A 122,053-nucleotide genomic window follows, 5' to 3' on the forward strand; every position below is an offset into this window, starting at 1 on the left:
AAGGCGATTGGGCCGCATCCAGCCCCTGGGCCTTAGGTTGCCTACCCCTGCTTTAGACCTTGCAAATGCGATTTATGTGCACAGTCTGAACAGCACAATGTTGACTATCTGTGCTTGAGGTTCTACAGAAAACTCCTTTTTATTCAGAGTGGTAGATTTTGTGCATCCTTCTTATCTGTCCCAAAGACTCAGATTGGCTAGAATCACTTGTTTGAAAAACGTAAGTTGAGTGACTTAAGAGGAGATAGTATTGTGGACTTTAGGGGAGGGACAATGGGGCTACAGTTGTTTATTTTTAAATCTGGACCAATCACTGATGTGGGGAAAGGACTTAGGGGCGGGCCTTAGTTTCCCAGCAGCTAGACATCAGTTCTTCTCAGGGAGGCTCGGGGATTGGCTGCATGTATCGCAGGGGGCATTTCCCCATGTTCGAAGCTATGAATGGGGGAAAGAAGGGGGCGTGTCAGGAAGTTGGAGGCAGCTAGAAAGAGAAGCAGGTGAGCTGCTGGTGTTGCAGAAGGGCGGTGGCAGGGACTGGCTATAAGCTGGGAGGAGGCAGGCTGTGGGTCAGTGGCAATATGAATGAGCTTCCAGGATTGAGCTTTGCATGTAATTGTGAATTGGTGGGTAGATGTATCTGCCTTGTCAGTGGTGGAAAAGGTCCAGTTTGAAGACTGGGTGGTGAGATCTGACTGCAGAGGTTCTTGTGAACACATGAAACCGGTCACTGGGTGGAAAGCTGCCTGTGGACAAACGCCGGCTCCCTCGGCCTGAAAGTGAAATGAGCGCCACAACCCCATAGTCGCCTTTGACTGGACTTAACCATCCAGGGCTTCTTTACCTTTTACCTTTACCTTTACCTTTTACTTTTATCCTTCATTGGAGGTTTTTAAGCAGAGGTTGGACGGCCTTCTGTCATAGATGATCTAGCTGAGATTCCTGTATTGAAGGAGTCCCTTCTAACTCTATAATATTACTTCTTTATTATTATTATTATTATTATTATTATTATTATTATTATTATCATCATCATCTATAATGAATTTCATTCATTCATTTTGCCTGCTTTAGGTTTGATGTCTTCAATGCAACTTCAAGTTCGTTAGCACTGAAGGGTTAGTTCTGTATTAATGGCTCTTTCTCTTTCTCTCTCTCCCCAGTCTGGCAGGATGGTGGATCCCCAGTATGTTCTGCCCAATGATATTGGCGTCGCAATGCTGGACTGTGCCGAAGCCTTCCACCTCTTATCTGCGGAGGAAAGGCTGTACGCTCACTACCTGTCGCGGGCCTGTTGGTACGGGGGGCTGGTGGTGCTGCAGCAGACCTCCCCAGAAGCGCCTGCCATCTATGCCCTCCTCTCACGGCTCTTTCGGTCCCAGGACCCGACTCAGTTAGGCGAGGTGGCGCACTCACTCGGCCTCTCAGATGAGGAGTATCAGGTACTAGAGACAGCATGTGTCCTGCGAGGTTTGTCCATCCGGTTCTCTTCCACATTCTGGCTACTCAGCTGTGTTTGGATGATCACACTTACCCTATTTTTCGCTCTATAAGACGCACCAGACCACAAGACGCACCTAGTTTTTGGAGGAGGAAAACAGCAAAAAAATTATTCTGAATCTCAGAAGCCAGAACAGCAAGAGGGATCGCTGTGCAGTGAAAGCAGCAATCCCTCTTGCTGTTCTGGCTTCTGGGATAGCTACGCAGCCTGCATTCACTCCATAAGACGCACACACATTTCCCCTTACTTTTTAGGAGGGAAAAAGTGAGTCTTATAGAGCAAAAAATACGGCACTTAGCCAAGAACTGCACAACCTCCTCACCCTCCTCCTCAGCCCCCTTTCTTTGCTCTTCCTTTGAGCCGCAGTTAAAGCAAGAAGCATCCATCGTAGCTCCCCATTGTGTACGAACCAAAAAACTATGGTTGCCAGCTTCAGAACAAGCCTTGGTTAGAAGTCGGTTTACTGTATTTTTCGCTTCAAAAGACAGCACTTTTTTCCTTCTAAAAAGTAAGGGGAAAATGTGTGTGCACGTGGCTCCCAAAAGGTTGCCCAGAAGGGAATGTGGACCTCAGGCTGAAAAACGATTCCCACTCTTGGAACAGATTTTTAACAACATCTGGAGAGCCGAAAGGCTAGATTAAATTGTTTTAGTGGGGAGTTTCTAGAACTGGGCTAATTGGCCTGCAGGCAGACTGTATCCTTTGTCTGAAGGTAGTTATATGGTCTCTCTGGATTTATAGCTTCCCAATTCCAAGTTTGTAAAAAATATATATATATTATTTTTTGAGGGGTGGGATTTTAAAAAATATGGCTAAGGGGGAGGGAGAGGCTCTCACGACTGTTGCTGTTTGCAGGCCTTCCTGGTTTACGCTGCCGCCTTCTATGCCAACATGGGCAACTACAAATCCTTCGGGGACACCAAATTTGTGCCCAACCTTCCGAAGGTGAGTACAAGGTTTGCAGGTGTCTATAGTGGGCAGTGTTAGAAACTGAGACAAGAAAGCTAGGAGCTAATGGCTCCTTAAACCTAGGTTACGGGCGCTGCAGTGGAATGGAATGGAATTTTTGTAACAAGAATACAAAGCCGAAAATGAATGAACTGCCAGTAATATCTTGCGTTCATTTTTCACATGGTCTAGTCCTCATCTTAAGACTGCAAAAAAGGGGGGGGAAGCCATACATCCCCTGCCCACCCCCATGATATTCTTAAGAGGGTCTCTTCTCCAGTCTTCAGATTGCAGCTGGAAGTTGGGAGGCAGAAAAAGGTCCTCCTTTCCTTCCGGCAGTGGAAGTTTTAATCTGAAATCTTAGTACTGCACCCAGAGCTCAGAAACTTTTCTCATTAATGAAATTCCCTGTCGCAAAGTGCGCCTAGAACAATGGGAGTTTTTGAACGCTGGTGATGCAATAGGACATCTGTGAGAGGGAGGGGCCATTTATCTTTTCCAGCTAATTGGAATGCTCCTTTTATCTCACTGGTTGAGAGGTTGTGGAGGGGGCGGAGTCTCTCCTACGGATAGGTTGAGGCTCCATATCGACCTTTCTCACCCTTGGGACCCCAGAGGTTATCGGACTACAACTCCCATCATCCCTAGCTAGGAGGACCAGTGGCCAGGGATGATGGGAGTTGTATTTTGGGGGCTCAAGGTTGAGCGAGGAGGCTCCGTATGGTTCTGCTGGCATGCCACTGGTAATCCTTTCATTTTTGCCTTCCTGCCCTCAGGAGAAGCTGAAGCAGCTGGTGTGGGCGAGCCAGGCATTTGCGGACCACCCAAAAGAGATGGAGGCCCTGTGGGGCCGCTGTGCAGAGCGCATGTTCTCCCTAGAGCCGACACAAAAGCACTTGGGGCTCTGTGGCCAGGTACACCTCCCTTTTGCCTGTCTAGAATGTGCCCTGATAATGCTTCTTGTTTGCCATAATGGAGGCTGGAGAGAGGTGTTTGTGTTTGTAGAAACTAGCCTCCTGTGCAAAGGTAAAATTTACATTCATTGCTCCACCCTCTATTCCCCTGGCCAACCACTGCCATGTTGCCTCCAGAAGTTTATTCAGAAGGGACTGGGGACCATGGGCTGCTTCCCCGTTTCTGAAGCAGAGAGCCAAGCTCAACCCATCCGCATGCTCAGTTCTGGGGGGAAGTTAGCAAGTATCGCTTGATAATAATAATTTTACTATTTATATACTGCCTAGCTGACTGGGTTGCCTCAGTCGCTCTGGGTGGCTCCCAACAAAATATTACGAACAGAATAAAAGGTCAACCATTTAAAAACTTCCCTGTACTGGGATGTATTCTATAAGTCAAATAGTTGTTTCGCTCCTTGACATCTGATGGGAGGACGTTCCACAGGGCGGGTGACACCACCAAGGACGTCTGTTCCTTGTCACCTCACTTCTCGGAGTGAGGGAACTGCCAGAAGGCCCTCAGAGCTGGACCTCAGTGTTTGGGCTGGAGACACTTCTTCAGGTATACTGGGCCATTTAGGACTTTAAAGGTCAGCACTAACATTTTGAATTTGCTCAGAAATGTACTGGGAGCCAATGTAGGTCTTTCAGGACCGGTGTTACATGGTCCCGTTGGCCATTCCCAGTCACCATTCTGGCAGCCACGTTCTGGATTAGTTGTAGTTTCTGAGTCACCTTCAAAGGTAGCCCCACGTAGAGCACATTGCAGTAGTCCAAGTGGTTTTTTTTGGGGGGGTGTCCTGTTGCCCAGGGCAACTCCAAGGACAGGTGCATCCTGCTTATCCCGTGTTTCCTCTCTCCTCTCTCTAGGGCACATCTACTTACTTCTCTGGAAACTGCACCACGAAAGATGCAAAGCTGGCCCAGGACTTCCTTGATTCTGAGGTGCTGCAAGAACCCCACTTCTACACTGGGTTGAGAGGCCTAGATGGGCAACTAGTCTGAGATAGTATAAGGCAGCTTCCTATCCCCCATATCATGTCCTCTGCCCCAGTGGGCACACTGTTTACATCAAGGGAAGGGGCCTTATCGGGGCACCAGAGCTGGACACTGCATGCAGTGTCGCCCCCTGGTCAGTCCTTGGCATCTCACAGTAGAGTTGAGGAAAAACCCCATCTCAAACCTTGCGGGGCTCGATGGACAAATAACCTGACCAGGTGTAAGGCAGCTTCTTTGTTCGCCTGCTATAGAGGGATGTACCCTTGGGAAGAGCCCCAGGTAGCAGGTGATGGGAAAGACCTTTCTCTGCCTGAGAACCCCAGACAATAGGGCAGCTTGTTTTGCTTTTCACGGCTCCATCCTCTCACTTTCTTTTACTCTTTCCCCCAGAACATCAGTGCTTACAACACAAGGCTTTTTAAGACGAAGGTAGATGACAAAGTGAATTATGAGGTTCGTCTGGCTTCGGTGCTTTCAGATGGTAAGAGCATTTTTTTGGGTCGCATAGACCAGCCCTCTCCCCAACCCCACTCCTGGCATGCTCACAGCACTCCCTGCTTAGGGCCAGTGATTTTGGTGTTGTTGTTGTTTGTTGTTGTTGTTCATAGACCACCTTTCTCTTCCAGGTCATAGTCCAACACTCTAACCATTATGCCACACTTGCTCTCTAATAGCATTCCCAGATTACAATAAGCACATGAAATACCGTATTTTTTGCACCATAACACTCACTTTTTCCCTCCTAAAAAGTAAGGGGAAATGTCTGTGTGTGTTATGGAGGGAATGCCTACAGGTGGCATGCCTACGGATTTTCCTCCTCTAAAAACTACGTGTGTGTTATGGTTGGGGGGTAATTTGAACCTTTTGAAAGGCACAGTTTGAAAATACCTGTCTGTCAGTGCTTTCTCAGAGAAGAAGATGAGTCCTCCATGATTGTAAAGCAACCCATCAGTTAACTCACCTGGGGAATATCCTCCACGTAACCAGGTCGGAGGAACTTCTCTAAACTTGGAAGTTTTCCTTTGCCAGTACTTGTTGAAATCAGTGGTGCTGACACAGGGCAGGTATCTTAAGGTGTGGCTGCAGTTGCAATACTGTGTGCTTCAGTTGCAGTTCTCTAGTTGCCTGCCTCCGATAGGAAGCTGTGGAGCGGGAGAAAACACTAAATAAAAGGGAAATTGAAATGTTCAAGGGGTTGGCGCAGTTCCCTTGTTGATGGTTACAGAATCTAGGACGGACTTCTAGTTCAGAAAAAAAGTGAAAACACGATAGAGGTGAAAATGTTTGTGCATGGTGTGAAAAAAGTGGAGGTTGTGTTATCTTTCATTATTACTGGAACTCGAAACCACCCAGTGAAGCTGAACGTCTAAAGATTTGGGGCAGGCAAGAGGAAAATACCATATTTTTCGCCCCATAGGACGCACCGGCCCATAGGACACACCAAGTTTTTTTGGGGGGGAAATAAAGGGGAAAAAATTATTTCCCCCCCAGGCACTTGTGGGGCCGGCAGCGGGGAGAAGCACTCTTCTCCCCGCCGGCGGCCTGCAGACCAGGTCCGGGGACAGCGGGAGGACGCGCTGCGCCTCCCAGCTATCCCCGGAGCTTGCGAGGCTGGCGGCGGGGAGAAGCACGCGTCTCCCCGCCGTCAGCCTCCAAACCACATCGGGAGACAGCGGGATGGCGGCGTTCCGCCTCCCCGCTGTTCGCCGACCTTGTGGGGCTGGCGCTGCGGCTCTCCTGAAGCCTGGAGAGCGAGAGGGGTCGGTGCGCACCGACCCCTCTCGCTCTCCAGGCTTCAGCGAAAGCCTGCATTCGCCCCATAGGACGCACACACATTTCCCCTTCATTTTTGTAGGGGAAAAAGTGCATCCTATAGGGCGAAAAATACGGTACTTCTTCACACAATGTGTGGCTTTGGAGGGTTACAATTAAGTGGCATATACATTTTACAAAATAAAATTAATAAATGAATAGTTGAAACTATGGCATTTGCTCCCACAGGAGGCAGGGATAGCCACCAACAAAAGAGAGCAGACAAATTTGCAGAGGATGCTCTGCCTCCCCTGTTGGAGCCAGGATGCCTCTGAATGCCAGTCGCTAGGAGTCACAAGTGTGGAGAGTTGCTGCTGCGCTCATGCCCTCTGTGTGGCCACTGCGAGGAGGAGAGCAGGCTGGAGCAGATAGGCCTTTGGCCTACTCCAGCAGGGCCCTATTGTGTACTCATTTGCAAATTGGAAACCCAGGCAGCTTCTGCCAAGGCGGGGAGGGGGGGCTGCCCTCGGCTGCGCAGCCTTGTTTAATCCACGCTTGGGACTTCCTGCACACGCCCCCCCCCCGTGCACCCCCACAGCCCTTGCAAAGTTTACCTTCCTCCCCTCTTCCACCCAGATTCTCAGCTTGACGCTGACATGTCGGCCAAGATTAAATGTTTTGAGTTTGGTGGCTGCTTCTTCACTGTGACACGAGGAGATTACTCCCCGCTTCTGGAGAAGGTTGTGGAGAACTTGAAGAAAGCCCAGGTGAGGGGCAAGGGGGTGGGCTTTCCTGGCTCACCTTGGACTGCCCCTGTGATGGCAGGGAACTGAGACCCCAGTGCAGGATTTTAAGCACTGCTTCAGGTTACAGGCAGGGAACATATGTGGCATGTTCATTTTTGTTGGCAGCTGGACCTTTAGCAACACGTGTGACCCTAAGTCTTCAGCATGCGTTGGCCTGTTCTCTTCGAAGCGTATCCATGAGGTCTAGAGACCTGTTGTTGCTGTTGTCATTTATTAAATTTACATACTGTCCTATTCCCACAGTCCTCAGGGCAGTTCACAACATAAAATCTCAATATGAAAACACAAAATACAGTGGTGCCTCAGGTTACAGACGCTTCAGGTTACAGACTCCGCTAACCCAGAAATAGTACCTGGGGTTAAGAACTTTGCTTCAGGATGAGAACAGAAATCGCACGACAGTGGTGCAGCAGGAGGAGGAGGCCCCATCAGCTAAAGTGGTACTTCAGGTTAAGAACAGTTTCAGGTTAAGAACGGACCTCCAGAACGAATTAAGTTCTTAACCCAAGGTATCACTGCACATAACAAAAACAACTCAATAATTTCCCCTCCCCAATATATTTTTAAAGGGCATTGGGTTTCAGTCAGTCCAAGGCCTGGTTGAAGAGGAACGTTTTTGCCTGGTGCTTAAAGGTGTATAATGAAAGTGCCAGGCAAATTTCCCTGAGGAGAGCATTCCACAGACGGGGAGCCACTGCAGAGAAGGCCTGTTTTTGTGTTGCCACCCTCCGGACCTCTCAAAGAGGAGGCACATGAAGAAGGGCCTCGGAGAATGATCTCAGGGACTGGATAGGTTGTTATGGAAAGACTCAGCCCTTGAGTATTGTATAAACCACAGCTGAGATTATCCAGAAGTTGAATGCTGTGGCCACTGCTGACCTGTTCCATTTGACATCTTTCCTTAAAAAAATAAAATAAAAAGATCAAGGCATATGAGCAGCTGTGTTCTAGGGGATTGTGGGAAAGGCAGGTAGTGAGAATCGAAGGCTGGGTGAATCTGCCTCAGGCTGGTTGGGCCTGAGTCCAGACCCTCTCCTCTTTCCCTGCTAGCGACACGCAGCCAACCCCACGCAGGCGGAAATGCTGTCTCACTACGTCGCCAGTTTCACGCAAGGCTCCATCGTGGCTCACAAGGAAGGCTCCCGCTGCTGGATTCGCGACAAGGGGCCCATCGTGGAGAGGTGAGTCTGGGGGGCTGCACAGATCAGTGGAGTCTCTTAATCCAGATTCAGGGTGTGTTCTGAATGAATGCTGCTTCCCAGGAACTGGGAAATTAGGGAGTGTTACCCCACCCTCCCTTGTTGATTGGGGGGAAGAGTAACAGTTGCCCCAGGTATAGCTAACCTAAAGAACCTCTCTCTCCCCACCATTTATTTATTTATTCATTTGTGTCCACAGCTATATAGGTTTCATCGAAAGTTACCGAGATCCCTATGGTTCCCGTGGGGAATTTGAAGGTACTGTATTAGCTCAACATCCGCATTCCCTACCTGCGAGTAGTACGATCTCACGCTAGTCGTTGACCATTTGATGCCCTCTTTTGCTTTCCCCGTCTCTCCCCACCCCTGCCCTGAAGCCCTCTCAGTATAACGATAACAATGATTAAAGTTCCCAGCATTATTGTTCTCCCCCCTTGCCTCCCCTCAACCCCCCCCCAAGACACAAATTATATTTGTTGGAAGCAGCCCAGAGTGGCTGGAGTAACCCAGTCTGATGGGTGGGGTACACATAATAAAATTACTACTACTACTACTACTACTTTGCCTGTGCAGGGGGAAGTTTGGGGTCTGGGCTGTTGGGTTAGCCTTAACCTGGAGACAGGGCAACCTCAGATTCAAGGGCCAAATGCCTCTCTGTCTGGCCCTTGAGGTTCACCCTCCCCAGCTCTCGGCCTTTGCTAGCCCTGAATTGCACCTTCCTTGAATGTTTTTGCCTGGCTGGAACTTGTCCATGCACTCTGCTAATGCCTCCTGCTTGCCTGGAGGGAGGGCAAAGAGGGGTGAGTGTGCGCATAAACTAGCTTACTGTACAAAGGTAACTTTACGTCCATTGCTCTGCCTACTTTTGCCCCTGGCCCTGACTGCCCCAGCATGTGCTCCCCCCCCAAAGGGAAAGCAGCCCTCTGGCCAAAAATGTTTCCCCACCCCTCTCTCAACGCATCACCCTGCTCTGGGTGGAGACAGGATTGGAGACTTGGGGAGGATGCCATCTCCGCATCCAGTGAGGGGGATGTTTCGCCCCAGAAGGGGGACATACGGGCTGCTCTCTCTTTCCAAGAGACCATAGAATCATAGAACTGCAGAGTTGGAAGGGCCCCTGGTGGTCATCTAGTCCAACCCCCCTGCAGTGCATGAATCTTTTGCCCAACGCAGGGCTCGAACCTACCGCCCTGAGCTTAAGAGTCTCACGCTCTGCCAACCGAGCTATCCACAGATCGTCACACCAAAAGTCTTTTCTGCTCTTGCAAGTAGAATTTGGGGACTATTTCATAGGCTTGGCCTATGGGGAGACAACAGCCAAGAGACATGTTGGTGAGATGACCATAGAATTGTAGAGCTGGAAGGGACCCCAAGGGTATTCTAGTCCCCCCCCCTGCAATACAGGGATGGGGGTGGGGCCAGAAACGGAGGCCCTTAAGACTGGGCTTCCTCACAGTGCCTCTCCACCCTTCCCCCCCCACCAGGCTTCGTTGCGGTTGTGAACAAGGCCATGAGTGCGAAGTTCGCTCGTCTTGTGGCGGCGGCTGAGCGGCTGCTGGAGGAGCTGCCGTGGCCTCGCGCCTTCGAGAAAGACACTTTCCTGAAGCCCGACTTCACCTCGCTTGACGTGCTGACCTTTGCCGGGAGCGGGATCCCTGCCGGCATCAACATCCCAAATTGTGAGGATCTGGTCGGTGGCAGGTTTGGGGGGGGGGAAGGTGGCAGGCCGCGGGGAAGGGCTGCCAAATCCCCAGTATTTCCAGGCGGGGAGGGGGGAGACCTTGAAGAGTCGCTTCCTGGTCAGATGGACACAGTACAGTGGTACCTCAGGTTACAAATGCTTCAGGTTACAAACACTTTGGGTTACAGTGTTTGGAAGTAGTACCTCGGATTAAGAACTTTACCTCAGGATGAGAACAGAAATCATGCAGCGGCAGCAGGAGGCCACATTATCTAAAGTGCTACCTCAGGTTAAGAAAGGTTTCAGGTTTAGAACAGACCTCCAGAGCAAATTAAGTTCTTAAACAGAGGTACCACTGTACAAATAATCAACTTGTTGTTATCCTACCTTGACAAGACGGCCGCAGGAGAAACTCCAGAAGTGTTGCCTTGAAGTGCTGCTCACAGGGCTGGCGAAACCCTCATTTTCTCCCTTCCCTGCCATTGACGGGGCCTGTGAAAAGGACTATGAAAATACCAAAAAATGGGTGGGAGAGGAGGAAAGACTCCAGGGTGAGATCAAGGGGCCCAAAGCAGCCCAGTGAGAACACAGCAGGTTCCATGACTGAGGGACGGTAGGGTGGGGGGCAGGATGGAATGGAGTATCCTGGAACAGGGCCAAATTAAATTCTTGGTCAGCGGCATAGCTTCCTAAATTGGACTATCGTCACTGGGGAAACAAAATACAAAAGTGTGCCGGAAGGAATAGAGTGACAAGAGGAGCTGGTGAGAAGTCGGTAGGAACATACCCCTGTCCTAGCACAGGCCTAAACATAGCTAGAATAACAGGACCAGGGATTGCCATTTGGTAAGTGAATAGGAAGAGGAAGCGAAAGTTGCTGACGACCCAAGTAGGGCGATTGAATCTGCGCTAGCCCTTGATGAACAGCAGTGGAATAACTGCTCAAAGGTACTGTTTGAAGCATCTTGTATGCTTCCTTGTGGGCATTGGTGGGGCTGAAGGAGTCTCCTCCCAGTGAGAGAAGCACTTGCTGTTTCAAATAGCCCCTTTGAAAGGCACTTTAAGGCAGCCCCTGTGATCCTGATGCGAGGTGTGGTTGATCCTGCTAAGCACGAGGCTGGAGTTCATGGGAGAGCTCAGCACACCCCCAGCTCAGCACTAAGCAGGATTACCTCCCGCCCATGAGGAGGAAGAGCGATCCCACTTGACCCGGGTGTCAACAAGTGGGCTTCCCTGCTCTGCAGTGTCGCTTGCAAAACATCGCTTTTTCTCCCGGCCTTTTGAGTCGTGTGGGGGGGGGAGCAAAGCCTGTGATTTGCAAACCAGAGGTGCAAAGTGGAGAAGCTCTAGCCCCGCAGAACCCAGTTTTAGCAGATCCTGCCTTTCTCCCCCTTTCCCAGATGATGACATCCGCCAGACGGATGGCTTCAAGAACGTCTCGCTGGGGAATGTGCTGGCCGTGGCCTACTCCACGCAGAAGGAGAAGCTGACGTTCTTGGCAGAAGAGGACAAGGTGTGTGTGTGTCTGGGGGAGGGGGTGTATTTTTGCGGAGGGGCAGGGAAAATGGGGTGGGGGGTTGTTGCAGGAGTGGGGCATGCAAGGACAGTGGCGTAGCGTGGGTTGTCAGCACCCGGGGCAAGGCAAGTCATTTGCGCCCCCTAACCCCTAACCTGCCACCGCTGCCAGCTTCTTCTTGCTGTTGCCTGGGCTGGGGTATTTACGGTAAGGTAGCCACGGCGGCGGCAGCGGGTCCGTGTCAGGTGATCTGAGGCGAGTTGCCGCTGGCGCTGCCGCCCAAACGACGCCGCTTGCCCGGAGGAGGAGGAGGAGGGAAGAGAGGCGAGGAAAATGCAACATGGCCCAGCAGCTGCATCAGCGGCGGCAGGGCTGTGAGGAGGGGCTGTCTGGCGCGCCCTCCGCAGCGAGCGCTGAGAGCCGCTGCCTGCCGGATGCCTTCAGCCCGGACGCGTGCACAGCTCGTCGGTTCCGCGAGACATGGGGCTCTGCTACAGCCTGCGCCCGAGGCTCTTTGGCGACTCCGGAAGCGGTGAGCGCCCCCCCAGATTTTGCGCCCAGTGCGGCCGGGCCCCCCTGCACCCCCCACACTACGCCACTGTGCAAGGATTCTTCACTGATTTTGAATGCATTTTTAAAAATGCTTGTCCCAAACTCTGGGGGGAATAATGAAACAGCCAACTTTATTTATTTACAAATCCTCTTGCAGGATCTCTATATCCAGTGGAAGGGACCTTCTTTCGAGGTTCAAGTTGGACTCCATGAACTCCTGGGTCACGGCAGCGGGAAGCTCTTTGTCCAGGTGGGCACCTAACCCCTTCCCCCCAAAAAAACCAAGCTTTTGAGGATATCCAAAGCAGAAGAAATTTGGGTGTCAGAGGACAGAAGCCATTTCAGCCTGTGTTGCACAGTCTCAGGAAGGCAGATGAAAGAGGGAAACCTTGTATTATGCCCCTTAATGTATTCCATGGGTGGGCTCCCCAGCTAGGAAAAAAGTCAAAAGCTTTTGCTTTTCCTTTGGCCAGTTTCATATTGCACGCCAATTTACCTGCAAGTGCAGCATGCAAAAGTCTCCGGGGCGATTCCTCAAAATTTAAGTTGACCGCCAGCTTCCAGGATTTTGCAATTTCTCGCCGAGCAGCCCATTACATGAAAGTCATTAACGTTTTATATACCCATTCCTCATGACCCCCCTTTCCATGCTCATTGGGAATAAGAAGAACCAATGGACTTTACAGTATTCATTCATTTAAATATCAAATTCCAATATGCAGCTATTCTCAGGGAATCCCAGCATATCTGTATGAAAGATGCTTGTTGCCCACATTCCCTCCAACAATAATTGCTTCTGTCCTTCATTATGAGCAGCCTCAGTTTTGGAGCACTCTCTCTTTTGTCCTGGCAGGATGACTCGGGGGCCTTCAACTTTGACCACGAGGCAGTGATCAACCCAGAAACAGGAGAACAGGTAAAGCCTTCACATGTTTCCTGTGAGGATTAGAAGGGCTTGAGACTTCTTAAAGAAGTAACCCCCCTTTTTTTTATTGTCCTTTGCACCATTTGGGCAGTTCCTGCATGAGACCTAGAGTTCAGTGTCCTTTGAATCACAAGTTAGTTCTCTTTTTAAAGAAATAGGGGAAAAAGGGCACCGCAGGTTTCTAGCCCTCATGGTGGAACAGATGAGTTGGAAAGCACATGTTTGCTTAAGTTCTAAATTCCGGAATAGAACTTGGGAGGATTTTTGTGGTGGTGGAGGAAATCAGCCCCCTGTGTAGCTCATGGCCCTTCCCTGTAACCAAGAGATGCAGAATAAATTATAATGATTTGTATATCTTACACTGATATACAGTGGTACCTCAGTTGTTGAACGTAATCCCTTCCGGGAGACCGTCTGACTTTCAAAATGTTCAGTAACCGAGGCACAAAGGGCGGCCTGCAAAACCAATAGATAAAATTGGGGGGACGGGGACGCAGTGGAAGCCATTCAACTTCTGAGGCGCGTTCGAAAATGGAAACATTTAATTCTGGGTTTCCGGCGTTCAAAAACTGAAACGTTTAGCTTCTGAGATGCTCGAAAACCGAGGTACCACTGTATTATTCTACAATATAGAATGTGGTTTTTCGCTTCCTCTCTGTGGGATCAGCATTTTCCCCCTTAAGGTGCAGAATTCATGTGACAGCTATTTTATTTAAAAAAACCTAACCCTACTTTTTAGCCCAAAATGCTGGAAGAGCAACTTTAAAATAACAACAACAACCCATAGCCTCCGGCTTAAAAACTAGCAGGCACGACACACAAGGAAGAAGGGAGGAGGAGGGAGGAGGGGGAAAGCAAGCCCATAGCTCTGTTTTATGCAGATTCTGGCTGACTTAGAGAATCAACCCCCGCCCAACGATCTGGTCCAGAGCAGAGCAGGTGACCATTTAAGATCAGGAGGATAAGGCTGCTCCTTCCCTCAGACAGCTGACTCAGTTCACTTGTCCAAGACACCCGCAGCTGTCTGGCCCTTCACTCTTCTCCTATCCCCATAGATTAGAAGCTGGTACCGAGGCGGTGAGACATGGGACAGCAAGTTTTCGAACGTTGCATCGAGTTACGAGGAGTGTCGGGCCGAGTGTGTGGGGCTGTACCTGTGCCTGAACAAGGAGGTCTTGGGGTGAGGACCTGAGGTAGCAGCGGCATGTGGGGTGGGGGGGGAGGAGAACCACAAGATGGCGCCCTTAGCAGGCAAGACCCCCAAAGTCCCAGGCTGTGGCTGAGAGGGGCTTTTATTTCAGATAATAAAGATTTTAAACCGGGACTGGGAAGCCTTTTTCCGTCTTGAGGGCCAGGTTTCCTTCTGGGCAATCTTTTGGGGCCTGCATCCATGGAGAACCAGTGTGGTGTAGTGGTTAAGAGCGGTAGTCTCGTAATCTGGGGAACCAGGTTCGCGTCTCCGCTCCTCCACATGCAGCTGCTGGGTGACCTTGGGCTAGTCACACTTCTCTGAAGTCTCTCAGCCCCACTCACCTCACAGAGTGTTTGTTGTGGGGGAGGAAGGGAAAGGAGAATGTTAGCCGCTTTGAGACTCCTTAAAGGGAGTGAAAGGCGGGATATCAAATCCAAACTCTTCTTCTTCTTGATGGGCATGGCCAGAGGCAAAAGGGGGACGGGCAGTGGATGCAAGTTTTACCTTGTTAAGGTCAGCTGGTTTCTACATCCACTCTTCCCTGCCCATCCAGGACAAGCAAAAGGCATTGTCAGAGTTCAAGGACAAATTCCCAGCCAGGCTAAAAGTCTCAAGGAAGGTGTGAAGCAGGCCTGGTGAGCAGGTGGGACTTGTAGAGAGTTCCAAGGGCCACATAGAGAGTTCTGGAGAGCTCCATTTGGCCCCCTGGCCTGCATCCTTGTTTTGGACAAAACTATTAGCTCTGGGGAAAACTTGACTGCTAAGTTTTTGTTAGGTTGTTTTTTTTAATGCTGCCTTTCAGGACATTTTATTTATTCATGGGGAGAATGTATGTTCCTCCCAGCTAGCCAAAGTCATCGTACAATATTTAAAAGGCAATTTTTACCAAGGCAAGAGAGTTAATAGCTCCCACCTCAGTTCTCTGACGTTCTGGCTGCCCCCCTACAACTTGAATCGCCAGGGGGGGAAAGGGCACTTTGCAAACCTGGATGTGTTTTATTATGAGGCGGTGGCAGCCCTGACCCCCCTCCCATCCCTTTTGCTGTGATAATCCTTCCTCTTCCTGCTCTGCCCACAAGGATCTTTGAACTGGAAGGAGAAGATGCTGAGGATGTGATCTACATTAACTGGCTGAACATGGTGCGTGCCGGGCTGCTGGCGCTGGAGTTCTACACCCCGGAGTCCGGAACATGGCGGCAGGTGCGGTCCTGATGCTGGAATGGGTAGAGGAAAGATATCCCTGGGTGGGAAGGAGAGAGGCCTGTGGCATCAGGGGAATGGCAAGTGGGTAACCTTTAAAAGGTACCCCTGCCCGTACGGGCCAGTCGTGTCCGACTCTAGGGTTGTGCGCCCATCTCACTTAAGAGGCCGGGGGCCAGCGCTGTCCGGAGACACTTCCGGGTCACGTGGCCAGCGTGACGAAGCTGCTCTGGCGAGCCGGCACCAGCGCAGCACACGGAAACGCTGTTTACCTTCCCGCTCTAAAGCGGTCCCTATTTACAGTGGTGCCCCGCAAGACGAATGCCTCGCAAGACGAAAAACCCGCTAGACGAAAGGGTTTTCCGTTTTTCGATGCACTTCGCAAGACGAATTTCCCTATGGGCTTGCTTCGCAAGACGAAAACGTATTGCGATTTTTTTCGCTCCCCCCCTTTTTCTAAGCCGCTAATAGCCTTTTAGCTGCTAAGCCGCTAATAGCTGCTAATAGCGCTAATCCGCTAAGCCGCTAATAGGGTTGCTTCGCAAGATGAAAAAACCGCTAGACGAAGATACTCGTGGAACGGATTATTTTCGTCCTGCGAGGCACCACTGTATCTACTTGTACTTAAAGGTGCTTTTGAACTGCTAGGTGGGCAGGAGCTGGGACCGAAAGACGGGAGCTCACCCCGCTGCGGGGATTCGAACCGCCGACCATACAATCGGCAAGTCCCAGGCACTGAGGTTTTACCCACAGCGCCACCCGCGTCCCTGGGTAACCTTTACCCACCTGGTAAATTTGGCCCAGAGGAAAGGTTATTTCCCTGCCCCCTATTGTCTGTCTGGACTTGAGAGTCATTGCTTCACAGTCTCAGTTGAGAATTCCTTGTCTCCTCGCCTCTCCTTTTTAAAAAAAATAGATTTTATTAAAATTTTGAAAAAGGAATCCAAAAATTAATATCCAGTATCGTTTTTCTCTCAAAGGCTAATCTTAATTAAAACACAGACCAGAAAGAGATAAGAAGAGAGAGAAAGAAAAAAAGAGAGAAAGAAAGAGGGTAGGGTGAAACAGAAAAAAAAGAACTCTATGTATAATTTTTTCAGCACACCAACTCCAAGATAACACCCAACAAATCCACTTTCTGTAAACCAACATTATATTGAGTCCTCAAACCCAAATACCATTTGGGTTTCTTTCTCACGCAAAAAGTCTCTAAGAAGTTTCCAGTCTTTAGTAAATGTTGGCAGTGACTTTTCTCTGATTAAACACGTCGACACCTCGGCTAAACCCAGTCATTTCAACAGCCGCTCCTCCATTGTGGGTAATGGCGAGTCCTTCCATTTTTGTGCGTATAAAAGTCTTGCCGCTGTAATCCTATATTGAAGTAAAGCTCCTTTTTTCTAAATGGCATTGTGTTGCCTTCCTGCCCCGGCAGGCCCACATGCAGGCGCGCTTTGTCATCTTGAGGGTTCTCCTGGAAGCTGGCGGGGGGCTGGTATCCCTGAAACACACCACAGGCAGAGACGGCAAACCCGATGCAGTGGTGTCCCTGGACCGCAGCAAGATCACCACAATAGGGAAACCTGCGCTGGAGCACTTTCTCCGCAAACTGCAGGTAAGGGCCAGGGAGGGAAGGACGGACCCAGGGTCTCTCTTACCTTAGGGGGGGAGAGAGGCTAACCCAGCAGGGTGCTGCTCTTCTGTTCCAAAGGTGCTGAAGTCCACAGCGGATGTGGCGGGTGGGCGCACCCTCTACGAGACGTACTCTGCGGTGACGGACGAGGAGCCCCAGCGCTTCCTGAGCCTGCGCAAGACTGTGCTGCTGCGCAAGGAAGAGCGCAAGTTGTTTGTCCAAGCAAACACCCGCCTGGAAGGTAAGAGCAGCGGTGAGCATATCTCCTCGGTCAGTAGAGCACATCTTAAGCTCAGTGTCAGGGAACTGACATCGGAGCCAGAGGTGGAGGCAAGGCTCCCAAGCGATGCCGGAGAAGGGCCCAGCAGGGAGAGAGGGAGCTCATCGGCTGGGGAAGGAAATCAGCGTAACACCAGGGATAAAGGGGGGGGGCAGATAGGGGAATTGGTGAGGGGGCTCCAGGACTCCTGGCCGGAGACCAGCAGGGAGAGCACAGGTCCTCCGCTACCCACACCCACCCTGCGCAGAAGACTTCTGTGCAGGGAAAGTAGGCGTAGACTTGGCGTCAAAGAACTTCTTTGCTGGAAGAAGTTCAAGAAACGCCCACTGACGGATTCTGCTAGCAACTGAAACAGCCACGAAGTGAAGGGCTGTCCCGCCAGGAAAAGGTTCAACCAGGCAACCTAGCCAGGAGTGGCGGCAACTTACGCACGAGCAACCCCATATAACCATTACACTCAGGGTCGTGGGTTTGAGCCCTGCACTGGGAAAAAGATTCGTGGATTGCAGGGAGTTGGACTAGATAACCCTCGGGGGTTGTTTTAAACATCCTTTTCATTTCATTATATATCATTTCCCAGTAAGCTTTAACCTTACTACAAGACCTACACATATGATGTTTAAAATAACCTTTGTAAAAACAGCAACCCAGAAGCTTTTCTTTTGGGAATTATAGGGACAGAACTACCAAAAATGTATAGAAACTTTTTTATGTATGCTGCTACAGCGGCAAGAATGTTACTTGCCCAAAAATGGAAAGAAGCAGAAGTCCCAGCAAAGGAGGAACAGATACAAAAACTTATGGGATAAGCAGAAATGGTGAAACTTGCCAGAAGAATAAGAAATCAAGATAACAAATCTTTTATAAAAGAACAGAAATGGTTTATTGAATATTTACAGATGAATTATAAACAGATAAAAACATTGGCAGGGTTATTGTAGTAACCTTCAGTTTTATAAGAGTATATATTTAAAGAAGATGAATAAATGAACAAATTAAGTTAATTTGGATATGCAGAAGATAATAAAAATAAATTTAAGGAACCGCAGAAAGTGGGGGAAGGAAGAAAAGTTTTGAAATGTCAAAATGATTGTAGAATTAGTGAAATGTAAAAAAAATTGCAAATGTATGAACTTAAAAAGTATGAATGAATGAATGAATGAATGATGCCCCTGGGGAGTCCCTTCCAACTCTACCTTTCTGTGATTCTATCCTCCTCTGCTGGGTATTTCCTAGCTCAACTGATTCAGTTGTTAAGCGAATCTTGCTAAGGTGGCATCATAAATATTGGTTTGCTTATTTATTTTTAAAGTATCAGAATTTAAGATTAATTTAACTGTGTAGGATTAAAATCCAGGCCCACTTAAGGTTGAAAATTATTTGAAAATTAAGGGAGAGGATTTGTTGAATCAATAATTAGAAAATGGAATACAAAAAGGGGAGGTATGAGGAGGTCGAGGAAGTAAGTTATAAGAAAATAAGGGAATGAAACTTTACATGTTTTTAAATAGTTTTTAGTTTTTGTATTTTGTTGCTTATATTTGTTACTTTTTGTGTTTGTGTTTTGTTTTTTATTATTGTCTTTTTTGTTTAATTTTTGAAACCTCAATAAAAAAAAGAATCCAGGCCCACTTTTGGCCTGCACGGCCATTTCCCCCAAACCATGCCCACCTGCCCATCAACTGGTGTCCCTGGTGAGGTCAGCTGATGGGTGGGAGGGCAGGGTTAAATCTGGCATTGGCTGTGCATCCCATTCCCAGAAGGAGAAGATATCCTCAGCTGAAGCAGCAAGATTTAATCCCTGCTGACATGCTAATGAGCAGGGGTTAAATCCTGCTCAGTTTCAAATGCTCTTAACAGTTCCAGATGCTTTGCAACAGGAGCTGTCTGAAGGCCTTCATATGTCCAAAAGGGCAGCGGGACAAGTGGGGGTGACTGTCTACAAACAGCCAAAGAGGTTATTGCAGTGCTTTGATGCACTTTGAAGTCCCAGCAATTGGGACGTCAAAGTGACCAGCTCCTGGTGTTGTAGTGATACCGGGTGATTGATAGGTGGGTCCACCTGTCAAATTGGACCCACTAGGGAGTGGCGAGATAATGATACCCCTGAAAGAGCATCACCCATCTGGAATGGTCTATCTACTGACTTTGATCATTTCTCCTCCTCCTACCCGCCCCTTTCCAGGTAAAGATGTCGTACTGGTGCAGTACGAAAGCAGTGCAGCGGGGCTCATCAAATCTTTCCGCGACCGTTTCCGTGAAGATGCTGAAGTCCTGGAGAAGTATCTGTTGGAGATGGCACAGGCTGATGCCCATTTCTGGGAATCCTGAGCCCCACAAGGCACAAGGGCCCTGGCTTCCCCACACTCAGCTCCCTTTGCCTGCCCATCCAGGCACACCAGGCCGTTTCTGCACCTCACCCGTCTCTTTCGGAAATGTGGGGTACAAGTGAACAAGATTGCCTCTCTGAAAGCAGTCGGCCATCACTCCCCACCCCCCGGAAGGGCCTGCGGTGGCTCCAGCCCTCCTGTTGTTGCACCTAAGGGTTCAATAAACCTAGCTTTTATAAAGTGTGTGAACTTCCTTTCTGCTTTCCCCCCCTGCTGTACTCCTGTCTAACTGGTGGGGACTGAACCCAGTGTGGGGAATAATGCAGTCTGATCCGGCTTCCTCAGTTCTGCTGTGTTGATAATCAGTGTTGGGGAACCTCAGGGGCAGAATGCATCCCTCTCAGCTTCTCTAAATTGGTACGTTGTACACTCTGGAGAAGTCTGGGAGACTGTTGAAGCTGTCTTTAACCCGATGGGACTAAGAAATTAGTTGTTAGCGAGCTGCTGCTTGTTTCCTCAGGGTGCCACATAATGCTTAGAAGGCATTCCAAGTAGCAAATGCTGATACTGGGCAAAACAGGGCAGCTTTTGTGGAAAAATTGAGGGGTGGGGAAGCTCAGGTAGCTGTTGCGTGCTGTTGGTAGTGTTGGGGGAGGGAATAAAAGCAGCAGTTGTTGGGTGGGTAAATTCCAATGAGATTTGGAAGCCAAGTAAAAATAGGAGCAAGGTATTCGGGTAGGAGAGCTGGGGGAAAATTCATGTCCCCAATACGCCCCTTTTGTTTCTGATAGTACATGGGTAGATGAGTCTAAAAAGCCTGGGACACAAAAATTTCACGGCCCTATAGAAGCTATCGTGGCTCATTTACCAGAAGTATTGTATTTAGTGTTAACTCTGGAAGTGTATACTCAGTTCTGACCATACTAAGCCTCCCAAAGCAAAATATACATCAGGAGGTTTAGTATGGTCAGAATTGTGCATGCCCACAAACTGGAAAGTGTTCATAGGGAGGGCAACCAAGATGGGGTGCAGTTGAAGGAGCCGGGTATGTTTACCCTGGAGAAGAAGAGGCAAATATCTTAAGGGCTGTCACATGGAAGATGCAGCGAGCTTGTTTTGTTCTGCTGGGGAGGGTAGGACTCGAACCAAGGGCTTCAAGTTACAACAAAGGAGATTCCGACTCAACATTGGGAAGAACTTTCTGACAGGAAAAGCTGTTCAACTGTGGAATGGACTCCTCCTAAATGTGGTGGACTCTCCTTTACTGGAGGTTTGTAAGCAGAGGCTGGATGGCCATCAGCCATGGATGATCTAGTTGAGATTCCTGTACTGCAGGGGGTTGGACTAGATGGCCCCTCGGAGCCCCTTCTGTGCGTTTGAGGCAACGTAGCACTCGTAGCGTGTCTGGCCCAGCCCTTAGTTTTTGTCGCAAATCCTTTTCAAATTGCTCTGTGGGCCGGCCAAGTCAGCCCGGAAGCTGCTTGGGTGTGTGCTTGCGTGTTAGTCTTCAACTCTCCGCAAGTCTATGAGCGCGCGGACTTCTGCTGGGAGGGGCGGGACTCCTTTTCTCGGCGCACCCATTGGCTCCCGCGGGGTTTCCATGGCGACGGATCCCCTGGCTTATCCATGGCGGCCGCGGCGCTGTCTTCGTCGTCTTCGGGAGCTGCTGGCGACGGGTAAAGCCCGGAGAGGTCGCGTTTTGGAGGGCAGCTGCTCCCCCCTTCCTCTTTTTCTCTTGCCCCCCCGTCCCCTCCCCGCTTTCAGGATTCTTGCCTGCGCTGGCGAGGGAGGAGGGGGGAGGAGGCTGGTGCCTGCAGGTCGGACTCCTGGGTTCCCTAGAAGAAAAGTGGGTGCGCATGCGTTTGTTTTGGTTTCCATTCCCCCCTCCACCCTGGTTGGTGAGGCGTGTCTGCACTGTGACCAGTTCCTCCCCCTCTATCTCACCCCCGAGGAGGAGCCCTGTCGCAGCTGCACCACGGAGGCAGGCAGAAATCCAACAGGTGCTGCAGGTTCCCAACATCAGCCCATTTCCGTGCAGAAGAGAACTTCTTTGTCTGCTCCGTTTCTGCCCCCAAGTGCATCTGTCAGACGCACAGAGCAACCTCTTCATCTAAATAAAGAAGGTGTCAACCAGGCATAGATGAACTACTCAAAACCCCAGTATAGCGGGGATCAGGACATGTAGATAATATGGAAGTGAGTCTTTTGCCGCATTCGTTTTGCCTAAGGAACTGGTTTGTATTTTTCTGGCTGTGGGTAGTGACAATATTGGGGGAGAGAAGGGGGGCAAAAATTGTGGGCAAATTGCTTTTTTTTGCACTGGTGGGAGCTTTGCCCCATCAGTATCTGTTTGACTCCTGGGAGAGAAATGTTTGCTGGACATAATAGATTTTTGAATGAGAATAAACCCATCTAGTTCACAAGAACATCCTCATCCTTAATATATTTAGACCTGTGTATGACACAGTCAGCTCCTTGGATGAAAGACAGGATACAAATAAACAGCACCAATCCTGGGCTTGTCGACTCAGAAGTCAGTCCCATTGAGCTCAATGGAGCTTGTTCCCAGGTATTTGTGCACAGAATTGCAGACTCAAAGACTTTGAGGAGTTCTTTGCCCAGCTGCATGAGAGAGAATCACGATGAGCTGTAAGAGGGATGCAACTTGGAATTGTGTATATGAGAGAAAGACAAAGAAACAGAGTCAGGACTCCTGGGTTCTTTCAGAACACTGATTTTTGTGGCAGAAAATCAAGACTTCTGAGTGTCTGTCACCAGTCTGTGGAAGCTTCATGGTTCGGAGGGATTTAGGTCAGGTGAGAACAGAGACTCCTAGAGAATTGGCTCTCTGGGCTGAAACTGTCTGCAATATATTTCATTTTGTACATTTTTTCAACCTTTCCTTCATCCATTGCAGCATTCAAGCCAATTCCAAATGGCTGGATGCCCACTACGACCCAGTGGCCAGCCTCTACACATTTTCCTCTTGCGTCAGTAAGTCTGAGTTCATTTTCTCTCTCCTTAATAAGCATTGTCTCTTTCCTGTTTTGATGGGTGAATATGGCGATCATAATGTACAGTGGTTGAGACGGGCATAGTTTTGACTATCTGCTGGTTCTCTCTGGGTTTGCAGTAGGTAAAAGCATATTTTGTTTTCCGCACTGCAGCATGAGCAATGCCTACTTTGTGACAGCTTGCTTTGGTGGAAGTGGTTAAGGAAGAAAGGCAAGGATAGGTCCCAGCAGACTTGAGTGGTCTTTGGTGGGCCCTCTCCTGCTACAATGTGCCATGGTGGGTTTACCTGACAGCAGAGCTCTGAATCAGTACCAGACAACTGGGAGCTGTCATATAAATCTCCCAGAATGCTCCATAATGTAACATTGCTCTGGACCATTGTGGGAATAAGGAGTGACTCAGTCTGAGAACCACTCTTTTTGTAAGGCTGCATCCTCTGTCCTGGAATTTGTTGCCTCCAATAGCAGACATGTGGGGATCAGATGTGGCTTAGTAGTATAGGAAATGCTGTCTGCACATGTTCAGAGCTGCGTCTTTCTTTTTTTGTCCAACGGAAGGGAGGCATCCAGTTTCTACCCATAGAATGGCTGGATAGGGAGGCAATGGCTGACCAGTGCTGACCAGTGTCACCATTTGGATCTCTAAGAAGAAAAAGTGAGGGAGTGGCCTGAGAAGCCCTAGTAGAAGTTAATGCAAACAAAGTTGACCATCCACATTGATCAATGGGGGTTGGACTTGATGATCCTCAGGATCCTTCCAGCTCTACGGTTCTATGGTTCTATGGCTGTATGACTGAAGCCCATCTTCTGGGCAGTCGAGGCTAGTGAAGCACCCCTCATTCCAACATCAAGAAGCGATGGCATTGTGGTTAACCGAGGTCAGCAGTGTTGATCCTCATGCCCACCAGAAGGTGCGCCATCCCCTTATGGTAATGTTGGGCTCACCACGTCACCCTTCGTTCCACCAGAGGGTGCTAGACCACTGTGTGGTTGAGGAAAGTGTAGCGCCAACCATATTGCATCCTTTCCTCACCTGCTTTTGCTTCTCCTGGATGGTGGAGATTCTTCTGTGGTCACATGGCTGATTTTAAAGTTTTGAAGGGTTAGGGGAGGTATGTTATTCTCCCACAGTGTCAATTCAAGGCATTTTGGGGGTTTTGGAGAAGTCTATTATTTCCTTGAATTTCAGGATTCTGAGTGGGTTATTTCTTCCAAACCAGTATTCGGATTATGGAACAGGTACTACAATACAGTACTTAAATTCTCTGGTATCTACTTTGTTTGCTTTGATTTAAAGGTAAAGAAACACATGGAGAGCCTCAGGACAATAGTAGGGGTTCTCAAACAAGGGAAGTCACTCACTTCTGTTGATCTCATGAAAGCATATAGTTAATTTTCCCTATTCGAACAGCTCCAGAGAAGCTCCTTCCATTCCAGCATCCGAGTTTCTGCTCAAGCTGTGTGCCTCCCTGTTGACTTACCTGCATCATCTGCAGGAGACTTGCATTAACCTATATTTTCTTAACAATTCTGTTGTTTGCATCAGTCTATCTTGGGGGACAATGGAGGGGTGTGCCTCTGGGGTGAAGTCAGTTGCAGGTGACTTTACTTTCAACAGGGGATGTTGCCTGGTATCCTTATAAAAATAGTAGCTTTGGGGGGGATGGGGCTCCTCTGCCCTCTCCCCTGTTTATGTGTGGGTCTTTTTAATGGGGCTGATACAGGTTCTGCTGTCTTTTCCAGCCCTGGCTGACCTGCATGGTGATGGAGACTGTAAGGTAAGGGAACTGTCGCTGTCACATCCACAAACCCTTCTCTTGTACTGCCCATATTCATCACACCTGCAAATCTGCTGCCTTTTCGGTGCCTCTTCCCTTCTTTCTCTACCTCTCCATCTGGCCTAATAGGCTTTTGTTGCATGAATACCATTTTTCTTGTGTAGATTTTGAGTGCACGTTCCTAGTCTCCTCTTTGTTCCTTTTGCCTGCTTGCTTTTAGGTTTATCGATTTAGGTTTCAGAGCCTCCAAAGGGACACACATCCTTGGGTATCATTCAAGGAGGCTCCTAGTTGTTGTTTTGCTTTCCCCCTTTCCCAGCTGGTGGTGGGCGACCTGGGCCCTACAGGACATGAGATGAAGCTGAAGGTGTACCACGGCATGGACCTCCTGAGCGAGAATGTCCTGTTGGACTTGCCCACAAGTGTGGCTGCCTTCTTGATGGAGCGTCATGAACTGTGTGTTCCTGCGGTGGGGGTGGCTGCCGGTCCCTACATCTACGTGTACAAGAACATGCGCCCCTACTTCCGCTATGCTCTGCCCCCCTTGGAAGTCAACTCCACAGAGAAGGATGTCTGGGAGCAGGCAAAGGAGGTGAGAAGGAGGAGGGAGGGCTTGGGGAAGCTGTCTGCTAGCCAAAACCCCTTTGGTCATGGGTCTTTAGGTACCTCCCTCCCATCCTTCCTGCCTGAGGGCCAGTGTGGTTGGAGCAGAAGTGGTGAACTTCCAGCCCTCTCTGTCTGGCTCTCGGGTCTCTCTCAAGGCCATAGCCTCCACCCCCAGACCATACCCCTTACTAGACCTGCTTTTTCACCCTACCTGGGTGCTTTTGCAAGGCTGGAATATGTTCTATGATGCCTCTTGCTTGCCTGTATGGAGGGCAAAAAAGGGTTGTGTTGAAACTGCATGAAAATATAAAATTTGTATCCATTGCTCCATCCACTTTTGCTGCTGGCTCTGCCCACCCCTGGGCCCTAGAAAGTTACTTGGGATGGAATGTGGCCCTTGGACTGGAAACAGTTTCCCATTCCTGGGTTAGAGTTGAATTCCTGGGAGACCAGGATTCAAATCGCACTCAGCAGTGAAGCTCACGGCTTGGGCCAGTCGTCGTCTCTCAGTTTGACCTACTTCACAAGGTTGTTGTGAGGATCAGATGTGAAGGGGGAGAACCACGTCTGCCACCTTGAGCTGCTTGGGTGAAAAGTGGGATATAAATGCAATTGCTTAATTGGAGTGCAAATCCCTCTTGGTTTCTGATTCATCGCCAGCAGTCCTTCCAGTTTCTTAAGTCTGCCTCTCTTGTAGGGAGCAGCCATTGACTGTCCTCCTTCTCTCTTGGTAGGACAAGGTTGACCTTCTGTCAATGAAGGAGACACTGGAGATGATCCGGTAAGGAGCTCTGAAACTGGGCAGGGCGAGACGAAGTCTTCTGAGCCATCTCTAAACATCAGGAGGATAAGCAAACAAGGCTTGGGGGTCAACTAGGGGCAGGTGGGAATGGAGAGCATGCCAGGCGGAGGGGGGGTTATTTCTTACATTGGCATGCAAAAAAATATGCTTTATAATCCGCTTTTTGGTCACCCCCACATGTCTGGGCTATGAAAGCTCCCATTTAATTGACTAGAGAAGCAGAGGCTCAGGGCGAACAAGCTTGCCTAGGGCTCTGTGGTTCTAGACTGTTCACTGGGCCACACTGGCATGAGCCACAGATGCCCAAGGCTCTCCCTCCTGACTTGCCTGATGTGTCTCAACAGGGAAAACGCAGACAGAGAAAATACGGAGCCGCCCTTGTCAGTGCAGTCCTTGAGGTGAGTTCTTTGGTGTGGGCAGGGCTGGGAAAAGCTCCTGCCAGAAATCCTGGAGAACTGCTGCCAGTCAGTGTAGTCAATACTGAGTTAGATTGGCCAGTGCTGCCAGTCAGTGTAGTCAATACTGAGTTAGATAGGCCAGTGCTCTGACTCAGTGCAAGGCAGTTTTGGATGTTCCTGTAAAGCCCACTCCAGCCCAAGTTCTCTGCTTCAGGCTGATGGGAACACAGCTTTGATTGTGAGAAATGGTCTCCTTTTTTCATCCTCTGTTGAAGGCCGTCTCTCTCCCTCTCCCTCTCCCTCTCCCTCTCCCTCTCCCTCTCCCTCTCCCTCTCCCTCTCCCTCTCCCTCCCACCCCCTCTGTGTGGGCTGGGACCCTGGGCTCCTTTCATCACCTTCCCCATCTGCTCTGCAGGTTCCTGGCCCTTGACCCTCCTGAGATGGAGTCCTTTGTGAACCAGTATAAAATGCAGCCGCTCAAGCGCCAGGTGTGTACTCTGATGTTCCATATCCACTCCCGCCCTGAACATCCCAGAAGAGGAAGAGGTTTGGGATGCTGTTTGATCCCAGGCAAATACTGCCAACTCTTCCCTGAAGCCAAGAATGGCCTTGCTTAGGTGACACATCTTTTAAAATCACAACTTGGGGCAATCAAGTAGCAAAAGGGTTAGGCACAAGGTTCCCGTGCCCCCAAATGTCCCAGATTTGAAGTGCACTTACAGAACCAGTTGCCCATGGCTGAGAAACATATCCTAGTCCCTTGGGGTTCACCTCTCTTGATGCATAAAGTTGCCCCTTTGCCCCTCCTTATCTTTCAGTCACTGATTACCTGCATGACTACCCTGAAGAAGAGCGTGGCAGACGAGGGCTCTATCAGCTGCCTGGTGCTTGGGACGGAGAACAGCGACATCATCATCTTGGATCCTGAGCCCTTCAGTATGCTGGTGCAGGTGAGGCCCTGGAGAAGAGTGCTCTGAAGGTCAATAGCATGCTTATTTCAAGAGGGGGAAGAGAGGGCCATTTTGTTCTCTGCCTTATGCCCTTTGAGGCTAAGCGGAAGCCGCTCACTCTGGTGTTCCTCACAATCGCAACAACCAGTTGCAGAATTCAAGACAATGTTGGGGGAATCAAGTATTGGAGTCAGGACTGAGGAGATCTGCTTTCAGATTTGCTCCCAACCCTGAAGTTAACTGGGCGATCTTGGGCAGCCATCATATTTCAGCCTTAACCTACCACCGAGGGATGTTATGAGGATGCAAAAGGAATATTTTTACAAATTTCCTCCCTGAGAGGAAGTGTGGGATACAAATGCAATGAATGAATAAAACAATAAGCTGTTGGATTCACCATTCCCTGTAGAGGGAGCTAGACCATGAAGACGATTGGGACACTGCGCCACCAACCTTAGTCTGGCTTTTGCCAACCTCCACTTCACTGTTTCCTTACTTAGAAGAGTGGCTGCACTTGTCTGGCTCCAGTTACTGTTGCCTTGTGCCCTATCAGTTTGAGTAAGCGCCAGCCTCCACTGATTGCATGGCTTCCGGTTTAAAAACAACAAAGAGCAGGTTTCTAGATTTTGTAGGTTTGAATGCTGTGGCCCATGTCTGTGAAATCTCAGGAGGCTGAGTTTCAGTGGCAGGGATATTGGTAACGAATGGGGGTGTCTGTTTCAACTAGAAAACCCTCAAAACTGCCCAGGGGTGACCACCTGCCAATCCCATCCTGGTGATGTGACTATTTAAAATAGGTCCCTCTCGCATCTGTCCCCTGCAAGGCAACATGCCAGGGAGTGGGGCAGTATCCGGCTTCAGCACTGTTTTTCTTTTTTAATGGCAGACAAAGGTACCAAGCGTGCCAGCCTTCCTGGACGTCACAGGACAGTACGATGTGGAATATCGGCTCATAGTGGCTTGCCGTAATGGGTGCATCTACATCCTCCGCAGGTGGGCAGAGGAGGAGCTGCTGGGGGTGTTTTGGGAGGGCAGAGAGGGCCTGATGGGTTGAAGAGGGAGGCTGACATGTTTCAGAGCAAGCTCTTAAGAATATGGCAAGGAAAAGCCCCATATATTGTGCATCACCCATCTTGGCACTGGAGTTGCCTACTTTGCTGACCACAAGGAGGCCAGGCCTGGACTTGACCTGCCACTGCTGTCTTTCTCTCCCACGCAGGAACTCCAAGCGACACAAATACTGCATTGAGCTGAGTTCTCAAGCCGTGGGCTTGTCCTGGGTCCAAAAGAACATTGTGGTGGCCTGCTCCGACGAAACCCTTCAAAGCTTTACTCAGAAGGTTGTGGGGTCATGGGGTGGAGGGCAGCTTTAATTACTGGCCACAGCTTTGGCAATCTGCCTCACCTCAAACTGTCAACTGAAGGCAGCAGCTCTTAACTTGAACCTTGGCTCACTTCTGGAACTCAAGGTGCATTAGAGTTAAGTGAATGGATCCAAGGTACATTGAAGGGCATTGTGTTGTGTAAGTGTATGCATGTGGTCCCCAGGTGGTGCTATTGCTGTGCCCAATTCTGTTTTAAAGGAGGATCTTGTTAAAAGAAGGGTAACCCTAGTGAGGGGTAGGGGGCCTTAATTAGCAAGGAAATCAATTGGGGGCCAGGTCGGAGAAGCTGTTCTGTCGGGTTCCTGAATGTCTTTTTCTCGTGGCAGGGGAAGAAGCTCTGGGTGGTCCCGTTGCCGGCCACCCCCATCACTTTGAGTCTCATAGATGAGAAGTTCCAGAGCTTCCATGCTGTGCTGGTCGCCTTGGCCAATATGGAGGTGCACATATACCAGGACAAGAACCTTGTGAACATCATCCAAACGCAGGTGAGAGGCAGGAACAGGGGGTGCCCACATTCAGGGCTGAATGAGGGCATTCTGGTGGTTTGGCACAGGAGCCGGTCGCAGCGTGGGTGGGGGAGGTGTTTGTGTGTGAGACTGTATGTTTGTTTCTCTGAGCCCAGGCTGCTCTGTCTCATCCCTCACTCTAACGGGATGTGTGTTTGTCATCTGTGGGATTGAAACAGGAGAACTAAAGAACCAAGGCTCCTTGAGTAAGTTCCTGGAAAACATAGCTCCTGTTGAATGTGGGTCTGGTAAGGCATTGGAACTTGCCTTTGACTTGGTCACACCACTGGTCCTTCTTGCCCAGGATCCCTTTTCAAACTGGGGATGTTGAGGATTCAACCTGCATGCAAAGCAGAAACTCCCTTGGTCCAGAGAGGCACACTTCCTGCTGCAGATGGCCTCCCCTACAGTTCCCTTCTTCAGTAACAGTTCACAGGCTGTATCCTCACTCAGCCTACCTGTTCCGGACCTGCTGTGGGCCATTCCTGGCCCTTCTCAGCTCCTGAACTGAGCACACAGGGAGAGGGAGGACCTTCTTGGCAGAGGGAGGACCCACAGGAGGTGAAGGAGAGCTGGCAGGGAGGCAACCTGGGAGGAGATGAGGTGCCCTGGGCTGGGAGGGTGGAGATGCAGTGAGAGAGCCATGAGAAGACAAAGAGCTCCCATAGGGATGTGGGAACCTGACAAAGGCCAAGTCACACCATTGGTCCATCTAGCTCAGTATTGGCTACCACTGATTGGTCGCTGCTCTCCAGGGTTTCAGGCAGAGGATATTCCCAGCCTTCCTCCTAGCTGGAGAGGCCATTGGGAATTGAATCTCAGACCTTCAGCATGAAAAGCAGGCGCTGTACTACTGGCAAAGACCAAATCAAAGGAAGGAAAGCTATATGGCCACACCAAAGACAAGCCCACCTGTCTTCCTTCTCCCTGCAAAAAGCAGCAACCCACCTTCATCTCTTTTTCTCTGTTTCTGCTGCCAGGACGTTGTCAGCAGCATCTGCTTCGGCCGCTATGGGAGGGAAGATAACACGCTTGTCATGACCACCAAAGGTAAGAGCAGATGTTGTGCCTTGTGAAGTCAGAGCACTTAGCCCGACCTTCTGCCCTTCCCCAGGAGGCAGCCAGCAGGTAGCATTCAGGGGCAAGCTGCACCTGAGCATAGAGGCTTTGAAATCTACAGAGCTACAGTCTGGTTGCAGCATGCAGTTGTCCCTCCTGATATGGAGCCCAAGCTGTGAAGAACGAGTTGCGGCTGAGAATTTTGCTGAAGATGCTCATCTCTCAGGCTTTCTTGGGAGAAAGTCATGTTGGTCTAAACTTGCTGGAGTGGGTTGTATCGAACAGGGGTGGAGAGCCTATCAAGTGAAGGCACTTCCCTGTCCTACTTGACTCCTTGCCCATCTGTCGTTTCTCCCCCTTCTCTCTCTCTCTTTTAAAATTATTTATAGTTTTCAGATTTATAAGGTTCACTGATTATACAATCATTTTGACATTTCAAAACTTGACTTCCTTCCCCCACTTTCTGCAGTTCCTTAACTTTAATCCAAATTAGCTTAATTTGTTCATTTATTCATCTTCTTTAAATATATACTCTTATGAAACTGCAGGTTATTAAAAGAATCCTGCCAATGTTTTTATCTGCTTACAATTTATCTGTAAATATTCAATAAACCATTTCCATTCTTTTATAAAAAGTTTGTTATCTTGATTTCTTATCCTTCCAGTAAGTTTAGCTATTTCTGCATATTCCATAAGTTTTTGTATCCATTCTTCCTTTGCTGGGACTTCTTCTTCTTCTTCCCATTTTTGGGCGAGTAGCATTCTTGCCGCTGTAGTCGCATACATGAGTTTCTGCTCTTCTCCTAGGCGGGGGCCTGATCATCAAGATCCTAAAACGCACTGCCACGTTTGACAAGCGGGATGCGGTTGTCGGAGCCCCCGTCGCCCAGAGCATCAAGCTCAACGTGCCCAAGAAGACAAAGCTGTATGTGGACCAGACGCTACGGGAGCGGGAGAGTGGCGTGGGTGAGTCGCATGAGCAGTGCGTCTCGGAGCATGGCAGCCTCTCTTACAGGCACACAACATCCCAACCAGATGCAAACTCCTAGCTCCTTCCTCTATGGTCTCTGGATCAGGAAACATTTCCTCCTTACAACAACAACAACAACAACAACAATATTTATTACGGCCATAGGCCCATACAAGTAAAAACAACACATAAATAACAGCTTGTGTACGTGGGAAGAAAAAAAAGGCTTTAGGAATCTCTCTTTGAATAAACCTTCAAAGTGCAAGTAGATAAATAGGTACCAGTCCGGCAGGAAGGTAAACAGCGTTTCCGTGTGCTGCTCTGGTTCGACAGAAGCGGCTTAGTCATGCTGGCCACATGACCCAGAAGCTGTCTGTGGACAAACGCCGGCTCCCTCGGCCTATAGAGCGAGATGAACACTGCAACCCCAGAGTCGGTCACGACTGGACCTAATGGCCGGGAGTCCCTTTACCTTTCCCTTATACAAACTGGTGCAGGAAGACCTTTATGTGGAGCGTGGTTTGTGGGTGATCTCAGCCAGGAAAGAGATGCTCAGAATTGATTCTAGGACCTAAGTGCTCTAGCACAACAGACCCCCTAATTTCTGCAGGCAGAGGGTGTTTTGATGATGGCACAAGGGAAGGTCTCATTTCTCTCCTCCCTCCTCCCTGTTTCACTTTGCTTCCTTCCCATCCCCCGCCCTCGCCCAGCCATGCACCGGGTGTTTCAGACGGACCTGAGCCGCATCCGACTCATGGCAGCTCGAGCCTACGCCCAAGCGCTTCAGTGCAACATGACGCCTGTGTCTGAGTCGGCGCAGGAGCAGCTGAAGATGAACGCTGTGGTGAGGAGGAAGAGGGAGGGGAAAATGAATACAGGATTGGTCTGAATCGAGGCGGGCTTCCTTAAAAATGGTGTCAGTCCCTAGAAAAGAGAAGACAGCTGGAGGGGTGACCCCAGGATGGGGTATGGGGGGGAAAGGAAATAGTGTGTTAAATCAGAGGATGGTGCAAGAAAAAAGGTGGGCTGCTTTATTTAAAAAAGGAGTAAATTGGTCCCAGCCAGGGAAGAGTGGATAACCAAGATGATGGACTGTGCCGAAATGGGGAAGATGACAGTGAAGATCAGACACCAAGATGAGGAAAAATTCAGTAAAGAATGGGGGGGCAGGGATTATAGAGCATCTTAAAGACCACTGTAAATATTTAAAAACGCTAGCAGGATTGTTATAACACTTATAATGAAACAAAATTAAAGTTCTAAGAAAAGAGATAAAATGGATTGGGAAAATGTGATTAGATGCAATAGAAAGAATAATTAAAAATGGGAAACTAGGGGAGGGTGGGGGAAGTCCAGGGATTCAAGTAATCTCAAATGTGTAAAAATTGTATAAGAATTCTGTTTAAAATGAAAATAAAATAGTTAAAATAAATAAATAAATGGAGTAAATTAGGAATTCTTGAGAAGGGGTGGGCTTTGCTTGAGCTGTTGTATCCAACTAAGTCATGCTCACAGTAGACTCACTGAACTCAATAAACTGGAGTAGCTCAAGTTCATTGGCGTCAGTGGGCCTAATCTGGTTTTGGGTCCCTCTGGATTACCTGTTTATTGAGAATTCATTCTTATTTTCTTGCACAGACCTTAGGAGGAGGTTCGATTATATCTGGTCATTAATGAGCATTCATTCTGATTTACTTGCAGGAATGTTTATACCTCTTCCCATTAATCATTTGCTCATCCCATACTTTGTATTTCCCTATCACTTTCCAAACCATAAAATGTCCAGTTCTTTTTTTTAAAGTGGATTTGTTGTGCTAGGGCCGTGCAAACCTAAAGTTCCCATGTGCTTTCCCCTGCAAAATAGTGAAAGTCCGGAGGCACCTTTGGGTTGGATATTACCCAGAGTCCCCTCTTGATGAAATGTTGAGACATTGCTGAGACACTTCCCCCCCCCCATCCTCATTCCTCTTTGTCTCACACACTCATTCCCATAATGCACTTCTCTCCCTTCTGCAGGTCCAGGGCATGGGCCCTACCTTCAAGTTGACCCTTAACCTCCAGAACATGTCAGATACCCGTGCAGTCGCCAACCTTCTCATCAGCTTCCTGTATGATGAAAAACTCTACTCCATAGAGCATCCTTTCTTTAAGGTAATTCCATCCTTCTCCTAAATTGGATCTCCCCTGACTCCCTCTCCTAAATGTTTTGCACAGGCCCCCTGTATAACCAGTCCAGCAGCCTTCTCAGAGTAGAGTTGTCATGCATCTGGAATTTCCGGGACATAGCTGGGATTAGGCAGTCGGAAGCAGTGTCCGGGCGGGAAACACTAAGATGTCCTTGAAAATCCAGACATATGGCAACCCATGTCGGAAGTGTAGGTTATCCCTGTTTAGGGAAGCTTTTAATATTTTATTAATCATTGTATTTAATATTCTGCTGGAAGCCACCCAGAGCGGCTGTTGAAAGCCAGCCAGATGGGCAGGGTAGAAATATTATTATTATTATTATTATTATTATTATTATTATTATTATTATTGATTTCCTTACAAATAGCTCAAAAACTTTTTTTATTGAGATTTTGCAAAAATAGCTCAACAACTTTGGCCAAAAACCCTAACTCAGGCTCAGCTGGAGTTAGAGATTTCCCTCTGGCTACAAGCCTCCCTCCTTGGGCTCTTAGCCCTCTTCCCCAACACGCTGCTTGCCATAAGAATTTCCTGCATTTTTCTTGCCTCCCTGCAGACTCCCATGTTGGTTCCAGGATTGAATTACCCTCTGGCCACCTTTGTGGAGTGTCTGAGCGAACAAGGGACCTCGGATATTATTAAGGTTAGTGTTCCTGCTTTGATTCCCCACCCCACTCCTGACAGGCCTGCCCCTTGACTTCCCATGCCATTGATTTCCCAGTTGTTTCCGTCTTGGGGGGCTTGCCTGTCAAAAGAAAAAGCCTGCCTTCCCTGTGCCTTGTTCCCAGTTTGTATGCTGACTTGCAATCCAAGATGGCCGCTGTGTTGGCATGCCGACCACAGGCCCTCCCTCCTCTCATCTCCTTCGTGTTGCAGGTGTTTGTATTGCACGAGGGGGAGCCTGAACCACTGCTGACGGCGCACATCAACATGCCTGTCAGCGAAGGCCTGGCGGCCGTGTGAGCTCAAGGTCGAGTGTGAGCTCAGGGTCGAGCGGAGGAGAGGAAAAGGGCCAACCCACTTGTAGTCTTCTCTCTGGGCCGTGTGCCTCAGCAGTAGCATAGACTTTACCTCCATCAGTTCTGGGAAGGGCCACCTGGAGAGGAGCGCCACCCTAGAATAGCCGGCGTCATTTGCGATGGAGGTATGCGGAGTTCCTCCTCACACTGAGGAAGAGCCCACATCCAGGGGCTGCCACAGGATTAGCCGCAGCTCGTCTTCTGGGCCCAGAAATGGAGAGGTGGAACAGCAAATGAAGTCCAGTGGTTCAAGAGCCCAATAAATTTTATTTATTCTTATGTTTGACTTTGGGGCATGTATCTGGGTGAAGGTGTTTGGAGCATTGGAGAAGGATGTACAGTCATACCGCAGAATGAATACGCTTCAGGTCGAGCATTTTCAGGTTGTGCTCCGCGGCGACCTGGAAGTAACGGAACGTGTTACTTCCGGGTTTTGCCACTCGCGCATGCGCAGATGCTCAAAACGATATCACACGCATGCATGGAAGCGGCGAAACGCGACACACGCACGCACAGTCACGTATTACGTTCGCTTCAGGATGCGAACGGGGCTCCGGAACAGATCCCGTTCGAATCCAGAGGTACCACTGTACAGAAAAGATCAGGGGGCTTGAGCACCTCTGCTATGATTGGAAGTTAAAATTTGTTGGACTTTTTTTCTTTAGAGAGGAGGGATATGGCCATTGATTGATTGATTGATTGAATTTATATACCGCCCTATACCCAGAGGTCTCAGGGCAGCTCACAGAACAAAATCAAAATACAAAACCACAAAATCTATAATTAAAGTAAAAGCAACATCCCAGTAACCCCTTTTGAGCATAAGGGTGTGGGGGGAGAGATGAAGGCAGAACTCCTGTGAGGCTGTTTCCAGGTTTGAATGAGTCCTCAGTGGGCGCTCCTTCTTCCCCAGAGCTCCCTTCTCCTGCCTATGGCTATTCCTGGCTAGAGCAATAGATGGTATCAGGACATTATTTAAGATTTCGGACAGTGCCCTCACAATGCCTGATGCTTCCACTGTTCATAGTGGGAAATATAGATTCACATGCAGCAGCCACTTAGCCCAGGACAAGCATCAGCTCCACAAAGCCCTCCACTCCCAATAGTTTGCATGCTGACACTGGGGCCTGAATTCATGTCACATGTGGAACTGGGCTGCCCATCTATCAGGTTCTCTGTTTTGAGACGTGGGCTGGGGGAGAATTTAATTCCGCTCAAATTGAAATGTAAATCTTCCCAATCCACAGTGATGCACAGTGTGGAGGGAGTAGATGGGGAGAAGTTTTTCTCCCTCTCATAATGCTGTAACATGGGGTTATCCAGCGAAGCTGAAGGGGAGAGGGGGAGGCCAGACAACAACAAGTCCTTCTTCACCTTAGACCTATCTTTTGGGTTCTGGGGTGCTGCAGACGAGGAGGAAGCGCCCTCAAGGTCTGAACCAAAGTTTGGTTTCAGGAAGCCACAGTCATCTGCCATAAAACTTTGAAATAAGCTGAAATACAATGACAGCCCCTACAGTTCCTGAGTAGTTTTGATTTCTGAAAACCTTTTTTGTTCCTTGCCAATTATTATTATCATCGCTCTACCTCTTGGGTTTAGCTGAATTTGAACCGGGAGCAGGTTCCCTCCTGTGAAAGCAGATTTCCTCATATGACTTCTGATATCTTGTGTATCCCTGCTGAAATCCAAGAAAGCCTTTGTGACCCTTTTCATTTTATTTTATTTGAAGTCCTGCGAGTCAGTATCAAGTCTCATTATTTGCTCCACTGATATCTATGGTTGTCTTTTTATTTGGCATACTCCCTGTTCCGAGTTACTTGTGTTTTCTGTTCAACTAAACTGGAATGTAGAAGATAAGAATGAAAAAGACACTCCACATGGCATAAAACATAGGAGATAGGCATGAAAGAACATGAATACTCTCTATGTTGGGCTTCTCAAGGCTGAGGCTGGTGATTTCTGCTCTAGATAACAGCACAGCTGGTGACTATTATCCTTCTTTATAACATAAACACCAACATGAGAATTTAATTCTCAGGTTGTCTGGGGCAGGTCATGAAGTAGAAGAGATTGCTTTGAATCAATGCATAGTTCACACCAAAGCTTCTTTATATTTAGATGGAATTTTGAATATATTTTGTCTGTCTCCAGATTTCACTTCCCTTTTGTTTTTCCAATTCTGTTATTCTGTGATCATATTGTGGTTTGCTGTACCATCTCATACAACACTGTTGAGAACATAAACTTTGGGTCGTTCTCCTTTGAGTTTTACATTGGGCTAAGTTGGCTTTAAAATCCTTTCCAAGTTTCAGAAGCTAGCCTGGGGGAACATAGGAAGCTGCCTTATACTGAGACAGACCATTGGTCCATCTAACTCAGTACTGCCTGCACTGACTGGCAGCAGCTCTCCAGGGTTTCAGACAGGGAGTCTCTCCCAGCCCTACCCGGAGATGGCGGGGATTGAACCTGGGACCTTCTGCATGCAAAACAGAATGCACTGCAAGCACCATATAGATCGGTAGTTCCCAAACTTTTGTGGGCCACTGACCCCTTGGTTCCATAAACTCATTGCAGGTGCCCCCTACCGTACCTGCCAAAAAGCATTTCTTCAAAATGATGGTTTGCACGACTCATTAAGGAAGACAATAACCAAACAGTAACAATGAATTACGTTTTTTCAAAAGTCAGCTAAAACCATCTTGTTTAATTGATCCAGTGATACCAGTTTTTAATGAGAAGTCATTTAGACCTCCAGTGCCTCCTTGCCTGTTAGCACCCCCTTGGTAATCCCACTGCCCCCTTTAGGAACCATCGGTTTAGACCTTTCCTTATAGGGTCTCCTCTTCTAACTCTTTTTCAACCAAGCTTTGCATCGCCTCTTTTGTGGTTCTCTCTGTACTATTTTGAAGGGCTCATCTTTCCACCCTGTCTGCTGGGGGGAAGCAGGCGGTCAGCTCCTCGAGCCGCAAGGACAGCCTGCCTCTGTTGCTTTGAGTCTATTTCTCCATCTGTGTGGTTTTTCTTTTATTTGCACCTTTTGAACACAGAGGTGTGAAGAAGCAAGTTCCATACCTAACCACACTCTCCACCAGCCACCCTCTTTATGAGAAGGTGCTAAGCTGCTCAGGAAGAGGCACCTGTTTCTAAATTTCCCTGACCGTTTTAACATGAACACCTGCTTTTATTTTCTCATCTGACTGCAGTTGCCACCAGGGCCAGGTCCTGAGGCTGGCAAGGCTGGGCATTCACCTTAACACTGCATTTACATGTGTTCATGGCACATGTGCACCACTGCAAACCCAGTAATGGCATGAAAAGGGGCAAAAAAAGGGTGCAAAAACAGCACCTAGCAATCCCACAAGCCTTTGCGAGTGCAATCCCACGAGCCTTTGCATTGACTTTGAGGCCTGTGGAGAGTTGGAGCTAGGAGGTTTGGAGGGAATGAATATGGCAATTGCAGGCTTTCTCAATGGTGCTCCATACAATAATCATAATTTTATTATGTATACCCCGCCCATCTGACTGAGTTGCCCCAGCCACTCTGGGCAGCTTCCAACACATATAAAAACATAACGAAACGTCAAACATTACAAACTTCCCGGTACAGGGCTGCCTTCAGATGTCTTCTAAAAGTTGTGTAGTTCTTTACTTCCTTCACATCTGGTGTGAGGGCGTTCCACAGGGAGGGTGCCACTGCCGAGAAGGCCCTCTGCGATTTCACTTAAACGTGCAGTGCCTCCAAATGGCTGTTTTATCATTTCCACTTTGCTCCAAGTGACCAAGAAGAGTGGGTGCAGTCTCATTCAGAGACAGGGAGCATTTGTCTCTCCAGGTGTAGCTGGACTCCAACTCCCATCAGCCTAGCCCAGGGATGATAGGAGTTGTAGTCGAGAAACAAGGTTTTCCCTTTCCTGCACCCACCCAATAGAATTCTTAAGTTGTGCGGGAGAGACAGTTGTGCGGGAGAATTCTCAAGTTGTGCGGGAGAGGCGGCTGCATGCACCCCATCAAGCTACAGTCACTTGAAATGTTTGGAAACATTTCAGTGGAAAGTTGTCCAAATGAATGCATAAGCAGCCTGAAAATTCATTTGCACTGTGGCCTGGGCAATGAGTTTTTGCTAAAACAGCTGGTGCATTGCATTCCTCTGCTGCATAATTTTAATATTTGCCTGTCCACTATTGGACACAACATTGGGTAGAGCCCAGGAATCCCAATAAAACAGCCCCCTCTTAAATCTGTTGCGAAAATAGAAGCGCTTAGAGACATTATGTTTCCCGAGTCTACTGGTTTATTGAGCAAGCATCTGCAGCCTCTTTCATCAGATGCACAAAGAGTGGGATTTACATAGAAGTCCCCTCTGGATGGAAGACAGAGTGGGGGGCCTGCAAATGGTAGTCTACTCTGCAAAGACCAAATTCACATTGTTTCGGCCACTTTTGCCTCTGGAACTGCTCACCGGTAGCTCATGGGAGAAGGGAGGACGGCCCTTGAACTGGGAAAAAAGTTTCCCCACTCTGACGGATGGGGAGAAATTGCATTCCATCTACCCTCTTAATCTGCACTTTCTGAAACATTACATGATTCAAAACACAGCCATCCTTCAAAATTCACACATCTCCAAAGCCACAGTGCAGTTCTTTGGCCAAGTAACATTTACAGAAATGCACATGCTGATTTTAGGTGAACAATCAACATATTAACACACCCACACACACCCTGGAATGAATGATATTTTAGGGAAGTGCTTTGCGAAAATGTGCCGTATTAGGCAAAATCTCGTAGACATATGTATATTTTTGGGAATGCACTACAATGTTGATGGATTTTCATGTGGCCTTTGAAAAGAAAAAAACCAAACTGATGTGAACTGAAGCGAAGGTTGTGGAAAGATGAGAAAATGACATTTGACAAGCTGCCCCACTCCTGGTAATACACACTGGGGTTCTCAGCTCACACTCCAGCAGGGCACCTGTGTTTTCAAGAACAGCGGGGGGGGGGGGGAGAGATTTGTGGGAAAGGGTCTTATTTTATGGCATGACCTTTGCAACTGTTAAAGGCATTACAGATGTTGACGCCAAGTGACGTGAGATGGCAGAAAAGAAACCAACTTCATGCACAGAGAGAGCGAAAGGTAACATGAAATACCAGAAACAGCTCATGACATTTGCGTGTGAAATATGAATGCAAGGGATAATCAAAACAGAAACTGCATTTGCTGGAAGCTGAAACTCTTAATGCAGGCCCATTTCTGTAATGCCCCATAAAGAAAGGAGAGTGAAACATACACACAGCCCACTATTTTCTGAATCACTACCTTAAAACCTGCCAACATGGGGAAATTCAGTACATTTCAGGTCCCATCTGCAATATGAATTTAAAGCAGTATTGTACCACTTTAAATAGTCATGGCTTCCCCCCAAGAATTCTGGGAGCTGTAGTTTCTTAAGGGTATTCAGCCCCCTATCCCCCCCCCAGAGCTACAATTCCCAGTGATCCATGGGAAGAGGGTCTGACTGTTAACCTACTCTGAGAATTGTAGCTCCATGAGTGGAATGGGATGAGTGGAATGTCTTCCTAACAACTCTCAGCACCTTTTACCAACTACAACTCCCATAATTCTTGGGGCGATAACGTGATTGTTTAAAGTGGTATAATACTGCTTTAAACGTATAGTGCAGATGGGGCCACAGTCTTCATTAAAAAAAAATACTATATCCCATAATTGTAAGAATAGACTGTAAAAAACATTTGGGGATACAAGATTGGAAGCAAATTCTATGAATTAGATGAAGGTTAGAAAAACGGAATTGTCTGGGGGTACTTCCTACCTCCCTCTGCATGTGTTTGTTTTAAATTATGCTTCTATTTCTCCCTTCATGCAAGGAGACAAACAGGGTTCTCTACCCTCCCCTTTTATCTTTCTCTGCAGGGTAGTTTAGGCTGAGAGTGTGCCACTGGCCCACGGTCACTCTGAGCTTCATAGCAATTTAAACATAGCTCCACCCTAGGAATGCAGGAGAAATTCAGCTCTGTTTGCATTTGAACAAGAAAACAACCTGATTTTCACCTTCAAAACATCATGCCAAAGGGAATCCTGCAGTCAAGAGTTTTGTGAAATTTCAACCAATGTCTACCAAATTGCTTATAACAGAGGAAAGTAAGAATGCATTCAGTGGGGGGGCGGGAAACATGTTGCAAGGCATCATAGAGGACAATTGCTTGCAAAGGTGGAAATATATTGGGACGAATTCTGACTAATTTAACAAGTTCTTTTTTATGTCAAATCATTGCAGAAATGTGGAGAGCTAAATTAAGTTTGAAAAACATCAGAAACAGAGAAACCCAAAATAGACGGATATATCCCTCCCCAGTCCCAACATTTCAGCCACCCCACTGGGTCTTGGTCCCCAATTCTTCAGTATATATTTGTCCTCTTAGGGCAAATTAACCTCATTTCAAATGTCATCTGCAAGCAATCTGTTCAGAGACCTTTGTGAAGAACAGCCTGTTCTGCCCCCACTAGAGGTCAGCAAGAGAGGGAAGCAGTTTGGTCCTATCCCATTTTGGCTCTCACCCGGGCCATGACTCACAAAGGCTATAAATTGAGGCAATAGATGTACCTTTCCCTGTTTATCTGTTTGTTTTGTAACACACACACAAAAAAACTTTAATAAACATGAATACTATGAAACTAATGAAGTTTAATCTTTGGGGCCCCTAATCCTAGAGGGGCCCCAGAAGCGACTTTTGTTCACATTGCTTTAAACAATTGCTTTAAGAAGTGCATTCTGTATGCATATAACATTTTCCTAATTTCCCCTTATTTTCATCCCTGCAATAACTCACAAACAATAAGGCATAGCAATTTTTTTATTCACACCAGTGATTTTGATAGGTGAGATAATCCAGTACAAGAATTTTAATCAAAATCTGAGATGTAATAATAATAATAATAAATTTTATTTATATCCCGCCCTCCCCGGCCGAAGCCGGGCTCAGGGCGGCTAACAACAATCAAATCCAACATTCTAAAAACATTTCATTCTAAAAATTAATTAAAATCAAATTGATGGCAACCGTTAAGCAAAATTCTGTGCAGATTGCCAGAGGAGGGAGTCAGGCTGTGCCCTGGCCAAAGGCCTGGTGGAACAGTTCTGTCTTGCAGGCCCTACGTAAAGATGTCAGGTCCCGCAGGGCCCTAGTCTCTTGTGACAGAGCGTTCCACCAGATTGGAGCCGCAGCCGAGAAAGCCCTGGCTCTAGTTGAGGCAAGACTGATGGGAAAGGCCAGAAATCAGTTGTAGTAGCAAATTTTGTTTATATTAAAATGTGCTGATCTGTCATGGAACAACCCCATTGAAGAAGATAACAGCAAGGATGCTTCTTGCCCAGAGATAGAAAGAAGAAGTACCGCCCAGAGAAGAGTGGCAAACCAAGCTGATGAAATATGCAGAAATGGCAAGACTGATGGGAAAGGCCAGAAATCAGGAAGACCAAGTATTTTTAAAAGACTGGAATAACTTCCTCACCTATCTGAGAGATCACTGTAAACAGCTGAAATCATTGGCAGGAATACAATAACACTTGTAATGTAACATGGATTTTGGATACTATGATTATATAAAAGATGGATTACAGTAGGAGATGCAGGAATAGAATTGGAACCCATGAAGGGAAGGATGGAGGTCTCAAGGTTTGAAAGAACCCCTTTTTTAATGTGTGAAAATGTTATGTTTATGGTGTAAAACTTTTATGTAAAACTAACAAAAAAATTAGAAGAAGAAAACAGTGGTTACCTAGACCTCGTTGCTGGTTGCGCAACAAGGGCCCCCAGAAATATAGGTCCCCCACTGCTGGCTTCAACCCTGCCCCTTTGCTGGCATGCAGTCCACAACAACAAAATTGGGGGTCTGCACTGTTCATTGACATAATGCTGTAGAAAAATATGGCTGGGGTATGACAGCTTGTGGCATTAGAAGCTGTGCAAGGGAGAAAGAACAATGGCAGGCCTGATTCGAGCCAAAAAAAGGTGATGCGCTGTAGGAGTCAGCCCATGCGGTCGCTTCCAGATGATGTTGGACTCCAGATCATGAACGCAGTTGCGCCATCAAGAATGGCAAACCACAGGCTTCTTTCCCCCGGAATCCCGGACAAGCGCCGTTGCAGCGAACATGGCAATGCCGCAAGTATTGGTGCCACGGTGCAGCCGGAAGTAGCCCTAGGTGGGAAGAGAATGGGGTCAAAAGCGTCACGGCTCTGGCTGAGCTCCAGGCCAAAGGCCTGCGCTCGGCGCCTGGCAGGCGTGTCAGTCCAAGCACATCAGCTGGGGGGCCGCAGGGTCCTTGATCTAGCCCAATATTGTCTCCTCCAGAGGTCAGCAAAGTGATGCTCAAGGGAGCTCTTCCTGCTCAGTTCCTCTTCTCAATGGCTCGGCCTCTCCTACCTTTAACACACACCCTTCAAACCAGCCCACATTTCATCTGATGCCAGAGCCAGACACCTTCCCTTCCGTTCTGAACAGAGGAAAGACACAAAGAGCTTCTCTCTGCAAGCAAATGTAGCCATGGCTGATGTAGGTGGTTTTTCTCCCCCCTTGAAGCCCACACAATTTTGTGGTCCTGTCACTGTTCCTGCTCTTTCGGAAGCAACAGCCATTTTCTATTATGACTCACGCGCCACAGTGGCCATTTGGTGTTATGCCAAACCCCCACCCTCCACGGCGGCCATTTTGTGTTATACTCCATACCCCACAGCAGCCATTTTGTAATCAACACCCAGAGCACTTACTGAAAATTCCCCATACACCCACCAAAAGTTTAGTGACCTCCATCTACCCTGACTGGCTTGCTGGAGAAATTGTCTTTCCAATGATCTGTTCTCTGACCTCCTTGTTTTTAACTAGAGATGCCGGGAATTGAAGCTGAGACCTTTTGCACACCATGTGTGTGCTCAACCTCTCCCCTGAAAAATAAGTTTGGGAGAGGCGCCAGCTCTGTGGTAGAACACCTGCTTCCAAGCAGAAGGTCCCAGTTTCTATCTCCACTTCAGAGGATCAGGAAGCAGGAGAGGAGGGGTCCTGTTGTCCATCAGATTAGATAATCATGAGCTAGACAGACAACTAGCCTGAGTTGCTATAAGGCAACTAACTACCTGTGTGCCTGGGAGACACTGTGTGTCATGGACTGGTTGGATGCAGAGGAATGGCAGCAGGAATCAGCTGAGGAACCTCCAAGGGAAGAAGGCTCAGAGCCCGGGGAGGGGTGGTGGGATGGTGATGAGTGGTCAGAGGGAGAAGACGGGGAAGAGGATGGGTCGGAAGCTGGAGGCAACAGGCATTAGTGAGCAGGGAGAGTCTGTGGCAGAGAGAAGACTAGAATCAGAGGCAGAAGCTGAAGCAGGAGAGGAGGGAAGCCAAAAGGCAGAAAGGAGTCAGCCAGGATGTCTCTCCCTCTTGCTGTAACAAGCTCCGCTACCCCCATCTCCCAGAACCAGAAGAGGCATGAAAAGGGGCGGGGGAGGTTGGTTGCATGCAGGCACAGTCTCTGATTGCTGGGGGAAAGCCCTGGTGAGGAGGCTTTGAGTCTCAGCAACTGATTTTCATGGAGGAGATTCACCAGGTAGGAGCTGCTCTGCTCCTTAGACCTGACACTCAACCAAATATGTGGAGGTTGTGCTTTTGCTAATAAAGAGTTAACTCCACCTTTGAACTGTGTGATTACTGACCAGCACTCTCCTGTGAGGAGGCACAGGGACGTCCCAAGTTCATTCCCCAGCACCTCCAGTTAAAAGCTGATATGAAAGACCCCACTCTGCCTGAGATCCTGAGAGAGGCACAACCAAATACTAGGCTAGGCAGCTTCCTAAAGCCCACTCTCATCCACTGCCCCCTGTCCCAGTCCCTAGCCTTATAGCCAGTTCTGGTCCATTGGTAGTCAAAAGACAACCCTTGTAAGTCCTGAGATGGAAGCACCCCCTCTCCCCCAGTTAACAAGGATGTTGGTGGGTTTCACCCACTCTCACGCCAGGCACACAGCACCCCTGCCCAGTTCCTATGCTTCCTGCCCCACTCCACCCAAACTCCCCAATGGCCAAAGAAGTGGAGATCAGCCCACCTTTTCTCCCCAGCGCTCTCCCCACGAATTCTGGATGATCCAATATGGTCCAACCCAGGATCCACGTCGAGATTTGACTGCACAGAAGGGGAGAATGGAAGCTAAGTATTGCTTTATACTTCTGGGGGAGGAACATGGCGGACTGAGCATCTTCTGTCGGCACCTTGCCAACAGAGATAATTAAGTGGTGACTGCTGATAGCCAATACATAAATCTTGGCTACTGAATTCACTCTGGAGATAGCAGTGAGCAGGGGATCAACCGCTGATGCTTGGAAAAAAGTTGTTTACTATGCCGTGAGACTGAGAAGCTGTCAACTCCTGAGATGGAGAGTCCTCAATGTATCATAAGAGCCCGTTCCACTGTCAAACAGCTCTTACCATCAAAGTTCTTCCTGGTGTTAAGTCATAGAATCATAGTAGGAATAGCCTTTCTTGTAACTTGAATCCTACCCTCCAGAGCAGGAGAAAACAAGCTTGCTGCTTGCTCCATTTCCCATGTGACAATCCTTCAGTCATTTGAAGGTGGCTATCATATCTCCTCTCAAACTCTTCTTTTCCAGGCTAAATATACACAACTCTCTCAACCTTTCCTCATGAGGCTTGGTTTCCAGACCATTGATCATTTTGGTCACCCACCCAATTTCTAAGTTTAACTTTTCATACGGTTTTCACTGTACATTTTATGTACCGTTGTTTGTAGACAGCTCTGATTTTATAAATGAATATGAATAGCAACAAATAAACAAATGTCAGGATTACAAACAATACAATGCACCTGAAGCATTCCAAATTCCCCAAAGTACCATATCAGTATTGATAGTTTATGAGGGGGTGGTTTAGAAATACTTCCTTAAAATAAAATATAAACCCAATTATTTGCATAGTATTACAGGAGAGGGATAAAAAAATCCACTCTGGTCTTCTTCTCACTAAGGCAGTCAAATTGCACCCTGACCACACAGCCCTTTCCAGCTCCAGATGAAGACAGCTTTCCTACAGCATCTAGTATGCTGAATTACAGTTCCTGTGACAGGCAGGGGGGCGGAAATCACAAAATGGTCTACCACAGGCATCCCCAATTCTAGGATCCTTCATGGAAAAAAAATCCCTGCACATAGAAAGCTAACATGTCAGGATATCTTCAGGGTCCGTCCCCCCTGGCCAAAATGGGAGTGGAGCATTCCGTCATGGCAGCCATCACCTGTAATCTAAAATGGTACAGTCCAGAGACAATGAGTGCAAGAGGAGAGGAGGATTTTACAGAACAGCAGCTATAGACCTGGAGTCTAATAATTGCCCTGCACAGAGTGAAGCCCTTTGCTCACCTTCATCGTAGCCCACAATGAGCGCAGCATGATCTAGTAGCATCGGGTTGCATGACTGGGAAGGGGATCGGATGATGCCCTTCTGGTAATTCTAGCAGAGAGGGAGAAAGGGGAAAAGAACAGGTCTAAATCAGCAGAAAGCAAGGCGGCCATTCGTGTGAATGCGATGCCGTTCCATCAACCTCAGTTTGCCCGCAGCCTGCCTCCAAGCCAGGTGTTTTTAGGGTAGTGCGACTGGTTCAGCCGCACAGGGCACCACCGACATTTGAGAGCCCAAAGCCCGCCACTGCCCCACCCTCCTGCTTTCTAACTTGGAACTAGCCTGCCTGTCCGCTTCCTCCTTGGTCACAGTGTTTCCCCTTGGAAAACTCAGCTGGGAGGAGGATGTAGCATAGACGAACCAGAATGAGTTGGCTCTGCCTGTCAGGGGCTCTGGCGCCACCTAGTGTTCGCCTCCCTGCCTCCTGTCCTACCAGCAGCAAGGGGCACCAGACGCCGCTGGAGAGGGCATGAGCAAACAAGTTGGGTAAGTTGGTGGGTCAGATGGGATTTCTCTTCCACTCTGTTGGGCACTTACCTGAAGGCGAGCCTGGTTAAGGAGGGCAGTTACAGGCCCCTGGGAAGCAACGATTCTAGCGATATCTGAGAAATGCAGCAGGGAGGGGAAGCCAAGAGTTAGCACTGGGGTGAGGAGAAGATAGGCAAACCCTAGCTTTTATAGCAAACTAGACTATTATTATTAAAATTAAAATTTGTATACCACCCTGTACCCACAGGTCTCGGGCCAGTTACAACATAAAATCACAATATAAATATAATCGTAATAAAAATAAAAATAAAACCAAAAACAACCCAATAACCCCTTTCTCCAAATATATATTCTAGTGTCCAAGTTCAGTCTTAGAACATGAGGAATTATGAGGAAGGCCTCTGAGAATGTCCAGAGCGACTTTTCTAATGAGTAGCCCCTTCCACCACCACCCACAACTAGCCTCCATTGGCTTAGGGCCTTGTCAGAGGTTAGGTGAATCGCTGCAGCCTGACCAATGTTCAAACTGCTTTCGAGTGACACAACATTTTACAGGTCTACCCATTCTAGAGCAAAACCAGGGAGGAGGGAATGAGAAAATCTATCACCTGCCCAGTTAGCACTGACCCAATAAACTTTCCACTCTGTTGTTTTGAGTACCGACAGTTTTACTGGGTCAGTAAACCTGGAGCTATAACTTCATCCCTCGATCGATTGGATTGTGATTTTTTTGGCCCGCCTGACAAAGTTTTCTGCGCTGCTCAGAAGCTTGCCCCTGGAACGCGGAATGCTATTTGGCTCCTCAGTGTGGCAACTAAAGACAAAGCCTCTGGCCAAAGAGCAGGCGATGGCCAGGCAAAGTGAGCCCAAATCTCTGAAAAGAAAAGAGTTTCAACCTCTTCCATATGATCCTCTTGTTCTCTGGATCACCCTTCTGGAAATCACTTCCTCTAGTCTACTGCATCATGTGTGAGTGATATGCAATTTTGCCCATTTTTGCCCCTGGTACTGCCCACCACCAGCATGTGGCCCTCAACAGATTCCCCCTGAGGGAATGTGGCCCTCAGCGGGAAAAAGTTTGCCTTTGCTTTAACCTAAATGATGCTTCTTCCTTGTCCCAGAACACAACCCTTTCCTCCTGCTACATGTTCATTCATTACACTGAGTCAAGAGCCTAGGCCCAGTTACGGATAATACCAGCAGAGGAGAGCACCCTCTAAACATGTGCAGAGTGCATTCTCCTTCCCTTACTGCGTATTTGCTAGAGGCAAATTCCCCACACCTCTGGAATCAGAAAGCTTCAGTTCTAACACCTCCATTAACAAATTATGCCTTCTTATCCTTTTCTTACTGTGCGAAGTTGCAATTCACACCCACTTCCCCCACAGACCTCCTACTCTGCCATGGGCTAGTAAATCCTTACAATTCTCATCCCTGGGGAGTAATTCATAGCCGTCGATTTGGGTAACTGTTCGTTTCTGGTGCTTCTGGCATGTCTGATTTCTGCCGGTGTAGGGGTACAGAAGGCTGTTTGACAGTCCGCCTGGGAAGGAAGGAAGACACAGCAGGTGAATAGCAGTGGGCTGGGGGAAGGCAGCACATACCCCCCTTCTCCCCTTCCCCACTTAAGCAGGGGGAAAAAACACACACACAGGTCCCAGCCAACCTCTCCAGTTTATACAATGCCAGGGCGATTAGCTTCCCGGATTTTAGTTTGCCTAGTCTCTTGGGGCAGGAGGGAGTAAAGACAAGATCCAAAGAGTGGGGTGAAAAATGCAAAAGTGCCAGGAGTTCAGAGATAGGGAAGGGCCCTAGCTCAGTAGCAGAGCACCCACTCGCAGAAGGTCCCAAGTTCAGTTCCCATATTCCCCACGTAGTTAGGGCAGATCTGAAACCCTGGAGAGCCTCTGCTGGCCAGCAGAGACAACCCTGAGCTACGTGGACCCCAGGTGTGACTCAGTGAAAGGCAGCTTCCTACATTCCTAGAATCAAAGAGTCACAGAGTAGGAAGGGACCCTGAGGGTTATCTAGTCCCACCCCCTGCAATGCGGGAATCTCAACCAAAGCATCCATGACAGATGACCGTCCAACCTTTGCTTGAAGACCTCCAAGGAAGGACAGTCCATCACCTTCTAAGGTAGTCTGTTCCACTGCCAAACACTTCTTCCTAATGTTAAGTCAGAATCTCTTTTCTTGTGTTTTGAATCAGTCGGTTGGGATTCAACTCTCTGGAGAAGCAGACGATAAGCTCGCTCCATCTTCCATTTGACAGCCCTTTAGATACTTGATCCTATCTCCTCTCAGTCTCCTCTTTTCCAGGCTAAACATACCCAACTCCTTCAACCGTTCCTCATAAGGTTTGCTTTCAAGACTCCTGATGTTCTTGGTTGCCTTCCTTTGCACATGTTCCAGCTTGTCAACATCCTTCTTAAATTGTGGTGCCCAGAACTGGACACAGTATTCCAGGTGTGGTCTGACCAAGGCAGAATAGAGCGGGAGATCGGGACCCTATACTTCTGTTGATGCAGCCTAGGGTAGCATTAGCTTTTTTTTACTGCTGCATCACACTGTTGACTCATGCTTAAAGGCCCTGTAATAATTCTGAATTAAACTGGGATTGTATCTACCTGGCTAACAGCATTGCAGGGTTTGTTGTGAGGGTAAAATATGTTGGCAGGGAACATAATAGCCCAGATCCATGGAGGAAAGGCAGGCTATAAGGGTTGTTCCTACAGAAAATAAATAAGAAGAGTGGGAATTCAAAAGTTTACGTACTGCTGTTGAAGACAGCCCGGAGTCCATCCCACACATAGCCTCCCAGGCAACCGATCTTGTTGTATGTGCAATCTAGTACCTCTGAAATGGAAGAACAAAGAGTCAACCCACCCTAAGGAGAATCCCAAACTGGACTGGTGGTTTGGGTTCAACATACACACAACCGCCCCTTTGATGGTCCCTGTCAGTGCTTAGACCCAAAGCTTGCTTTGTAAAATTTCCTGAATGGCTGAACAGTAAATGGACCCTACATGGAAATGTTTCAGTGGAAGGACAAAAGGAGAACAGTAATGTTTGCACTCCCCCCCCCTCCTTTCTTTTTCAACCACAAATTTTGCTAGGCTGATGGCTGGGTTCAGGACAGGTAGCTTCCATTAACTCGTGTAAGAAAGACAACAGTCAATGAATGACAAGAAAGGGTCTCCTGATAGCTAGAAATCTGTCTCCAGCCTTTGGAATGTAATCTCCATGCCTTGGCGAAAAGAAGAACCTTCCAGCTAGCAAGGATGGGGCAGACTACACAGCTCGGAGCCAGTTTGGCAGATTTAACTGAAGAGATTCCCACTTGGATTGGCTGGGACCTTCCTTTGCAGCGTAACTTGAACTCAAGTCAAGATACCTGTGGTATCTAGACATCCAGTGATTAGGGATGGGCAAGACTTTTGATTCAATTCACATTTAAAGGTGAACCTAACTAATTCCCCCTTTCCAAAACAACAAACAAACTGGAAAAACAGCTTTCCTTTGAAATTCACATTTTGCAAATTTTGCAATGCAGTTCTCTGGCCAGGTAAAGTGTACTGTACTGTTTTTAACACTTGATTGGGAGCCACCCAGAGTGCCTGGGGAAACTCAGTCAGATGGGTGGAGTATAAATAATAAATTATTATTATTATTATTATTATTATTATTATTATTATTATTATTATTACAAATTGACATAAACTGAGTGGGGTAAGCTGTGAATGGAAGTGCATATGTTAGTGGAAATCAAATGCATTCTGTTAGGGGAAAGCTGTTTTGCAAAAAATGTGCCTATTAGGGGAAATGGCTTTCAAAAATGTTACATTAGGGGAAATCCATACTAGAGTGCTTGTGATTTAAAAAAACAAACTGCAAACTGATGTGGAGCACCGAACATGAGAATGGAAAAATGAGAAACCGAGAGAAACTGAAATTGACACATTTGCCCATCCCTGCCAGTGATTGACAGATAGGTGGCCCTGCCCACCTGTCATAGGGTGGGGCGGCTCAAGAGCCAGCCCACTGAGATGTTTGGGGTGTGTGGCTATGGGAAGGCGATTACCATGATGAGCTCCTGTGCCTAAAATATACTCCCATGCCTTGCCTGTCTCTGGCCACCCACCCACGCCTTGCCCTGCTCTCCCAATGCCCGACATACCCTGGACCGAAAGGTTCCTTGGCACATGTCTGTGGATGTTCCATAAGGCCTCAATGTTGGACACAGCAGCAAAAGCCCAGCAAGACCTGCACTTTTTGCCCTGGGAGGGGAAGGGAAGAGAGATTGTAGGGAGCAAGAATAGTTAACCTGGGACATATCCCATCCTCTTCTCCCCCACCCCTGTTCCATCCCCAAAATTCTGTTCTCAAAAACCCTAACATAGACTTGGGAGATAAGCCATAAACTGACACCCTTCCCACCCTCCACTCCCCCAGCCTTGTTCTGATGCCTTTAAACTGTCGGTTGCCCACACAGAAAATTTACTGGAAAACTAAAGCATTTCCTAGAATGAAAATAAAACAATGAGGGTGGTAGAATCAGCTAGATATCAGGCTGAATGCTGGGGGGCCCTCAAGACACCCTCTTTATGCAGCAGTCATTCTTCCTGATTTGCTTGCACAAAGCTGGTGTAAGAAGTTAGACCAGGTCTGTTCTTTACGGAGCATTTGTTCCGCTTTGTTAGCAGTGAGCGTTCACCCAGATTTGCTTGCGCAATCATCACATGTCTTCCTGCCCATAACTCGTTCACCCCACACTTCTCAGTACATTTCCCCATCAATCCCCTCCTGGACTGCTTTAGCGCACTGTGGCACTGGTGGTGTCAAGGATAGGGAGGAAATTCAGTTTGGATTCTAGTGCAAACGTCCCTGATTTGCACTTTCCAAAACAATATGCGAACCACAACGCAGACATCCTCTGAAATTGACACTTTTTTCCTCCCACTTTTCTACTGCGGCTCTCCAGACAAACCAAGTGTCTATTATCGTAGGAGAAGTGAGTGTTAGAATGCATATATTATTGAAAACATTTTTAGAAATCCGTTGTATTAGGGGAAATTGCCTGGGGAAAAAAATTGTACCGGTATATACCAGGTGGCAAAACTGAATGCCAAAATGTGCCTGTCAGGGGAAATGTGCACTAGGATGCTAATGAATTTTTACTTTGGGGATTGCAAACAGAGATGTACAGAGAACTGAACTGAGAAGTTGAAAAATGATAAACTGAAACAGAAATTGACAGCCCTGCACAACCCTCGCCTGCGTAATTCAAGGGAGACTTGATTCTCTGTGCCCTCAGTGTGGATGACTCTAGAATGGCTTTCAATTCTGCCTTGAAGCTCCCATTGGCTGCATCGATTCCCTGTTATAAGCTTATTAAACAAATTGAGGCTTTCAGAAAGGGCTTTGAAGTCTCCTGTCCATTCTCTAAAGGGAACCCTACAACAGCCCCCCTTGAATTTCCCATTGCTCAGGCAAAGCAGGACAGAGAAGAGACTGGGGAATCACTTGTGTGGGGTAAAAGGTAAAGGTAAAGGGACCCCTGACCGTTACGTCCAGTCGCGGATGACTCTGGGGTTGCAGTGCCCATCTCACTTTACTGGCCAAGAGAGCCGGCATACAGCTTCCGGGTCATGTGGCCAGCATGACTAGCCGCTTCTGGTGAACCAGAGCAGCGCACGGAAACGCCATTTACCTTCCCATTGGAGCGTTACCTATTTATCTACTTGCACGTTGATGTGCTTTCGAGCTGTTGGGTTGGCAGGAGCAGGGACCCAGCAATGGGAGCTCACCCCGTTGCATGGATTCGAACCGCCGACCTGATCAGCAAGCCCTAGGCTCTGTGGTTTAGACCACAATGCCACCTGTGTGGGGGGTACACTGGCCTTAATACCTCCTCCACCCCATCTCTGTGGGGCAGGACGAGTATGCCGAAGCATTGCACAATCCCCTTTCTGTCTACTTACTTGGTATTTTACGGCTGGGATGACGCCAGCTTTCCTCCAGTCGCAGGATTTGGTTAATTTCCCCAGGCGGGAGTTATCCGAGTCCCTCACGCTGGGGGGCAGGCCGAGCTGGGAGGGTTGAGGGATGCCAAACATCATCGCAAACTCACTTTCTGTGTGGTGGGAAAAGGAAAAGAAAGGGAGGCGTTGTGCTCCATCAGTCACCTCCACAAGCAGATATGTGCATGTCTTGTAATGTGTGTGACGCCAGGACAGGGAACCTCAGGCCTCAGGGCCATATGTGGCCCTCCAGGCAGTGCTGGATTTACATATAAGCTAAACAAGCTATAGCTTAGGGCCTCACTCTTAGGGCCCCCCAAAAAATTTAAAGGAAAAAACCTGGATGTACATTTCCAAAATACAAGATAAAAAAACAAATAAAATAAAACCTACATACAGCAAGTGTTTTGTGTTGTGTAGACTCCTATGATGTAAGTAATGGGCCACACTTGCTAACCTGCTCCCTAAAATAGCACCTGTTTTCTCATTTCTGTAGATAGGGTGCCTACATTCTGTATGGACTGGTTGCATGGTAATATGTGCAAATAGCTTTATAGATACCTATCAGGTCCATAAATTACCATATAGCATATAAAGATAAAGAAGGTCAAGGGTTGCGTGCTCATCTCGCTCTATAGGCCGTGAGCCGGCGCCTTCCGAGGACACTTCCGGGTCACGTGGCCAGCGTGCCGAAGCTGCAGCTGGCGAGCCAGCACCAGCGCAGCACACGGAAACACCGTTTACCTTCCCGCTATAAAGTGGTACCTATTTCTCTACTTGCACTTAAGAGTACTTTCGAACTGCTAGGTGGGCAGGAGCTGGGACCGAACGACGGGAGCTCACCCCGCCGCAGGGATTCGAACCGCCGACCATACGATCGGCAAGTCCTAGGCACTGAGGTTTAACCCATAGCGCCACCCGCGTCCCTATATAGCATACAGTATATTCAACACAAAAACCAGTGATAATTTGTTGTTGACAAAGGACAGCTGGACCTATAAAGGGCCCATTCCCTTCAGTAGCTTAGGGTCTCATCAAACCTAAATTCAGCCCTGCCTCCAGGCTTCTCTATTTGCCCCTTGGGCTGCTCCCCAAACAATACCCCTCACTGGCCCTGCTTCACACCCTCCTTGAGAGCTTTTGACCAGCTGGGATATGCCACTACGTTTTGTGGGAGTGAGCACCAAAGTTTTAACTAGGTTCTGTGTGGGGTAGGACTTCCTTTTTTGTCTGCTCTGAATCTTCAGCTTCACTGGGTGGTCTGGAGTTCGAGCGTTCTGAATTATTTTGTATGATTTTTCCTGGCCTGCTGCTGCTTCCTGAGCCCTAGTTGATACCTGAATCCTTCCCTGGAAGTCGTCAAGGTCTTGTTGAGTTTGAAACATTCAGAGGTAAAGCTACAGACCCTCTCCCTTCACCACCCAATGGTTTTGTTTCGTTTCGTCTGAAATTACCGGCATTAGCTCCGCCACAAACTGAAATCCAACAGGTGCAGCCTTTATTGGCTACAATTTTCTCCAGTTGAATTGCTACCTGCCTGAGAATGTCACAAGGCCCTGGCAAGATTAAGAAAAACGTGGCCCACTGGGCAAGCCCAGCCTCGTCTCTGTGATGCCCTTTAATTTAATAACACTCAACATCCAGCCTCTTCTCTCTCTCTCTCTCTCTCTCTCTCTCTCTCTCTCTCTCTCTCTCTCTCTCACACACACACACACACACACACACACACACACACACACTTTTACCTGTCAAGTCACTGAAGCAGGTGACCCCGTACTGCGCCGTCCCTAACTCCTCAGCCTGCAGCCGCCGGCTGACTTCTAAGTTCTGCGCAAAGACCTTGAACCGATATTGCATCTCTGGGGTCAGAAATCAAGAGGAGACAGTGGAGGTGTTCAGTTTCTGTTAATTGATTCTCATGGGAAACTTGCAGATTCTGGCTTCAAACAATTAACTCAAGGCAGTGTCAATTTACTCTTGGCAGAAAGCCCAGGTCAGCTTGACCTAGAAACTGCTTACTCTGATTGGTTAACGACCAGCATTCAACTCTTAACTAGGGATTGCTAGCTCAGTTTGATGTGAGGTGTGTTAGGAGTAGAAGTGCTGTGTATGGTTTTGAGAGAGAGAGAAAGAGAGGATTTATTTTGCTTTTATTTGTATGCAGAAACTCTGCTGGTTTTATTTTCTCCTTTTTAATAAATCCTGTAAATAGTTATTCTGAGTCTAGCTGACTAGTCATTACTGCCGCAACTAGCTTCTTCGCTGTGCAGGAAAACTCTGCTACGTTTGGGCTAAAGCCAATAGGGCTATGCCTGACACTTCAAAGTTCCAAGAGGTTATGGGCATTGTGCTGCCAGCCTGAGTTGCGGTGGTGTCAGCATCAACGGCGTTGGTTCCAGTAGTTCCAGAAGTTGTTGTTCCTGGCTGGTTCCTGACCGTGGTGAGCTGGTGACGCAGCGGACAGAAGGACAACAGCTGCAGCGTGTGAGTGCTGGGTGCTGTGGTTCCTGTTCTCTCTCTCGGTGGTCGTGAGTAGCTGGTTCCGGGTTCCAGGGACATCGCTCTCAAGATGGCCTCACAACCAGTTCAGATGGCTTTTGAGCGTCTGAATGACTCCAATTACTTGCTGTGGTCGGAACGCATGCAGGCAGTGCTGCAGAGGGATCGTCTCTGGCAAGTGGTGAGTAAGTTTCCTGCGAAGCCTGATGATGAAGACCTCGATAAAGACCAAAGAGCAAGGGCCACAATTGTCTTGGGGCTGGAAGATTCCCAGTTGCCGTATGTGAGGGGAATCAAGACAGCTAGAGGTGTGTGGCAAGCACTTAAAGAACTCCATGTGCGTGAGACAGCGGTTTCCAAGCTGTTCATTCGCAAGGCATTGTACAAGGCAATGTTACAGCCTGGGGTTACAATGCAGGAACACCTACACAGTTTACAGTTAAAGTTTGCTGCGCTACAGGAAAGAGACTGTGCATTAGACCAGCAGGAGAAGGTGGCTATTATTTTGAGTTCTCTCCCGGAAAGCTGGGATAATTTAGTTTTGTCTCTAGAAGGCATACAGGAGAGTGATTTATCAGTCAGTTATGTTACTGGGCGTTTGATTGAAGAATGGCAGAAGAGGCAAGAAAGGTCGTTGGCTGCAGAGGCTTCTACAGGCGGGCGGTTTGGAAGGAGTTCTCATGCCGTGCCAGAGGTGAAGCAAAAGCAGCGTACCGGTGAGGAGTCAGCGTTTGCTGTTAGGCGTTGTTTCCGATGTGGGTCCTCAGCGCATCTTAAACGACAATGTCCGGAGTTGGTCAAGTCTCAGTGGCCGGTGCAGGAGCAGAGACGAGATCAGCAGCAGCAGTGGAAAAAGAAATTATTCAAACGAAAACAGTCGGCTCAGCTGGTGACCGGCGAGGTCAAGATTGCTGATGAGAAACAAGCGGTCTGGGTGGTCGATTCGGGAGCATCTCGCCACATCGTAAACTCAGATGACTTGTTTGTTTCCAAGAACTCAGCACAGCGCAGCCAGGTGGCTCTAGCAGACGGAAGTACTTCCGAAGTGATTTCAGGGGGTGCAGTTTTTGTTCCTTGTCTTCGTGAATGTCTGCAAAATGTACTGTGTGTGCCTTCATTAAGGAGCAATCTGATGTCTGTAGATTGTTTGCTAAAAGCTGGGTTTAAAGTGTATTTTGAAGGAGACAGTTGCATCATTAAGAAGGCTGGTGAGATTTTAGGCACTGCTAAGTCAGAGGGAGGCTTGTTTTGGCTTAAAGCAGGATCTCAAGCTGCAGCGGTAGTCAGTAAATCTCAGCCTGCAGTGAATAACAAAGCTATACATGACAACTGTGTGCACTTATTGCATAGGAAAATGGGGCATGCTGGCTGGAAAAGTGTACTAAAAATGTCTGAATTGGCTGATGGGGGTAATTTAAAGAGTTGTAACAAGTACCTTGATTGTAATGTTTGTAAAAAGGTTAAAACCCACAGAGTCTCTTACCCCAGAAGTGACAGAGTTAGTGAGTCACCGCTACAGCTGGTTCACATGGACGTAATTGGTCCATTTGCTGTAAGCAGGGGTGGATCGCGTTTTTCACTAACAATTGTGGATGACGCCACACGTTATTCTTGGGTTTTTCCCATGAAGAACAAGGGTGACGTGTTCACTAAGTTTAAAGGCTGGGTGGCATCTGTGGAAAGATTTCTGTCCACTAAACTTAAAAGGATTCAGACGGACAGAGGTGGCGAATTTATGTCAAATGCCTTTAGAGATTGGTTACAGAAGCGTGGCATTGGGCATAGAAAAACAAACGCTTTTTCCCCAGAGGAGAATGGCGTTGCAGAGCGAAAAAACAGATCTTTGCAAGATATGATGTTTGCCATGCTTGATGATGCTGATTTGCCCATGTCTTATTGGGGGGAGAGCATGCTCACCGCGTGTTATCTCCAAAATAGGCTCTTTCATCAAACAATAGGTACAACCCCATACTTTAAATTGTTTCAGAAAAAACCCAAAATTGACCATTTGCATGTGTTTGGATCAAAAGCCTGGGTATTAATTCCAAAACAAATGAGAAAGAAGGGAGATCCTAAGACCAAACAGTTAGTGTTTGTGGGTTACCAGGAGCTGGGAAAAGGTTTCCGTTTTGCTGAAGGGACAAATGGCATTGTGATCTCCAGGAATGCCAGTTTTTGTGAACATAGTGGCTGGGAGAGACTACATGGCAATACTGAGGTTTGGTTTGAACCTTCCCAGGAGCTTCATGACTCTGAAGGTAGACACAGGGAGTCAGAGTCTGAGGGGGAGGAAAGTTCAGATAAGAGCTCTCAAGAAAGTGGAGTTAGCCAGAGACCAGTTGCTAAGCAACAAAAGAGAGGTCGTAGTTCTGAAGAGGAAAGTGGGTCAGAAGAAAAATTTTCTCCCAGAAGATCTAAAAGACAAAACAAAGGAGTGCCTCCAGTGCGTTTTTCTCCTGATACTGCAAATGTTTTTAGTGTGATTGCAGAACCCAAGAGTTTTCAGGAGGTGTTAAAGTTACCAAAAGAGGAGGCAGAGCGCTGGAAACAGGCAATGGAGGAAGAGATGTCCTCTCTGAATGAGCACAAGGTCTTTACACCAGTAGCAGCGCCTGAGGGGGCAAAGATTGTAGGCTGCAGGTGGGTGTACAAACTTAAACCTCTGGTGACAGGAGAGTACAAATACAAAGCTCGTTTAGTGGCACAAGGATACTCTCAGAGGCCTGGAAAAGATTATGACGAGACTTTTTCCCCTACTGCTAAGGGGGACAGTGTAAGGCTGATTCTAACGCTTGGAGCAAAGAGAAAACTCCTGTTAAACCATTTTGATATCCAGACTGCATATTTACATGCATCAATATCAGAAGACCTGTATCTAGCCGAACCGCCTGGTTATGAGACAGGTTCCAATAGAGTGTTAAAATTAAACAAAGCTCTATATGGTCTCAAACAGGCTGCAAGATCTTGGAACAAATGTTTCCATGAGGCTTTAGTGTCATTTGGTTTCAAGCAGAGTACAGCTGACAATTGTGTTTATGTACGTGGTACAGGCAGTGATCAAGAGTTTTGTCTGATTTATGTAGATGATGTATTGTATGCCTGCAAAACAGATAAACAAACTAAGAGGTTTGCCAAACAATTGTCCAGTAAGTTCAAAGTGAAAGACTTAGGCCCGGTTAGGACATATCTAGGGTTGGAAGTGTGCTGGGCCCAAGATGGCAGCTGCCTAATTAGTCAGCAGAACAAAATTAAACAACTACTGACTACATACAGAATGCAGGATTGCAAAGGGGCAGTGGTGCCTATGGATCCAGGTTTCATAAAAACACTTCATACAGATGAGAGTCCTGAATTTGAACATCCTGATGTATATCACTCTGTAATTGGAAGTTTATTGTATCTAGCACAGTGGTCCAGACCTGATATTAGTTATGCAGTAGGCATATTAAGTAGATTGGTCTCAAAACCCACACTAAATGCCTGGAAAGGGGTAAAACAAGTTCTGAGGTATCTCAAACAGACAATTGGCTATATGTTACAATTAAATTCTTCAGAGGATGAAATGTTGAGTTGCTTCTGTGATAGTGACTGGGGAAATTTGCCGGATAGAAAATCTGTCACAGGACTGGTCATAATGGTCGGTGGAGCTTTAATCAGCTGGCGGTCACGCAAGCAAGACGTTGTAAGTGTGTCATCAACGGAATCAGAGTACGCCGCATTGAGTGAATTGTGCAATGAGGTGATTTATTTCAAGCATTTGTTAGCAGATTTAAATGTAAATTGTGGAGAACCAGTACAAGTTTACATTGATAATCAAGCTTGTATAACTTTAAGTAAAACAGAGGGTTTCAAATCACGTTCTAAACATATCTCTGTAAAATACCAAAATGTGCGTTGCTGTGTACAAGACAATATAATCACCTGTACTTATGTATCAAGTGAAGAAAATGTAGCAGATGTGTTAACTAAACCATTGGCAAAGGTAAAGAACAAGCGAATGTGCAAGGGTTTAGGTTTGCTGGAAAAATGATCTTCTACATAGGTGTATTTGATGTTAATTGTCCAGCAGAATCTGTGAGGGGGTGTTCAGTTTCTGTTAATTGATTCTCATGGGAAACTTGCAGATTCTGGCTTCAAACAATTAACTCAAGGCAGTGTCAATTTACTCTTGGCAGAAAGCCCAGGTCAGCTTGACCTAGAAACTGCTTACTCTGATTGGTTAACGACCAGCATTCAACTCTTAACTAGGGATTGCTAGCTCAGTTTGATGTGAGGTGTGTTAGGAGTAGAAGTGCTGTGTATGGTTTTGAGAGAGAGAGAAAGAGAGGATTTATTTTGCTTTTATTTGTATGCAGAAACTCTGCTGGTTTTATTTTCTCCTTTTTAATAAATCCTGTAAATAGTTATTCTGAGTCTAGCTGACTAGTCATTACTGCCGCAACTAGCTTCTTCGCTGTGCAGGAAAACTCTGCTACGTTTGGGCTAAAGCCAATAGGGCTATGCCTGACACTTCAAAGTTCCAAGAGGAGGAAGGAGAATCAGTGGTGCCCCCAGAGAAGGAGAATAAGCAGCAAGAGGCCCCCAAACACAGCCCAAAGGTTGTGCACATTCCACATTTTGGAGCAAGCCAAGAGATGCAAATTAGAGAGCAGGTGGGGGGAACCTGTCAGGCTCTTCAGAAGATGTACCCCAACTCCCAGCCTCGCTGGCCCATTAGCTATGCTGCCTGGAGGCTGATGGGAGTCAGAGTCCGGCAAGGTCAAGAGGGCCACAGTTTCCCCATCCTCGATCTGAAGAGACATTTCCCATCATCGTCATTCTTTTGTTCCTGTCTTGAACCTCAGCCCAAGAAGCCTAGCCTCAGAAAGCACTCTCCTCATGCTCAGAGGCTCCTGCATGCTGCCAAAGAGCGGCAAGTAGTTTTTCAAGCTGGGTTGTCGCGGTGAGCCAATATTCAAAGTCTTGCAGAAAAGCCAGGATGCAGAGAGGAACCCGGTTCTGCTCAGCCATGAAACTGACTGTGAATTCTATTATCGCTCTCATAGAATCATAGAACTGTAGTGCTGGAAGGGGCCTCAGGGGTCATCTAGTCCAACCCCCAGCAATGCAGGAATCTTGTGCTCAACGTGTGGGGCTTGTTCTCCCCAGAGAGGACCCCTCCCCTCCCGCCATCTTCCCTTACCCACACCCTAACCCAATGGGAATCAATGCTGCTGTTACCTTCTTGGCTCAGGTAGGTTTTATTGAACTGCCTCATAAAATCCTGGAACATCTGAGTCACTTGGGACTGAGACAAAAGCAAAAGGCACAGAGAGGGTTAATTGAATCCCTCCAGGGAGTATCACAAACGATCCCCCCCCCCATTTTTTTCTCTTTTACAATCTTAATTCTATCCATTGCTGGCAGCCCCATTTAGCCTAGACCAGGAGTCAGCAAACTTTTTCAGCAGGAGGCCGGTCCACTGTCCCTCAGACCTTGTGGGGGGCCAGACTATATTGGGGGGAAATGAACGAATTCCTACGCCCCCAAATAACCCAGAGATGCATTTTAAATAAAAGGACACATTCTACTCATGTAAAAACACCAGCAGGCCCCACAAATAACCCAGAGATGCATTTTAAGTAGAAGGACACATTCTACTCATGTAAAAACACGCTGATTCCCGGATTTAGAAGGCGATTGGGCCGGATCCGCCCCCTGGGCCTTATTTTGCCTACCCATGGCATAGACACTTCGTTTTTTATTCCCTTGGGCAGCCATCTTTTCTTCTGATGCCTGTGCTTTTGACTCCCAAAATGAACAAACCATGTCCCCAATCCGAAACCCCGGAGAGCTGCTGCCAGTCAGTGTAGTCGACACTGAGCTAGATGGACAAACAGCCTGACTTAGTGTAAAGGGCAGCTTCCTGTGTTCCTAAGCTTCACCAGTTGAATGTCTGCCTGTAAGGCAGCTATTAAAAGCACAGGAGCCCCGTCAGGGAGTATCAGGCAGGCATGGCATGCCAAGCAATAGTACTTGAATAAATCCCTTGCACACCACCCTCCTTGGCCACCTGGGCCCCCCCCTTCACCCTCACCTCTGCCCTCCCCTTCAGGCGCTCTCACCGTGCTCAGGTCTGGGGCCAGAAAGGTGCTAGCAAAGGGGGCAGCTATCCAGAGCCCCCACAGCATTAAGCGAGCGGCAGGGAAGGTTGTCGGCCACATCGCGGCTGCAATCTGCACAGCTGTGTGGTTAGGAGTGAAAGTAGCTTCTGGGGCTCAGAGCTCAGAAGAAGATGCAGAGGTGAGACAGAGTGGGGAGGAACCACAGAGGCAGGAAGACAAGGGTGGTGTTATTTTGGGAGGGCGGTTGCGTGTCGGAAAGACTTCAAGTGCACATCATGCTCTAGGGAGGGGTGGCAGGGCTTTCTGGCCCTCGGGAACCTGTGTGTGGCAAGGGAAGAGCGGGCTTCTGAGCATGTGCAGAGAGCCACTCTCACAAACCACTGCTGCTCTGTGTTTGCCTTTCTTGAGGAAGGCTGCCTGCATCTGCATATTAAGGCTGTCTCAGACTGTTTCGCTAGAGTGGTGCATGCTCTAGTTATCTCTCGCTTGGACTACTGCAATGCGCTCTATGTGGGGCTACCGTTGAAGGCGATCCGGAAACCACAACTAATCCAGAATGCAGCAGCTAGACTGGTAACTGGGAGCGGCCGCCGAGACCCTATAACACCGGTCTTGAAAGACCTACATTGGCTGCCAGTACGTTTCCAAGCACAATTGAGTGCTCTGATGGTGTTTCCTGCTTGGCAGGGGGTTGGACTCGATGGCCCTTGTGGTCTCTTCCAACTCTATGATTCTATGAATTCAAAGTGTTGGTGCTGACCTTTACAGCCCTAAATGGCCTCAGCCCAGTATACCTGAAGGAGCATCTCCACTCCCGTCGTTCAGCCCGGACACTGAGGTCCAGCGCTGAGGGCCTTCTGGCGGTTCCCTTGCTGCGAGAAGCCAAGTTACATGAAACCAGGCAGAGGGCCTTGTTGGTAGTGGCACCCACCCGTGGAACGCCCTCCCACCAGAGAGACTACCAGATTCTTAGAAGACATCTGAAGGCAGCCCTGTTTAGGGAACCTTTTAATGTTTAATAGGTTATTGTATTTTAATATTCTGTCGGAAGCCGCCCAGAGTGGCTGGGGAAACCCAGCCAGATGGGTGTGGTATAAATAATAAATTATTATTATTATTAGAAAAAGAAACCGAAATGCCCTGGTTGGTCACACCTGCAGCTTTGAGCAATGGTCATCCCTTTGCTTGCTGTGCCCCATCTGTGCTTGCAGCGCGTTCTCAACCTTCTCCCCCCAGCATCTCTGTCTGGGCACCTGCCCCACACTTGGCAGGCCACTGGCAATGTTCCTTTGTTCCTCCGGGGTGGGTGAGTTTGAGGGGTGTTTGGCAGGCCCAGGATGTAGTTTGCTGGAACAGAGCAAGGAGACAATCCTGGCATTCTGGCCTCTCGCTCCCCTTCCTGCCCCACTTTCTCCAAGAGGAAGAAAACAGGCCGGGGGCTCAGCCAGGAGACTGCTTTCTTGAGCAGTCCAGCTCATTTGCTTACACAAAGCTTACGTGAAGTTTAGATGATACCTGGCCTTTGCTGAGCATTGGTTCGAATTTCCAGGGCACCTCCCTGCCACTTTGGGGGGCTCCAGGCTGTCATTTCATAGAATTGTAGAGTTGGAAGGGCCTCCAAGAAGAGTATTATTATTACAGTGGTACCTCAGGTTACAGACGCTTCAGGTTACAGACTCTGCTAACCCAGAAATAGTACCTCGGGTTAAGAACTTTGCTTCAGGATGAGAACGGAAATCGCGCAGCAGAAGCGCTGCGCCAGCGGAAGGCCACATTAGCTAAAGTGGTGCTTCAGGTTAAGAACAGTTTCAGGTTAAGAACGGACCTCCAGAACAAATTAAGTTCTTAACCCGAGGTACCACTGTATTATTATTATTATTATTATTATTATTATTATTATTATTATTATTACCCTGCCCTCCAACAAATATACTGTACAAACATAATAAAACGTCAAACATTAAAAACCTCCTGATACAGGGCTGTCTTCAGATGTCTTCTAAAAGTTGTGTAGTTCTTTTGTCTCCTTGACATACGATGGGAAGGTGCCACTGCCAAGAAGGCCCCCTCTGCCTGATTCCCTGTACCTTCACTTCATGCAGTGAGGGCTCAGGAGCAAGCAGGGAAAGGGCAGTTTGACCCCTTACTCCCTTCATGTGCTCCCGAGGAAGATCTGTAGTACCACTGCTCAGTCGGTAGAGCATGAGACTCTTAATCTCAGGGTCGTGGGTTTGAACCCCACACTGGGCAAAAATAAATAAATCCTGCATTGCAGGGGGTTGGACTAGATGACCCTTGTGGTCCCTTCCAACTCTATAATGCTATGATTCTATAAATGGAGTGCAGGGTGGAAATTTCCCCAATGCAAACACCCAATCCAGCTAATTTATCATCCCCAACCCCAGCTGATGCAACTTTCAGTTTGAAAAGACAAACCTACTGCACACTTAAGGTGTTAAAAACAAGACACTTTTAGAGTCAAAAGCTTGGCCCTGAGAGGATGTGGTTCACAAGATTGCCAGCTAATTGCAAGGGGTGGGGAGTAGTCTGGCTCTTCTGCCTCTGGCAGCTGTTCTGCAGAAATGAGAATGGCCCTTGCAACCCAGACAAAGGCATTTTCATCGATTAGGCATGTGGGTTTCAGTTCATGGATATATTCAGCCCCAGGACATCCCTTTTGCCTCCTCTCCAAACCTGTGAAATTCACACTTCTCTGTATTTTGCAATGCAGTTCTTCAATAAAGTCATTTTTTTTAAGTACAGTATTAGTGAAAAGAACAAACACACTCATATTAAGGGTAGCGGCTTTGCAAAAATGTGCATTAGGTAAAATTGACAGCATTAAGAGAAATCTGCTCTCAAATGATAGATAATTTTAACAAGGACTCTTTAAATAATTGCAAACTGATGTTGAAATATAGAGAGTTGGGTTTAAGACCGTAAAAACAAGAAACAAAAACAAACAGATCCACCCATTCTTAGCTGCAGGTTTCCCATCTTAGTAGGAGAGCTTATTCTCTGCATCTGGATACAAGCAGATTCTCGGTTAGGTGAATCACATGATGAGGGCAAGAAGATGCAGAGGAACAGACTCTGGTTCTGGACTTTTCAGCGGAAAGGACAACTCCATGTGCCCAAACTGACAAACTGCTCACTTACGGCTGGTGCCCTAGCTGTGGCTGTTCCTGGCCGCAGGTGCCCATCACCTCCCACCTGGACTGCTGCAAGGTGCTCTGCTTGGGGCTGCCCTTGAAGATGGTGCCAAATGTAGCGGCCACGTTGGCGAGTGGCACTGTGGGTCATCGCCAGCCCCAAAGCCTTGTGCCGGCTCGCTGCCAGTGAGCTACCTGGTCCAGTTCAAGGTGTCCTACTTGAAAATGTGACTGTGAGTCTGTTTGGAGGATAAGAGCTGTAGCTCAGGGACGGGACATCTGCTTTGAAGGCAGAAGGTCCCAGCTGTAGAGTTGGGGCTGGGAACATCCCATCTGAAACCCTGGAGAGGTGCTGCTGGTCAGTGGAGACCATACTAAGTTAGATGGACCAGGGGCCTAACAGTGTAAGGCAGTTGCCTATGTTTCTATTCTTGATATTTCAGTCGGCAGACTCTCGATCTCAGGGTTGTGGCTTTGAGGCCCGTGTTCCGGAAAAAGATTCCTGCATTGGACTAGATCAGGGGTCAGCAACCCGCAGCTCCGGAGCCGCATCTGGCTCTTTTACACCTTTGCCGCGGCTCCGGGGCGGATACTAGCGAGGGGAGGAGGCGCATTGTACGCCCCGACACTCCCCACTGTGGCGGGCGCTGTACTGGCTGTGACGTCGCATGGGGGCGGTGTGTGCGTTAGTCACGCACCGTCCCGACGTCACCTTCCCGCCCGCCCGCTACATTGTAAGGGGCATGTACGCTGGTCACTGTATTGAAAGGGGGCATGTACGCTGGTCACTGTTTTGAAGGGGAGTGAAGAATACACACACACAAAAAGGTAACTTGTTAATTTAACGTTTATTTCTATGAGGAGGAGTAATTCTGAGGGGTCAAACAAAGAAATAATAAAAAAGTGACAAAAAATTATTTTTATAATGATGAGTTTTGCGGCTCCCAGTTTTTTTTTCTCTTCGGAAACGGGTCCAAGTGGCTCTTTTTGTCTTAAAGGTTGCAGACCCCTGGACTAGATGACCGCCAGGGTCCCTTCCAACTCCACAATTCTAAACCCTGTCCTGACAGCACCGCTGTTCCCTTCGCCCATCCTTATCGCAAAGGGCTAGATAATTCCTTTTATTATTATTATTTAAAGAAAAGGGACTATTCAGAGAGAAGGGCCTGGATTGACTTCAAAAGAGCCAGGCACCCGCAGACTAGTCCCCCATTTTGTCCGCCCCCCCTCGCCCAGCCATGGCTGCAGCTAATTTAATGCTTCAGTCCAGTTAGCAACTCCCCCCACTTCTCACCCTCAGCCCTTGATGTGAAGACCTTGGGGAGCAGGTGCAGTGTGCTGTGTCTGCGGACGGCTAATCTCCTAGCAGATTCCACCGTTCGGTCATGTTGCTCCCCCCATCCTGCACACACTTTTTTTCATGCACACATACCGCCCCCCCTCCCCAAGTCAACCTGGGACGTTATTTATAGGCTAAGGAGACAAGAGTTCCCTGTTAACGCAGGAATGTCTCGCTTTTAGGAGGGGGAGAAAAGGGGAAAGAGAAAAGAGAAGTCGAGGTCTCTTCCTCACCCCCCCAACCTGTCAGATGAAAGCGGGCACTGTTTCTTGGGTTTATTTTTAATAAGGAATGAAAGGGAAAACCCCACACACTTAAAAGCAACCTTGGCTAGGAGGACATTCACTACCTCTAGATGCAAAAAAATAAAAAATGCTTCTGGGTCATTGAAAGATTCAAGTATTAGATGCAGATTCAAAAATAATAGCTAGCTAAGTTACTAACAGCTGCAAAAAAAAATCTTCATTGCTAAAATCTGGAAAATAACATATTTTAGGAGGACTTGGCGAGGATCAATGAATTTTGGAGTGAAGGACACGACTGATTGTGCTCTCAAATTATATGACAAGATGCAAACATGTCTTGCAGTTATTGTAAATATATTTTTCTTTTATTATTATTTTTGCAAAGCTTGATCTTTGTATCTACTGAGTAAACATTTTAAGCAATTTAAACAAAAAAACCTTCCTTGGCTGGATCAGACCAAAGGCCAATCTAGCCCATCATTTTTTTACCTCCAACAGTGTGTCCTGCTCTCAAGCAGCACCTGTGGCTTTGTTATTCGCATCCATCACGTACACAGGACACACTGCCTCTGGACAAGGCAGGTTTGTTGTGGCTAATAGCAATTGATGGGGTTATAGCAGCCAGGGCTGCCTCTAGGTCTGAAGGCGTCTCATCAAGGTGGTCAGGATGTGCTGTGGCCTCACGGAAAGTTAAAAGTGGTGGGCTTTACAAAAGCAAGGAAATAATCTTTTTATTGAAAACCGGAATACTTTCATCATGCACTGAAACTGCAAAACACTTTTTTAAAGGTGCAACACACACACACATACAATATGATAATGCAATAAATTTTCCTTTTCTGGAAATAAAAAGAAAACGACGATGAGCCAGGTATGAATTATGTAATTCATTCAGTCAGAACTGAAGATAAATAGTGTTGGATTGTCTCCGTTTTAAAGTAATCTGCAAACACTAAACAACTTCTCCATAAATATTTACATCAGATTTAAGATTTGACTCTTATACGCAAATTGAAAAAGCTTCCCCCCCCCACTAATGAATAAATAAATAACAAAAATGATTGTAATAAACTTCTTTTTTCTAAGTGAGTCTTCCTTCATTTTTCGTAATCTTACATTTACGACAACGTCCCAGCGTGATTCTATTTAGTGGTCTCTGGTGCATTGTGGGAAATTTAAAGTGATGGGCAGAGTCAGAACATTCCCTTTTGCAGAGGACAGTCCTCTCTCTGAAGGCTCTGAACCCTCTTGTGAAGGGCTGTGCTGTCCAAGGGTTGTAGCCATTGTTAGTCCTGCTCAATAGACCCATCAAGCAGTAACAACTGGGGGAAGGAAAAGGCATTGGGTTTTTTGCCTGCCTGCCTGACAGCCAGCCCTCCTTACTCCCTTATTCTGCCTCTGTGTAGGAGCTACAGCTTTTTGAGGTGGGATCAGAGGCATGCACCCCAGAAATAGGCCGTCTACGCAGAACCTCAGAGCTGGCTGGCCTTCGCACTGTCTTGCTTCCTGCCCACATCCTCAGTGACAGCAGCTGAAGCAAGGCTGGCGGAAGACATTTGGCCCCTGAGGTGAACCACAAAATGGCACCCCTTTTCTTCCAGGGAAAAAGGGGTGAATGAAGGTGTCGAATGAACCTTATCTGACAGCTGAACTGTCAATCAAAGGCCGTGGCAGGAGTGGAGAAGAGGCCCGCTCTGAATCACGATGGGTGGAGGCATAGCCCAGGAGACACCCTCAGCGGGCAGCCAGACCCTAAGGGTAGCAGGAGACCTATGTTCTTAGGTTCATTAATGCAGCGAGACACAATCTTGCCTCTGAAACACCCAGGCTGAGGTAAAATACAAGGTTTTTAAGCCGCCACCATGGAATCCAACAGGTCCGGTGCAGCAGAAATGTTCTCCCACACAGCCCCCATTGAAAGGAATGGGACCTGCACCAGGTGCAGATGTTTGGTTTTTGTTATTTTTTTTAAAGCACTCTGCTTATGCCCAGAAGTTCCTTTGCCCACCCTTCCAGAACTGAGTTAGGCTATTTCAAGCATGTTCTTCTGACGCTGAATCTCAGCTCCTGGTTTTAATTCCCCCGCCCCACACAAGGTAGGGTTTTTTTGTGGGAGGGCGAATGCTGGGACACGGCCCCCAGAAGCTGGCGCGTGATGCTGCCTCTCCAATTCCTCTGAGGGAAGGCACAAGCCTGCCTGTGAAAAATGCCAAGGTCACGGCAGTGTTGGGGGAGAGGCAGATAAAAGTGGGTTCTCACAGTCCCTCTGCTTCCATCCTTGCTCTGCCCAAGCCAGTTTCGCCCGCCTAGTCTAGCTGGCATTCTTGGCCAGGCTAGGCTACCCTGCACCCCCGCTGTTCTCTCCCCCCTGGCTTTGCCCGCCTGGCTTGGCGTGGCACCCTCCTGGCGTGCGCCATGTTCCACCTGGTGCTTGTGAGTGGGTTGCTGACAGGGGTGTCGTCGTGGGGGTCTTTCGCCCTCCTCCGGGAGTCCAGCCTTGATGAAGAACAGCCGCTCGAGTCGTCTGTCGTTACCCTCAATGAGAGGTAAGCAAGCAGCTGGCCAGATCCTTTTGTGGTTGCAATTTGGGAATACTATCTGGTGCGGTGGCTGGACCTGAGGCTCTGATTTAATACCTGTCTGAGGCTCCCTGGGTGGCTTGGGGGTCAGTCTTCCTCTCTAGCTAGGCTCCCCCCCCCCAGCCTAGCGTACCTAGCAAGTTTGTTGTGATGATTAAAATGGGTGTGGGGGGGGGGAGTGTTGTGTGTTGTCTTGAAGAAAATGTGGGGTGTGGGGCTGGTCCGTTGGGATGTGATGACAGGTGGGAAGAGGGTTGTCATTTAGGGTAACGAAGAAGACTGTGTGATCAGGGGAGTAGGGAAAGTTTGCATGCAGATGGTCCCAGGGTTGAGATCCTGTTGAGCGTCTTAGCATCTGCTTTCATTGCAGAAGCTCCTAGGTTCAGTCATTTCCCCCCTTCAGTCTTGCACCTCTCCCGGTATGGCTGGGGAGACCCCTTGCTGCCAGCCTGCCAATGGCCTGACTCAGTACGGTGCAGCTTCGTACGTTCCCCTATGCGGAAAAGTTACAGGGGACACGGCAGAGATTTTTGAAATGATGCATACTGCAGAGAATGTGGAAACAGAGATACTTTGCTGGCAGTTGTTCCTCTTCCCACAACCAGCTTGGCAGAGGTTTCAGAACAGACAGAACCCATGCTTCCATTGCTCCTGGTTAACTTACAGACCTCTCGGCCACAATTCATGTCACCGGTGGCTGCCTTTTAATAATAAAAATGAAAATTAATTAGACAACTTCTTGAAGACCATCGATGAGTCTTAGACATCCTGGCTAAATTGATCTCCCATGGTCAGGGGCAAGCTATCCTAGGACATTGCCAGCTGCTGGGGGGTGAACATCAGGGAATGGCCATTGCCTTCGTAACATGCTCGTTAGGGTCCCAAAGGCTGGTCAGTGGTGGGAGCAGGATCCTGGACTAGACAGCCCTTTTGTGCAGCATTTTCCCACAGGTGTTTACTTGGAAGCAAACTCTGCCACGTTTGAAAGGGGCTTACAAAGTTTGCAAAGGATTTGCAGCTGCAGTCTTTTAAAGTGCAGTCCTAACTGTGCCTACTCAGAAGTAAGCCCTACCGAATGCAATGGGAACACAGCAAGCTCCCTTAGATTGAGTCTGGCCACTGGTCCAAAACACAGATTGGCAGCTCTCCAGGGTTTCAAGGCAGGGGACATTGCAAGCCATACAGGGAGATGTCCAGCACGACTGATTCTGGGCTTTTCTGCATGCAAAGCAGATGCTCTACCAATGAGCCACAGCCCTTCCCCAGTGGGGCTGGCACCTATAGGAAAGGGAGGTGAGGATTAATATTAATAATAATTTTATTATTTTTACCCCGCCCATCTGGCTGCGCTTCCCCAGCCACTTTGGGCGGCTTCCGGCACATCTAAAAGCATAATAAAAGAGTTCTGGGTCTTTCCCCTTGCTGTTGCTACAGCCAACAAAAACAGTCCAATCCCACATGTATTCCTCAGTAGTAAGCCCCAATGAGTTCAATGGGACTTCCTCCCAGGTGAGTAGGCATATAGGACTGTGTCCGAAAAGGGCTCTCGTTGGGATGAATCAATTCAAACTTATCCCTGCCGCTTTCTGCTAGCTCAGCTTGCTTCAATGCAGACCAACTAGTCCAGTCCTTGTGGGACAGCCGGCATGGTTGCCTTGCTATAAACCACCTTGTGGCTTGTGCAAAAGGTAGAATATCTATCACCTAGACAGAGGATCATTGTTAGGAAAGAAATCTCAGCCAGTCAGTGTAGGCAGTATTAAGTTAGATGGACCAAGGACCTGCTTCCTGCTTTTCTCCTGTGAGCACAGTAACAATTTTAAGGGACGTTAAGGCAACCATGGCCATGCTGGTCAGCAGCACCAGCTTGGCGGGAAAGATAATTGCCTGTACTGTTTGCAAGGAGGATTATTTCAGCTAAATGTTAGGGGAAAACATCTTAACCATAAGTACTCTTTGACAGTGGAACAGGCGTCCTCCTTGGGAGGTGGTATGCGGTCCTTTGCTGGAGAGGCTGGGCACAGGCTGTCAGGGATGCTGTCATAGAATTGTAGAGTTGAAAGGGACCCCTGGGGGGCATCTAGTCCAACTCCCTGCAATGCAGGGATCTCAACCATGACAGATGGCCACTCAACCTGTGCTTTAAAACCTTCAAGGAAGGAGTAGCTAGTTAACTAGTCAGCCCCCCTGAACTCCAGGTGTTTGCTTGGGTGGCTTTGCCCCTGAATCACTCCCCAATATTAATTCGGGGAAGGCTCCAGGTTCTCCTGCCTGAAACCTTGGAGAGCTGCTGCCAGCCAGTGTTGACAATATTGAGCTGGATGGACCAGTCGCCTGACTCCATAGAGGGCAACTCCCTCTATACCTGTGTCACTTTTGGCTGTTTCGATGTCACTCAGGCTGTTAGAAATCCAGGAGCCCCTTCCAGATCCGAAATGGCCTCCTTAGCCTGTTCTGCTTCATTAAAATTAAAATTATTAAAATAAATTATAAAAATTAAATTAATTTGGCTGAGGAGGATTGTGTAGCTAAATTCGAAGGTGGAGAACTGTGTTGCAGAGAGAGGACAGAAAAGGCCACCTGAAATTTGTTGTAGTCATACCTCTGTGTGGTGCTGGGAGGTGAGCTAAAACAGAGAGGAGGCTCATTCTGGAGGACAGAGTTGTGGTGGAAGGGAAAGTACAATACTTTTAGAAAGGGATGTATTCAGCAGGTTATCTGAGTAACAATAGGCATTGGAAACAATGGATGTTTCTCTCGGTTTGTTTAGGCTCCTGCTTGTTCAGTGAACTGGATGCCAGTTTCCCAGCCAGCTTTTGTTATAGCAGCTTTATTGGCAGATATTAAAGGGGGAATACATCCCCTGCTAATTCCTCGCCCGTCAAGCTGCTGTTAAAAGCAGAAGAGCAGGGAGGGCTATGTTGTTTTGTTGTTGTTGGCAACCTCAGAAGAGATTGCTCCTGTGCCTATGGGATGGATGAGTCTGCCCCATTTTGTCTCAGCTTCTCATTTTTCTAATCTTCAGTTTGCAACATTTCTCCAGCAGTTTGCAATTTATTGAAAAATTCCTCATAAAAACAGCCAGCTTTGACTGCACATTTCTCCTAATATACAAATCTCTGCAAGCAATTTGTCCTAAAATCAGTACAGCTTTGTATACCATTTTCACCAAGATGTGTGCATTTTGCTGCACACTTTCCCCTAATACAGTTTTGTGCAATTTTGTTGTTGTTGGAGAACTGTTGGACTAGGGCCTGGGAGACCAGAGTTCGAATCCCAGCCCAGCTATGAAACTCACTGGGTGACTGTGAGCTAATCACTGCCTCTCACCCTAACCTACCTCACAGGGATGTTGTGAAGATAAAAGGAGCTTTTTGGAGGAAAGAAGGTGTCGTAAGATTTGTTTCACATATTGTTTCAGGAAACCCAAATTAGATAGGCTCCTGCGATAATGCAAACTGAACCTTATTTCTCCCAAATTCATACCTGTGCCTTTTTGCACAACCTATCTTTCCTGCAAGGGTGAGAGACGTTTTCTCCACTAATGAAACCCATGCTGTGCTTGTGTGGTTTTGAAAGCTCAAACAGAAGTGGCATTGCAACAGCAGAGGGACATATGAAGCTGCCTCCTATCAACTCAGACCATTGGGCCATCTAGCTCAGTAATGTCCACACTGGCTGGCAGCATCGCTCCCTAGCTGGAGATGCCATCGGGGGTTGAACCCGGCGCCTTCTGCATGCAAATCTTGTGATCTGCCCTTCCTCAAGCAACATTGGCAAGCTGTAGAACCTGTAGCTGATCTCTGCCTGTTCTGTCTCCTCCGGCAGCTGCAGGGAGCGGGCCCTCCAGGAAGTGGGCTCTGCCACGCTCCGGTTGCTCCGGTTGGACAGCCCCCCCAGGATCGCAGCTGGCACAAGGAGGCAGGCGCATGAAGCTTGGGAAATGATGGAACTGCCGGATCTGTCCAGTGGGGGGCAGCATTTCAGTGAGTCTTCATTCCCACCCCACTTCTGCATCCCTCACCTTGACCTGCCCACTTATCCCAACCCCAAGGCAGGGGTTTGATCGGCACTGGGCCAGGATCTGCTTTCAACACCAAGGCTGCCCTGGAATATCAGTTCCCTAAAGCATGTACAAGGGATGCGGGTGGTGCTGTGGCTTAAACCACAGAGCCTAGGACTTGGCCAACAGAAGGTCGGCGGTTTGAATCCCCATGACGGGGTGAGCTCCCTTTGCTCGGTCCCTGCTCCTGCCAACCTGGCAGTTTGAAAGCACATCAAAGTGCAAGTAGATAAATAGGTACCCCTCTGGAGGGAAGGTAAACAGCGTTTCCATGTGCTGCTCTGGTTCGCCAGAAGTAGCTTAGTCATGCTGGCCACATGACCCGGAAGCTGTACGCCGGCTCCCTCGGCCAATAAAGCGAGATGAGCACCGCAACCCCAGAGTCGGCCACGACTGGACCTAATGGTCAGGGGTCCCTTTACCCTTTACCTTTAAAGCATGTACAGAGTGTCTTTTCCTTCACCACTTACCATTGATAGTGAGGGGCTTATGGGTCAGAAAGAACAGCTTCTGAAATTACTTAAGCCTCTGCATAAACTCACCTAACCATAATCTTCCTTTTCCTTTTGCCTCACCAAGTACCGCTAATTAAACTGAGATAAAAGTTGCCGCTACTTCTTCTTTTTTTTAAGCCCTGTTTTTATGGCTGTCTGAGCAGCCCAAAAGACAGAAATGCAGCATGTGAAGTTTTTTCTAGCATGCGGGGGGAAAGGTCCATCTTTTCAATTTGGCAGACATTTTTACTGAGATCGACAGGAGCTCACTCTGAAACAGCTCAGTCTGAAAAGCTCAACATACCTAGTGTTGATGCGTCGGAAGCTTGGAGATGTGGGTTCAAATTCCTCCCTCTGCCAAGGAATTGCTGTGAGATGTTGGGCAAAATGCTCACTTTCAGCCTTGGTAGTCCCATCTGTGGAATGGGGAGAGTTATCAAAACTGGGGGACGTTTGTTGAGACCAGCAACTGTTACACACCTGCTGGTAATCCCAAATTAATATCACTTCCACAGTGCTCCTCACATTATTTTGATCTAGATTAGTAGGAATACCTCACATCAAGGGGAAAATCACAACTTTGTTAGGCTTCCTTACACTCCACTACAAACTTCCCCCCAATTTTCCTATTTTCTTTTTATTACTTATCTCCAGGGGGTATTCCTACTAATCTAGATCAAAATAATGTGAGGAGTTCAGATCCCGTCATGTGCTGCAATAAATCTATGCTTTCTTTTTTTTCTTTTTTTATTATAAAGTATAATATTGCTTTTTATTTTGAATCAATATGGTGCGGGCCAGCATAATCTTTTAAGTGCTTTGGGTCTCTAAAAGGTCTTAATTTGGCCCTGGGAGGGACATATGCAGCCTGCAACCTCAACCTTGGAACTGAGGTGGCTTTATGTCTGCAGAATCAAGCCTAATGTTTGTATCCGTTTTAGGTTCCTTATCTCCCCAAAGCCCATTTCACCCCCCAATCCTTTCTGTAACATCTTTGGCTGGGGAAGAGTTCCAAGAAACCCACAAACCTTAATAATAATAATAATGATAATAATTTTTATTTATACACCACCCTCCCCAGCCAAGGCCGGGCTCAGGGCGGCTAACAAGCAATAATAAAAACAAGTTGAATGAATACAACTTAAAAACCTTGCCACTATTTTGTGGCCTTTTCCTTAGTCCTAATAATAAAGGAAGTGCCTTTCGAATTTCATTCTTCTCCCACCTGTTCCCCAAGCAGATCTTTCGTCCAATGAGACATTGCTGGTCCGAAGAGAAAGCTGCACCCAAATTTCCCACCACGTCACGTTGGAAGGTAATGCTAAGCCAGGGGTGGGGAGCCTTTTCTTAAGGGCTGCATTCCCTTCTAGACAACCTTCCAGGAGCCACTGGCCAGTGGTTGGCAGTGCCAGAGGGAAAGGTGGCAAGGGGGGGCATCAAAGCTTCATTTGCACACCCACCTTTCTCTATCCTCCCACCAAGCAAGCAAAGGGGCGTTATTGGGGCTAAAGATAATCAGGGATGATTTCCCTCTGTCGGAAGGGAAGATCCTAGGTCTCCCAGGGTTTCAGAGGCAAAAGTGGAAGGTGCACACCCTCCAACATTTCTCCAGTGAAAATAGGGACATCCTAAGTAAAAGTGGGACATTCTAGGATCAAATCAGAAACCTGGATGGCTTCTGCAAACCTGGGACTGTCCCTGGAAAATAGGAACACTTGCCGAGAGCAATATAGCATCAACTTTGGGGGGCCCAGCCCCCTCAAATATTTTATGGGGGGAGACAAAGGGACTTTAGTCCGTAAGGGTTGGCTCCTATGCCTGAAAGCTACCTTCAGACCTGAGATTGCCCATCCTGGCTGGATAGTGGAGCCGTTTAATTAAAAGCCAAGGAAACAAGGCACTTTTAAGAACCGACCTGAAAGAACAAAAATATTGACAGTCTCCTCAGGTTCCGGTTTACTAATGCTAATAAATGTTAATGCACTCTACTCTGAAGCATTCCAGCAATTTTCGACTCTTACCTCCATTTTCTCAAGAGTATTACCCACAATGCACTTGTGGCAGCCATGTTTTCCACTTAAACTGTGGTGCCCCCTTGAGGGGTGAACTGCATGGTACACTCAGATACCCAAACACAAAACAAATGCAGATTTGGAGAGGGGTCTAGAATGTAGAAATGGCAAGAGGGAGGGTTCTCTCACCTAACCCTTTTGTTTCAGCCTCAGGTGTAGGGGATCTGTCAGGCCCTACAACACTACAACTCCCATCGCCCCATGACCATTAGCCATGCTGCTGGGGCTGCTGGGAGTTGGAATCCTGCAAAAGTTCCCCTCCCCTAATCCAGGGGTTTCATGGAGGAGAATGACCCTGTCTGCACTGCAGCTTCCTGCCCCACCACCTTTCCTGTATCTTCACCTACCTTTTCCTTCTGGACTTCCTCCTCCCCCAGATCTTGGCTGGCAAAGCTGGGTGCTGCACCCGGTGTCCTTCGTCTTCACCCAGTGCCTCGGGTGCCGCTGCCGACGAAAGGACAAGGCCCCTCCGCTGGCCCTTTGGATTCAAGACTGCGGACTTGAGCAGCCGAGCCGTCGGCCAGATGGGCAAGCCAAGCAGGTACAGAGCGCCTCTCAGAGAGCCGTATGAAATTAGGCCGAGGAACCACAGGTTGCACACCTCCCGAGCTAACCCTGTACAGTCTGCTCTGACCGGCAGTGCCTGTCCAGAGTCTTTCCCAGCACCTGCTCCCAGAGATGCAGGGATCGAAGGTGTGACCTTCTGGGCTGCCAAACAAGGGAATCTGCTCCTGACTAAGTATGGGCCCCTCCTCTGGAACATAGGAAGCTGTGGGGGTATCGCTGGTGACCTAAACATTTCAGGGCACAATTCTGCAACATGCCAATTTATATCTAATGTTGCAGATTTAGGTCAGATTTCAGAGCAAGGGCGGGGAGCGATCTCTGGCTCTTGCTGTCAAGATGCCAAGTGATGGATCTGGCCTTGATCACGGGCAGAGAAGTCTTTTCTGAGATGGATGAGATCCTTTTAATCAGCAATTATAGGGATGACCCTGGGGAGCTTCTGCTTGCAAAGCAGGGGTTAATTCCCACTGCGCTATAGTCCCTCCCCCAGGGAACCTAAGAAGGTGCCTTATTCCCGTTCAGGCTATTTGTCTACATAACTCAGTATTGCCCACTCGGACTGGCAGCAGCTCCTTAGGGTCCTTGCTGTTCTCTTCCTGGCTGGGCCTTTTTAAGGGCTCCCTCTTGTGTTCTTGTCTTCCGGAGAGCGAAACAAGGCTAGGGTTGGCCCTCCTCTTATCTTTGGATGGTAAGTGAATAATTGTACCCAGGAAGCTGCTTTCTACTAAGCCAGATCCCTCTAGCACAGTTTTGCCTACACTGACTGACAGCAGCTCTTCAGGGTTTCAGACCAGGGTCTCTCCCAGCCCTGCCTGGAGATGCCATCAAGGACTGAACCTGAGCCCTTCCTCCTCCTGCTTCTCTCTCAACAGAGACACTGCTGCCAGACCCGCCGGGCACCGATGCCCTTCGTGTTCCTCAAAGAGGACGGCTCGTTGGTCATTCGAGCAATCCGCCTGGAACGAGACTGCCACTGCCGCCCCTGAGGCTTTGCCCCCATCCTGGCTGGCGTAGAAGGCGCCCCACGCCGAGGGTAACGGGAATTTGTAACGGAGGACTGCTGGAGCATCAACAGAGGACGCCCCCAATTGGCAGTTGTCAATGTTGGGGCAGAGCAGTGGAAGAACCTTTCTCCCACAAGGGACATTAATGGGGTGAGAAGGGAGTCCGTTTCTCTTCATGCTTGGTTGCTGCAGAGGAATCCTCTGATCCAAATGGAATCGGAGAATACTATCCCCTTCACAAGTTGCTGGGACTTCAACTTTCCATTATCCCTCACTGCTGGCCATGCTGTCCAGAGATGATGGGATTTGGAGTCCCAACAATTTCTGGAGGGCCATGGGTTCCTCATCCTGGAAACAAAAGATAACCTTCAACTGATTTTGCTGTTGAAGGTCACCAAAGAATTGTGAGATATATATATATATACCATTACAAAACCACAACCCAAAGGCAGCGTCTCTGGGGGATAAGTTACATCATCACCGAGTGAAGTTTGTACCTCCGTAGCTCATGAAAGGACCTCCATAGTGGTGGCTCCCTGGCATTGGAATGACTTCCTTCTTGAGATCCAGCTGGTGTTTGGGCACCAGCTGAAAACATACCTCTTTAGCCAGGCTTTTTATGACGTGGGTTCTTGATGTATTAAGCCACTGACCTTTGTAGTAAGGAGGGTAAGTTGTCATACTGCTTGATTTCATATTAATATTTGTTTGTTTACTGGAATTGTTGTACTGTTAAGTTTCATTTTATATTTGATATACCCTGATTCAGGATCATTTGCGTGTTGAAGGACAGGGTGAAAATGAATCTCTTTTGAGTTGTACCTTACAATGAGCTTGCCCGTCTCTTCCTGTTATTTGGCCCTTGCAGGTCCTATGGCTTCCCTAGTCTGGTGCCCTTTCAGATGCTTTGGACTACAATTCCCATCAGCTCAAACCAACACAGCCAGTGCAGGGAGTTGTAGTCCCACAGCATCCGATAGGAAAGGGCTGCCCTTAACACTACAACTAGATCTGCATACAAGTACCATCTCCATGCCATGGGAAACATCTTCTGTTGGTTTTTGCAGATCAAGCTGCTGATAAATGCACAGGAGCAGGTCAGGCTGTTTTTCTTTTTGATAAGTTGGCAACCCTGTCATATAAGCATGGTTGACACCCATAGAATAGAATGTTAACCTTGGAAGGGGCCTCAAAAAAGTCATTTAGTTCAATAAGAAGAATGAAATTGGCAGCAGTTAGAAAAACTCAACCCTGGTATGTGAATGAAGGAAACTCCTCTGACTGAGTTGTGACAGTTAAACAGGCAAGGAATTAAGTTTAATTTTTCGTTATGGACATGGCCACAAAGTCAATGGCTGCAGTTCTGCCAAGGGCACAGGGTGAAGGGGGCAAATTTTGTATCTTATCCGTATAAAGAAATGCATGCAGATTTAACAATAAAAATGTATTGACTATTTTAATACAACCTTGCTGCGAATTTGTCGTCTTTTTATGTTCCAGAAGAGAAGGCGAGTTAGGCTGACAAGGCAGTAATATGTGCATAAAGCTGCAACAGGAAGTGGGAGACGCAAGCAAATTTTGCTCTAACCCATTTGAGGGACAGGACCTGGTGCGTCGGAACCTGTTTTTAAGGCAAACACTTTTAGCCCCTGTAATTAAGGAGCAGCGAGGGCTTCTGAACATGTGCAGAGAGCCCTTCCCAGCCTCCTGAGTTATGGCAGACTTCAGCCAACATGCTTCTTAGAAACTGCAGCCCTATACTTGCTTAGCTGGTGGGAAGCTGTGCTGAGCAGAGAAGGACTCAAATTCCATGGCTTCTGATGAGATTGTTAAAAACACATGCTTTGAAATTCTCTCCTCGAAATGAGGGATATCTGAGGTGCTTGCTTTGGTGTGGCCTAATCTTAAAACTCAAAAACGGTGACAATGTTCCCAAACTCCCTTTAAATATGGAGGTTCCATTTTTATAACACCAGGTAGTTACTGATAGTACTATCAACCACCAGAGATTTCTCAAATCATCCTCAGGGATGGGGCCAAATTCAGTCTTCCTGGCCTCCCTGTCTCACAGGACATACCCTACCATACCCCTCACCGTCCCTCCTCTGTACCCTCAAGTGCTTGACTGAAAAAGATCCTCAATTTGCAATTATGCCTCTAGATTCCCTGGAAGGAGAGAGATCAGTGTGTGTGCGCAGGTCCCCTCTGCCGTTCCTGCAGCTGAAAGTAACCTACAAAGAGTTGCCTCTACTGCTTTTCCCTCTGGCCACACAAGCCACAGAAGGGTGTCCACAATAACACACTCCCCACCCAAAGTCTAATCCATGGGTAGGCAAACCAAGGCCCGGGGGCCGAATCTGGCCCAATCGCCTTCTAAATCCGGCCCGCAGACAGTCCGGGAATCAGCGTATTTTTAAATGAGTAGAATGTGTCCTTTTATTTAAAATGTATCTCTGGGTTATTTGTGGGGCCTGCCTGGTGTTTTTACATGAGTAGAATATGTCCTTTTATTTAAAATGCATCTCTGGGTTATTTGTGGGGCATAGGAATTCGTTCATCCCCCCCAAAAAAAATATAGTCTGGCCCCCCACAAGGTCTGAGCGACAGTGGACCGGCCCCCTGCTGAAAAAGTTTGCTGACCCCTCATCCTTTACACTGCACATCTTATCCCTGCGCATCTTCCTCCAGCGATGCGGAAGACTGAGAGTCACCATTCATGCCAGCCTGGCGAGTGCTGCTGCTTTTTCAAAGGTTTCCAGAGTATATACAGGCTTTATAGATGCTGTTCCCCACTATTTGCAATTTTACATACACACATGCTACCTGGGAAACTTAAGCCCTGCGTAACCAGGGTGACACGTGTAAATTGTCTGTGGCCTGTGCTATTTTTCTAGAAAAAGAGGTGCTGAAAAAAGAGGTGCCAGAACTGAGTTCCTGTGAGTTCCATATGAAAAAGCCATGTTTATGGCCTTTATCCAGTCTACCAAAATCCACATATCATAGACCCTGTAGAACAGTGTTCCCCAACCTTTGGCCTCCAGCTGTTTTTGGACTACAACTCCCATCATCCCTCGCTAGCAAGACCAGTGGTCAAGGATGATGGGAGTTGTAGTCCAAAAACAGCTGGAGGCCCAAGGTTGGGGAACACTGCTGTAGAATACCTTTTTCCTGACTCCAGATGAGGCAAGGAGAGGCAAGACCCTCCTGCATTGTTTGCCATAACTCTCCCCTCACCCACCCACCAAAACAGAAGCAATATCTAGGAACCAAAATTTATTACTTCCAAAGTATTACACTCAGCAGTTGGGACTTAAATTACCTAGTCTAATTAAAACACCCGCCCCACCACATCCCCAGCACCACCACCATGCAGAGCAGACGAGCATCATGGTCGGTTTGGGAGGAACAGCAAGTGGTTTTCTAATCTGCTCCCCAGAATCCATGCCTTGTCTGATGAGCGGCTCCATTCCTGGCTAGCAAAGAGATCCAGTCCAGTTGTCAGTTGTTCCACTGAGAGTCCTGGCCACAAGGAAATCCCGGAAAAAAATAATGCAGTCACCTTCGGAGTGGAATAATTCAGCAGAGAGAGATTGAGCATGGTTCACACCTAACAGGTTGTAGGCTAGATCCATGGCAAAACTAGGCAGGGGAGTCCAGTAAAGGGGGGCCGCCAACTTTTTGCCTATCCCCCTGTGCCCAAACCGGAGCTCAATCACTCAATGAGTTTCTTGGCTTTGAAGAAGCGTCTGAGGTAGAAGACCTGCCAAGTGGCCAGGCCCACAAGGCAGAGCATGGAGAAAATGCTGAAGTAGAAGACCCGAGCGCTGGTGGATTCTGCAAAGAGAGAAAGAAAAGGCCAAGTGGCAGATCCAGCTCCGAGCTCCTAGGGTGGAGCGGTGGTTAAGATCTGGGAGACCAGAGTTCAAATCCCCACTCAGCCACAACGCTGATTTCAGGCCAGTACCAGTCTCTCAGCCTAACCCGCCTCACAGGGTTGTTGCTGGAATAAACAGGGGAGGGGAAAAGAACTACCGTATTTTTCGCTCCATAAGACGCACCTAGTTTTTAGAGGGGGAAAGCAAGAAAAAAATACTGGTATTCTGCACAGAGCATGTAAGTGGCTCTCGCTTTTCTTGCTTTAAACCCTTCCGTCCCTCCTCCTGCTTTGCTGAGAAACCAGCAGAGCAAGCTGCACAGCTCTCACTGAAGTCAGCAGAGCAACAGCGATAGCTGTGCAGCACCTCTTCTGCTGGCTTCCTAGCAAAGCGGGATGAGGGACAAAAGGGAGCCCTTACAAGGGACCGCTGAGCAGAGCCTGGCAGTGGCTCCTGCTGGCTTTCTGGGAGGTGTGGGAAGGGACAGAGGTCAGCCCGTCAGTCCCTTCTCCCACCTCGTGGAAAAGCCCCCAAGAGCCACACACATGCTCTGCACGGCTCTTTAAAAGGAGTGCTGAGCAGAGCCTGTATGCATCCCAGATGCGAATGAAGGCAGGAGGCTCTGCTCAGCGCTCCCTTTAAAGAGCCGCACAGAGCGTGTGTGCAGCTCTTGCTGGCTTTTCCCCAAGGAGGGAGAAGGGCAGCCTGTCAGTCCCTTCCCCCACCTCCCGGAAAAGCCCCCAAGAGCTGCGCTCCCTTTAAAGAGTCGTGCAGAGCGTGTGTGCGGCTTTTGGGGGCTTTTCCCCGAGGAGGGAGAAGGGTCTGATGGGCTGCCCTTCTCAGGGAAAAGCCCCCCCCACGCTTCGCGCGGCTCTTTAAAGGGAGTGCTGAGCAGAGCCTCCTGCCTGCATTAGCTCCATAAGACGCATACACGAAAAAGTGCGTCTTATGGAGCGAAAAATGCGGTATGTTTGCACGCCACTCATTGCCTCCTCAGAGGAACGGCAGGATAATAAATGCAACAAATAACATTAGTACCTTCAAATATTTTATTGTTCGGCTTCGTTTTAGGGAGGGGCCTTGCCCTACATACAGAAGGTCCCCACCAGTGCCAAAATATATATTTTTTATGACTTTGTGGCAGGTAATGAGGGAAAGCTTCTCTTTGTAAGACTGTCACACCAGTGTAGACAGGTCAGGGAGTAGCTCTTGATACCCAAGGAGGCCTGAGTTCAAATCCCTGCAAAAGCTCAATGGCTGACCTTGGTCCAGTCACCAGTCATAGCCCAACCCAGCCTCCACCAAGATTCTTTGGACTGCAGCTCCCACCATCCCCAACCATTGGCCAGGTGGCTAGGAACATAGGATGTTGGAGGCCTCAAGGCTGATGGACACCATTAACAGCCAATCGAAGGCCAGAGAAGGAAGAGAGAACAAACAACAGAGCAGGCACAGCCAACATGGTGCCCTCCAGACGTCAGTGGACTAAAACTCCCAGCATCCTTAGTATGGCCAGTGGTAAGGAATGATGGGAGTTGTAGTCCAGCAACGTTCTGGAGGCCACCAGATGGTGAGAGCCAGAGACGAGGCCCGCACTGCAGCCTTTCTCGGCTCCAGCGAATGACAGGGGGCAAGATCTCCAGCCGCCATGCTTTCGCGCCACTCACCATTGGTATCGCGCATCTCCTCCTCGCGTTGTTTCATGAAGGCAAAGTCTTTGACGATGGATTCGGAAAGGTCCTCAAGCCGACGAAGGTCCACCTCCAAGGGCTTGAGTTTCTCAGCCTTCGCAATCTGTGGGGAAAGGGGAGGACAGGCTGAGCCAAAGGCCAGCACAATGGCACAAAGAGAGCTGGGGCCACAGAGGGAGTGGAGACGGCCACCAACTCTGGAAACCCTTGGAAAGCCCTTAAAAAAACCAGCAGCACTCATCAGACTGGCATGAACGGCCGCAAATCTGCCAAACTCCACCGCAACTGCTCTCTCCGAAGCTCCTTGCTCAAACTCCCTACTCTCCACAGGTCTTAACGGTCGGTGCAAAGGCTTCTGGGATTGCTAGGTGCTGTTTCCGCACCTTTCTGAGCTCATTTTTAAAGTCATTCCGGGGTCAACATGCTGTGTGTGTGTGTGTGTGTGTGTGGTCGCGCATCAACTGGACACGTGTAAATGAGGTGTGGCCCGTATATAAACAGTTCAAATAAAAGAAACTGAAGAAGACCTTTGCTGGATCAGGTCCTTCTAGCCCAGCATCCTGTTCTCACAGAGGCCAAACAGAGGCCCTAAAGGACCTGACCCCTATAACATCCTCCCCGCCTGTGATTTACAACAACTAGAAGGCAGAGCCCCACTGCCTCCCACAGGGGGGCAAGGTGTTTGGTTGGCCGCTGTGAGAACAAGATGCTCAACCACTTGGGTCTTTGGTCTGATCCAGCTGCAGGGCTCTTCTGGCGATCTCAGGGAGGTTCTGCAGGCTCACCCCCACAGCTCAAAGGACATCTGGGGTGGGATGAATCTTGAGCTTTTCACAGGCTCCCCGCCCTGAGACAATCAAGCCACTTTTACGGGGAATGCAGGAAACGTTTGCACACAGATTTACCTGCTGCATCTAGTCCACACTATGGGGGAACTGGCACAAACTCCCCCCCCCCCCCGGAGGACTCCCTGCCATATGTATTCAGAGCAGACTAAGTGCTGCACTTAGGGGGTCGCGGGTGGCGCTGTGGGTAAAACCTCAGCACCTAGGACTTGCCAATCGCATGGTCGGTGGTTTGAATCCCCACGGCGGGGTGCGCTCCCGTCGTTCGGTCCCAGCACCTGCCAACCTAGCAGTTCGAAAGCACCTCCGGGTGCAAGTAGATAAATAGGGACCGCTTACCAGCGGGAAGGTAAACGGCGTTCCGTGTGCTGCGCTGGCTCGCCAGATGCAGCTTGTCATGCTGGCCACGTGACCCGGAAGTGTCTGCGGACAGCGCTGGCTCCCGGCCTCTAGAGTGAGATGAGCGCACAACCCTAGAGTCTGGCAAGACTGGCCTGTACGGGCAGGGGTACCTTAACCTTTACCTAAGTGCTGCACTTACGTCCTCATAATTCCGTGCCTCCACACCGTGCTTGATATTGAGGGTGATCAGTTGGTCAGGGACCCGGAAATTCCCTGGAAAGAAAGAACCTGGAATTAGGGGTGAGGGGAATGAAGAGAAGGTAGGCACAGATTGAGAGGACAAGGTTAGGATTAAGGCAATAATGATGTACAGTAGACGTCCCGCAACCAGGCACTCGCCATTTGTTCCAAACGTATGGTTTGGTTTAGGCAAATTATAGTCCATCACACCCGGCTGGAAAAGGCTGCACTACAGAAGGATTTTTAAAAACCACAACACAGGCCTATTTGGACATATGGACTGTTTTTATAGATCTATATGTTTAAATGAAGATCAATATATTTTTCCTGTTAATGTCATCTAGCAATATTGAGGTTTTATTTTTTATTTTTCCCTTTCCTTTTGTTGTATTTGCAAAATAAAAAAAAATGAAAACTTTTTTAAAAATAGGGTTTTTTAAGTTTGCGGCATAGCAGCTTCCTATGTCTATTTAAAACAGCTTGCTTTACTGGACTAAATAGAAGCATTTCTGGTTTGAAAAACATGGCGGCCAGTGCCTTCCAAACTCCCTTAGCTCAGGATGGGTTCCTTCTAGCCCAAGATCACTAGGATCCTTATAATGATTAAGTCATCCTAAAACCAGTCACATGGGCAACAGGACCACCTTTCAACTGATCTGCTGCAAACCCCACATTCAGCAGATAGCTCCATCTTTTACCTGCCCAGCACTTGACACCATTCATCCAGGTCTGGGGATCCTTTTTGGTGCCAAGGGCCAGATCCTTATCAGAGCCAAATCTGACCGGTGGGAGAGGTCACCCATCCTACGACTGACTAGTAGGTGGGATCGTCCACAAGTCAACACCTTTTCCACTTTAATTTTAAAGTGGGAGAGGTTCACAAAGGCTTTGGGAAGATTCTTCCTCCACCCTTCTGAGACTGAAATTATATTGTGCTTCTCCTGCAAGTGACGCCCCACCACTCACGGGAGAAGTGTGTGAGCTGCTTCAAGCAGCACTTGGGAGAAGGTAGATCCCAAAACAGGACCGAAAGTTGCCTTGAAGCTCTTCTCAGAAGCCCTGCTTCTCCCTCACCCAACCGCTTGTCTGTTCACAGGAGCTGAGCTTTGGAGAAGGCCTTAATCTCCACCGATCATCCGATGAACAGAGATTAAATCCTGCGGTGCAATCCTATTCCCTCCTTAGTGCAGGGCACACAGCCAGTGCAGGATTAAACCTTGTCCTCCTGCTCATCAGCTGATGGGAGGATGGGCATAGCTTGGGGGGGGGGAAGGCCTGGTTGGTCAAACTGGATCCACTGGTGGGCCAATGCTGGCCAGAGGGCCCGACATTCCCCAGCGGTCATATCTGATGTCAGGTGTCAAGCAAGTGGGCATGGCTTCAACCAAACTGCCTCATAGGCTTTAGGCCACAGGTTCACTGCTGCTGTTCTGGAAAATTCTGCTGGTTAGGAAGCAATCTCTGGTTTTTTCATTCATTCAAGGCCTACCCAGAAAAGGTGTTTGCAATGTTGTGATTAGATGTCATGCAGACTGGCCTAAAGGGGCCCTGCTTCTGGGTCAGCTCTGCATCCAGTAACCGTCTCTTTTTAGACATTGTTTTTTTCCAGTTGCGAAGCCCTAGAAATCTAGGCCAGGCCCTACAATCAATGAATGGATTGTGTGGGTTTGGTAATTAGTCAAGTGTGAGAGGTTAACGCACTGCAACCAGCTGCACAGAGAGGTTGCCAAAAATCATGATTTTTATAGAGACATCATTTCCATTCTTTGAATTATTATTATTATTATTATTATTATTATTATTATTATTATTATTACCCGCCTTTCACCATCAGGTCCCAGGGTGGGTTACAACAGTTAAAATATACAGTTAAAACTTGAATAAATGAGTTCCCAAGTTCTGACCTCTCAGCAAAAAGAAATCAGTTTTTAAAAAGATCTTGTAAGATAATGTTTCTTGCAAATTTATGGTGCTGCAGTTCTGGCAGGTGGGGGAGAAAGGTTAATGAAGAAATCTTCCATTACTGTATGGGATTACAGCTATTATAGCTGTTTTGTTTTATTCAAGTAATGTTATTTGAATAAGGATTATGGTTTTGTTTTTTTAAAAAAATGGAACGGTTCTGTGGAAATCTGCACCCGGTTTCAGTCAATATGGGACAAAAGGCAAGCCCGTGTTCGAATTAATTAATGCCTCTCAGCAAAGAATGTAAACATGGTTTATTTTGCAGAGGTAAATAATCTTGTAAATAAGTCTTTAGCAAAAAGCCGCTAGCTTGCTGGGGGCTGGCAGAAGATGGTCACAGAGCTCTGGCCTGCCTCTCTCACCTACTCACTGCATGGAATTATTTCTTACCTAGGGCTGCAGCTCAGTGGTGGAGCATCTGCCTTATGAGCAGAAAGTCCCAGGTTCAAATCCTGTCAGGTAGGGCTGGGAAAGGCTCCCTGCCTGAAAAGCCACTGACAATCAGTGGTCTGACTCTGTTCGGGATAGTGCTTAAAGGCAAATCTGAGACAAAGGGATGGAAAAAGGGGCGTGAGTTTGGGAGAAAGTCTCATTGTGAGCTAATCACTTTTCCAGTCTGGGATCAGCTGTGAAACATGAAAATTATTCTAGAATGCTTCAAGAAGACGTGCCTCTGAGCATGTAGGGTGCTTCCCTTCTTCACTGTGCAGGCACATCAAAAACAAACCCAAATTTGGGATTAGAGGCTACTTTTTGAAACTTAAACCCGCCTGCAGAATCCATCGCCCCCATACCTGGCTGGCCATGACTTTCAAAGCAAATCTCATAGATCTCATAGTCGTCTGTGGTGAAGGCAAATTTTCCTTTCTTGGCATCATCTCTGGAGTACAAGAGGTGGCCAGAGGAGTCCGTAACCTGCAAGGAGAAAGGGCCAACTGCCAGCGTCAACTCTAGCAGAGACAACGGGTATCTGGGCATGCGCAAAATGCAAAACAAAAGCTTGACAACAAAGAGTCTCACAGCACTTGCAGAGCCTTAACATCCACACCACGCATTTAAACACCACTTTTAACAGTGGTGGTTTCCTCCTGGGAATGGTAGTTTGTTAAAAGGGGGTTGTCAGGAGAACCCCCCCCCCAGCACATTTAACAAACAACAGTTCCCAGAATTCTTTGGAGGACGCCATGGTTACTAAAGTGATGCAACAGTGGTTTAAAAATGTACAGTGTGCATTCATTGCTGCATGAAGAAGCTTTCGTGGTCTAGAATGAACTTTGTGGTTGCAGCTGCAACAGACTCCTGTACCATTTAGGTATTTTTGTGAGCCGGGGTGGGGGGAGTGTTTGTCAGCAGAAGAAATGAGGTGGGGAGATCAAAGCACAACATGCTTCTCACCCGCAAGTCTGTCCTGATCCCCGGTGCGGTGGCTTCCGAGACCACGAATTCCCCGGTGACCATCACATCTCGGTGAAGCTCCTCTTTCAGACACTTGCGCGTCTGCGGCGGAAGCTGGAAGGACAGTCCCTGGCAGCCGCCTGCAGAAAAGGCCAGCAGGGCCAAGGGACCCAGGAGTCCGGGCACCCACATCGCGGTTAAGAACCAGACAAGAGTGCAAAAAATAAAAAGGTGGAGGGGCGGGGAGAGACTGGTTCCCTGAATCCTGATTTGCTGTATGCCTTCAACCGAGCTGGATCCTTGGAGGATCAAATCCCTTCCCCCTTGCCTGGACCCGAGTTGGTCCTTTCACACGATACCGCCTTCCCCCGGCCCCCCCAACCCTAGTATTGCCTCTCTGGTGTCGAACCCCAGTTGGCTACCCCCTGCCCGCTTGCCCCGTAGGCTCGATCTCGGATCCCCCACCCTTCGGGGCTGCCTCCGATTCTGCCCTCCCCCTCTGGCCGCGGCCGCTTCCGACGTGGCGCTCTCCTACGAGTCCGCTCCGCTTGGGGGCGGGGCTTGGGGCGGAAGAGGCCACGCCCCGATCCAAGCAGGCGGCGTGAAAATGGTCCCGGGGGCGCGCGACATTTGTCCCGCCGTGAGCAAAGCGTAGGCTGCATTCGTTTTGCAGAGTTTGGCATGAGCCGTTATGCTGGATCAGGCCAGAGGGGGCTCCACCTTGTGCAGCATCCTGTTCTTAACAGGGGTCCAAAAACAGATGGCAAGCGCTTACCAGGGAGTAAGCCTCCTTGAACGCAGGGGGACTTACTTCCGAGTGAACCTGCCTAGAATTGCATCGTTTGAACTTCATAACTTTAGATTGCAATCCCTTAGACTCGGCTACTAGGGAGTTAAATCCCAGGGGATCTTATTTATGGGATTTACCTCTGAGCAAACACGTTGTTACTGTCCTGTGCCTGCAACAGCGCTGCAATTTTCACCGCCCTGCAAAGGGTTAATTTAAAGATGCACAGCCCGCGTGCTTGGTTGCTTGCTTAGGCGGCCCCCTTGTGTTCAGTGATGTTTTGCTCCCAGGAAAGTGTGTGTAGGGCCGATCGTAGAATTGCAGAGTCGGAAAGGGCCAAGAGGGTCATCTAGTCCAACCCTCTGCAATGTAACCCCCTTACTTGCAGAAGCAAGCCCCACTGAATTCAATTCAGGTAGGTTTTGCGTGTTGGGTTGTAGCCATAGTCGGCCAACTTCACAACAACCCTCAAAAGCAGTTCACTAAAAATGTACGCCCCGATCCTACGCCTGTTTACTTGGCAGCAAATCCCGTATTTAACTCCTAGTAATCGCGCACAGGACTGCAACCTTAATTGATGGCGCATTAGAGGTACCCGAAGTTCATCATCCGCATCACTAGTGAACGTGCGAATAACCAGGCGAGTGTGCTCCTTTGCTCAGCATTTATTCCAGTACAGAAAAGATGCGTCTGTTTAAACACACCCAACGTGTGTCGGCAACGTGTGAGAAATTGGCAGTCAGTGACGGGAAAGTGTGACTGGACGGGTCTGAGAGTGTTCCTCGTTCAACAGCGGGAGGGAAACCGTGTCAACATCCGTTTCTTAAGAACACTACAATTCCCAGGGTTCTTTGAGAAGCCGTGCTTCTTTTGAGGTCAGCGCCGCTTCCTGCACATCAAGGTAGTATTTTGACTTTGCTCAGCAGTGGTTAGGAAACAGGACTGGTAGGTTTTGTGGCTCATGAACTTGCTCCCTGTGAGGAAGGGCGTTGGTGAGGACAAAAGGAACTCTGCAGAAACCCAGAGGCACTCTCACCATTTTAATTATTGTTGCTAAAAGCCAGAAGATGCTTTTAACTGAAACGGAACCCCTGCTGTATAACCTGGTGACCAGTGTCCTAGGTTCAGACAAAACAAATTCACACTGAAAATTATAACACACTTATCTTCAAAGATCTGTTACAGATCTCTTAGAAAGATATTTAGCTGAAAATTAAATAGCACCAGCTGTCCCAGACATAGAATTTGTCTTTTCCCATATGTTTTCTAAAAGGGCAATTAAGCCCATGGATGTCCAGGAATGGGTTTTTGTATGAACTTGGGTGCCCCTAAACAGCTGAGATCTCTGTCTTCTTAATAGGTGCTCTTTGTGCTGATCTGTCAATGAGTGTTTTCCCCTTTTGCTGACACCCCTGAGTTGTAATCATCAGGAAGTATCCTGCCGTTTATTTTGGATGGCAATGAAAACTTCATTAAAAATAAATAAATAAAGGGGCATTTGGAGGAGAGGGTGGTGAGCTTAATAGAGACCAGGGAGCGACTTTGTGATAATGGGGCACTATGACTTGCTTCTCTTTGGCCCATTTTCCTCAGTGCCAGTGGGTGGGCTTGGCTTGGGGGGAGGAAGGAGAGAAGGAATTGGCGGGTGCCGGTCCTGGCACCAAAACTTGGGTGACTCAGAGTGTGAGGAATGATGGATTTCAGGTGCCAAGTAGATGAGAAACCACAACTGGGGCAGTGACTCATTAACAGCCGCCTGATGGCCAAGGAGGTAGGAAGGGGGGGAATTGACATTATGGGTTTGGTCCTGGCACTCCTGCTCCCTTAGTGGCAGCCTGTCTGGGAGAAATCCAACAGGTGCTGCTTTCTCAATAGCTGTGATACTGAGCTGAAGAAACCTGCATCTGTTGTCCTCCCCCCCCCCCTTCTGACGGCATTTTGCCAGAAAACAAGAGGGTCAGAGAGATATAGAAGTGCCCCAGAGCACCCACTGAACTTTGCTGCTGGAAGAAGGAAGGAGGGAAGTCAACTCTTAGGAGTAAATGTAAAGTAATGTGTATATGTATAGTATGTAATCATAAAATCAAAGATTATCTTTAAAAAAAAGTCATATCTCAGCTGAAGGCCGCTACTCCAAGCCTTTCCATCTGTCCCTCTGAACTCTCCCCAGGCCTCAGCGATACCCCTCACTCTCCCCCCCTGCTTCTCACCCTCTTTGAGTCCTTTGACCTGGCTGGAAAGAGTCCCTTGAACTTTGAAAACACCTATTTGTTTCCCTGGGTGGGAGACAGACAGGGGTTGTGTCAGCTTAAGTGTGGGTAGAAACTAGCCTTCTGTACAAAGGTCAATTTTACATTTGTTGCTCCGCCCACTTTTCCATCTGCCCCCGCCCAGCACTGGATGGCCATCCAGAAAGAATACGGCCCCCACCAGATCGTTGACTCCACTGTGGAAGAACTGCTGTTCATGCTGATGCGTTTGTCCTCACCATAATCTACCCTCTTGCTCCCCTGCCCTCTGGGGCAAGAAAAACCACTACACAGAATCATAGAATAATTGGAGGGACACCAAGGGTCATCTAGTCCAACCCCCTGCAATGCAGGCATCTCGGCATGAAGTCTCCCATCCAGTTTGAAACCATACCTGACCCTGCTTAGCTTTGCAACCGTGCTAGCAGTTTTTTAAAAACACACACACACTGCACAGCTAGGAGGATCTTTGCCTCTGAAGCTGCCTCTGTCTCTCTCTCTCTCTTGTCCGCACCCTGACCTCCTCTCCTCCTCCTCCTGAAAGTCTTGCTTCTTGGTGGTAATGTGAAAAGGAGGCCCGCCTTTGAGGGAGCAGGCTGGGAGCCAAGCGACATCCTTGAAACGTGAGTGAGAGGAAGAGGAAATGTGTGACTAACCTGAAAAGTATAGCAAAGCCTCACACAGCATGCCAGCTCTTCCCAGACTTGGCTCCGTCCCCTCAGAAGAGGCTTTGCTGCTGTTCCACGTGCGAGTCCCGCCGCCTGGCTCTCCCTGGGAACAAGGCCCAGAACCACTAGCAGCCCAGAAGGAAGGGACACATTTTTCTGTTCGTTTCAGTTCTCTCCATCTGGCTTATTTTGTTTACTTATTTATATTGCGCTTTTCCTCCAGGGAGCTCAAGCTGGCCTGCGTGGTTCTACCTCCCCCCGCCCATTTAATCCTCACAACAACCCTGTGAGGTAGGTTAGGCCCCCACAGTGAGCTTTATGGCTGAGCACTGTGTATGGGTGTGAGAGTTGTGCCATACTTGGCCTGAATGTGTACTATGCGTGATTATTTTCTTCCAGCCCTCCTCTTCTCAATGTTTCAAGGCAGGTACAAAACAAATGAAACCCAGCATCATAGGAAATAAGCAAATCACATGGGTGACGGAACAAAAACTTCAAGTTTGGAGGGCTGCTGTTCAGGGCTCCAGCAATGCCACATTTAGGGTAGGGCGGGCGGTTCCCCTGCACAGTGTGCCAGGCTAATAGGGCGCAAAATAATAATGATGATGATGATGGAATTGACATTGCTATTTTTCTATTAAAAGAGGTGCCAGAACTCACTATGAACACTCCCCTTGTTCTCTTAGAATGGCAATGGCGCCTACCTGACAGGTGCCAGAACTGAGTTCCTGTGAGTTGCCGCTGAAAAAAGAGCCCTGGGAATTGTGAAAATAAGAAGGGTGTGTGATTAGGGCAGGGGTCAGCAGACTTTTTCAGCAGGGGGCTGGTCCACTGTCCCTCTGACCTTGTGGTGGGCTGGACTGTATTTTTTTGGGGGGGGGGGAATGAACGAATTCCTATGCCCCACAAATAACCCAGAGATGCATTTTAAATAAAAGGACATATTCTACTCATGTAAAAACATGCTGATTCCCGGACCGTCCGTGGGCCGGATTCAGAAGGCAGTTGGGCCGGATCCGGCCCCCAGGCCTTAGTTTGCCTACCCACGGTTTAGGGTGCCATATTACCAAAGTCTACCCCTGGTTCTAGACAGCCAAACGAGTCCTCTTTCAGGATACTCTGTTTGTCCCAGTCTGGGCTGGGAGTCCCATGCAAGCTATGATTGCAGAGGGACATAAGAAACAGCCTTAGGTGCCACCTGCACTACGCAGTCCAAGGAGGATCGTGCCGGGTTAAACAGTTACTCCTTCCCCCAAAGGATTCTGGGAGTGGCAGTTTGCTAAGAGTTGGGAGGATACTTCCCTATTTCCTTCCCAGAGCTGCAATTCCCAGAGTGGTTGAACAACCAACCCCTCTTCCTGGGAAGCCACAGCTGCTTAGAGTAGCAGGATACTGCTTTGAATGGATTGTGCCAATGGAGCCTCGTATTGCGCCAGACTCACCGGGTCACTGCCTGCACTAACCGGCAGCAGCTCACCAAACTTGCAGGCCTGATATTCCCAGCCTTCCGTGGAGATGCTGGGGATTGAACCTGCAACCTTCTGAATCATAGAATTGTAGAGTTGGAAGGGACCATGAGGGTCATCGAGTCCAACCCGCTGCAATGCAGGAATGTTTTGGCCCGGCGCAGGGCTCGAACCCACAACCCTGAGATTCAAAGGCTCATGCTCTACCAGCAGGGATGTATGCAAAGCAGGTGCTCTGTTCATTCTGTCCCAGCAGCTGGGTAGCCCAACTGTTCTTATATGCCCACCCACTTCCTTCCATCCATGCCTGTTCTCTTTTCTACTTCATCCCCTGTTATGATATGATACGATACAATACAATATAATATGATAATCTTTATTGTCATTGTCCCATACAGAACAACGAAATTGGAAAAAAAATCTACATAAGACATTCAAAACCAACAAGCCTGCTATCCCAGCTATCCCAACCTGGTTAGCCCCCTAAAAACTCTGATACCCCATTTTAAAAATACAATATACTCCCATAGTGACTCCGCACACTGCGTTTAAAACCAAAAGCGCATTTGGATAGAAGCTGTTTCTCAGGGGGCTAGTCCTAGTCTTTATAACCCTGTACCTTCTTCCAGAAGGCAGAAGCTGAAAGAGATCGTTTCCGGGGTCCACACTATCCTGCACTATCTCTGCAGCTTCCTTATGACACCTGGAAGCATAGATTTGATCCAAGGTGGGAAGAGTGCACCCAATTATTCTCTCTGCAGTCTTTACAACCCTGGACAGTATTGTTTATTCCCTGACCCTGCAGCTCCCACACCACACACACAGACCATAAGTTAATGCACTCTCAACAGCGCAATGGTAAAATGCTTTGCCAAGGCTGATTCATGGTCTCCCTCAGGAGGTGGTAGATTCTCCTTCCCTGGGGGTTTCTAAGCAGAAGTTGGATGGCCTTCTGTCTCCGGTGCTTTAGCTAAGATTCCTGCATTGCAATGGTAGATTCTATGATTAATGCAAATGGGGCATTGCCAGCCGGCCTTCTTACTTGCACGCAGCCCAGGGGGTGGCCATTGCTGCCAGCTTCTTCCTCCTCCTTAGTCTCCTTATTAGACCTGAGCAGGCTGCTAAGGAGGATGGGGAGAGGGGGAATCAGAATCCATTGGTGGCTCTATCCTTGCTCATTGCCTCTGGCTCCTCCGTATTGCCTTCCACTCCATCAGTCTTAGGGGGCAGCAGCTACCACTGCCCAGGCCCCCTCAGTGTAATCTCTGAACCTCTCTGGATTTGCTTGCTCCACGGGGCTGAGAAGTGTCTGTTTTGAGGGATAAGCCACAGATCTGCCGGCTGACTCCGCTCCTCTTCCTCCAAGGTGAGTCACCAAAGTCCTATTGCAGTGTCTCACATCCTGCCAGATCTCGAAGGAAGACATCCCTTGAAGGGTTTTTTTATTTGTAAAAAATTAGGGAGTTCCCTGTGCCCTGGGAGTTTTCAGAGACTTTGGACCCTGAGCCCTGACAGTGGAAGGCAATGTTTTATTCCTGGAGTAGCGAGACAAACACTTCCATCTCTGGTCCGGATAAGGCTGCATCTCATATGGTTAGAATTAGCAGGCGTGTGTGCTCTCCCAAGGTTGCTCTCCCTGTCTGCTTTCCTCTCTTTGCTCAAGCCTCAGTTTCCTCATTCTGTACAATGGGAACAGAGCTGTGCAAAGGGGATCGCTGTGCAATGAGAACTGGGGAAACATCTACCTTGCATGCGGAAGGTCCCCAATTCAATCCCCATCATCTCCAGGCAGGGCAGGGAGAAAACTCTGTCTAAAAACCCTGGAGAGCCCCTGCCAGTCAGTGTGGACAATACTGGGCTAGATGGAACAGTGGTCTGACCCAGCTTCCTATGGCGTTCTTAAAGGTGGCCTGCTTCACAAGCACATTCAAAGTGTTGCGTAGGTGGAGACCAATTATAATAGATGTACATGCACTCTGTTTGCATTTCTCAATGAGGTTTCCCCAGAAGACCCTCTAACCCAGAAACTGCCCCTCTCCCCCACTTCTATCAGCCTTTAATGGTTTGCTGTACTTGATTACACATACCTAGGGGAATTCTTCACTTTCGGGCCCCAGGGTAAAATCTGGGGGGAAAACTTTGAAATATCAACAGCATCCCCCCCCCCCATTGTGCAGTCAGCCTTGCTTCAAAGGATCACCTACGTGTGTGTGTGTGTGTGTGTGTGTGTGTGTGTACAGGATGCTGAGGGGGGAGTCCTGCTTTCACTACCTTCACTTTCTCTATTCAGAAGTTGCCTTTTTAATCACTTTCTATTCCTGCCTCTTGACGCCAAAAGCCAGGAACAGAAAAATGGAAAAATCCTGCTGCCTGGTTCTTCTGCTCATTACTCATAAACTCTCCCCCATTCACATGCTGAGAAGGTTTGAAGCTCAGCTAGAAGTGTTGCGTTAGTGTGGGGCGGCTAAGGGACCAGTAGCCACATCATGCCATCTCTGCTCCAATCCTTCCTCTGGCGCGACTTCAACAGGTGACCTTCATTCACCGCCTCCCATTTTTTTAGTTTTTAATTTTTGCACAGGGTGGGAGGACAACAAACGTGGTCTCCCTAGCAGGACTGTTGTATGCTGCCTTGATCTCCGGACAAGAAAGGTAGGATACAAAAATGTGTAATGAATGAATGAATAATCATTATTGTTACCGATAGTGACATTGATTGTGGTGATGACAGCTGTATTTTGCTTCTCTCACGTTTGTCATTGTGTAAAGTTCTTTACACACAGTCTTTGTACACTTTCCTGGGAGGAGTAAGTGCCTTTGAAATACAAGGGGTGTATGCCTTAGATAAGCATGGCTTTAGACAGAACAATACCAAAGCATTTCTTCAGAAGAGGCTGCTTGAAGCTCTGGTTTTCTGCCAGTTCCCACTCTGTCAAGAAAAGAACCCAGGCATCCTAGTGCACCTCCCCTTCCGCTTTCAGTGATGGAGACACCAGCTGTCCCAGGTCTAAACAATCCAACACACTGACCACTAGGCCACACTGCATCTGCATCATAAAACTTCTCCCAACCTCACGAACAAGTCAGGGACTCCAGCTTCTGTCCCACCAATGGACTCCACAGCTCTTTGTGAGATGGGGAAAGGACCCAGGAGTCCACATATCCCTGTACTACTGTTTAACATAGGAACAGGGGATTTATGGCAGAGATTATTGGATTTCAACTTCCATCACCGCAGCCAGCACGGCCAGTGATCTGGGATGATGGGATTTGTAGTTCAGCAACCTTCGGAGGTCACAGGTTCCCCCAACCCTGATTTGAAAGATCCCACTTTTTGAACCCAGATGGTGTGTGTGTGTGTGTGTGTGTGTGTGTGTGTGTGTGTCTTCTTCCACTAGCTGAATGGAACAAGATACTTTCTCTATCTAGGTTTATGGCCTGGCTCTATTCCCAGTGGGGAAATGATGGGGATTTCCCTGCTAATTGCCCACGGGGGTATGAGTCACCCCCATGAAGAATATGAAACGCCATCTGGATTTGACCGGTATGGTGAGCACGTGCCTGATGGAAAAAAAGATGGGGGGTGGCGAATAGGGAGCAAATAAATTTTATTTTCACCCACTCCTGAAGTCTATCGCCCCCCACTTCTCTCCCCACCCCTCTCCGTGCTGTGAGGAAGGTGTCCAGCTCCGAAACTCTCTTTTCCCAAGAACAGAATTCAGCCCTAGACCAGATTTTTCTTTTTATTAAGAAAAATAACAATCCTAAAAGTGCTTCCGAGCATGTGCAGAGTGCCCCATTCTCCATTGTAAGTGAACTATTCAGATTAAGAAGAGCTGGACTATGAGGCCGAAAGGAGGGTTTTTCTAGCGAGGTTTGAATCTCTGAACCTCATCTCAGTCTCCCAAATTGTGTCCTTCCTAATCCAAAAGCGCTCTCGGTCGAAACAGGGTTTCTACCACACACGTGAAAGCTTGGGCAAAGGGAATCCTTTTCGAGGAACGCCAAACAGGAAGAAATCAGGCCATTTAAGGGCATCTACGTCACCGCTCTCTGACTCACTCCTTGGAATGAACCAAGTGCGGCTTTAGCTAGGGGAGGCTGCAGTCCACTGAACCTTTAGATTGTATTTTAAGAGGTCTTTTTTGCCCGCAGGGGGTGTCATCTCTACAGTTCATCGGATTCCCTGTCGAAATGAGGTCTCAGGGGAGGGGTTTCCTACCCGAATACGCCGAGTGGCAGCTAAGCGATGTCTCATTCCCCCCTCCTTAGAAAATAGCGTGGGCTGGGAGCTCCCATTCATAAAAATCAGGCAAATGGAAAGCGCTCTTTTCAGCGTGTGAGACAGTTCGCTGGGCTGAGGCTGGGTAGAGATGTACAAAGGTTACGGAGCGGGAAGGGCACCTGCTCCCGGGAGTCATCGGCCCTCCACTCTGCGCCCAGGGACGCAGCAGGTAAGGCTTTTCTCCCTACTCTCTCCTAACTCTGGACACTCTTTAGTGTGCCATTGCCGGGCAAATGATCCCTTCCCACGCGTCTTCCAGGGCAGAGGCTTGAAACTGATGATTGCCCCAAAGACAGAAGCCTCATGAGCCAGGGGTGCCAACTTGAATAAAATATTGGGGGGCAGGTATAATCGATCACAAGACGTGGGTCACGCATACTATTTGAATGGCAATGCCAATCAGCGCGGGGGGGGGGCGCTGACCCCCTCCAATATTTTATTAGGGGACGAAGGGACCGCGGCTCCTATGTCAGGAATCTCATGGGGAGGAGAGGGGTTTATAGTTCCAGGGTATGATATAGTTCCCGCGCCCCCGGTTTGAAATTTCTGAATAAGTGCTCGGGTTTCCCTGTTCCTGGGGAGCCCCAGTCTGCCTCTGATCTCAAGCGCCTTTCCCCCTAAATCGGGGGGGGGGGAGGGGTTGCTTCTGTCAAATGGGTGGTGTAAGAGAGAGAAGTATTTGTTGTGTTGTTTTGCCTGTCCAAACGCTTAAAATGAAGCGATGGCGTTGTGGGAATTTTGTGGCCCTTTTTTTATAGGTGCCTCTATGCCGGGTTTATTTCCATTCGATAATTTATTGTGTGTGTGTGTTTTCTAGGTTATTTAATATAGTTATCTACTAAAATTATAAACACGTTTTATTAGATTGCAATATGATTTCCAGCTATAGAAGAAAGAATACTCTCAATGTGCTCAGAGGCACGGGCAAGGGAAGTCAAACTAAACAAGGAGCGGGAGCAAATCCGGGTTTAAGAAGCCGCTTTGCTCGCCTTGGCTATTGGAGCAGTGCCGGTTTTGGCCGCTAGGGGGTAGCTCACGCCCGGCTCTTCCATAGTGGGTAAAAGCGGCTTGCATCTGATTTTTTTTCTCAAATGAAGGTTTGGCTATTCAGTGTCAGCTCTGAAAAGAGATTACAGAGAGGTGGGTTCTTCGAATGGCTTTGACAACTGGTGGTTTTGCAAGAGGGAAGCTGCAGGGAAAGAGATAGCAGGAGTTTAGTTCTGAAACCCATCCGTATGTGTACAGCACCTGGCACACAGTAGAGGTTTAAAAATGTAAGTTTCGGGTGCGTTTTCATCATTTCTTATGATTAAGCAGCATAGAAATCCTATTAGATAAAAATAAATATTTTATTTTTGGGAGGGGGGGCGAGGGGAACCAGAATAACAACATCTGGTTTTTAGCCATCATTTTAGAGTTTCTTTAAGATTAAGTGATATATAAATCTTGTTCGATACAAAAAATAAAATAGAACCCAAGATTCCTGCATACAGTGGAATGGGGAGATAACTCTACAGGGGACACGAAGGAGGATCTGGGAATCATTATGGGATGTTCGCATGTTGCAGTCAACAAGCGTACAATCTGTGTGCACAAATAGCTGTACTGTACACTCATTTGGTTACTCACATTGAGAGTACGGTCTGTGTACCTTGTGCACAGAGTAGGTGCGCTGTTACCAATCAACGAAGTGTACCCTTTCTCACGCAAAACACTATATAGAGGTTGCTTGAGCCTAGGTCAGTGTAATGTGTGAACAAGCCTAATGTCTCATCTGTCCTTTATTCTGGTTGCAAATGGGGATTTGGGGTTAAGGGAAAGAGCTGAACCTATAAGAAGAGACAGACGGGGTGGATTTTAGTGGATTGCTGTATGTGTGTGGTGTTTGGTGACTAAATCCACAGAGATGTGGCTAGATTGAATAAAACAGACTCATCATTATGTGTTGGCATTGATAATTCCGGGGGCCTTTCACCCAGAAAACAAGATAAATTGATGACTCAAACTAGCTACTGTTGGCGAGAAAGTAAATATGCCAGCATCTAAACCCCATGGGGCTCTCCAGCAGGCAGAGGAAGGTCTGGTGGAAGGCAAAGCGTGAGGGATTGGTGGAAGAGAGCCTTGGATCTCAAGGATGGGCAACCTGCAGCCCTCGAGAAGTTGTTCAGTTGCTATCTTCCCTGACCATTGGGCATGCTGGCTGGGGCTGATGGGACCCAGAGTCCAGCAACATCTTGAGGGCCACAGATTCCCTCCATCCCTTACATAGACTTTTCCTCAATGAATTTGCGTTACACCCCCCCCACCCAATCTGTTGGTGGCTTCCATCCTGCCTTGTGGCAAGGAGTTCCTTAAGCCGATCGTGCTTTCAAAAATTGCCCAGGAATAACCTGAGTTCCTGCAACTCATCATGAGTAAGCAGGAAGGGAGATCATGGCTTCAACTAGGAACATAAAACTGCCACCTTGGGGATTGGGAGAGAATTTTCTGCCTTGTACAGGGACCCTAGGAGAATGTTGGTATATTATCATTTTTAATATACAGTTTGGATCAGAAACGCTCTACTGGAGAAAAAAATAAATAGAGATTTTAGTATTGAGAAATAAGGGGGAAGAGTCATAGCTTGGGGGTCCTGGGTTCAATCCCTGGCGGGACCTGCAGGGAAGACTGGGAACGAAACCTCCCACCTAATACAGTCAAAGTCATTGTTCCCCTTTCATAGGACTGTAGAGCGGGAAGGGACCCCAAGGGTCATCTAGTCCAACCCCCAGCCATGCAGGAATCTTTTGTCCGAAGTGGGACTCGAAACCACGACCCTGAGTCTCATGCTCTACCGACTGAGTCATCCCTTCACAACAAGAATCTTATTTGGGGAAGGCCCACAGCTCAGTGGGACAGCTTCTGCCTTGCAAGCAGAAAATCCCACGTTCAATCTCTGGCATCTCCAGGTGGGGCTGAGAATGCCCCTCCCCGGAAAACCCTGAAGAGCTGCTGCCAGTCCGTGCAGACAATACTGAGCTAGATGGACCATTGGATCTGACCGACTCCTCTGTTCCTACATCCATATTCTAGCAGAGAGGGGGGAAATTCAGGTTCGTGTATTTAAATGGGGGGCAGACGGTCCTTGCTCGGTGGCGACTTCTCTCTGCCGCCCCCTCCCCCCCGCAAAAAAATCCACACCTGGGTCGTTTCCCTGGGACAGGACGGGAGCGGCCGCGCTCTCCTTTTTTTCTGCTGTGTCATCTTGTGCTGTGTCATAACAAGGTGAGTCATCAGAACAGTCGTCAGTGCGAGTCACCCGCTCGACAGACAGCGAGGGTGGGGCGCCCTTCCCCTCTCCCGTTCCTTCCTCGGATCCCGTTTCAAAGGCAGCTGGGAGTTTTGTTCTTCCCCAATCCGCCTTCCTCTCCTCTTGCGAAATGCCCCGGGAACCGGCTCAACGTAATAAAAAATAAATTTTTAAAAAATCTGCCAGCTCTCGTCCTACCTTGCAAGGCTGGCGAATGATGCACATGGAAGAACTGTTGGACTCCATCTCTTAGCATCCCTAGCCAGTCTGGACAATGGTCAGGGAGGATGGGACTTGGGGGGTCGAGGGCACCCAATTCCCCGACCCCCGGTGCCATGTGCTCTCTAAACCCAGCAGGGAGAGTTAAATTAAGTAGTCTTGGTAGTATTTGTTACAGCACCTCCTTGTGGGGGGTCCTTCTGTCTCCGTCTTCTGTCTTTCCATGACGCTGTCTGTCTTTAAAATCTGCCAGGGTAATGTTCTCTTAAAAACACCAACAAAAGGGGGTGTCCGAGAGGGGAATGTAAACTCTTTCCCCTTTGTGTCAGATGTGTCTTGTGGGGATGGTGCTTTCCAGAGGAGAGTCACTGCTGTTTCATCTGTCTGGCAGCTGAACCCCTCTGAAAAGTGGGTCTATCCAGTGGCGTAGCGTGGGTTGTCAGCACCCGGGGCAAGGCAAGTAATTTGCGCCCCCTAACCCATGGATTTGCGCCCCCTAACCGGTGGATTTGCGCCCCCTAACCCTAACCCCCAGATGTTGCGCCCGGTGCGGCCGGCACCCCCTGCACCCCCCACGCTACGCCACTGGGTCTATCCAGTCCAATATGTTGCCAGCTGGAAGCCCTCTAGGCAAGGCATGACTTGCCCTCCACATCTGGCACCCAGGCTGAGGTAGACTTCTTGTGGACATGGAGGTTTGCCTCAGAGATCGGGATTGACCCAGGGGTCAGCAAACTTTCTCAGCAGGGGGCCGGTCCACTGTCACTCAGACCTTGTGGGGGGCCAGACTATATTTTTTGGAGGGAAATGAACAAATTCCTATGCCCCACAAATAATCCAGAGATGCATTTTAAATAAAAGCACACATTCTACTCATGTAAAAGCACGCTGATTCCCAGACAGTCCGTGGGCCGGATTTAGAAGGCGATTGGGTGGATTTGGCCCCCGGGCCTTAGTTTGCCTACCTACCCATGTGATAGACCCTCCCTACCTTCTGTGAATCAGCACAACAGCATCAGCATGTCTGATGGCAGTGGGTTGTATCCAAAGCGAATCTGACACAGAGTTGGAATTTATAAACATGAAAAACTTGGGTGCATTAATGCCAAGGGGGCCTACTCTGAGTAGGACTCAGTTGGATGCAGCCCACTGCACGTTCAGTATGATGAGAGAGGGAGCGGTGTCTCTCTGCAGCAGTGACTGGGGAACCTCTGGTTGTTGCAGGACTCCAACTCCCATCATCCCTCACTGCTGGCCATGTTGGCTGAGGCTGATGGAAGTTGGAGTCCAACAGCATCCAGAGGCTGATAGCCACTCCCCTCCCCCATTCCTGGTCCTGCAGCATGCAGGTTTTTCCGCCTGGGCCTCTACCAGTGTAATGTGCCATGGTCAGAGTGTTGGGCTAGGACCTGGGAGACCAGGGTTCGAATCCCGACACGGCCACAGGGTTGCTTTTAAGGATAAGGTGGAGAGGAGGAGAATAATGTGCTCCACCTTGAACACCTTACAAGAAAGGTGGGATATAAATGTGTTTTTTATATGTTGAACTCATGCCCTGTCTTGTTCTAACCACTGCGCATCACTCCCCTTGAGGAGCAGGGTGTATTACCCAAGAGACCCAACTTATCCTGCAAGGGAGAGTGAAATTGCAGACAGTGTAGTTAGTGGTTAGCGTGTTAGATTAGGACATGGAAGATGCAGATGGCAGCAGTACCCACTCAGTCTTGAAGCTCACTGGTTGACTAAACAGAAAATGGAAAGAATAAAATCTGCTGCTCTCATCCTCTTACAATTAGAACTGTAGAGTTGGAAGGGACCCTGAGGATCCTCTAGTCCAGCCCCTGCAATGCAACTGTCCCATATGGGGATCGAACCTGCAACCTTGGCACCACACTCTAGTCAACTGAGCTGTTGGTATACCAAGGATCTTGGTATAATTGGTTCTTGGTGGAAGGGTGCAATTTTGCCAGTAATGTCCCTGTCCCCCCCGTCCCCGTTAAGTGGTGTACAAATTTTACGAAATAAATAAAGCAAATTAAAAATGTAATAAAACGAAGTTTTCCGATCGTGACTCTCCCCTCCAAAAATTTGGGAAGTAGGCTCTTTCAGGTTGCTCTAACCCTTCCCCCACCCCCGATTCTGGCCAAGAACCCAGGAGTCCTGCTTCCTAGCAGGCTACCTGGGCCTGTGCAACAGCCTTGTCTTGAGACAGGTGGCTCTGGGTTTCCCCCACCCTCACCTGGGCTGGAGGTAGGATGTGTCAGAGAAACAGCAGGCAATGAGTCTGTGTAGGTTTTGAGGCCGCTCCCAGCTAGTCGGCTGAGATGACGCCAGCTGCCCCACGTAGAAGGCCAGGGCGGACCTCCCTGGAGGTGTACCAACATGCCTCAGGGAAAGGCAGAGGCTACTGGGGAAGTAGGTCAAGGGGTGTGTGAAAAGGGCACTGGGTGCGTAATTCCGGGGGGTAGAGAGGCAGCTGTCTCCTCTCTGCCCTGGGGCTTAATGGCTCCACTGTGCGTTGGAGGAATAGACTGGGAACTGAGCTCTGCTGCAGTCCTTCCTTTGACTATGTGAGGTGACAAGTGTTCCTGAGCAGGTGCAGAGGGCCATCATGCAGCCTCACACAGCTGGGATATGAGGGGAAAGACAGATTATTATCCCAAGGCAGTTCGGCTCCAGAGGGGGGAAATAAAAAAAGCAGCTTGTTCCTGCAAGATTGAGAGATGGTCACCAGCTTGGATGACTTGTCAAAGAGAAAACAAAAAAAATTCCTTCCAGTAGCACCTTACGTATCTGAAGAAGTGTGCATGCACACGAAAGCTCATACCAAGAACTGACTTAGTTGGTCTTTAAGGTGCTACTGGAAGGAATTTTTTTTGTTTTGACTATGGCAGACCAACACGGCTACCTATCTGTAACTTGTCAAAGAGAGCTAGATAAATATCATGGGGAATAAAGGTTAATAATGGCAGCTAGCTGCTATGGCTGTACTCTCTCTGCCTCTGAGTAACCCTTGTTGGGCACTGCAAGCCGGGAAAGTTGCATTGCGCTCTGGTTCCTGTTTGGTGACCTCTCCCAGGCATCTAGATGGGACGCGGGTGGTGCTGTGGGTTAAACCACAGAGCCTAGGGCTTGCCGATCAGAAGGTCGGTGGTTTGAATCCCCATGATGGGGTGAGCTCCCTTTGCTTGGTCCCTGCTCCTGCCAACCTAGCAGTTTGAAAGCACGTCAAAGTGCAAGTAGATAAATAGGTACCACTCCAGCGGGAAGGTAAACGGCGTTTCTGTGCTCTGCTCTGGTTCGCCAGAAGCGGCTCCGTCATGCTGGCCACATGACCCGGAAGCTGTACGCTGGCTCCCTTGGCCAATAAAGCGAGATGAGCGCCGCAACCCCAGAGTCTGTCACGAGTGGACCTAATGGTCAGGGGTCCCTTTACCTTTACCTTTTACCCAGGCATCTATTTGACCCCTGAGAGGACAAGATGCTGGACTCGCTGGGCAGTTGGCCGGATCCAGCAGATCTCTTTTCATATTCTCTCTTCCTTAAGTATCTTGGGCAGGCAAGGGCTCTGTCTGCCAGGAAATTATCTTGCACGAGGTTCATGGAAACGAATCTCCCATTATTGTGCAACTCTTCCTGGTCCTAGAATCATAGAATCGTTTATGGAAGGGAACCACGAGGGTCCAGCCCCTTGCCATGCAGGAATCTTCTGCCCACGACCCTGAGGTTAAGAGTCTCGTGCTCTACCCATCGAGCTATCCTATGCGCATGGTTTGTGCAGGAGAAAGTTACCAGTGGATTGGGCCCTGCGGGTCAAGTCTGCCGCTCTCAATGCTGTCCCGAAATCTACAGCCTGTGTTTAAAAAAGTTCCATATGCTCAGAGACTTTGCTTCTGTTCATTGGGGGATATAGGAAGCTCAGAGCACTTTAGATGTCCCTTTTTTGAAGAGGCACGTAGTGAGACCATTGATCCCCGGCTGGTGAGGCTCACTGACCTCCCAAAAAAGCAAAAAATTGACCTTTTCCTGTTAGGCAAAGATCATAAGACAACCCGGATGATCGCCAGATTCTGTGTACAGATCTGTAGGCGCAGACCATCCCCCAATCCAAACTAGTTCATTAAGAAAATCCCCAAATTCGGTTCCATGGGTGACTCTGGGTCATCTCTCTGCGGTAGCTTATCTTAAAGTTTTAAGTGTCTATATGCTTATTACATTTATAAATTTTAAATTTATTGTTGTACATTGTTTTAAATGTTTGTTTTCCTTCTGGGATTGTACCCCCAAGTGTGTAATCTGGTCTCCGACCGTAATAAGTTATCTGTCTGTCTGTCTATCTACAGCCTGTGGTGAGATGGGAGAAGGGCTTTCAGATTTAAGAGGCCATTTGATGCCTAGGAGGTTCTGGCAACCTTGAATTTATTTTCTATGAGGGTATCTGTATAGGGCTATTGGTGGCTCCCAGTGGCTCTGCTGTTGGAAGGTAGCAAGCAAATTGCTTGGAATTATAATGGGGGCTGATCTAGTTGCCAGGTTTATCTTATGTTCTTATGCTATTTGATTTTTTATTTAATGTTTTAAAATTGATTCTACTGTTTTCATTGTTGTTGTTTGCACCACTGGGCACCTTTGGTGGGGTGGAAATTGAAGGAAGGAAGACATTCATATTTTCATTGCTATGATGAAGAGAGGCTTGTTCTCGAAGAGTAGAATTCTATAGTTGGGTCTATGTCCATCAGTGGCGTGCGGGTCAGCGGACTAGGTGGACAAGGCTAGTTCCCTAAATGTCCCCTTGGTGCTTCCTTCCCAAAGCCCAGGAAGCTTCTATCTGGTGTAGGGAGGGAGGTACAATACGCACACATGGGACGTTGTTGTGATGTTGCGACATTGTGACGTCACCAGGGCCAGATTTAGGTTTGATGAGGCCCTAAGCTACTGAAGGTAGTGGGGCCCTTTATAGGTCCAAGAAATTGCCGCTGTTTTTTGTGTTGAATATATGCTGTATGGTAATTTATGGACCTAATAGGTATCTAAAGCCATTTGCACATATTGCCATGCAACCAGTCCATGCAGAATGTAGGCATCCTATTTTAGGGAGCAAGCTAGCAGGCGGGGCTCCTTACTTACCGTATTTTTTGCCCTATAGGACGCACTTTTCCCCCTCCAAAAAGGAAGGGGAAATGTGTGTGCATCCTATGGGGCGAATGCAGGCTTTCGCTGAAGCCTGGAGAGCGAGAGGGGTTGGTGCGCACTGACCCCTCTCGCTCTCCAGGCTTCAGGAAACTCTGCGCAAGCCGCGGGAGCCCTCCCCTGGCTTGCGCAGCGCTGCCTCTTATCCCAAAGCTACCCGAAGTGACTGCTGAGCGCCGGGGCTTTGGGTAGCTCTGCGCAAGCCGCGGGAGCCCTCCCCTGGCTTGCGCAGAGCCGCCTCTTATCCCGAAGCCCCGGCGCGCTGGGCAGTCGCGTCAGGACTTCGGATAGCTCTGCGCAAGCCACGAGAGGGCTCCCACGGCTTGCGCAGAGCAGCCTGTTCTGGGGGCTGGGGGGGAAAAATAATTTTTTCCCCTTTATTTCCCCCCAAAAAAACTAGGTGCGCCTTATTGGCCGGTGCGTCCTATGGGGCGCAAAATATGGTACATCATAGGAGCCTACATAACACAAAACACTGTTGCTGTATGTAGTTTTAATTTTCTTTGTTTTTTATCTTATATTTTGGAAATGTACATCCAGGGTTTTTTTTTCATTATTATTTTTGGGGGGGGGGGCCAAGAGAGTGGGGCCCTAAGCTATAGCTTGTTTAGCTTATACGTAAATCCGGCACTGGATGTCACTGTTGTGACGTCACCCCTCCGATTGCCCTCACAAGCTGGTTCCCTCTGGCGCTAACTGTTCCCCTACGAAAAATTTCACCACACGCCACTGTTTACCCAGGCTACCCTGAACATGCCCAATCTCGTCTGATCTCAGAAGCTAATCAGGGGCAGGTCTGGTTACTACTTGGATGGGAGAATTGTAGAGGATCATCTATGCAGAAATCTTTTGCCCAATGTGGGACTCGAACCCATGACCCATAGATTAAGAGTCTTGAGTTCTACTGACTGAGCTATGGGCCCAGTTGCACCTGCATGCCTCTGTGCTTGGTTTTGAAACTCAGCCAGTTCCAAAAGCTGTGGAGGTGAAGTCAATGCAAAAGGGGGCAAGAGCAGCCTGCCTTTTAAAAAAGGGAGAAATATGTTTTTTCTAAATTATTTTGTGTAGTAAAATGAGGAAGAGGTGGCAAAATACTTCTCTCCTCTACCAGCAGCTTCACTGTCATTGGTCAGAACACCGGAAGGGAGGAGTAAATTAGTAATCTGGATGAGAATTTGAGTAGAGGAACCTTCACCAATGTAGTGTTTTGGACTACAACTCCCATCAGGCATGCAACATGACTGCCAGCCGCGGCTGATGGGAGATATAGTCCAAAACATCTGGAGGGAAACTTATTGGTGAAGTCTAGGGTAACATGTCCAGCAACCTTCCCCTGACCTGGTGCCCTCCATATGTTTTGGACTACAACTCCCAGCAGCCCCTTCCAGCAGCCATGCAGCATGGCAGTTGTGTCTCTATGTGCAGTATATAAAAAGGTAAAGGTACCCCTGCCCGTGTCCGACTCTAGGGTTGTGCGCTCATCTCACTCTAGAGGCCGGCAGCCAGCGCTGTCCGCAGGCACTTCCGGGTCACGTGGCCAGCGTGACGAAGCTGCTCTGGCGAGCCAGCACCAGCGCAGCACACGGAAAGGCCGTTTACCTTCCCGCTAGTAAGCGGTCCCTATTAATCTACTTGCACTTAAGGGTGCTTTCGAACTGCTAGGTGGGCAGGAGCTGGGACCGAAAGACGGGAGCTCACCCCGCCGCGGGGATTCGAACCGCCGACCATACGATCGGCAAGTCCTAGGCACTGAGGTTTTACCCACAGCGCCACCCGCGTCCCTATTACAGTATATAGCAACATTTTAATTTTGCTAAGCTCGTAATTTGCTGCGCCCCCCTGCTCCAGCAGGGTTAAAAGGAGGGCAAGGGGGGGACTTCCTTTTGAGGCATGCAAAACCTCAGAACATAGAAAGCGCTTGAAAGAGTGCCTTTAGGCATGCCTAGAGTGCAGTCTCTAAAATGGCCAATCTGTTGCAGTCCAACTGATCTGGAAGGCACCAAGGACTCAGCTGTACAGCTGCAAATATAACATTTTAAGTGCATTATACAAATGTGACACTAGATGGCGATGGTGAGCTAATGGCAAATTCAATTTTTCTTAAAAAGCGTTTTCACAGCGGTTTTTTATACATGTCTAGATTCCACCCAGGCTGCGAAAGGAGGCTGTATGGAGTGCCTTTTCCTCCTAGGAAAGTTTGTGCGCTCGTTGGTGGCTTCTGAGCTCCGGCAGATCTCTCTGCAGAGACGCCCAAGCTCTGTTTGTGACCCTCTTTGTCTTCTTCCCCTCCAGCAGAAGTACCCGTCTGATCCCGGGGCCGGCAGCAGCAGCAGTGCCGGCGGCGGCGGCTTTGTCCCCAACCTCAACACCATCACCTCCAGCCACGACCTACAGTGGATGGTCCAGCCCACTATAATGGGCGCTTCTCCAGGAATCCCCCCTTACCCGCGACCCTACCGTTGCCCGCACTATCCTCCAGGCATTCGGCCGGGTGTGATCCGCACTGCTGGGCCAATCCTGACACCGCGGAGGCGTCATTCGGAGCATGTGAGTATTGGGGGTGGGGTGGGCAGGGAGGGAATGTGGAAGGCCCAGTGGGTAGATGACAGCAGAAGGTTCCTGAAAAATATGTGAAGCTTAGTGCATTTGTGCAGCGACATTTCAGTGTGGCAAAGATCTGCTGTTGCCTCCTAGATAGAGGAGGTTAAAAACGAGGGAAGAGACTCTGAGGGCAGGCTTGGAACATGCAAAGAATGCACAAGAGGGAGGATTAAGAGGCCTGAAGCACTTAAAAAATTTTGGTGCCCCCATATATGTCAAAATACAGTGGTACCTCAGGTTACAGACGCTTCATATTACAGACTCCGCTAACCCAGAAATATTACCTCAGGTTAAGAACTTTGCTTCAGAATGAGAACAGAAATCGCACAGCGGCGACAGCGGGAGGCCCCATTAGCTGAAGTGGTACTTCAGGTTAAGAACAGTTTCAGGTTAAGAACGGACCTCCAGAACGAATTAAGTTCTTAACGCAAGGTAGCACTGTATAAGCAAATAATAAACTGTAAAATGAAATTCTATTAAAATAAAAAAACCTACAATAAGATGGATAAGAATCTTTGGTTTTGTATACAGTGGTACTTTGAGTTACAAACGCCTCAGGTTACAAATGCTCCAGGTTACAAACTCTGCTAACCTGGAAGAGTTACCATGAGTTGAGAACTTTGCCCCAGGATGAGAACGGAAATCGTGTGCCGGCAGCAAGAAGCCCCATTAGCGAAAGCACGCCTCTAGTTAAGAACAGTACCACTGTACTTCTACTTTATATTTGAAAAAATGTTCTCCTGCTTTTTCTTATGGCCTTGACCTTGATCAGGTCCTCAGCTGGGCCGTCTTACATGGGGGTGCAAGGGTTGCGGGGCACCCGGGTGCCGAATTCTGGGGGGCACCAGGTGCCTGCCGCTGAAGCCGCCTAAGCTCTTAACTATCTACCTATTATTAAATAATAAATAATTTTGATCAAGCTAGAAAAAACAAAATACACCTATACCTAGATATTACTGAAATGTATACCTACTGTTTCACTAAAGGACCTTTGAGTTTGTGCGCTCATCTAGCAAAGACGCACTGCACCAGCAGCGGCGCTTGTCATTCACAACGATGCCGTGCATGCGAAATTAACTCTTACATCAAAATATTATGTTACGTATTGTATTGAGCTGCTATGCGGCAGCACGGTCAGCGGCACCTTTGACACGACGATGTTTCTCCTAAGTCGGTGCCTAAACAATACTTATAAGTTTTTGTGTGGTGGCGCTAATTTGGGGGCTAAACAAAATTTGGGGGCGCTGGGTGGATCTTTGCAGAGCCCAGCGGCACATAGGCTAAAGACAGCCCTGGTCCTCAGAATGAATATTACGTAGTACATCTGCTCCTATGCTTGGTAGAGAGATGAGGCATCCAGCCTGCCTTGTTGCATAGTTCTTCCACTGGGGTTTTTTAATAAACTTCAACTGAGAAAAGAAACAGTCAGCTCAGTAATTTATTGCCATTAATGTTAAAAATCCGGCAATGAAAATTTCCCTGCTTCCCTTGATGCCCTAAGCCAGCCTTTCTCAAACTGTGGGTCCCCAGATGTTGTTGGACTACAAATCCCATCACCCCTAGCTAGCAAGGCCAGAGCTCAGGGATGATGGGAGTTGTAGTCCAACAACACCTGGGGACCCACAGGTTGAGAACCACATGGGTGGGCAAACTAAGGCCCGGGGGCCAGATCCGGCCCCGTCGCCTTCTAAATCCAGCCCGCGAACGGTCCGGGAATCTGTGTTTTTACATTGGTAGAATGTGTCCTTTCATTTAAAATGCATCTCTGGGTTATTTGTGGGGCATAGGAATTCGTTCACCCCCCCCCAAAAAAAATTATAGTCCGGCCCCCTGATGAAAAAGTTTGCTGACCCCTGATCTAAAGCATGCTCTTTGGGAAACATTTTACTCCATTTTGGAACAAGAATGTGCTTCTCAAGCACTTGTTGCCCCTTCATGGCCACAGAAACCATTTTCTTAGGTCTCCTCCTATTAGGTTGGGCCCAGGGATGTTGCAGGGCTGTGTCACCCACACGAGGGTTGCCATATGTCCGGAATTTCCCGGACATAGCCGGGATCCGGCCATCAGAAACAGTGTCCTGGCGGAAATCGCTGAAATGTCTAGGAAAATTCAGACGTATGGCAACTAAAGCCGGAAGTCTAGATTTTCCCCCGATTTCCTTTAAAATAGCTCCAAAACTTCATTTTATTTTTTTAGATTTTGCAAAAAAAAATAAAATTAAAAAGGTCAGCTTTGGGCAAAACTAAAACTTTGGTTAGAGTGTGCTGCTGATAATATGGGTGCATTATTCCATTGCAGGGGGTTGGACTAGATGATCCGTGGGCTCCCTTCCAACTCTAGGATTCGCCTTTATACATATATAAAGGTGAGGTTGGAACAGCCTGGTTGCAAGGTGTGGCGTCCTATGGGTGGACTAACTAAGGGGAGGGGAGCACAGAACATGATACAAGCCGACATCGTTTGAAACACCCAACTGCACAGGCAGACAGCTGGGATAGAAATTCCCATGTTAAGCAATATGATAACACAAAGGGATGTACTGTTGCAAAGCCCGATGCACAAAGCACTCTGGGAAGAAAACCAGCCCTGCACATTTCAAAGTCTTCATGTGGACATAGCTTTGTATATCCTCAGCATGTTGATAAACTCAGCAGGCCTGCACTCTGGACGTGGCCAAAGGCTCTCTTGTCAGGGTTGGATTAACCATTATGCAAAATAAGCATGGGCTTAGGCCAGGGGTCAGCAAACATTTTCAACAGGGGACCGGTCCACTGTCCCTCGGACCTTGTGGGGGGCTGGACTATATTTTTTGGGGGGGAATGATCGGCCCATAGTGTGGGGTGGGGATAATGTCATGTGTCCCTTGAAATGCACCTGCGCCCAGCACTGAATGAACATTATCACGCAGTATGTAGATACCTCAAGAGGGCCTCTGGGCATGCACAGAGTGCAGGCCTGCTAAACCTTGGCACATGCAAGGAAAGTGCAAGAGGGCGCTTCCAGCAGAGTCCAGTCTCCAAAAACGGCTGAGCCACTAGTGTAAATTAAACATGGCCTGCTTTTTGATCTGCCTGGTGGGATCTTTCATAGCCGTGCAACAGGCATAGGTTTGACAACTATCTCTTTTTGATGGCCTGGAGAGGCGGCAGCAGGAGGGGAGCCTCGTTAGCTTTTCTGCCCATCACGTAGCTGCGGAAGGGCACAGAAGCAGTACTGGAAGAAAAGGACACATACCGGTATTTTCACTAGAGATTGGCTAGAGATTAAGGCCAAGATGCTGTTAGTGGACCATCTCAGCTGCGTTTCCGTAGACACTTGCACCCTCTGCTGTCCATGAAGCACATAGACGGTACAGTACTCCAGTTTGGAGAGAGAGCTGCCTCCAGTCATAAAGGTGAAGGTAAAGGTACCCCTGCCTGTGTGGGCCAGTCTTGCCAGACTCTGGGGTTGCGCGCCCATCTCGCTTAAGAGGCCGGGGGCCAGAGCTGTCCGAGGACACTTCCGGGTCACGTGGCCAGTGTGACAAGCTGCATCTGGCGAGCCAGCGCAGCACACGGAAACACCGTTTACCTTCCCGCTAGTAAGCGGTCCCTATTTATCTACTTGCACCCGGGGGTGCTTTCGAACTGCTAGGTTGGCAGGCGCTGGGACCGAGCAGCGGGAGCACACCCCACCGCAGGTATTCGAACTGCCGACCATACGATCGGCAAGTCCTCCAATCATAGACTCGTGGAATTATAGAGTTGGAAGGGATCCTGAGGATCATCTACTCCACGGTCTCTCAAACTTGGGTCTCCAGCTGTTTTTGAACTACACTTCCCATCATCTCTGACCACTAATTCCACTAGCTAGGGATGATGGGAGTTGTAGTCCAAAAACAGCTGGAGACCCAAGTTTGAGAGACCCTGATCTAGTCCAACCCAATATGCAGCTGTCCCATCCAGGGATCAACCTTGCAACCTTGGCATTATCAGCACCAACTGAGCTATGATGAGTCAACTTCCTGTTTAAATCAACTCAGTTCAGGACCATGTGGACTAGCAACTTTATTTCAAGGGGGAAAGGCCATAGCTCAGCGGTAGAGCACCTGCTTTCCATGGAAAAGGATCTGGGTTCAATCCCTACCATCTCCCAGGTAGGGCTTGGACAGACTCCTGTCTGAAACTCTGGAGACAAAACTGAGCTAGGTGGATAAATGGGGTTTGTGATTTGGTGTGAAGCAGCCTCTGATGTGCCCGTCTTCTGCAGCTGACACCCGAGGAGGAGGAGCGGCGGCGGCTGCGGAGGGAGAGGAACAAGCTGGCAGCAGCCAAGTGCCGGAATCGCCGGAAGGAATTAACAGACACCTTGCAAGCCGTAAGTGACTCTCCCATGCTGTCCCTGGTGCTTCTGGAAGGTGGACTCTTTTATTTAGTTATTTAGAGTGTTTGCACCCCAATCTTCAGCCAAAAAAAAAAAAAAAAAAAGGCTCCCAGAGCAGACTGCACAGAATCAGAACCAAGACAATCACTACCAACAGGCATACAATCTTTTTTTTTTTACATAATCCTATTTACTGATTTTTCACAAAGGAAACAAGAATCTTTACAGATTTTAACATAAGCTGTTAAGTTATTTTATCCATTGACTTCCCATCCTCCACTTCCATGGTTTCCATAAGGTAAAGGTAAAGGGACTCCTGACCATTAGGTCCAGTCGTGGCCGACTCTGGGGTTGTGGCGCTCATCTTGCTTTCGTGGCCAAGGGAGCCGTTTGCCTTCCCACTGGAGTGGTACCTATGTATCTACTTGCACTGCGTGCTTTCAAACTGCTAGGTTGGCAGGAGCAGGGACCGAGCAATGGGAGCTCACCCTGTCATGGGGATTTGAACCACTGTCCATCGGCAAGTCCTAGGCTCTGTGGTTTAACCCACAGCGCCACATATTTACCCTTAAATGCTGCTTATTTCGCCTATACCATTCAATGCATTCCATTGGACCTATTTGTCTTAATAATAAGATTGCTCCTATTTCCAGTCCTGCTCGCGTTTTCAGCTACCTATAGTAGTTCTTTAAATACTCAGTGGGACGTTTGCAGTCCCTGAGAAATACAATCTACAAAAACAGACAGAGAACCCTCTTAGTGAAGTGGTAGAAGCAATATGTGGTCCCCTGGACCTTCATACCTGGCCCTTGATCCTCTCCACAGGCCCCAACCCTCCCCGGTCTTGCTTGGCGCTCTCCTTGCCTGAAGTATCATCCTTGAACTCTGAGCACGCCTCTTGGTTCACCAGCTGTGGGGGCTGTTTTGCTTCTGGCCCCACCCACCACTGGCTTGTGGCCCCTGGAGATTGCCTAGAAAGGAATGTGAAGAGGGTCTTCTACACTCTGCCCTAGGGCGTGTTATTGTACTTTATGGTTCCCTTTTGACTGTTTCTCTCCTGCCTTCTTTGAAAAAGTTAAGAAATCCGCATTTTCTCCCCTCCCCAGGAGACGGACCAGCTGGAGGCTGAGCAATCTGGGCTGAAGAAGGAGATTGCGGAACTACAGAAGCAGAAGGAGCGGCTGGAGCTGGTCCTGGAGGCTCATCGACCGGCCTGCAAAGTCCCTGAGGAGTCCTCGGGAGAAGAGGAAGAGGGCCAAAGCCGGCCGGAGACCCTCGCCCAGCTTCCGGTCAAGCGGGAGTCCCCGCCGGGCCCCAGCGCCCCTCGCAGAGCGGCTCCAGTGCCTCCCAGCATCACTCTGCCCCCCAGCGGCCTGCTGGAGCCAGAGGCTCTGCACACCCCGACCCTGATGCCCACGCCGTCCCTCACCCCCTTCACCCCAAGCCTGGTCTTCACCTACCCCACACCGGGGGACCCCGATGGCCCCTCGGGCTCTGGCTTCCCGCACGAGGCCTGCTCCTCCGCCCACCGGCGCAGCAGCAGCGGCGACCACTCCTCCGATTCGCTCAACTCCCCCACCTTGCTGGCGCTCTGAGGACCAGGAGGGACCCGCTGGCTCCGTGGCGGGACAGTTCGGAGAGCGGCGTCTCCAGAGCGTTGCAGTTTCTAGGCCGCTTCTGTCCAGGGTTGGGGGTTTTTCTTTGCTGCCAACGGTTCTCCTGGTCATCTGTATACATACCTCATTCGGGCTGGAGACCTCACAGGCCTCTCCTTCTGCCATCTGCGCCCAAGTGCTTGGAGTCAAGTTGCCAGTCCTCAAGAAGGACCAGACCATCTTCCCTCCCACCCTACCAGAACTCAAGTCATTCCTTGTTTCTCCTTGCTGGTGGCCGAGGCAGGACAGCCATCTCTTTGTGGGGTGGGCTCTAGTTTGGGATTTCCTGCTTCGGCCAACAGGGTGGAACTCAATGGCCTCAAATGTCCCCCTCCAATTGTTTTATGACTTTTCACAACACTTAAAAAAAACACACAACCCTTACCCTTGATATCCTAGTGGTTTTAGAATAAACAGGCCTTTTACTGTGCACCTTTCCACTTCCTTTTCTCAAACTATTGTAGAATCTGTTTTCTTCAAAGCCAGGCATAGAAACACTGATGTTAATCTTCCGTGAACCACCAAAGACTGATCTTTGTGCCCCAAATTATTTCCCATCTCCTGGATGAGGTGGGATACCCTTATGTCGCCCAGGGGTGGAGCCGGTTGAAGACAGATATTTTTTATTATAAACTCACACGTCCCACTGCTTCGCCTTGTCTTAATGTCTCATTTAGTTAATTTGGGTGTTGTTTTGCTCTTCTAAGAGGGTGCATCCTTTGTCAACAAAGCCTGTGGCAAAATGAAGGCGGCAACTTCATTGGTTCGGAACAATTATCCTGCTAAAGATGAACAGGAGGAGTGTTTGTTGCGCTGCTGGGAGGGCAGGAGGCGAGGAATCCCCTGTGAATTGATCAGGCAGCTGATCAAAGTCTCCTTTAGCACAAACCACAAGTCTGGGTTTGTGGAAGGGATTTTTCTGAGGGAAAATATGGGAAGCCTTATGGGCTCTGTGGATGTCAGAGAATTTGGATCTGTCTGTCCTGGGTACAGGAAAGTTTCCTCCATGGCTTTGTAGAATTGAAAAGCTTGGGCTTCCTAGAAGACAAACACCCAAGTTCCTAGTCCTCGTGAGCCGCTGGTTAAAAATACAGAGCGGAGTCGAAATTCCTCAGATGTTTTAAAAATAACCCTTAGGGGTTTCTTTTTCTTGCCTCCCTGGAAAAGGTCACTTTGAAGATTTCTCCCAAAATATTGTCTGCCATCCCCCACCCCCAGTTTTTCTCCCACAATACCCTGGGGCAACACTAGTTCTGGGGCATTATGGGGGATGTAAAATGGTAACCTGGGTGCCCACAGTTGGCAGACAAGATAGAAGTTCTGGTACTGTCGTGTGACAGGTGAACCTCAGATACCGAGAAACAGGATCTCCCCTCTACCTGGAGAAATTCAGTGAAATTTGTGCCCCCAATTTATTTGCCTACACAGGATGGGGAAACATGGCAGGACCAATGTTTTGGCAAAGGCTAAAAAGTAGCATCAGTAGAGGAGTGTCTTCCGTCAGCTTCTGTTGCCTATGCTCTGATAACCTCTTGTGTTAGATTACTGCAATGCGGTATACATGGAGCTGCCCTTGAAGATTGTTCGGGAACTGCAGCTAGTGCAGAATTCAGCAGCTGGATTGCTGACCCCGGGGGCAAGATGGTCTGAGCATGTATCACAAATCCTCAAGGACCACTACCCACATGAACCAACTTGCACGCTCCACATCGTGGAGGATGGCAACATGGGAACGGACCTTTTCGGTGATGGCTCTCTGCATCTGGAATGCTCTCTCTCGGAGGAAGCACGCTTGGCGCCCTGGTTGCCTGTCCTCAGGAGCCCAGTAAAACTATTTCTGTTTACTCAGGCAGGTGTTTGGTTCTTAACCAGAAGAGTAACTACTTATGTCTGCGGCCTCTTTTTGTGCTCATTGTTTTCAATGTGGTGGGATTTGTTCATATATATATAAATGTGATTGTCTTGGATGAGCACTTTAGGCTTATTGCTATTTTTTATATTTGGTTTTCGTGGCTTCTTCCTGTTTTTATTATGCAAGTCGCTTTGAGATGCTTCGGCGTAAAAAGTGGCCAATAAAAATTAACGCAAATATATATATATATAAAACACACGGCATGTGCTTTAATTGCAAGTGAGGAGTGGGGTGAGGATCTCCTTTCTTTGGGGGCTGAAGAGTGAACATCAGGATGAGACCAAAAGCCCATCCAGTCTAGCATCCTGGACAACTAGATGCCTCTAGGAGGCCACTAGAGGAAACTGAAAGCAGGAGCCCCAGTAGCTGATATTCAGATACACTGCCTCTGCAGCTGAAGGTTTCATACAGCACTCAATAAACCGTTCTTCCTGCCACATTTGCCTTGAAAGTTGCTTCTCTCAGCCTCTATACCCCACCTAGAAAAGGGGAATCTGACTTTCCTTGCTTTTCAGAAGCTGACTTCTGCCAAGTCAGTTTCGGGACATTTTTCTGAGCAAACCACCACCACCACTGAAGAACGGGCCTGGCCCTAAATCAGAGGTGATCAACTTCAGGTCTAGGGGCCAACTGTGACCCTCCAGGACTCACTCTCTCTCTCTGGACATGGGGACTCTATTGCCCTACCACAAACCCCACTACTCTGAAAATCTCCTCTGCAAGAGACTTTTGTGCTTTGGCAAATCATCTCTTTGCCCGGCCAGCCAAGAAAGGTTCCTTTGGGCAGCTCCCACCTGCAGTTGCACAGAGAGCGCTTCATACCATGGTGGATTTCCTCCACATCAGCTTGTGGAAACAACTTGGGGCTTTTTTGGTGGGAAGCAATATAGGTAAAGGTAAAGGGACCACTGACCATTAGGTCCAGTCGTGACTGACTCTGGGGTTGTGGCGCTCATCTTGCTTTCTTGGCCGAGGGAGCTGGCGTACAGCTTCCAGGTCATGTGGCCAGCATGACTAAGCCGCTTCTGGCTAACCAGAGCAGCGCACGGAAACGCTGTTTACCTTCCCGCTGGAGCGGTACCTATTTATCTACTTGCACTTTGACGTGCTTTCAAACTGCTAGGTTGGCAGGAGCATGGACTGAGCTCATGCCGTTGCGGGGATTTGAACCACTGACCTTCTGATCAGCAAGTCCTAGGCTCTGTGGTTTAACCCACAGCGCCACCCATGTCCCTTGGGAAGCGATATACACCTTTTAAATTAAAACCGAAACCTTCTGTGCGTTCCACGGCGTGGGGCCACAGCAGATTCCTTCTCTCCAGCAGGGCGGGAACATCTGAGGTTAGAACTCACACACTCACAAGCCAGCCCTTTTTGAGCCTGGGGAGATCCAGCTGCAGAGCAACAAGCATGTCCGGTGATTGTTGAGGTTGACTCCTCGTTATCGGAGAGCCAGGATCCGGCCATCTGCTTCCTGGCTGGAGACCCTTTGTCTCCACTTTGGCTGGGCAGGAAGCAGAGGGGTGGTGGTGGGGTGGACAGGGGCTCTTCCTTGCTTGCTCTCTCTTTCAGCCTCGCGGGTTGGTTCTTGACAACGGCAAAATGAAATTTGGGGGGGGGGGGACGGGACATGCTGACCAGCGCTTGTGCCACAGCCACGTCCGCAGGATGCCTTGTTCCCACAATGGCAAAAGTAGGAAACACAGAAGCAGTGGTACCATTAGAGTAGGAATTTGGGGGCAGATTCGGGGGGCCCTTTCAGCAGAATGGGCACGGGGGTCCCCAAACACAACAGTGGAAGGGCGATTGTCACCAACACAGGACGGTTTTACAGTGGTACCTCGGGTTACAAACACTTCAGGTTACAGACTCCGCTAACCCAGAAGTACAGTGGTACCTTGGGTTAAGAACTTAATTCATTCTGGAGGTTCGTTCTTAACCTGAAACTGTTCTTAACCTGAGGTACCACTTTAGCTAATGGGGCCTCCCGCTGACGCAGCTGTGTGATTTCTGTTCTCACCCTGAAGCAAAGTTCTTAACCCGAGGTACTATTTCTGGGTTAGCGGAGTCTGTAACCTGAAGCGCTTGTAACCCGAGGTACCACTGTAATACCTTGGGTTAAGAACTTTACCTCAGGATGAGAACAGAAATCGGTGGCAGCAGGAGGCCCCATTAGCTAAAGTGGTACCTCAGGTTAAGAACGGTTTCAGGTTAAGAACGGACCTCCGGAACGAATTAAGTTTGTAACCAGAGGTACCGCTGTATAGGCCACTTTCTGTAACACAGTGGTCTCGAGGCACTCTAAATACACATCCTAATATACAGAATAATAGAACTGCAGAGCAGAAGAGACCCTAAGGAACATCTATTCCAACCCCCTGCAAGGAATATGCAGCTGCCCCATACGGGGATCAAACCTGCAACCTTGGCATCAGCACTACGCTCTGACCAATATAGTTGAAAGCCTTAGCTGCAACTCAGCAAAGACGTGGGCACCAAATGCTTAGGGCAGGAATAGGCAACATAGATGCTGCTGGACCCCCCCCCCCAACTCCTCCCAGGGATGATGGGAGTTGGAGCCCAACAAATGTCTGAAGGATGTCAAATGGGCTTCTCCCGGCTCAGAGAAACAAAGTCCTCACCTTTGAGCCAAGACCCCAAAGTGCAAAAGCCACTGGTGGGCGGCTGCAAGGAATCTTTGGCCTTCCAGATGTTGCTGAACAACTCCCAGCCAGCGTGGCCAAGAGCCAGTGTTGGGTGTGTGTGTGAGGAGCTGCCATTTGGCAGTATCTGGAAGGCCACAGGTCCCCCACACTTGCTCTAGGGGAGAATGCTTGTTCAGGGAGGGAATCCGCCATGTCACTTGTTCCATGTCTCTGATACACAAAATATGAGTATGCACAGCTGACGAAGCCCTTCAGGGCGAAACAAGGTATTATTCCGGGAATCCTTGTCTTAAGTTCTTTCGTCTGATACCTGCATACAACAACTATACTTTGCAAAGGCATATGTGGAACATTACAAAGAAAAAGTTCATTTTCTGCAAATACTGCTTCTTAAAGTTGTCGCGTCCGACATTGTATTCGTGAAGACATATGTGGAACACAAAAAAGCTTCTATTTGGACATTACGTATATAGGAACTGATCTACAGTACAGTGGTACCTCGGGTTAAGTACTTAATTCGTTCCGGAGGTCCATACTTAACCTGAAACTGTTCTTAACCTGAAGCACCACTTTAGCTAATGGGGCCTCCCACTGTTGCTGCGCCACTGGAGCACGATTTCTGTTCTCATCCTGAAGCAAAGTTCTTAACCTGAAGCACTATTTCTGGGTTAGCGGAGTCTGTAACCTGGAGTGTATGCAACCTGAAGCGTATGTAGCCTGAGGTACCACTGTATTTGTATTTCCTGTTCAAAATGTTGGTCTTTAATTGCTTCTACTTAATTTGATAATGCGAAAAGAGGTATGTTTATATGATGAATAAAGAATTTATATAGTTAAACACAGCCAGTTATATTGTGGGTGCTATTGTTCAGGGAGGGGAGCAGCAAGACCACCAACCCCAAAGATACTTAGTGTGTCACGTGTAGAGAGTCGCAGACGTCAGCTTAACACACCCTCTTCTCCAATGGTCTCTGTGTTTAAAGAGCTCAAGTTGGCCTGCACGGTTCTTTGCCTCCTCATTTTGACAAAAGCTGTTGAGGTTCTTTTTGCAAAATCTAAAAAAAAACGCACCATTTTATTTTTTTTAAAAAAAAGGAAATTCACCAAAATCTACACTTCTGACATGGGTTTCCATCCAGGGGCTCTGTTTTCAGTGACTGAATCCCGGTTATGTTTAAGAAATTCCAGACATATGCCAACCCTACCTCATTAAATCCCCCATAACAACCCTGCGAGTTAGGTGGAGAAAAGACAGGGACTGGCCCAAGATGAGTTTTGCGACCAAGTGGGGACTTGAACCCTGGTTTCCCCGGTTATCTAACCACTACACTGCTTTAGGGAACCTACTGCATACTGTGGCTGAATGGACGCTGTAAATCCAGTCCTTCTAAGCTCTAGCCACTATACCACACTGCCATGGGGGAAGGGATCTTTTTAAGCCTTTGGGAGCTGCCTCAAAAGACTCCCCAGCCAGCAACCTGCCAGGAATGCATTCCACCCCGTCTCCACCGGCCTCTGAGGAACATTTCTCTCTTATCCGGTTTTCCATCCAACCCGCCCCCCCCCCCAGCCCACCACGGCTGGCCTTCTCCTGACCCCGGTGCACCAGGATTAAGTTTAGTACTGGAGGAAGGAAGAAGCACAGCGCCCATTTCTCTCTTCCACACCCCCCCTCCCACCGCCCTCCCTGAACAAGCAGCTGAAACTGGGCAGGAGGACAGACTCTGCCACTAACTTCATGCACAAAATATGGGAGATTCCAGAAGGTTGCCATTTCCGTGTGAGATGCAGTCATGATCTGGCAAATTCAGGTTTCAGAATGAAAGCCAGTACAGAATGAAAGCCAAAAATCACACCACCACCCCGGTGTTTTCATAAGAAGGGAAGTACAGTGGTACCCTCGGGTTACATAAGCTTCAGGTTACAGACTCCGCTAACCCAGAAATAGTACCTTGGGTTAAGAACTTTGCTTCAGGATGAGAACAGAAATCGTGCTCCAGCAGAGCAGCGGCAGGAGGCCCCATTAGCTAAAGTGGTGCTTCAGGTTAAGAACAGTTTCAGGTTAAGAACGGACCTCCGGAATGAATTAAGTACTTAACCCGAGGTATCACTGTAACAGGGAAATGTGGAAATGTGGGATAACTTTTGAGTTGATGAAGTGGCATCTGACCTCTCCACAAAAATCAGGATGAATGTTCAATAAACTGGCTGACTAGAATTGACTTTTACGGGGTGGGGTGTGTGTGGCATTTTGGTAACAAGGCATTCCTTGAGGTTCAAATCCATACAAAACACAAGGCATTATTCTCCCCACACTACCCCAGCTGCAAAGCTGATAGATGGGAGTTGTAGTTCAAAACATCTGCAGTGCACCAGGTCGAGGAAGGCCAGGCAAAATAGGAATTGACCCTAAACATGTGCAAAGTACTCTTAATAGTTTAGGGATAGTTTTCACACAAGCTTCCAACACAAAGCCATCCACGCCTACTCAGAAGTCACACAGAGTTCAATGCGGCTAGAATTCCTGCAAAAATGTGTGCAGGAGCGCAACCTAAATATGCTCTGTTTAGTTGTTAATTATGTTTTACAGAATGTGGAAAACCCCTGGAATTACCGTATTTTTTGCTCTATAGGACTCACTTTTTCCCTCCTAAAAAGTAAGGGGAGATGTGTGTGCATCTTATGGAGCGAATGCAGGCTGCGCAGCTATCCCAGAAGCCAGAACAGCAAGAGGGATTGCTGCTTTTGTTCTGGCTTCTGAGATTCAGACTATTTTTTTCCTTGTTTTCCTCCTCCAAAAACTAGGTGCGTCTTGTGGTCTGGTGCGTCTTATAGAGCAAAAAATACGGTATATTTATATTCATATATATATATATATATATATATATATATATATATATGCACTTGCTGTTTATTTAAGAAGTTGTAAACTGCTTAAGAGTTTTGTTTAAATATAAGCAGTACTGTATATAAATTAATTAATTAAGTTTCCCTCTATGGAGCTACTAAGCACTCGAGGGGTTTAGACCTCCAGACAGCAACACACACTTGCACAAATTAACTCTCTCTCACACCCACACACACCCAGTAGCTGGCTGATAAAAGAGCTTAAAAAGAGTACCAGAAACCAGGACATACACAAAGCAGAATGAGGCCCTCTCCAAAAGTGACAATTTAATACATTTATTAACACCCTGAAAGAAAGAGGAGATTGCTCAAGTCCTGGGTTTCTTTTCAGGGCGGGAGGGGGGGTGTGTGTATCCGGTTACAAACATAAACATCATAAATTGGATATCCTCCGCGCCATTTGCTACACCCTGGAAAGGAGATGGAGCAAGGAGACCTGGTTGGGGTATGGATGCCTTTTTCCAAGCCTCTGTGCCCTGTAGTCCCAGGATGTTGACAAAAAGAAACACTATTAACAGAGGCAGACGTTTCTTCCAGGTCTCTCGCGTTACAGAGTTCTGTGCATGGTGGAAGCTTGCTGCTTTCACCACCATTTCTCCAACAAAGAGCAGCAGCATCCCAACAATTTCTCATCCTCTCTCCACGGGGGACCATCGCAGCAGCCCCTCACGGAAAGGTCAAAATATCCTCCACTGTTCCAGCATATATCCTGCCACAAAGGGCCTAGTGTTTCAAGTGGAGGAGAGTTCCAAGGACCACCACGTTTAACCATGTTCTCAGTCAAAACTGAATCATGGAAGCTATTGCTATTCAGAAGTTCACTTTCAAGTTGCGGAGAGTCGTTGGCTCGGAGACCCAGCAGCCAACTCCCCCCTCCCCCCCCCCCGATCCCTGTTTATTCCCTAAGGAGCAGGAGAAGGGCGCATTTTCAAAAACAGGATAATGGTTCCTTTTGAGGTCCTACCCTCCAAGGAGAGAGAGTTGCAGCCTCTTGGATCCTGCTCCAATACGAGGTTCCCAAATAGTTTTTGAGGGGCCGTTGTTTTCAAGGGATGGTGGTGTTCCCTCCAGGCAGTTCCAGTCAACTGAGCCTCTGGGTTCCTTTCCAATTTCAATAAATGAGAGGAGCGGGGACAGAAGCATGCAAAGTGGGTGGGGGTTTCCCTGAAAAATCCTGCAGTGTGGCCTGACTCTCTCATC

At 48.4% G+C, this 122,053-nt stretch overlaps 6 protein-coding genes across 19 annotated transcripts in view; 4 read left to right on the forward strand and 2 right to left on the reverse strand.

Annotated features, from left to right (window-relative positions):
- The window catches only part of DPP3 (dipeptidyl peptidase 3), a 23,391-nt gene extending 3,690 nt beyond the window's left edge, over positions 1-19,701 (forward strand). Inside the window, exons 1-18 of one of the 2 annotated variants that reach the window (XM_081891459.1) lie at positions 378-497; positions 1,161-1,439; positions 2,354-2,443; positions 3,223-3,360; positions 4,270-4,344; positions 4,789-4,879; positions 6,787-6,917; positions 8,007-8,137; positions 8,355-8,413; positions 9,640-9,834; positions 11,237-11,349; positions 12,062-12,154; positions 12,758-12,820; positions 13,885-14,009; positions 15,101-15,221; positions 16,654-16,833; positions 16,930-17,092; positions 19,317-19,701. In XM_081891459.1, the coding sequence (XP_081747585.1) occupies positions 1,170-1,439; positions 2,354-2,443; positions 3,223-3,360; positions 4,270-4,344; positions 4,789-4,879; positions 6,787-6,917; positions 8,007-8,137; positions 8,355-8,413; positions 9,640-9,834; positions 11,237-11,349; positions 12,062-12,154; positions 12,758-12,820; positions 13,885-14,009; positions 15,101-15,221; positions 16,654-16,833; positions 16,930-17,092; positions 19,317-19,462 (2,184 nt within the window). In that variant the 5' untranslated portion in view covers positions 378-497; positions 1,161-1,169 and the 3' untranslated portion in view covers positions 19,463-19,701. Of the gene's footprint in view, positions 1-377; positions 498-1,160; positions 1,440-2,353; positions 2,444-3,222; positions 3,361-4,269; positions 4,345-4,788; positions 4,880-6,786; positions 6,918-8,006; positions 8,138-8,354; positions 8,414-9,639; positions 9,835-11,236; positions 11,350-12,061; positions 12,155-12,757; positions 12,821-13,884; positions 14,010-15,100; positions 15,222-16,653; positions 16,834-16,929; positions 17,093-19,316 lie in introns of those variants that run through there. The other variant, XM_081891458.1, reaches the window with a different exon arrangement.
- A 1,314-nt stretch (positions 19,702-21,015) lies between these two features.
- Positions 21,016-34,414, forward strand: BBS1 (Bardet-Biedl syndrome 1). 4 transcript variants are annotated; one of them, XM_081891562.1, is made up of 17 exons: positions 21,016-21,137; positions 22,379-22,455; positions 24,219-24,253; positions 24,573-24,845; positions 25,594-25,640; positions 26,006-26,059; positions 26,475-26,547; positions 26,878-27,009; positions 27,896-28,002; positions 28,229-28,349; positions 28,721-28,879; positions 29,881-29,950; positions 30,767-30,925; positions 31,640-31,773; positions 32,946-33,080; positions 33,673-33,759; positions 33,993-34,414. In XM_081891562.1, exons 1-17 carry the CDS (start codon positions 21,088-21,090, stop codon positions 34,077-34,079), a joined length of 1,800 nt encoding a protein of 599 aa, XP_081747688.1. In that variant the 5' UTR covers positions 21,016-21,087; the 3' UTR covers positions 34,080-34,414. The 4 variants fall into 4 exon arrangements, with proteins under 4 accessions (XP_081747688.1, XP_081747689.1, XP_081747691.1 ...); XM_081891563.1 differs by having other exon boundaries at positions 21,060-21,152; XM_081891565.1 differs by lacking the exon at positions 21,016-21,137 and adding an exon at positions 21,300-21,461.
- A 6,985-nt stretch (positions 34,415-41,399) lies between these two features.
- On the reverse strand, positions 41,400-75,054 carry CTSW (cathepsin W). 9 transcript variants are annotated; one of them, XM_081891724.1, is made up of 12 exons: positions 72,905-73,016; positions 65,954-66,168; positions 59,845-59,911; positions 53,871-53,984; positions 52,087-52,238; positions 50,283-50,382; positions 48,881-48,961; positions 47,529-47,648; positions 46,154-46,218; positions 45,577-45,667; positions 44,250-44,326; positions 41,402-42,355 (listed from the first exon to the last, which is right to left on the reverse strand). In XM_081891724.1, the coding sequence occupies exons 3-12, from the start codon at positions 59,894-59,896 to the stop codon at positions 42,245-42,247; spliced, it is 963 nt and encodes a 320-aa protein (XP_081747850.1). In that variant the 5' UTR covers positions 59,897-59,911; positions 65,954-66,168; positions 72,905-73,016; the 3' UTR covers positions 41,402-42,244. The 9 variants fall into 9 exon arrangements, with proteins under 9 accessions (XP_081747847.1, XP_081747846.1, XP_081747845.1 ...); XM_081891721.1 differs by lacking the exons at positions 59,845-59,911; positions 65,954-66,168 and adding an exon at positions 74,802-75,054 and having other exon boundaries at positions 41,400-42,355; XM_081891720.1 differs by lacking the exons at positions 59,845-59,911; positions 65,954-66,168 and adding an exon at positions 74,622-75,054 and having other exon boundaries at positions 41,400-42,355.
- Positions 66,613-77,708, forward strand: LOC309358638 (uncharacterized protein). The gene is made up of 5 exons (XM_081892004.1): positions 66,613-68,010; positions 71,872-72,029; positions 73,841-73,915; positions 75,050-75,213; positions 76,112-77,708. The coding sequence occupies exons 1-5, from the start codon at positions 67,880-67,882 to the stop codon at positions 76,223-76,225; spliced, it is 642 nt and encodes a 213-aa protein (XP_081748130.1). The 5' UTR covers positions 66,613-67,879; the 3' UTR covers positions 76,226-77,708.
- A 1,795-nt stretch (positions 77,709-79,503) lies between these two features.
- On the reverse strand, positions 79,504-87,120 carry LOC309358639 (transmembrane emp24 domain-containing protein 10-like). Its single transcript, XM_081892005.1, has 5 exons — positions 86,597-87,120; positions 85,996-86,116; positions 83,196-83,269; positions 81,786-81,912; positions 79,504-80,077 (listed from the first exon to the last, which is right to left on the reverse strand). Exons 1-5 carry the CDS (start codon positions 86,786-86,788, stop codon positions 79,956-79,958), a joined length of 636 nt encoding a protein of 211 aa, XP_081748131.1. The 5' UTR covers positions 86,789-87,120; the 3' UTR covers positions 79,504-79,955.
- An 8,825-nt stretch (positions 87,121-95,945) lies between these two features.
- On the forward strand, positions 95,946-113,456 carry FOSL1 (FOS like 1, AP-1 transcription factor subunit). 2 transcript variants are annotated; one of them, XM_081891905.1, is made up of 4 exons: positions 95,946-96,220; positions 107,045-107,296; positions 111,600-111,707; positions 112,820-113,456. In XM_081891905.1, exons 1-4 carry the CDS (start codon positions 96,140-96,142, stop codon positions 113,306-113,308), a joined length of 930 nt encoding a protein of 309 aa, XP_081748031.1. In that variant the 5' UTR covers positions 95,946-96,139; the 3' UTR covers positions 113,309-113,456. The 2 variants fall into 2 exon arrangements, with proteins under 2 accessions (XP_081748031.1, XP_081748030.1); XM_081891904.1 differs by having other exon boundaries at positions 95,948-96,220; positions 107,042-107,296.
- Positions 113,457-122,053: the final 8,597 nt, after the last annotated feature.

This window comes from Podarcis melisellensis (assembly GCF_964234715.1).
Source record: "Podarcis melisellensis genome assembly, chromosome: 16".
NCBI lineage: Eukaryota > Metazoa > Chordata > Lepidosauria > Squamata > Lacertidae > Podarcis > Podarcis melisellensis.

What these genes read in the sequence shown, in the direction of transcription:
- BBS1 (XM_081891562.1), top strand. Translation starts at nt 21,088, where the DNA reads ATGGCGGCCGCGGCGCTGTCTTCGTCGTCTTCGGGAGCTGCTGGCGAC. An exon ending in ATGGTGATGGAGACTGTAAG is followed by an intron (nt 24,254 to 24,572) that starts GTAAGGGAACTG and finishes CCCCTTTCCCAG; the next exon opens with CTGGTGGTGGGCGACCTGGG. An exon ending in AGCTGAAGATGAACGCTGTG is followed by an intron (nt 31,774 to 32,945) that starts GTGAGGAGGAAG and finishes TCCCTTCTGCAG; the next exon opens with GTCCAGGGCATGGGCCCTAC.
- CTSW (XM_081891717.1), bottom strand. Translation starts at nt 62,206, where the DNA reads ATGAGCTGGACTGCTCAAGAAAGCAGTCTCCTGGCTGAGCCCCCGGCC. An exon ending in ACCATTGCTCAAAGCTGCAG is followed by an intron (nt 59,912 to 61,882) that starts GTGTGACCAACC and finishes CTTTTGTCTCAG; the next exon opens with TCCCAAGTGACTCAGATGTT. An exon ending in AAGGAACCTTTCGGTCCAGG is followed by an intron (nt 48,962 to 50,282) that starts GTATGTCGGGCA and finishes CTTCCATTTCAG; the next exon opens with AGGTACTAGATTGCACATAC.
- LOC309358638 (XM_081892004.1), top strand. Translation starts at nt 67,880, where the DNA reads ATGTTCCACCTGGTGCTTGTGAGTGGGTTGCTGACAGGGGTGTCGTCG. An exon ending in GTCGTTACCCTCAATGAGAG is followed by an intron (nt 68,011 to 71,871) that starts GTAAGCAAGCAG and finishes CTCCTCCGGCAG; the next exon opens with CTGCAGGGAGCGGGCCCTCC. An exon ending in CAGTGGGGGGCAGCATTTCA is followed by an intron (nt 72,030 to 73,840) that starts GTGAGTCTTCAT and finishes TTCCCCAAGCAG; the next exon opens with ATCTTTCGTCCAATGAGACA.
- LOC309358639 (XM_081892005.1), bottom strand. Translation starts at nt 86,788, where the DNA reads ATGTGGGTGCCCGGACTCCTGGGTCCCTTGGCCCTGCTGGCCTTTTCT. An exon ending in GGATCAGGACAGACTTGCGG is followed by an intron (nt 86,117 to 86,596) that starts GTGAGAAGCATG and finishes TTCTCCTTGCAG; the next exon opens with GTTACGGACTCCTCTGGCCA. An exon ending in TGAAAGTCATGGCCAGCCAG is followed by an intron (nt 83,270 to 85,995) that starts GTATGGGGGCGA and finishes CTTTCTTTCCAG; the next exon opens with GGAATTTCCGGGTCCCTGAC.
- FOSL1 (XM_081891904.1), top strand. Translation starts at nt 96,140, where the DNA reads ATGTACAAAGGTTACGGAGCGGGAAGGGCACCTGCTCCCGGGAGTCAT. An exon ending in GGAGGCGTCATTCGGAGCAT is followed by an intron (nt 107,297 to 111,599) that starts GTGAGTATTGGG and finishes CGTCTTCTGCAG; the next exon opens with CTGACACCCGAGGAGGAGGA. An exon ending in TAACAGACACCTTGCAAGCC is followed by an intron (nt 111,708 to 112,819) that starts GTAAGTGACTCT and finishes TCCCCTCCCCAG; the next exon opens with GAGACGGACCAGCTGGAGGC.